The sequence below is a fragment of the Scardinius erythrophthalmus genome (genome assembly GCF_964197995.2).
Source record: "Scardinius erythrophthalmus genome assembly, chromosome: 9".
In the NCBI taxonomy this organism is placed as follows: domain Eukaryota; kingdom Metazoa; phylum Chordata; class Actinopteri; order Cypriniformes; family Leuciscidae; genus Scardinius; species Scardinius erythrophthalmus.
In genome coordinates, this window is record NC_138229.1 from 31,315,374 (window position 1) to 31,435,540 (window position 120,167).

Genomic DNA, 120,167 nt, shown 5'->3' on the forward strand with positions numbered 1-120,167 from the left:
TTAGTGGTGCTTGCTACATCTTTGTTGTAATTTATAAGTAAAGAGACATCAAATGCACTGATTTATGACTTTGAGCCAGAACATGCAGACCACGGAGAAGTCTTCTGTCCAATTGCAAGTATTTTAAAGTGTTTATAATTTAGGTCAGACTCAACTTACTTGCCTAACCTGAGAATAATAAAAAAATAAGGTAAAGAATCCGAAATACACACCGTAAAATAATAGATTATCACTTAAAAGCACCATAAATGTATATAATTAATAATGCAAAAGAGAATGTCTTTGACTTTTAATAAAAAAACTTAGAATCAACTTAAAATACTTATTTTAAAATAAAAATAAGTTATAATACTTTGTCTACTTTTTATGTACTTAAAAGAGATAAACATTAAGTTTACTTAATAAAATTACCTTAAGTAAAATATTTTTTTGTAAGGGTTAGCCAGTATCACAGACCTGCTCATCAGATGATAAATTCCTAATTATCAGAAATTATTTTATTTGTAATTATACAAATTATAACAACTTATAGTTGCCAATTCTTAATGCGCATGTGACCGCCATCAGCGTTTCTCACAGGTTCGCGTTTAAAGTCTGTGTAGAGAGAATTGTGTCGTCTTAGCGGCCCCAAATTTAATAACAAATGATCGTTGCGACGGAAGCGAATCAATCAAAACTAACTTTAGTTGGAAAATAACTTTATTAAAGCACCGCTATAAAGCCCAAACAATCTCTGTTACCTTAAATTATGTTTATCTCTGTAAAACTGCTTTGAAACTATCTACATTGTTAAAAGCGCTATGAAGATGACTTGACTTGACTTGACAGACATTAACTGACATTTGAAATTTTACAGCTGATAACAATTTATAATTTTGCTCATCAGCTACAAAACAAACTTTATCTATCTATGACTCCAAGAAAAAGTGACGCATTTCTTGTAGCTTGAAATGTCCCCATGATGAAACGTGATGTTATCCGAGTGTTTCTTTGAACCGTTGCCCATTCTCCAGCAAGTCTCAGTCTGCCAGCGTGTTCCTCATTAAAATTTGATTGGAGGCGCTTTGGTCTTTGACTTCAGTAAGAGAGGAGCTGATTGATATTGTGGAAAGAAGGTATTAGTGTGATTAGAACTCCACCACTTAATAGCCTCCATCATTTAAATTGGCACTCATGCAGAAATATGTTTAACTTCTGTCACATTAAGGTTAATGACAATTAATTTAAGCTAAGAAATCTGATTAAAATATCAGTTACATCATAAAAAAATACCATGTCATTATTCTTAGGTGTGTGAAATCTGTGTTTATGCTACCCAATTTTCTTTCAAAACTTAAAATGACCACCTACCACTAGAAATCGAACAATCTCAGAAATACTTTCTGAGAATCTCGGAAATAAGCAATACATCTAGGCTATGCAGAAAGTCTGAGTGACACATCACAAATTAGAATTGTTTCTCTTCGACAATGAGATTAAATGGGCAGCAAATTAATAGATTTTACTTCTTTCTTAGATGTTTCTCATGAGACAAAGATTTAATTAATCTCATCTCAATTTCGTAAGAGAAAGGGAGAAACTCCATTAAGCCTCCTGAGCTATGACTCAGAGCAATTACATTTTGCTCTGGGAAGACTCCCCATAGCAGAAGCATAATATGGCATATTTACAATACATATTTCTCATAAACCCTGCATGTGGTCATCATTGCCGGCAGCATATATGGATTCACTCTCCTACCAGCTGCAGGTAAAAACTCAGGCCGTTTATCAACTATGAACAGACCACCGGCAGCACTGAACCCAGAGGCTTTGGCTCCGAGAGTCTATATTTCAGCCTGCTTATCGTTTCTCCATTTGGCTCATGTTGTTCTACCTTTAAATGGGAAAACAAAAATGCTTTTTATCTCAGGCTGAAGTCAATGAAAAGATATAAAAACTTTAATGGGGAGGAACTCGTTTATTGTAAACATTCTGCAGGCGAATGCGATTGTACAGCGTCTGCTACACGGTATCTTTGAAGCAATCTGTTGCAGGAGGCAGAGAGTAGTAGTTAATTGGGTTGTGGCAGAGAAAAAGACAGCTGATGTTATTCAAGTCCCCTGTAAGGGAAACCTTGAATCAAAGCATTATTTTTTCAGAAACTCGCCTTCTAAAAGTCAATGTTTTCTTCGCCTGCTCAACAACACTGATGCTACTTATGTGCAGCTATTTGTTAGTATTAAGATTAATTGTTAATTATCTATTACGGTCAAATTCAAATAAGAGTGTCCACAATAAAGAAAACACTTGGTTGGTTTCATATAGTTTTGAGAATAGTTTTAGGTTTGTAGTTTTTTTTTTTTTTTTTTTTTGAAAACTTTTGGGATTGAAAACATCAAATACAATGTAATAGCATGTTTGTAATGGCATATATATGCCACTCTCTCTATATATATTGCTGGCAGATGCTGTATTATCTCCTGCAGAATATCATGAATTATTAATAAATATCATCTTTGTGGAGTTGCACCACAATGACATTTTACAGCTTGAACTAACCTTGCCTTGTCTGTCACGATCCACACACAAAGGAACTGGAAAAGGAAAGATCCAAGTGCAGTAAGGGTTTATTAGGATAATCCAAAATCGTAGTCTTCCAGGCAGAGGTCAAAATCCAATTAATCCATCCAAGAAACAAGAACACAAACAGGAAAAACAGGAAAAACAGGAAACGGAAGTGGCGTGATATAAGACAAGGAATCCGTGACAAACACTAGACAGGCAGGGTATATATAACAAGAACTAACAATGAATAACAGGGAACAGCTGGGTACAATGATGACAGGGAACAGCTGAGTGCAATGAACAGTGATTGGTATTGACAAGGATTGTGGGAAATGCAGTTCATGAATGGGATGACACCGTGGAGACGAGGACCTCTAGTGAACACCAGTGATACACAAACAGACACTGTGACATAACCCTCCCTCAACGGAGCGGCTACCAGACGCTCCAAGACGTGACAACAGACAAAACAAGAGTCCAGGCGGGAGGTGGAATGGTGGAGGATCAGGGGGAGGGATGGAGGGCCAGGTCCATGAAGGGGAACAAGGACAAGGGTTGACAGCTTAGCCGACGGCCAGGGCAAAACAGACGACTCATCGGGCGGCCAGGGCGGAACAGACAGTCCATCGGGCCGCCAGGGCGGAGACGACCCCTCGGGCGGCCACGGCGGAGAATTCCACTCAGGCCAGGGCAGAGCAGACAGTCCATCTGGCGGCCAGGGCGGAGACTTTCCCTCGGGCGGCCAGGGCGGAGACTTTCCCGCGGGCGGCCAGGGTGGAGACTTTCCCTCGGGCGGCCAGGGCGGAGACTTTCCCTCGGGCGGCCAAGGTGGAGCAGAAGACAGTCCATCGGGCGGCCACGGTGGAGACGACCCCTCGGGCGGCCATGGCTCAGGAACTGGAACAGACACCACCGGCTCAGGAGCTGGAACTGGCCCCACCGGCTCAGGCGTTGGAACTGGCACCACCGGCTCAGGCGCTGGAACTGGAACTGGCACCACCGGCTCAGGCGCTGGAACTGGAACTGGCACCACCGGCTCAGGAACAGGAACTGGCACCATCGACTCAGGCACTGGAACTGGCACCACCGACTCAGGCACTGGAACTGGCACCACCGGAAGTGGCACTGGAACTGGCACCACCGGAAGTGGCACTGGAACTGGCACCACCGGAAGTGGCACTGGAACTGGCACCACCGGAAGTGGCACTGGAACTGGCACCACCGGAAGTGGCACTGGAACTGGCACCACTGGAACTGGCACCACCGGAAGTGGCACTGGAACTGGCACCACCGGAAGTGGCACTGGAACTGGCACCACCGACTCAGGCACTGGAATTGGCACCACCGGAAGTGGCACTGGAACTGGCACCACTGGCTCAGGCACTGGAACTGGCACCAAAAGCTCCGGCTCAGGAACAGACACCAACGGCTCCGGCTCAGGCACAGACACCAACGGCTCCGGCTCAGGAACAGACACCAACGGCTCCGGCTCAGGAACAGACACCAACGGCTCCGGCTCAGGAACAGACACCAACGGCTCCGGCTCAGGAACAGACACCAACGGCTCCGGCTCAGGAACAGACACCAACGGCTCCGGCTCAGGAACAGACACCAACCGCTCCGGCTCAGGAACAGACACCAACGGCTCCGGCTCAGGAACAGACACCAACGGCTCCGGCTCAGGAACAGACACCAACGGCTCCGGCTCAGGAACAGACACCAACGGCTCCGGCTCAGGAACAGACACCAACGGCTCCGGCTCAGGAACAGACACTGGCTCCGGCTCAGGAACAGACACTGGCTCCGGCTCAGGAACAGACACTGGCTCCGGCTCAGGAACAGACACCACCGGCTCGGCGGCGGCCATCTTGTCTGAAGACACAGGCTCGGCGGCGGCCATCTTGTCTGAAGACACAGGCTCGGCAGACGTGACTTGAACAGGCTCGGAGGCGGCCATCTTGTCCAAAGACACAGGCTCGGCTGCGACCATCTTGTCCGAAGACACAGGCTCGGCAAACGTGACGTGAACAGGCTCGGCGGCGGCCATCTTGTCCGAAGACACAGGCTCGACAGACGTGACGTGAACAGGCTCGGCGTCGGCCATCTTGTCTGAAGACACAGGCTCAGCAGGTGTGACGTGAACAGTCTCTGTGGCGGCCATCTTGTCCGAAGACACAGGCCCAGCAGATGTGACGTGAACAGTCTCTGACTGAGCAGGCGTGACGGATCGCTGGTGTGGTGTAGGCAGTGCGAGCAGCTCGGGCGGGGCCAGAAGAGCATGACACCTGGGCGATGCGGGCAGAGCAAGACGCCTGGGCGGTGCGGGCAGAGGAACTGGGACCACCGGAACAGGGACCACCGGAACAGGATCCACCGGAACAGTCACGGAGGGAGTCTTTCTTCTCCTCCTCCGTTTCGGGACCACCGGAACTGGGACTGCCAGACTCGGGACCACCGGAACTGGGACCCCCGGACCTGGGACCACTGGACTCGGGACCACCGGAACTGGGACCACCGGCACCACCGGAATCGGGACCACCGGTGGCGGGACTGGGGTATCCCACTGGCTACGATGATCTAGGTATCTTGTGAACCCCCAAAAGTCCAGGATCTCCAGCCCCTTCATCTCCCAACGAGGCAGAGGTTCGTCAAGACAGTTATTAAAAATATCTTTTAGTAGAGTGTCATTGTACCCCAAACCTCTCGAGAGAGTCCAAAAAAATTGGGATAGACCACCCACCGACTGGCCCTGCTGACGTAGATTGGTCAGATTTCTTAATCTTCCCATCCTCTCCTCAGCACTTCTAGGAGGAGCGATACGAATGCCCGTACTGCTGGATCTGTACATTGTGACGGATTCCTTCTGTCACGATCCACACACAAAGGAACTGGAAAAGGAAAGATCCAAGTGCAGTAAGGGTTTATTAGGATAATCCAAAATCGTAGTCTTCCAGGCAGAGGTCAAAATCCAATTAATCCATCCAAGAAACAAGAACACAAACAGGAAAAACAGGAAAAACAGGAAACGGAAGTGGCGTGATATAAGACAAGGAATCCGTGACAAACACTAGACAGGCAGGGTATATATAACAAGAACTAACAATGAATAACAGGGAACAGCTGGGTACAATGATGACAGGGAACAGCTGAGTGCAATGAACAGTGATTGGTATTGACAAGGATTGTGGGAAATGCAGTTCATGAATGGGATGACACCGTGGAGACGAGGACCTCTAGTGAACACCAGTGATACACAAACAGACACTGTGACATTGTCATGAAATTTTTTTTTTTTGGTAATCTTTTTTGCCTGCATGTTGGTTGCACCACATGACTTTTATGTGGTGGACAAACATTTTCAAATGTCAATAAGCAATCAAGAAGCTTATTTTTTTTTAATGATACTTTTTTTTCCTTCATTATGATATCAAGGCAGTTCCCTGACAATTTTTACTTTAGGCCACCCAAAATATCTAAAATAATTTGAATTAAAAGTCCTTTTATTGAATAGTTTTTCCATAATTTTCTTTGAATAAGTTAATAGACCCACTGTCAGACGAAAAAAATAATAATAATTCACATCATGTGATTGTGTCAGGAAGGGATGAGGCGATGAATCAAGGAGGCAGAGTAACGAGTTATGGGCTTTTATTGAAATAATAATAAATAAAAAACATTCAGTAAGGGAAAAACATGGCAGATGGGAAGAATAAATAGGGAAGGAAATCAGGAGGTAAACAAGGGAGAGAAGGTGGGGCAAATGAACCAATAGGTAATCAGAAGAGCGGGGTTAACCGGAGAGTGCGTGGCACATAGAAGCAAACAAAACAAAGCCATGACATGAGCATGCAGTTAAAGGCACAATATGTAACTTTTTTGCTTTAAAAATAGCAAAAATCACTATATCTATGTTATATATATATTTTTTTGTTGTGTACTTACATTATCCCGACTGTTTCCAACAACTTTCAAACCAGGAGCAATTTGTAATTTAATTCGAGAAACATCCCGTTTCTTTATTTCCGTTTTGTCGCCGCCAATGGCGTCATATCCGCGTTCTCCCTGGTTTCCGCTCGTGCTGCCATGGCAACCAGAGCTATGAACCAGAGCCGTCTGATAGTAACCAAAGCGACTGACGCGGACAACTTTGTAGTTCGCAATGTCTATCTGCACGCTGTTGTTGTTTCGTTCAAACATTATGGACCATGGCAAGCAGACTTTGGATAAAAAAGGAGAACTAAAACGAGAATCAATATCAGCGCGGTGTTTTCGAGATGCCGAGAGCTCCCATAGACAGTATATAAACAAGAGCTCCACGTCCAAGACTTCGACCGCTCCTACATGTACTTTATTAAACAGGTGAGCACATTTACATAAAACTAATCAATGTTATATAGTTCAACAATGATAAAATGTCAGAATATGATCTGTATGTTATTCTAATGTTGATCTAGTTTACTGCTAGTCTCATACAGACAGACTAACACATACATTTCAACATATTCAAATGCAGTTTAGTGTGCTAGTGTAATGTTAGACCAAGTGAAACAGCGCCGCGTTACCTCACAAGTTTAATTTGTCTAATAAACTGACCTGTGAGTAGTAATTCTGCGTGTAGTTCGGTAGAATGAAATGTCCGTATTCCTTTTATATCCGCGGGACTCGCGTCACGTGTGGAGCTGATAGCTGTCTCTTAGCAATCCCGAACAGCTTCATATCACAGTCATGATAAAAACATCGATGTATTCAGTTATCCATAAACATTATTAGATCGGTCGGCTTGACGTTGATGACAAGATCCATAATTCTTAGCAAATATTGCGTCATCAATCTGCGCCTTTGTTATTGTAAATAGGTTAGCGACCCCTAGTGGCGAAAAATGCCATACTGTATGTTTAACAAGAGCTCTCACAGACTGCATGTCCACACAAAACTTGACATGAAAGCATGCGGCTGATAAAAAACACAAACCACGTAATACACTGAACATGACAACAGAAGAACAAATAAACACGTAAACCAGGCGCTCAAAAAAAACAAAAAAAAAAACAAGTGCACGGCATGTGAATGAACACTCAAATTGTGCTCTCACAACAAGAGTCAAACCAGGAGTATGAATGTCCAAACCCCGACACTGAACCGTAACCGAACTAGACAGAAGTGTCGGGATCCGAACACCATGATCCGCGTGTACAACACACACAGACGTAAGAGCCTACAGCTCGAGCGAACTCAGAACTGCATGCCCACACAAAGACAATAGGAGTATCAGGACTCGTCACCAAACTAAAGGTACAATTACACGACAACGATGTACTAAAAACAGAAACGTTTTTCTTTTGCATTTTTGCCATACAGGCAAAACGTTTTGTCAAAACGATCCCGTTCACAAGGATCCGCGAAAACGTTTAAAAACGCTGTATTCTGCTGCCAGGCCAGTAGTTGGCGATGTCGCTTTGTAAAGAAACACTACGGACTACACAATTTTTTTTCACAAATAGGGCTTGGGCGTCGCGTTGTATTCTGGGATGTGGCGACCATGTTGATGGCCTCGCGAATGTAAACATACAGAAAGTCGAACGAGGAGAAGCAGAGTTGGGAGAAAGAAAAGAAAGAAAAAAGATGTTAAAATCCCAAAAAGCTGTGGAATTTACCGGGATACGTTAAATAGGGAAGCCAGGGACCGGTATGTGGACAAATTTTCCTGTAAAATATCCCGTATTTTAATAACTTACTCTCATAACATTAACGTTAGCCCTTCCATCGGACCTGTCAGTCTCTGTACTGTTGTCCTGTTGCTACTCCCTTGCCCTTCCAGCGAAACAGATGTTTTCAAAGCATCGTTTTGCTTACTTGAAGGCAACCTTAGCGTGATATTGGCCTTTTTAAGATAACAGCGTGGTTTTTGTGAGAGCACGATTTCAAGCCAATCTGTAATCAAAGTCAGATTAGACCTAGCTTCACAACTCGCTTAGTTAATGCTGCAGTTTTGTATTTTTTCGAATTTTTGCTGTCAGCAGAGGGATAGCAACAGAAAGATGAATGTTGAAATTTTCATTTTCGGGATATTTTACAGGAAAATACTAAAACTAACACTTTCTTTTGCCGATTTTGTGCACATACCGTCTGTCTTCCATGTGCACATACCCTGTCTTCCATAGTTAACGTATCCCGGTAAATTCCACATTATATTTGGGATTTTAACATCTTTTTTTCTTTCTCCCAACTCTGCTTCTCGTTCGACTTGCTGTATGTTTACATTCGCGAGGCCATCAACATGGCGGCCACGCCAAGTAATGACGTCACGACGCCCAAGCCCTATTCACAGTTTTGACAATAACGGTATCATTCAAAAACGCGCACTTTGAAACACGTTTTCAACGGCCAAAACGCAAAAAAAAGTTTTCAGTTTAAAACAGTGTCACGTTAACGGCCCCTCAGAATAAACCAGACCAAAGTGACAGAACCCTGACTCGACCCATTAATTAAAGAGTTTCAGAATGCAGTGTTAATATGCAAATTTCATAGGACTCCCAAACACAAAAGTCACATTTTTAATTTTGTCATTTATTATAAACAGCCAGACAGCAAGTACAAAAATGAGTGAGACAATCACATTGCTTAAAAAGCCAACATTTTGTCAATGCGTAACATTTTTTTTTTCTTTAAAAAAACAAACAAACATTGCAGCGTAACAGATGATGATGAGGAGAGGAAAAGAAAAAAGCAGCATACTTAGTATAAGACGTTAAAGAAGACAAAGTGATAATATTAAACAACACGGAAAAATCAGCTTCCACAATAGCAAACAATTTTAACTCCATAACAAGAGTGTGATGGACCACTGATTTCCCCACTGTAATTGGTAGGGAAAATAATATATTATTTTCCAAAAATATAATTACAGCTTCATAATAATATGTGCTGCTGAAAAGGGTTTAAATTAACCTAAGATGGTCTGATCTAACAAATGCCAATACAAAACCAGAAAACTATAGCTTAGCAGTTTTTTTTTTTTTTTCAGCAGGGTTAACAACAATATGGATTTAAAACGTAGAAAACAATTATTTTATAATGCAACAAAGGGAAGCAGAACAGCTGATACTCCACGGGTGTTTCTTTACACCTAGTTTTTCGTACAGTCATTGTAATTCCACAGAACAGCAGTGATATTGTGGCTTTGAGCACGAGCAGAGCCTAGATGGGAGCACAGTACATATGGCAATGCCATCTGTTCAATGAAGGGCATCAGCACATTCCAGGAGAAATTATTTTGCAGGAAAATATGCATTTGATTAAAAAAAACTGAAGTGATGAGTTATCTGACCTGCTTCAACAAAGTTTCAGATGAACTACAGAATGTCGAGTGAATATCATTGGCATAGCGGTGCTCACTGGCATTTATCCTTTAGAGTTCTTACAGGATTTGTAGAGTTACAGCACATATAAAGAGTGTGAAAATGACAGATATGTTGAAATGAGGAGATATGCAAGCTGGGGTTGATGGGGTATTAAAGCTCAATTCCCCTCACTGTCCCATGGTTCATTTAGATTTTAATGAGGAATGTAACCATTGTTCATAATCGCTTCCACTTCTCAAATGGAACCTCGTCTGGAAACAACAGAGCAGGAAAACCATCAATTCTACAAAGGCTTCATTAATACATGTCACTAATAACTAATAATCTGTAGTCTGTCATTTTCCAACCTGGACTGTCTTGTGCTCACCAAGGCTGCATTTATTTAATCAAGAATACAGTAAAAACAGTAATATTGTGAAATACTATTACAGTTTAAAATGACTATTTTAATATATTTATTTAATATATTTATTCCTGTGATCAAAGCTGAATTTTCAGCATCATTACTCCAGTCTTCAGTGTCACGTGATCATTCAGAAATCATTCTAATATGATGATTTGCTGCTCAAGAAACATTTATTTTTATAATCAATGTTGAAAACAGATTTTGCTGCTTAATATTTTTTTGTGGAAAGTGTTATACACTACTAGTCAAAAGTTTGGGAAGTAATGTATATATATATATATATATATATATATATATATATATATATATATATATATATATATATATATATATATATATATATATAATATATATATATATATATATATATATATATGCATTTTAATAATAGCAGCAAATCAGAAAGATTCCTGAAAAATCTGCTTTTCCATCACATGAATAAATTAAATGTTTAATATTATATTACCATTTTTATTGTATTTTTATTACAATTGAGCATTGGTGAGCATAACAGAGTTTTTGAATGTTTTTTTTTAAACAAATACATATACACACACTCACCTAAAGGATTATTAGGAACACCATACTAATACTGTGTTTGACCCCCTTTCGCCTTCAGAACTGCCTTGATTATACGTGCCATTGATTCAACAAGGTGCTGAAAGCATTCTTTAGAAATGTTGGCCCATATTGATAGGATAGCATCTTGCAGTTGATGGAGATTTGTGGGATTGCACATCCAGGGCACGAAGCTCCCGTTCCACCACATCCCAAAGATGCTCTATTGGGTTGAGATCTGGTGACTGTGGGGGTCATTTTAGTACAGTGAACTCATTGTCATGTTCAAGAAACCAATTTGAAATGATTCGAGCTTTGTGACATGGTGCATTATCCTGCTGGAAGTAGCCATCAGAGGATGGGTACATGGTGGTCATAAAGGGATGGACATGGTCAGAAACAATGCTCAGGTAGGCCGTGGCATTTAAACAATGCCCAATTGGCACTAAGGGGCCTAAAGTGTGCCAAGAAAACATCCCCCACACCATTACACCACCACCACCAGCCTGCACAGTGGTAACAAGGCATGATGGATCCATGTTCTCATTCAGTTTATGCCAAATTCTGACTCTACCATCTGAATGTCTCAACAGAAATCGAGACTCATCAGACCAGACAACATTTTTCCAGTCTTCAACTGTCCAATTTTGGTGAGCTCGTGCAAATTGTAGCCTCTTTTTCCTATTTGTAGTGGAGATGAGTGGTACCCGGTGGGGTCTTCTGCTGTTGTAGCCCATCCGCCTCAAGGTTGTGCGTGTTGTGGCTTCACAAATGCTTTGCTGCATACCTCGGTTGTAACGAGTGGTTATTTCAGTCACAGTTGCTCTTCTATCAGCTTGAATCAGTCGGCCCATTCTCCTCTGACCTCTAGCATCATCAAAGGCATTTTCGCCCACAGGACTGCCACATACTGGATGTTTTTCCCTTTTCATACCATTCTTTGTAAACCCTAGAAATGGTTGTGCGTGAAAATCTCAGTAACTGAGCAGATTGTGAAATACTCAGACCGGCCCGTCTGGCACCAACAACCATGCCACGCTCAAAATTGCTTAAATCACCTTTCTTTCCCATTCTGACATTCAGTTTGGAGTTCAGGAGACTGTCTTGACCAGGACCACACCCCTAAATCCATTGAAGCAACTGCCATGTGATTGGTTGATTAGATAATTGCATTAATGAGAAATTGAACAGGTGTTCCTAATAATCCTTTAGGTGAGTGTATATATCAATCTTTAAATGTTTTAATAAAGTCTATAAAACAATCCCCTCTAATGCTATGATGATATTCACACATTCTCAGACAGCAGGAATGAACAGGAAATGTCAAGACAAACGAATTACACCTAACTTCAACTGTTACACTCATATATGAGCATGAAGAATCAGTAAGTCAAACTAGATGCTCCCTATTTGATTGTGCACTGCTGAAAATAACTCACCAAAATACAGTAGACTGACCTGTAAATAAACTAAATAAATATAACATAATTATATTACAGCAGAGGACTACGCACAAACAGTTTGAATCCATTTGGTCTCTTTTGCAATGAGAAACAGACACACCACAACATAGTTAACACAGATAACAAGATTCATTTTTACAGACCAATACTGTGAAACACTTTCAAGGCAAGGTTCATAAAACACTCAAGATCACAACAAAAGATGATACAGTGCTTTGCAAAGGTTTTCAGACGCTTACAGTAATTATTTCTCTCGTTATTCTGAGTTCCAAATTAAACTGAGTTACATTTTTAATAAAAAGAAAAACTGTGTATTCACGTGAGGATATCATAGAGCTTGAAGCAATGACAGCTTTATAGAAGTCTTTAGTGGCATGTACCGCCTTTCACAGTTGTATTAAGGTGTAATTTTGTCCCATTTTCCCCAGACAGATTGATATTTCAGGTTAGTCTGTGATTTTCAAATAGCACCAGAGATGCACAATCGAACTGAGATCAGGGTTTTGGCGGGCCATTGTAGGAAATTCACCTCTGAAGTGAATTCACAACATGAACAATGAATGAACAATTCGCCATTGTTAAAACGGCCCTGTGCCTGATCATTCAAGCTAAAAGATATTTAGATTTATTTCTTTTTTTTAAACAAGATGCCGAGTCCTTGCTTTGGAAAAGCAGCCCCACAACAGTATGCTATCACGGCTTGACTTCACTGTAAGCGTGATGGGTTTAATTTGAGTTATAAGTGTTATAACTATTTTTATAACTATAATTTGCTTTTAAATTAACCTATCTTTTCCCAAATTGCTGCTAGGTCACAGTTATGCTATTTCTTTCATGCATTCGTTTGCACTACCTTCTTATACAAGACAATATGAAGATATCTTTGCCCAATAATATGCCATTTTTAGAGTTGATTTAGATGTGGCTTTCTTTATCATTAATTAAATTCAAAGTGTAGTAGAGAGTAGAGTTGATTTTACTTAAAAATTCAAGGCAGCAATTCAAATGTAAAGGTTTCCATTTTAATGGGTTGACGTTTTTACAGTGTAAGTAATAAGAACGTATTAAGTGATCTTATGATTTTTACCCATCAGATGATAAAACATTTGCAAAAAATCCCTAAATTGTATTTAAAAAACAAAATAGGGATCTGAATATCATAAAAAAAAATGGTCTGTGGGATCTTTTGGCTTAGATCAGCATGCAACCACATGCTAAAAATCTGTCAGAACACCTTAAAAATCGAACTTAGAAAGATGGCGCCGGGTTTACTAACACCACTGTAAAAATAAAATGCTTAAGTAATAGCTTGTTATATTGGGATATTCTCCTCATCTATGAAATTTGCTTTACATTCTCATAACTTAAACGTAATGCACATTGTTAATTTTGTCTGTCGGAAATCTAAATGATGATTCTAAATTGTTTTTTTACCGTAAATGTGGAAATTATTGTAATGATTCACAGTTGGAGGCCAATTGAAAGGCAACTGTTTCCTTTTTAGTGGGATTGTTACTTTTGGAAAGCACTGTATATTTGACTCTTAGTAGATTGCACTAACAATGGAGAGAAAACACTCAGGAAACATTTCTGATTGCAGTGAATGGCCAAAACCTTAATTATGTGAGGACATGAAAAAAACAAAAATGCAGCAAAAACACAACTAAATGAAAGATAAAAAGGACACTTTATGCTGCAGAGAAAAGTGATCAAGTGTCCAACCTCAAGTACACACTTTCAAAAGGTTCAAGAAAAGCACTTGCGACATTTGATAAAGAAACGACCTGACAAGATAAGCTCAATGCTAAAGTCAGTATTGCGGGGAGGTTTTTCACACAAACAAAAAGAACGCAAAAAGTGCTGAATTTTGACTCAGTTGGGCATCTGGGTGACAAGTCAACATTCACAAGCTTGTGCTACACCGCTAAAGCTGCTGCAGATTTGTGGAAAGGCATCGACTGCATCAGGCAGATCATGAGACTAAGATAACCGAGCTCAAAGAGTCATGACCTCTACTTATCCGAGCTCTGATATACACAACATGGCCACGAGCATATGGACATGCAAAAGTTAATACAATCAAGAATACAACCATGTAATCTTCTAAAACCAACATTTTTTAGAAGAATGGGGCCCTTTACAAAGTCACTATAAGCAAAGAAAGGTCAATGAAAAAACTTGACTGGCCTTCACAAAGTGTGGCATGAATCCCACTGAACACCTTTGGAATTCATTTGGAAAGCTGAGTGAGCCAGAACCCGTCGTCCAGCATCAGCTATTGACCTCACAGATGCTCCGCTTCTGAAATAGAATACATCCCTGCATCCTGATTCCAACATCTGGCGGAAAGCCTTTCCAGAGTGGAAGCTGGTAAAGCACAGAGTGGACCACCTCTCTATTAATGCCATTGGCTTTGAAACAAGCACATTTTGGGTATGCTCAACATCTGCACTGCAAAAATAATTCTCCCAATTAGTATTTTTGTCTTGTTTTCCATTGAAAATACTTGAACATCATATCGTTTGGGGTCTGTAAGATTTTTTAAATGTTACTGAAACAAGACTCTTATGTAAGAGTAATAGTGTGTAATATTGTGAAATACGATTACAATTTAAAATACCTGTTTTCTATTGTAATATATCTTGAAATGTAATTTATTCCAGTGATTAAATCTGAATTTTCAGCATCATTACTTTAGTCTTCAGTGTCACATGATCCTTCTGAATCATTCTAATGAGGATTTGCTGCTCAAGAAATATTTATCATCAATGTTGAAAACATTTTTGATGCATCATATTTTTGTGAAAACCATGATTTTTTTTTTTTTTTTTTTTTTAGGATTCTTTGGTTTATTTAAAATAAGATTTTTGTTACAATGTAAAAGTCTTAACTGTCATCTTTGATCGATTAAATGTCCTTGCTGAACAAAAGTATTAATTTCTTTCCAAAAAATAAAAATAAAAAAATCAAATCTTATTGACCCCAAAATTTTGAACAGTAGTGAAAAGAAATAAAACTGCATACTACATTTAGATTTTTCAGAAAATATAACAATACAAATAATAAAATAATGATAATAATTATTATTGTCCAAATGTAATAGAAAAATAATGTTTACATAAAATTTTAACGGCAAAAGTTTGTAACGACAAAATATTAACAATAAAATATTGGTATTATTTCACAATTAGCACATTTTTCCCCCTTGCTTCAATTATAAATTTGCACGACACCGTTTTCAACTAAAAACGGAAAACTTTTTATGCGACAACACCATTTTGGGGGCATAAAAACGTTAACTTTTAAAAGTTCAAAGTGCACGTTTTTGAAAAATTATACCGTTATGTCTCTGTGTAAACTACAAAAAATTGAATTTTTTGAAAACAGTGACGTCATGTGCATGTGTATTTTGCGTTTATACGTGTCTATAGGCAACATCGCCACCTACTGGCCTGACGTGAATAATGCAACGATTTTAGTAGTTTTTTTTTTGTCTGATCCGTTTGAACGGGAATTGTTTTGACAACGTTGTCGTCTATACACGAAAAACGCAAAGACATTTTTAAAGATGTTTATGAACAAACAATGGGGTAAAAACAATATTAAAATAAGCAAAATATCTTACATTATTTAGCTCCAGCAAATGTAATTTGTTTATGTTTTAGATATTTTTTAAGGGGAAACAAGACAGAAATACTGATAAACAATGATTTTTGCAGTGCATCCACATACTTTCGGTCATGTAGTGTATATCATGAGAACATCAAGTAATAACTGAGGCATGAACACCAGAAGCTAAAGTCAAAAATACATCGAAGAGTGAAAGTGCCGTTTGTTGACCAGCTCTTTTTTTATATACCACATGGTGAACAAAATCAATACAGACTGATGATCCCAGGTCAGCACTCTGAGAAATTGAGCTGGCATCAATTGTTTTAATGAACAGGTTGGCCAGAGGCGTGAGTAGTTTCTCATCAATGTGTTCCAGCAGTGGCACCTCCTTTCCGTTCTGTGTGTCAGTCTCATATTCTCATGCCATATATAATACTCTCTTCACAGAGCTAGTGCATCCAGGGAAAAACTGTGGCGGTGCTTAGGCGTTGTTGCAGTGCTGGTCAAACATGCACAGATTGGTGCATAAGAACAAAGGCTGTCCGGGCTGAGCTGCCAGAAGATGTCAGAATCACAAGCTGATACGAAAACTTGTTACGTACAGTACTGGCGACGATGAATGTTCTTGATACATGCAAAAAAAAGAGTGCATGCTGTGCTTGATGGGAAAAACACACAACGACAAGCTTGAGGGAGTCTCAAAGCAGTAGGTGATCCCCAAGGGCGCTGCATTGTCTGCTGGTTTATATGACGCTACGACACTTAGCTACAGTAGCTGATCAAATTAACCTGCTGATCTGACAACAGGGACAGTGTACCTTCATCTCTCGGGAATGTAGGATTCTGACAGGTGGTGGACAGGAGTGTCATTTTTAAATAAGCAAATAAGGCATAAAAATGAAGGATAGGTTGCTGAGTTGCACAGAAATGCTACACTTCATACAGGCACGGTCTTGACATCCACATTCACTCACTCTGAATCGTTCCTCGTGTCTTTTGTCGACAGTAGACCTACATATCGTAAGCAACGGCTGCTTTCTTGTCATGGCACATAACAACAGAATATCACTTTATATTCTACTGTCTCAGATCAACAACCACCTGGATTCTACTCAGGTATTCATTTGTACAAGTAAAAACAGGAGATAATAAGTTCTGAATGACCTATACAGCGGTTTAAAGGAGGTTATGCGAGTCACTTTGGGAATTTTTAGGATTTGAGGATAATGGTTTTTATGGGTTTTGAACTGAAGTAAAATGTTTGACGGGCAAAAAAAATGCCCTAATATTGGTTTCAGTTCAGTACTTGTCTATGAGATGAAAATAGGGCTGGGAGATAAATCAAATTATCACAATACATTCATAATTTAATGTGCTTTTAATTTAGCCATTAAGTTTCCTAAAGACTGTGTCATATTCGAGTATGAAAGTGTTTATGCAGAAATGTTTTAATAGCATATTTGATTTAGACTTTAGTGGCAAAAACTTCATTAGAGTTCATACGTTTCTGTAAATCGGTTGATTCAAAATTCTGATTCTGCAGTTTGGTATTTGTTTTAGTTTTATATATATGGTTAAATATGGTTCTTCTTTGGGTTTATTTGGTGAAAAACTTTGTACACATTTTTACTGTATTTTACTTGCATTAATCATTTAAATCTAGTTGCAGCAATGGCTGTCTATAAAAAATATATGTAGATAAATTGGTTCATATGAATTAGTAAAATTGTTAAATACCATTTTTCCTTGGGTTTTAGTAAAAAAACAAACAACAGATTTTTACTGTTATTTTGAGTCTAATTGGCTACAATCGCTGTTGAAATTGTTTGATATAACTGAAAAATAATAATAAAATAAATCTCTCTTGAAAAGGGCTGTTCATACACGTTTCCAGGGCGTGTTTGGCGTGTTCGTATTTTGCAGTGTCTCGCACGTGACACGATATTCTGAAAACAATTCAACTATTTCAATTTAAAAGTCCCGTTTTTTTATTCCACCGCCCTGCGCTTCATGTTTTTAAATGCAAAAACATGATTTGAGTGGATGACCCCTAAGCCATTTCAGAGCAGATATATGAATAGAAATGAATAGAGAATATCATCAAAAGGCTGAAAAATAATTGTATAATTTTTATATATAATTTGGTATATCGGCCAGCCCTAATATAAGGTGATTAAAACAAGGACGTGATTTTCTACTGAGCCCATCCTTTCTGCAATAAGTGTATGTACTCTGAAAGAAATATATACTACTTGATTGTGAACAACATGAGGACATGCTAAATCCACTATCTGATCACACCAGGATTAACACCAGGTTCATTAGAGACCTCTCCTCATGGTCACGATGGGACACTTACTTCACTTGGACAGCTACCATTTGAAATCGCATTCGAATGATTCGTTTAGCCACTGCATGACAAGTTTCATGTGTGTTACTTTAAGATGGAGGGGGAAAGAGCCAACAAGGCCGTAGTGTTAAGGAATATTCTGAAATAATAGGAGTCTTGGTCATGACAGCTGCCATTCCGGACTAAAAAACTTAATGGGGTGCGACTTTGCCCACTTGGCAAAAACAGCCTTCTCTGTGATGAAACGGTGCCCGCCGTAAGGAGCGCTCTCGTGCAAGAGGTATTCGGCACATTCGTCACGACTTCCTGCTTCATAGTAGTGGTACGGGACCTTCCGGTAGCCTTCTGATCTAAAGTAAAAAAGAAAAGAATGGAAGAAAGTCTTATTTTGTTATTTCATGACAATTAAAGTGCCATTTTTTAAGTTACTCTTTATTTCGATGGTCCACTTTCGACGTTCTACTGACTATAAGTAACTTGCCACTGTAAGGGTCTTTCACACTAAGCGTGGTATAGCGCCACGAATGTACGTTGCGATGGCGCTCTTGAATCAAAACAATAGATGGCTATGGAGCTTTTCACAACGATCAATCACAGCGCGACAAAGCATGACTTTTTTACGACCAGGGTGTCGATTTTTTTCCCCTGTGGCCGTCAATGAAACAAGCCGTCCAATTAGATTTGAGCTTACCCGCGCCGCTACTGTTGCAAAAAAGTGTTGTTTTTAAATTCTGTGTAAACACAGAAGAAAAGTATTCCAGAAGAGAGAAGAGAATGGATGTTCAGTTGTTTTAATAATTGGTGTCTAAGAACAGATATGTGCTCACATGTTCTTTATACAGATTATCATTTTCTATTCATTTTCCACCAATAAATATGATCTGAAGAGCTTGAAATGGTGTTTTCTTCTGTCCGTGTCTGTTATGAGTCAAAGGGCTCATCATTCGCTCTAGAGCTGTCAATCATATTATGTGCTCATAACTCCTGCCTTTCCGAATGACGAAGTTGTGTTAATTTCCTCGTTCTGAGTTCAGCATATAAACAACTATAAGAGAAACATTTCAACAGCTGAAATGTAAAGCCAAATAAATATATGAGTATGACGATATATGCTCTGAATGTGTTTTTCATGCAGCTCGGGGTATTTTTATAACAATAAAGAATGAGAAATGCTTACATGAGAAATGCTAAGCAGGTGTAACGTTCAGTTTATTATAAAACACTACAAATAATGCAAGTATGCCAATTATTTAACCAAAATCCATTTTAGATTGCAGTCGGAAGTTTTTACACGCACTCGATGATGGTTTCTGTGTAGTACCAAACTTTATTTATCTTAATTTACTGTTGTATGTTGTGCAGGTTAAAGCCAAACAGGAAAACCTACAAGATGCTTACATGAGGAAAATGTATTCTCGGTCAGCGCCACCTATTGTTCAGGCGTGAATCAGCTGAAGACAATCAATTGTTTCGCATTCAGTGTGAATGTTCCGTTTGTCTGTGATTCGCTTAGCTTTATTGATTCGTGCTCAGTGTAAACGGATTTTTACGTGTTTGATCAGTTTTGTTTTTGTTTTCTATGTTCCCATTTTGTGTGTTGTGTTCTGTGTTTTCGTTAGTTTCCCTGGTTGTTAATTAGTTCTATCACAACTGTTCTGTTTCATGCTTATTACTGCCCATGTATATAAGCCTGTGTTTCCTAGGTTCCTTTGTCCAGTATTGTTTGTGTTTTAGTTTGTGTGGAAAGTTAATGTATCTCCTGAGTTTTGTGGATTAATAAACTGTTCTTCCGGATTCCCTTCGCCGTGCGCCCTTCTCTACAGCTAACTCACGTTACAGAAACTACGGGCCCTATTTTAACGATCTGAAACGCAAGTATCAAACGCGAAACGCAAGTAACTTTGTAGGCGGATTCTCGGCGCAAATTTAAAATGGTTGGTCTAAAGTAGCTACATTACTCATAGGTGTGGTTTGGGCGTAACATGAAATAAACCAATCAGAGCATCATCGTTTTTCCTGGTCTGTGGCGGAATTGTTTTCTGAAACTGCAAAATAGCACCAGGGAACGTTTGCGCTGGAACACGCCTCCTCTTTTCGCTGAACCTCCCCCGGGAGCGCAAGCTCATTCCCTAATTTACCGACGTGCGTCTGTCGAGGGAAAAGTCCACTGTGCGTCGGGTGCAAAATAGGAAGGATACATGTGTCGGTGTACAGTCAATTGCACTGGGTGCAAGATAGGGCCCTACAAGTCAGTGTATTCTACTAACCCGAACCCTGACCTAACAGCCTACTAATACTCTAATGAAAGTTAGTTGAAATGTAGTTGACAAGTTATTTAGTAGAATGTCTAAAGTAGACCATCGGGGGGGAAAAAGTGTAACCGTATTTTATTTCAGCAGTGAAACTGAAAAAAAAAACATTAGGAAAAAAATATGAAAAAAGAAATACACCATTTTTCCCTGGAATACACTGATGAATCATGCACAATAAAGTCTATGAAGCACTTACAGTAGCAGTTTTGATTTTGCGGAAGCTTTAACCATTTGCTACTTTTTTTATTCAAAGACTGAGTCCATAAGGAGAATTCCCACTGAGAAACGGTAGCTCTGAAGACTTTTTTTTTGCTCTCAATTAGATTAAATTTTTCTCTCCCAGTAGCACCTGTTGAATTTTAATTACAAGAGATCCAGCGAAGTCAATTGCAACAACAGCTCAGCACATTATGCTAAAATAGATACTTCCCAGCTGAACTGCCTTTCATCAAAATGACTTTGTTGTAGCCACTGTTTTCTCATTTGCCAGTCTTTACAGGTGACTGGGAGTTGCTGTGGAATGAAAATTGCTCATTGTTTTGAAAGGGAGAGCAGAATGAATAAATGGTTGGGAAAACAGACTATAATAGCTACTTTACAAACACTCTAATCACATTATTGCGTGCTTTGCTTATGTCTATCTGCAGTAGGGGGGTTGTGAGGTTGTTAAGGACACTATCATCAAAATGGAATCATAGTGAGAGATTCATGATAAAAAGGGCTTATATGCTGCTAAAGAACTACTGAATAACAATATCAGGACTCAGGAGAAATGCAAGGCAATGTGTCAGAAAACAGAACAACAGAAGGAATATTTTAACACCAAAAATGATTGCAGTAAATAAATAAATAGTACTAAATAATGTGTTCAGACTTTGTTTTGGTGTTCAAGGTAAGCTAAAACATATTGCAACGTTACAATGGTCTTAAAGGGGGTCATGACATGAGAAATCTTTGACATTTAATAGGTCTTTGTACCATTACAATATCCTGCATTTTCATAGTTTAAAATGTCTTCCACAGTACAAAAAGCCTTTATTTAACCAAGGTCCAAAAATGGCTTGTTTGTTTGTGACATTTGGGGAAGAGTTGGAAAGTTGCAAAGAAACTTTGGTCCCACTTTAAATTAAGTGTCTTTAACTACTATGCAGTAACATTTAAATGAATCATTTGATACAATGCACTTATTGTGTCCATACATTTTTACATTGTATAGTTAAAAAAATACCTGCATGTCATTATAGCTGTAATTCATACATCCATAATTACATTGTTGACCTTCCCTTACCCCTTAACGGCTTAACCCATCCTTGAAGCTACCCATTCCACTAAACCTTCATACAATTGAGGCTAAACCACTGGAGTCACATGAATTACTTTAATAATGTCTTTACGATCTTTCTGGAGTTTGAAAAGGGTAGCCCAAAGGGTATGCTGTCAATGGAGGGACAGAAAGCTCTAGATTTCATTAAAAAGATATTCATTTGTGTTAATGATTTTTTATTTTTGGGTGAAGTAACTCTTTAAAGGAGTCACCCACTTGAAACAGATCATTTCAGAAAGGGTCAGAATGAGAGTTAAAAATAATATTTTTTTTGCGAATATGTGATTGTTTTTTGTGCAAAAACCTTCTAAGTGAATCTATTGAACATAAGATAATTAAAAAAAATCCACCTCATGACCCCTTTAAAATTTTGAAGCAAAGATATTGGTGTGTATGTTTGGATTATGACAGGGGGTTTGTTCGAAACTCACAGAACCGCTCTTGTATCAGCTCTGCTGTCCTATTACACTCTGAAAACAAGCAAAACTGCTTTAAAGACCACTGTCAAATGATAGATTGCATGTCAGTCTTACTTGCAGTATGTGTCATTGATCATGCCGTAGACTCGGATCTCCTTGCACATGTCCATGGCCAGAATGAGCGTGAACCAGCCGGTGCTCAGGTACGACCCCGACTGAATCCTGCAACATAAAATCATGATGTCAGTACTCAAATGACCCTATTTTACCCATGGGTAAATGTCTTTATTCCAAAAGAAGTGGTTGACAAAACATCCATTGGAGAGATCTTCATTCAAATAATCCACATTATAGGTCCCCAAAAGCTAATATCTCTTTCAAAAAGGGAAATGAAGCACCTGTGTGTAGAACATAATCTGGGTGTAGATAGATAGTGCCAAAATGACAAACAACATAGAAGCTGGTCTATAAAGAACAGAAAAGAGCTTAACATGTAAGAAACTATTAGTTTGTGTGAAATGAAATCCCCAAATCAGAGATGAGTTTGACGTAAATAAAGTCCCATCACACTTTAAAAGCACACATGCTCCCTTGCCTTATATAAAAGCACCTCCACAGCCTCAGTACCTCCATCACACAGTCCTGACGCTTCTATTCCCTGCAGCTTGAGCCTGTGAAACTCTCCCCTGCAGGGCTCAGGAAAGTGGTCAATCATCAAGACATATTAGAGCACGTGGCCATTTAGAGAAGCTATTGGCACCTGTGGAAAAATCCATTTCCCAGGCGCTTTGTAAAGAACACCGGTTTCATCAGAAAGAGCAGACCTGCTTTCAAAGTGCAGGCATTAATTCCCAGCCATCTACCTTCCTCTGCTCTGTGCACCATTAAATTGCCATTCATAGAGTTTCTGAGACATTGTTCAGCTGAATATTCTGTAACAACCCTTAATGACGGCTTCTCTGCTTAGAAACCTAGAGGAATACAGTAGTTCACCAAAAAATGAAAACCCATTATGCTTTTCTTTTATAAGTCACAAAAGAAGAAAATGTGAAGAATGTTCATGCAGCTCTTTTCATCTTGAACATGACTTGAACAAAAAGTAAGACCTGCTGCTGCTGTACAATATAGCGTACATTAATTACCCATAGCAGATCTATACAGGTAGAGCTGGAGAAGGTGGAGGGTTTCTGAAGCGCGCTGCACTGTTAAGGCAAATGCTAACCGAGCATTTGAAGGTTGAACAGCAAATTCATTGGCTATTGAAACAGCAGGAACCAATCATCTGTGACCTACAGAGAATGATGTGGCTGCAAGTAGATTGAGTTAAGGACCTATCAGCCAGCACCGTCAAGAGTTTCATCACAGAACATTGTTTATTTTGTTATACTGCAAAAAGCATATTTTAAAAACAAATCTGACAGTGCTGACTTGCATTAGAAACATTCAATGAGAACTAGATTTCAACTTACTTTTCTGAAAGTAAATGTGCCATTTTTTATTCCTTTTTTTTACTATCCCTTTAAGAAGAGAATATTTGCAATGTTGGAAAAACAAATCATTTTTATTTTTGGAGGACACAAATGTTATAGTTAAATATAAATATAAGCTCATCTGTGCTATAGAAAATTATTTCGAATCGTCTTTCATGCATTAGTAAATGCAACCGAAAATCATGTTTACGGTAATGTACTTACAATGGCAGTTTATGAGGCAAGACACTGGAATAAACCTTCAAATAACACTATTTGGAATATATAGCCACAAGACTTGCACAACATTATCCGATGCCACAAGTGAGATAGAATAGCTTAACAACTTGCAGAAATGGAGATGCACTGCTATTCTTTACCTAATTGATTTATCTAAACAGCTCATTTTTTATGGTGCGGTTCTGCTGACTAACACAGCTGAACAGTGCTTCCCTAAGATGTTTTAAACTATTTCTTCTCCTGGGATGAATTTTTCATTTAGCCAAAATGGTAGAGTTGCCTAGCGCTCTTAGTCTGTGCCAATTTATCTCTGTGAAGAAACTCTGTGAAGAAACTAAGTACAGCCATTATTACACATTAAAGAAGACAGACAGTTCCTCCAAGCTAAGGTTGTGTTTACTTTCATTTCGGCAAGATCTATTAATAACCCTGAGGCTGTCAGCAGTTGCTAGTAAATGATAGGCCTTTAGTAAGTGCACCAGCTCCTGTTCTTAAGTGGTTTTACCTGGTCAGCACAACTTCATCAATTTATCCACCAGCAGCTAATGGTGCCGCATCTGGTTTCAGTCATGCCAATATAAAGAGAGTTTGTCACATCTTTATTTGAACTTTTTACCTCAGTCATTGCTGAACTCATTCCTGTGTGTAAGCAATAAAAGGTTTGAAATGACAGAAAAATGACGTATGCCAAGATGGGCAGATTTAAATTTTGCCACTCGTTATTGATGAACTTGTATTTGTACTTGTAAACAATATATATATACACTCACCTAAAGGATTATTAGGAACACCTGTTAAATTTCTCATTAATGCTATTATCTAATCAACCAATCACATGGCAGTTGCTTCAATGCATTTAGGGGTGTGGTCCTGGTCAAGACAATCTCCTGAACTCCAAACTGAATGTCAGAATGGGAAAGAAAGGTGATTTAAGCAATTTTGAGCGTGGCATGGTTGTTGGTGCCAGACGGGCCGGTCTGAGTATTTCACAATCTGCTCAGTTACTGAGATTTTTACACACAACCATTTCTAGGGTTTACAAAGAATGGTGTGAAAAGGGAAAAACATCCAGTATGCGGCAGTCCTATGGGCGAAAATGCCTTGTTGATGCTAGAGGTCAGAGGAGAATGGGCCGACTGATTCAAGCTGATAGAAGAGCAACTTTGACTGAAATAACCACTCGTTACAACCGAGGTATGCAGCAAAGCATTTGTGAAGGCACAACACGCACAACCTTGAGGCGGATGGGCTACAACAGCAGAAGACCCCACCGGGTACCACTCATCTCCCCTACAAAGAGGAAAAAGAGGCTACAATTTGCGCGAGCTCACCAAAATTGGACAGTTGAAGACTGGAAAAATGTTGCCTGGTCTGATGAGTCTCGATTTCTGTTGAGACATTCAGATGGTAGAGTCAGAATTTGGCGTAAACAGAATGAGAACAAGGATCCATCATGCCTTGTTACCACTGTGCAGGCTGGTGGTGGTGGTGTAATGGTGTGGGGGATGTTTTCTTGGCACACTTTAGGCCCCTTAATGCCAATTGGGCATCGTTTAAATGCCACGGCCTACCTGAGCATTGTTTCTGACCATGTCCATCCCTTTATGACCACCATGTACCCATCCTCTGATGGCTACTTCCAGCAGGATAATGCACCATGTCACAAAGCTCGAATCATTTCAAATTGGTTTCTTGAACATGACAATGAGTTCACTGTACTAAAATGGCCCCCACAGTCACCAGATCTCAACCCAATAGAGCATCTTTGGGATGTGGTGGAACGGGAGCTTCGCGCCCTGGATGTGCATCCCACAAATCTCCATCAACTGCAAGATGCTATCCTATCAATATGGGCCAACATTTCTAAAGAATGCTTTCAGCACCTTGTTGAATCAATTCCACGTAGAATTAAGGCAGTTCTGAAGGCGAAAGGGGGTCAAACACAGTATTAGTATGGTGTTCCTAATAATCCTTTAGGTGAGTGTATATATATATATATATATATATATATATATATATATTAATATATATATTGTGATATATATCACAAAACCAGTCACAGATTTATACATCGCCCTAAAGCTGAATACATAAGCTTTCCATTGATGTATGGTTTGTTAGGATAGGACAATATTTGGCCGAGATACAACTATTTGAAAATCTTAAATCTGAGGGTGCAAAAAAATTGAAACATTGAGAAAATCGCCTTTAAAGTTGTCGCATTTATGTTATTTTGCTGCATCCACTCACAATTTTTTTTTATATATATATTCATGGTAGGAAATGTACAAATTATATTCACGGAACATGATCTTTACTTGATATCCTAATGTTTTTTGGCATAAAAAAAATCGATAATTTTGACCCATACAATGTATTGTTGGCTATTGCCACAAATATACCCGTGCGACTTGTGACTGGTTTTGTGGTCCAGGGTCACACACATACATGTATATGTATATATATATATATATATATATACTTACTTATAAAATGTAAGAAAATGTATATATATATATATATATATATATATAAAAAAAAAAAACGTTGTTTTATTAATTTTGGATTTGGCACAGCACAGCACATTCATATGTTGCCCTCTTGTTGATTTAATTGCTTCTGCTTCTAAGTCGCTTTGGACAAAAACGTCTGTTAACCCTCTGGGGTCTAAGGTGTTTTTGGGGTCCTTGAGATGTTCTGACATGCCCTGACATTTTTGCTTTTTTCAGTTGCTTATAAACATATTAATGGCAAAAAAAAATTACACACTATTTAGCACAAACAGGGCTACCATGAAATGTGAGCAACAAGAATGTAAATGTCTGCATTTTTGAGAGAATAATGTTTATGCGTGGTTATTGAAAAAACTAAAAACTAAAGTTTCTGAAATAAGGCCATAAAACACATTCTAAATATGTGCCAATAAGACTTTTGTCTAAAAGATGTCATCGCCTAGTGTTTTTTCTTCAAAATGAAGTGAAAATCACCCTGCCTTATCATTCACATAACACAATACATTGATTTGAATTTTGCAAAGCACTTTCTGTTTGGAAAGGCCATATGCGGAGTGGGCGTCAACGGTCATGTATATGTAGTGGTTCACACCTGAGGAGACAATGGGGCCCGCATACTTAATTAGCCATTCATTCAGGTGAGTCACTGAGCCACAAGAATGCAAGAGCAACAGTTGGAAGCATCTCAATTCTTTTTTATTTTTCCTCATATTGTGCTTGCAATTTGGCCTATAATATCCAAGGAAAACATGTCTAGTAATTGTGCAGTTAATTCTCATACTGTATTTTCAGTTTTGGAATATTTATGTGCTCCCCAAATTTGTCAATAATAAAACACAATAAAAGTTATTTAAAGAAAAGGCTTATATTTACCTTTTAATAGTTTGTTTACATCTACCTTGTAAATATATTTTTTTATTAAAAAGGTTACAATTACAACAACAATTCAAGTGTAATCTTTCTTTGTAAAAACTAAAGTATACATTTTATCATACATATTTCAAAGTTAAGGATTTGATTGATTATTTGATAACTTTATTTTTGACAAAACATATTATATTTAACATAAGCAAATATTGGCAAACAAAAGCTTATTTGAGGTGGCAGATATTTTACATTAAAAATGTATAATCTATCCAAAACTAATCAACGAAATGTTGTCTTTCATATGTCTGTAACATAGGTCTTTCATTTTTATTATAAGAAATATAAATGTTAATTTGCAGTTTAAATCCAGGAAATTTGTTAATGAAAAAATTATTAAAAGTAAGATACAATTGATACAAAACGAAATTCGTTTTAAAGAAAGGATTTGTACTTTCTGTTTTGAGGTCTCTGTGAAAGTTTGAAAGTCTTTTAGTGATTTTTTTAGAGCGCTCGCGTCCATAATGGAGAACTGTCACGTAATATTGTTTTTTCCTCATAAATGCGAACACGAAAAATAAAAGACAAAAGACTTTTAAGTAAAACTTACTTCGCTCTTCAATATGCTGCCGTTCGTCGTCTGAGTTACAATCTTCCTCTGAGGAAAAGGTGCATTCTTCCTCGCCGTCCAGAATCATCTGAAGGGAGTCTTTATTACCGGAGAAGCGTGTCATACTCAAAACGCGATGAACTATCAGTAAGTCTGATGAAGAAACTTTTTATGGCATTGATCAGGGGGCGGGTGCGCTGCATACTAGATCATCTAACGATTTACATGTGAATCGCGCCGGGGGCGGGGCGGCCGCAGCTGATTATAGAGATAATGAGGCAGAAGGAAAAACGGTACCTCTCCTTGCTTTCAAACGGATTACATGAGTTGAAAACATTTGTTTTTTATATAAATTACTTCATTTAAAAGAGGAGATTTCAAGCTTCATAAAGACATATCTCACGTGCCTGTGTGAGAAGTATTCGCTGAGTTATGATTCATTTTCGGACGCGTTTCAGAATGGACGACACGGACAGAGAGAAGGCAGAACTCGCTTCGTGTTTATTTTTCTTTATTTGGCGAAAAGCACAACACTTTGTTTTTATTGTGAGTGTACACAAAAACAATACACACTTAACAGGATAGATTGATGTATAACACAAGCATATAAGATAAAAATTAATATTTTTATTTTATTATTTTTTTGCACTCATACGGAAAAAAACGAGCCTATCGCGCCGGCGCGATAGCCGACCTCAGGGGGTTAAATGTGAATAATACTAAATCAATTATAGCACATGATTCATCACAACACTTTTTTTTTCTTTTGTCAAATCTATATTCACTAATGTTGTTCGGATAACATATTTTGAGTTTCTGTTGATTAAACTAATCTCTTTCCTTGTATTAACTCAAATCTTTAGTTTCAGTGAACTCAGAATATTAAGGCAACCAGGTTACTTACTTTTTAAAACAGCAATCATTTAGAGTGAACTAAAATAAAAATGAATTAAAGTAACACATATGTAATAAGGCTTAGTTCGACAAACCTAATAAAATTAATTTGATCTTACTATGCATTAACCTAATCGCATTGACCTAATCCAACTAAACATTGACCTAATCCAACTAAAGTGTGTTGACCCAATGGAGCTGACTTATTCTGAATGAAATTAATTAAATTGTGTGGAAAAACTTTCTTTAATTAAATTTAAGTAGGGTTAATTATCATTTATTTATTGATTGATTTGAGTGTAGCAGAAAGTGGACTGGAAATGTGTTGAGAGAAAAAGGAAGTTAGATCACGACTTGCTGAAAGCAAGAATCAAACATTTATTTTCCAAAATAACCATTACAGCCATAGCTGCCATTTACAATAGTGGCAGGAGAGACTATTTGCCTTGGCCAACTGAATACATCAACAACAAAAGCATCTCCAATTGCCTGGCAGGAGTTTCAGTTTGTTAGTGTGTGTTTTGAGAAGCAATCTCTGTCCAGTTTTATGTTTTGCTGAGTGATCGTTACAGTCGTCATCCGTGACGGAAAGCGACGGTGTTCTGTGCCGTGCACGGCTCTTAGACACGCTCTCTGCTTCTCTGTTGCTTGTTTGTGTGCTTTAAAGTGAAAAATCAGATAGACATTCTGTGATGTTGAGCTACAATTTTGATTCATTAAAACAAAAACTGGTAACACTTTACAATAATTTGTTTAGTTAGCTACATTAGTTAACATGAACTAACAATGAACAAAACTTTTATAGCATTAATATTAGCTAATGCCAAGCTCAATATGTTTTTAAAATCAAATCTGTTAAAATTTGTTAATGCACTGTGAATTAACATGAATATGGACATTTTATTAACTAACATTAACAAAGGTTTATAAAAGCTGTAAAAAATATACTGATCATTGTTAGCTCATATTAACTAATGCATTGACATGTTAACAAATGGACCTTACTGTAAAGTGTTACCCAAAAACTTGTATCAGGGCAGGTTAAAACCCTGAACTCCACACATTTTTTTGCAAAAAGGTTATTTTTCAAGCAGTCGTGCTCAATAATTCATGCATTTATGCATTCGATTACAAAATGGCTAAATTCGCTTAATCAAATGTCAAGTTGGGCAATTGAATTGGTCAGCAAGAATGATTCCTGCCTCAAATCACTGTAATGAGAACATTATAATTACACAATATTGATGTTGAAATTTTTACTTTAATAACTGTATGTTGTTAATACATTGTTCACATTGCAGTTTTAACTTGGACATAGCAAATACTATACTACGGACCTGATCTCTGATCAACACAATTAAATATTAAGCATAACTTCATTAATATGCATAGGTCAAGCCTTTGTCATCTTGAGAGATTGCAATACCACATATGTAGCCGCTTGAGTAAATCCTGATGGATGTCTTGGCCCACTTTGCAAAAACAGTTAAGTTAGCCATAAGGGATGCTTTCATGCAGGAGATACATTCATCAAAACATCATGCTTCATGCAATGGCATATTCCTGGATGCTTTGAACGCTCAACAAATTCTCAAAGGAAATCTAGGTAGACATAAGTTTTGTTTATGCATTCTGTAAATAGTGCTCCATAAAGTTTCAAGAGCTAGAACTCTTTATGAGTCATAATCGCTCAGTCTCAGCAGTGAATGAATGGCCTCAAAGGAAATAAGTGCACGAATAAGGTGAGCTCAAACAATACTGCAATTGACTAAGTTTCTGTGCATACATGAAAAATGGAGAATTCCAAAATATCTAATGTGACGAGTTGATGCATTAACTAATTTATCACCCTACTCCCTACTTTGTCTACTTTAGACTGCTTACGGAACAGATTTCATCTGCAGAAATATTCATGAATCTATAACAAGCTAAAGCCTTATGCTCTGATCTCTATCAGCTCAGAGAAACAGCATTGCATGATTTTACCATCTCTCATGGTTGGAAATAGATCTAATGTCTTTAACATCAGTTGCAGCTCATCTTGTGCATTTAAAGCAGGGAGAAAAAATTCTGGATTTGATTTACTGTGAAGTTAAGCAGATTCATTTCATAAACGTGTGCAGATTTTTGCATCAAGGCATACTAAAGATGTCAATGATGCTTATTATTCTTTAAAAAAAATCAAGATATCTTCGTTTACAGATAGAGATTAATATTGTAAATTGATAAAAATTGATTAAAGATTGATATTCTAAACTCATACTATGTATTTAATGAATTTATATATAACTCAGTATCTTGTTGTAATTTAAAGAAACATCTGGCAAATGAAATAATTATATCTAACTTAGCAGGTTTTGTATTACTAGTCTGGTTCATCTCTTTGTAATTAATTTATCTGCACTTGAATAAACAAGGAAAAATTACACTTCAGTTCATTAATTTTTGCTTGCGAGTAGCTGATGCATAACAGTTAAAATTGCATACTGTATATAAATGCAAATTGTAGGTCATATAACAAGTCACCGTTTCTTTTAGGTTTTCTAGGTATAAAATAAGTAAACTATTTAAACAGTTTTAGCTAATCTATCACACTGCAAGCTGTTACCTGTTTTTGTTACCAAAAGCATGCAGTTTTTATGTTAAACGCAAGCAAAATGTCTTCTTTCTATCATTTACACATCAAAACAAATAAAAAAGCGTTACAGAGACAGCCAGAATTGACATTTTTTTTATCTAAAATCAATCTTCAAGGGCTAAATTGACTTTTTTGAACTACAAATCTAATCTAGACATAGCTGCATTTGCTGCAGGGAAAGAATATGAGTGAGCAAGAGAATGAAAAATTTCAATATTTGAATTCTGCTCACATCCCATCTCGGTAATGTCTCTTTCAAAGGCTCCAGGATCTGTGATAATAGCCAATGAATGATGAGGCCTATTGCATGCATTAGGACTTTTATTCCCTCGTCCTATTCATAGAGTTTTCCGGCAGCGTTTGGATTCATGGACTATAAAGCCATCTATCCCAGCACTAGGTTGATTCAACAGAACTTTCCAAAGAATACACAAACGGCGGTGCCTCAGGAAACACTCTCTGGATAATGGTAGGTCATTTCTGCTATTTTGCTGACATTCAGCCAAATTCTATAAAGAGCTGAAATTACAGTGGCTGCTAAAAAAGAGGAAATGGATTTCTTAATACCATAAGCATGTAATATGTCAGATAGGTGCTAGGTAAGTCAATATAGAATATATTTATTAAAATTATGCAGAGCGACTTTGTGCAGCCGAGCAAAATAACAAATAAATGAAAAGATAAGCACATCTCAAAAATCCTCTGTGAGCATTCAGAATGAAAACAGTAAGCTGAAGAACTAATCTAAATAAATACCTTTGTGCCTTCAGTATGAAATAAGGGATTAGAGTTGGAATAGAGGTCAATGCTGTTGACATGGTAAATTTCAGACTTCTAAAGGTATTTTAAACCAAGGTGCAGTGTGACATATTCACTCAGAGCCTTTCCTATACATTTCAACGTTTAATAAATCAACTAGAAACATATGCATCAGGATTAAGAGGAGTCAAAATGTGTTAATTACTCTATTACGTTGATTACTTTTTTCATCAGTTGAACTGTCATATTCTAATGAGCCTAAAAAAACGACATATTTTCTAAATAAATTAAAAAACATTTATAAAACAAACACAAATTTTAAAAACAAATATTTTATACTTGCTGAGTACTATCCTAAAGTAGCCCTACACTCTTAAAAATAAAAGGTCAAAAAATGTATTTTCTTAGTGATAGCCATAGAGCCAGAAAAACCAATCTGTGTTCCCTAAATAATCTTTCAATGAACAGTTCTTAAAATAACCATTTATTTTTCTTAAATTTAAGAATATTTTAATTATCTAAATAACCTTTTTCCACTATAAAAACCCTTTATGCAATGGAATGGTTCCATTGATGTTAAAGGGTCTTCATGAAACAATAGATGGCAATAAAGACAGTGCCGCTGCTAGCCATTTTGGTGCCCTAAGCATAATTCCTTTATGATGCCCCCCACCCCGACCCCGAGAAAAAAAACGTTTGTTTTTGCCAGTTTAACTTTTTATTACCAAACATATAACTCAATACCAATAACACAGCAATGGCAGCACCACAGTATAAAACTTACGAACACTAAAAAGAGAAAGTAAAATATTCACAGCTTTGCTGACTTTGTAAACATATGTAGAATAGCCAACACACACTACACATTTTAAAGTGCAAACTTTTCTTCAGTAAACAGAATAGCAAAATAAAAAAAACTATCAAAATAATCCAGACATGTTTTTCCCAAATTCAATGTCACTTTGAATAAATTACATTTATTAGACAAAATATTCAAACAAAGAATCTCATACGAGAAAAAAATTATAAACATTTAAAACTGAAAGCATGGCAGCCAAGGAGTTCTCCCCCTTTATTCCTTATTTATCAACTATTTGATAAATATAATATAAAAGCATAATAGAATGAGGTGCAATAATGCACACAATTAAACAGTATTGTTTGCTTTACATCATTCATATTGACATATTTAACAGGAATTGTTAGCCTACCATGTGCACTGCACTGACTGCTAACGTTAACTGTTACTGAGAAAGTATTAACCACCGTCACGTCAAAATAAACCATAAACTACTGCTCAATATCTAAAGAAGGATAGTAAAGAAAGTAACAGCTAGCTGGCGTCAGTTATTTGTAAAACGGGTAGTGTTTAACAGTAAATCTCAATTTAGCTTGCACCGAAGTTATAAGTTATAATAACATAGTTTGCTAACATTAACGTCAGCAAGTTCGAGGCGCGTTAGCAGCAGCACATGCAGCACATTTCCCTTATTTAAGAATGATTAAACATGGACTTACCTGCAAGTGATGCACGGGCATCATCTCGCAGTTTCTTCTTCTTTCTTTTCTCATCCTAACTTCTGCTGTCTTTTAGGGGCCATTTCCAAAAAAGTTGCCTACTGTACTGTCTGTCTGTCAAACTTCGTTCGCGTTCGTCCTTCGCAAAGGCGCCCGCGCGAACAAACGGCACGGACCATCCAAAGCGGGGGGCGGTAGCCTACTTTCTAGACTAGAGCAATTAAATGATCTTGTTCCCCCTTTTTTGTTACATATACATGGCTAAAATGTGCCTAATAATATTTCTATAGGCTAATGAAATAATATCGGCATTATATATATTTTTTAATTAGGCTATTTTTGGTGCCCCCTCAGCACTTGGTGCCCTACGCACAGCGCGTGATGTGCGTGGTGGGAGCGGTGGCGCTGAATAAAGATCCTTTATTTTTAAGAGTATACAATCACTGTAACCCGGTTTCGGGTTCACCCAAAGAGGTTTATATTGGAGCAGAACAACTACATCAAAAAAAGTATTTTGTCACAACAACATAAAGCTAGTTTCCTTTCAGTCGCTCACGTTCAATGTAGTCGACGTGTCGACTGATCAGGATCACGCTTAGTCAGGATCACGCTGTCATCTTCGAGGATTGTAAAAATGAGCTAAAAATGGATAGAGGGCATAGAAGTGAGTGCCTGGCAGACATGAGGGATGCGGACATGGTTAGATTCCTGGACTCTCCCATATCACAGGTTGGGCTATTCGGCGACGCGGTGGATAACTTCGCCCAACAGTTATCTGCTGCCCAGAAGCAGACAGAGGCCATCCGGGCACATCCTGCCCCGGCGGCCCGCTGCTGCCTCCACCCGTCTCTGCTCCCGCTGAGTCACCGCAGCAGCCTCCACCCAGGCCCCAGCGTGCACCCGGCCGCAGACGGGGCACCCAGCCCTCTCCAGGTGCTGCCAAGCTAGGTGGCAAGCGTCAGCGTAAGCATTCCTGAGTGGGTCACTCAGGGATGGAGCTCTTGGAGATGGTCCACTGGAGGTGGAGGGCTGGGTGGAGTTCTTTGTATGTGTGTGTGTGTGTGTGTCCGTTCCGCCGCTAGCTCCCAAAAAACGGTACCTACATTTTCAAAGAAAGAGCAATTTCCTCTGTTCCTGGGTCCCAAGAGTGCCAGACTGGCGGTGTGCGACCCTGTAAAGCCTTGCACCCCTCAGCCACCTCTTGTATCGCCAGCCGGCAGTTGGGTGCAGTTCGAGGACTCGGTCACGCCTTCTCACGAACTCTCTGCCGTTATGTAGAGATAGGCAAGTGTTGCACCACACACTCAGACCCCACTTCGGGCCGCCTTCGGGCCTTCCGAGCCGGGTTCCTGTACCCCTGGGTTGGTTCGTAGAAGCCTAGAAAGTGCTCCCAACCAATCCAGCTGGCTCCTCCGTACCAGCAGACTTGGCTATACGATTCATTTCGGCCGGCGTCCGCCCATGCTCAGCGCTATTCGTAACACTTTGGTGTTCAGCGAAGGTGCGTCTGTCATGGGCGTGGTCATCGCACTCCTACTGGCAAAGGATGTGATTAAGCCGGTCCCTCCAGCCGATGTGAAGACCGGCTCCCCAGCCCGTACTTCATTGTACTCAAGAAAGGTGGCAAGTTACGGCCAATCTTGGACCTGTGTCTGTTGAGTCGGGCCCTTTCAAGCTTCCGTTCAAGTTGCAAACACAGAAACACATTTTCGAATGCTCCATTCCCGAGATTGGTCTGCAGCATTCGACCTGAAGGACGCGTACCTCAGATCTCTACCCTTCCGCAACGCAGGCCATGCCTATGTTCTTGCGTTCAAGGTGTCGAAGTCTCAGTAAAAGTCCCACCCTTCGAGTGCTACATAGCCAGTTGGGTCTTCAGGTCAACTGGGAAAGAGTAAACTCAGGATCTCTTTTTCCCGGTATGGAGATGGACTCGGTCCAACACGTCCATCAAGAGGAACGTGTCCGGTCGGTGCAATACAGAAGTGAGAAGGGGTCCCACTGAAACTTTTCAGAGGCTCCTGGGCAGGGCTTGACATTAACTTTTTTGCTCACTAGACAATGTGGCTAGTGGTTTTCCAAAGTTACTAGCCACACAGCATTTTTACTAGCCACATTTTTGTTGTTGTGAAATTACCTGATAAAAGTTGACTATGGCGTGCTAAAATTTACTTGAACTAGATTTACAACCCTTTTAAATGTAAAACCACTGTACACACCCAAATCAAGACTACATAAATATATAACAATACAGGTCATTATCATTAGCTCTGATAAGGTTGTGTGTAAAGCTCCTTTTTTAAAATGAAACCATGTATTATGTATTATATGTCGCCACATTGCTCCACCGGCATACGACATAACTCCAGCAGGGCAGCTAGCTGTCTCTTCGATTCTTTGTTGTCGGTCACTAGCAACAATACTCATTAGGGCTGTCAAAATTGCTCAAAAATGACCTTCGAATATTCCCTCTAAAAAAAACCACATAGCTTATATTCGAACTATTCGAACATCTGGTTGCGCATTTTGTCAATGACGCGCATTACGTCAATAACAGGACAAAATAATACAAAGAGACATAACTACTTGCATAGGTAGTTTATTTAAGTTTAAACATATTTGACAACGTATTACCTACACGAAAACAAGTAAATCAACAAATGGCCAAGACCGCGGACATCACTCACTCTCGCTCGCTCACTCGCAGGCACTCTTTCGCGAATAGAGCGTCTGGCGCGAGTGTAAAGACGCGTTTAAGCGCGTCTGGAGGTCTTGCGGCGCGAATGAGGCGACACGCGCTGTGCATAACAGTTTAAATGAACAACAACAATAAGCAAATGTTGAGTGCTGATCAAGAGTTTTGTGCAAGCAATTTAAGGTCGCGACTCTTATATAGCAGGCTTCATTCAGTGATTGAAACAAATATTATTAACATTAATTGAAGTTTTACAGTATATAGAACCGACATTGAACGCTCCGAGCGAGCTGTGCTGTGGTAAACATGGAACTTTTCCTTGACATGAAACGGTAAATAATCAAACCAGTGGAAGCCTGCAGTGCATGAAACTGCTGTATCTAACCTACCTTATTCATGCAATATCTATTCAGTCAGTAGGCTACAGTAGCCTACACTTCAGTAATGTTTCTGTTTAACGTTAAATAAATTGACCCCTCAGGCAGCGCAAAGCAGACAGCCGCGCCTCTGCTACCGCGGGCGTTTTTCCACATTCGAATATTAATTTTCACCTTCTTAATAATATAGAATTCATAGACAATTGGAAAAGTTTTTGGGGCAAACCTGACCTGTTGAAAAGAGATGGTATTCATCCCTCCTGGGATGGTGCTGCTCTTCTCTCTAGTAATATGGCTCATAGTCTTAGAGCTCAAACATGACAATCTGGGGCTCAGGTCAGGAAGCAGACAGACTGGCTTAACCGACTGTCTGCTAGCGGCCTCGCGTCACCAAGGTCAGATAAATCCCATCACATAGAGCCTCTTTCACCTAGATATCATCATATAGAGACTGTGTCTGTTCCCCGAATTTGGAAATCCAAAAAACGTTTAAACCCAACTAAGGTTAAAAATTTAATTGATGTTCAACAAATAAAAAACAGCTATAATACAGATGAGCAAATGCTAAAGCTTGGGTTGCTGAATATTGGGTGGTGTTGCTGTAATCTATAGCAATAGTTTCAAAACCACTAAGAAATCAAGTTTTAAATATAATTCTTTTGAAGCATTGGTGCTTAATGTAAAAATATATAGTGTAAACGATAAATCACGTTTGAGATTTGTGCTGGCTACTGTATACAGGCCACCAGGGCACCATACAGACTTTATCAAAGAATTTGCGGACTTTCTATCAGAATTAATATTGACTGCAGATAAAGTACTAATTGTTGGTGATTTTAATATACACATCGATAATGAAAAAGATGCATTGGGATTGGCATTTAAAGACATTGTAAATTCAATTGGAGTTAGACAACACGTGTCAGGACCTACTCATCGTCGTAATCATACTCTAGATCTAATATTATCACACGGAATAGATGTTGATGCCGTTGAAATTCTGCAGCAGAGCGATGACATCTCAGATCATTATCTAGTCTCGTGTAATTTGCATTTAGCCAAGGCTGCAAAGCCGACTCCGTGTTTCAAATATGTGAGACCTATCACTTCTGCTACTAAAGATTGCTTTATTAATAATCTTCCTAATCAGTTTCATCATCTCAGCATCTCAGATAGCTTAGAAGAACTAGATATTACAACAGAAACGTTTAACTCTCTCTTTTCCAGCACTTTAGACACAGTTGCTCCGTTGCGCTTAAAGAAGATTAAAGAAAATAGTCCAACGCCGTGGTACAACGAGCACACTCGGGCCCTTAAGAGAGCAGCCAGAAAAATGGAGCGCAACTGGAAGAAAACAAAACTAGAGGTATTTCGCATTTCATGGAAAGAGAGCTCAATTACTTACAGAGAGGCTTTAAAAGCTGCTAGATCTGCTTATTTTTCAACCCTATTAGAAGAAAATAAACATAATCCTAGGAATTTATTTGAAACGGTGGCTAAACTAACGAAAAATAAAGCTTCAAGCACCGAAGTTTCCAAGCAACACAGCAGTAATGACTTTATGAACTTCTTCACTTATAAGATTGATAATATCAGGGACAAAATTATAACTATGCAACCGTCTACTACAGTATCGCATCAGGCAGTGCATTGTAGTCTCCCTGAGGAAAAATTTGATTCATTCGTTGCTATAGGAGAGGAAGAATTTACTAAACTCATTAAATCATCTAAATCTACAACATGTATGTTAGACCCTATACCGACTAAGCTACTGAAAGAAATACTTCCAGAGGTCATAGATCCTCTTCTTAATATCATTAATTCGTCTTTGTCTCTAGGATACGTACCAAAAAACTTTAAGCTGGCTTTGATTAAACCGCTTGTTAAAAAAACGCAACTTGATCCTTCAGAATTAGTCAATTACAGGCCGATCTCGAATCTACCTTTTCTGTCAAAGATATTAGAAAAGGCAGTATCCTCACAACTGTGTTTCTTTCTTGAAAGAAATGATATCTGCGAGGATTTCCAGTCCGGATTTAGACCGTACCATAGTACCGAAACAGCTCTCGTTAGAGTCACAAATGATTTGCTCTTATCATCCGATCGTGGTTGTATCTCTCTATTAGTGTTACTCGATCTTAGCGCTGCATTTGACACCATCGACCACAACGTTCTTTTAAATAGATTAGAACATTATGTTGGCATTACAGGAAATGCACTAGCATGGTTTAAATCATACTTATCTGACCGTTATCAGTTTGTAGCAGTAAATGATGAGATGTCTCATCGATCACAGGTTAAGTATGGCGTACCACAAGGCTCAGTATTAGGACCGCTGCTGTTCACTCTGTACATGCTACCCTTAGGAGATATCATTAGGAAACATGGAATTAGCTTTCACTGTTATGCTGACGATACTCAGCTCTATATTTCTTCAAAACCTAACGAAACTTATCAATTCACAAAATTAACGGAATGCATAGCGGATATAAAAAATTGGATGACTTGTAATTTCCTACTTCTAAATTCTGAAAAAACAGAGTTTCTAATTATTGGACAAAAAACTTCCTCACGTAATAATCTAGAATACTGTCTAACACTTGATGGCTGCTCTGTTAAGTCTTCGTCGTCGGTTAGGAACCTGGGTGTGCTCTTTGATACCAATCTTTCATTTGAAAGTCACGTGTCTAGTATCTGTAAAACTGCATTTTTCCATCTTAAAAATATATCTAAATTACGTCATATGCTCTCATTGACAAATGCGGAACAATTAGTTCATGCGTTCATGACCTCAAGGCTAGATTATTGTAATGCTCTACTGGGTGGTTGCCCTGCACGCTTAATAAACAAACTACAGCTGGTCCAAAACGCAGCAGCTCGAGTTCTTACCAGAACCAGGAAGTATGACCATATTAGCCCGGTTCTGTCAAAACTGCACTGGCTCCCTATTAAACATCGCATAAATTTTAAAATATTGCTGATTACTTACAAAGCACTGAATGGTTTAGCTCCGCAGTACTTGAGCGAGCTCTTAACGCATTATAGTCCGTCACGTCTATTACGATCTCAAAATTCCGGCCAGTTGATTATACCTAGAATATCAAAATCGACTGCTGGCGGTAGATCCTTCTCCTATTTAGCACCAAAACTCTGGAACAGTCTTCCTACCATTGTCCGGGAAGCAGACACACTCTGTCAGTTCAAAGCCAGATTAAAGACACATCTCTTTGACCTAGCTTTCACATAATACATTATAGACTTCTATAATTTAATGCTATGCTGCATAGATTAGGTCAGCCGGAACCGGGAACACTTCCCAAAAATCCTGATGTACTCGTTACATCACGAGAAGAATGGCATCTACGCTAATTTTAGTGTCTGTGTTTATCCCAAGGTTTTTCCTGCAGCCTGCCGGATCCAGGCCGTATCCAGATCTGACGAAGGACCTTCACCTGGACCGATGACAACGCAGTGCTGAAGTGCCAACTAGTCTCTCCCTATGGAGGATCCCACTACCACTCTACAGATAAGGCGTTGTCGGGAAAATTCGTCTTGCGGTCCTACCCCAAAGCAACAAATAAAATAAAATTCCTTATCAAATTTATAAGGAAAGACAAGTATTTTGTTTAGGCTTGGCTTGTAGGGAATTCCAAACCTGCGTATATTCTAACGCACATAACTATAGAACCCATTCTAAATGCGCATGTGACCGCCATCAGCGTTTCTCACAGGTTCGCGTTTAAAGTCTGTGTAGAGAGAATGGTGTCGTCTTAGCGGCCCCTAATTTAATAACAAATGATCATTGCAACGGAACCAAATCAATTAAAACTAACTTTAGATGGAAATAACTTAACTCTGCTGTAAAGCCGAAACAATCTCTGTTACCTTAAATTATACGCTTATCTCTGTAAAGCTGCTTTGAGACAATCTACATTGTTAAAAGCGCTATATAAATGAAGATGACTTGACTTGACTTGACTTGACCTTCGAAATTCTGTTTTTTTTTTTTTACTATTCGAATATATATTCACATTTAGAATATTCGTTGACAGCCCTATTGGAGTTGTAGTGTCGTAGTGTCACACTTATTTCAGATGCCTTTTGAAAAGACTACAATTATTCAACCCGCCAAAGTGGCTAGTTGAAGTGACTGTGTTACCCGCCACGAGCAAAATCCACCCGCATTTGGCGGGTTGGCGGGTGTTAATGTCAAGCCCTGCTCCTGGGGCATATGGCAGACGCAGACGCAAATAGATCGGCTTCCTCCATATGATGACCGCTTCAGCACTGGCTTCATGGCCGAGTCCCGAGGTGGCCGTGACCGCACATGATCAGACCTTTTGTTTCTCTGGGCCAGACGCCCCTAGAACAAGTGTCTGCTAACACCAGCTGAGGAGTCACGTATAACAAGCATGCAGTAACAGGGGTCTGGGCGAGCCTCCAACTGCATTGGCATCCATTGCCTCGAGTTGCTAGCAGTACCGCCGCTGCTCAGCAAGCCTGTACTCCTCAGTACAGCGACCGTTAAGCTACACTTCCCTCACATGTCGCAACTCGCCCGCCACATCCTCCTATGGAGTCACTGTAAGCCCGGTTAGAAGTGTCGGTTTACTGCGCCATTCCCCTCCTAAGAACTGGATATGTGCGCTGTTCTTGCTCCAATAGAGTCCATCTTTAGCCGAACCCTGTTGAGTTCCTCCACACCCTTCGGCATCAGACGAGGCAGAGCGTCCAACGCCAGGACTAACACTCGTATGCACTGGTGGAACCTGTGTTAGGCTGGGTCCATATGTTGTGATCCCTACAGCGATCCCATATGTGTATTCTTCCACGGTACGGCTCCCTGCGGCGAGCACGTGTCTTCCCTTGGCAGAGCCTGCTCTGCCGTCACTGACCGGTTGCATCTCCCCCCGTTATAGGCTGGAGCCACCTCAGTGACATTCCATATGTTGTACTGCCCGGTGAATTGCCCTGTCCATATGTGTTATTTTCCACGTTACCTCCCTAAGGGCAGGATGTGGCTTCCGCAGCGTATTCCTTCCAACGAAAGGTTAACGCTTTCCCAGTGGTCTTGTGGAACAGCAGTGACTTCCCTGGCCTAAGCCCTGTCCTATCTCTGCCTCAATAATGTGGGGGGATCAGGAGGCTTTTGTTTAGGCACTGGAAGGTGGCAGCACTAGTGACGTTTTAACAGGGATCCCGATCAGTTGACACGTCGACTACGTCGAATGTGAACAACTGAGAGGGAACGTCTTGGTTACGTATGTAACCCTCGTTCCCTGAAGGAGGGAACGGAGACTTAGTCCCGTCGCCACTATTGCTGGACCACCGCTGACTCCGGGCTCGGCTCCTCAGCGAAAAACAACTGGTGCATGCATCCACTTCCGTATTTATACCCGTGCTGCGGGGCGGAGCGTGTGATGCAATTCACACACGCCAATGTGCATTGGCTCGTTTTTACAATTCTCGAAGATGACAGGCTGCCTAAGCGTGATCCCAATCAGTCGACACTTCTACTATGTCTCCGTTCCCTCCTTCAGGGAACGAGGGTTACATACATAACCAAGACGTTCTGAATGGCCGTCAATGGGTGGTGCATTTGCAACTACCACCAGGGGCTAATAAGGCCATGCTTAGTGCAAAACTGCTAGTATATTATGTTTAATTTAGTTTCCTAGTGTGTACCTGTTTGTTCCCTTGATTGATTATTCCGTTAACCTGTTGTCTCATTAATAATTTTGTTAGCTCCTGTGTATTTATACTCCCTGTTCTGTTCAGTTATTTGTCTTAACGCATAGTGGTTTGTTTCTCCTGTGATTCGCTGAGTTTTTCCTGCCTATACTGTGAGTTGTGAATTAAAGACTGTTCTAGTGATATATTTGTCTTTGTGTGCTTCGTATGTGTAACTTCCCGTGATAGATGAATGGAGCACAATGGAATAGACCAGAACTAATTTTTAAAAGTAGAACTAATTTTAACTTAACATGTTGTCTCAAAAATGCAACAAACATGGTGTAAGATGCTCAAAACAGCATGAGTCACATTGCAATAACCAAAAGAAAAATCGAATTAACCAGAAAGGAATTATCGAGATTAGAATGACGCTATATGGCTTATCATCTCGGCTGTATTAAACAGCATTCAAAGAATGAAGCCTGGTTTAATGCAGCACATTTCTGAATGCTCCTAAGCCAGCTGCATTTTATTCTCATCCTCCATAAGTAAATAAGTCAAGCAAAGCCTGAAATGACTATTTATATAGTATAATTTTTAAAATGCCTCCAAGCTTCCATTTCCAATTAAAACTACTATATGTACACTTTGAGTCATTATGACCTAAAAGAGCACCATTGACTCTTACAACATGGTGTCTACAGTGTTTCAGATATGCTTTTGTTTTTTTAGAGCGGCATCTTGGCAACTTGCTCATCATGGCTACGTTTAAAGTCCATTCAGTGTGTTTGAACATAAAGTGTATTTAGCCTAATTATTTCATACCAAACAGTTAGTAGATCTAATCATCTCTAATGACATTATACTGTCATTAGAGACAGTACGACAGTACGATATATACGTTATATTGTGTGATGTGCAGGTGCACTCATTAATATAGCGGGTAAAAGGGTCTGATTCAATTAGGCATAGAGTGGAAGCCGACCAATGATTTCCCGGGGCAAAATTGTGACTACTTGACAACTGTTGACGAGAACAAGAGTCTTTCTAGGCAATTAAATGTAGCATTTAAACCTGCCTGTTAAATGATGATATAAAATAGACAGTTCAGACTTCAAATTATGATAGGACTAACGTTTAGCATTCTGTGAAGGTAAATTAATTATATACTAATACGGCAAGTTTCTACATTGCTTGGTAACTATAAAAATCCCATATACCAGTACATATCCACTGATGTGGAATGTGCAATTTCTCTTCATTAAGGAGCTTTAATTCAGTCTTTTTGAACAATTGATAGCAATTACTGTTCATAATAAAACAGCCACCCAGATGCATATTTTATAGACACACCCAGAAAGTAAAACTAAGTATTACAGTGTAATAAAGTTGTAATAAAGCAATTAAAAAGATGTAACAGGTAAAATGGTGGCAAGCAAAGTGAACAATCCACAAAATTGAGTCTCTGATTATCAGTAATATCTGCAGTGACTTTGCACCCTGTGTGTGTCAACACAGAGGTTAACAGGACTATCATGGCAACAAGGTAATGTGACAGTGTGATTTAAGAGGACTGTCCTCTGTTATCTGCACATAGTTTACCAGGCCACCCCCACACACAGCATGACAGTGAACCGGTAAACGTGCGACATTTAAGATAAAAGAACTCAGTCTGGAAGATTCTGCTTGGCCCAACGCACTGCAGGTACTGTTTAGATACAGAGATTGCACAAAAGTTTACACATTGTCTGGGAGGAAACAAGTAAAGGTGAAAAGGGTAGAAATAAAGGATAATGAAAGCAGAGAGAAAGATAGATCAGAAGGAACACTTAAAGAAAAAGAAAGCTAGGAAGCATACTAAAAATATTTTTGTATTCAAGTAAACACTGTGTATTCACTTATAAATATAGGTGACTATAAATGGCTAAATACAGCTCTGGAAAAAACCACTGAAACCACTGCAAAATTAGAAGTATCTCTGGATTTATTATTTATATCTGTTTGAGTAAAATGTTTTCAGACCTTGAATAATGCAAAGAAACCATTAAAAAAAATAATAATTTCATTACAACTTAGGAAGAGTTCAGAAATCAATATTTTGTGGAATAACCCTGATTTCCAATCGCATCTTTTATGCGTCTTGGAATGTTCCCTATAAGTCAGTCACAATGCTGTTGGGCAACTTTATGCCACTCCTAGCGAACAAATTCAAGCATAAGTAAACCAGGGGATCCTAGTGGGTGCCACTCTTTTCTCAATTCCCAGTATACAGTATAAAGGCACTGTTTGGACCTCATCGATGGGAACTTTTTAGATGTTTCCATTGCTGTGCAGTGGGGAATTACAGCCATCCCTCTTCCCTCCCCATCTCTGTCCGTTCCCTCAGTGGCCTTCTCATCCCCTCCATCACCCTTGAATCTACTCCCTCTGTAAGTCTGATCATTTCGGGCAATCACGGTGAGGTGACTGAGCTGTACCTGTTAGATTCCCCGAGTCCTGGGGCACCCGCGGCTGGGGCAGCACAATCCTCACATGGTTGGTCAAGGATTTCTGAGTTCTAATTTGTTACAGGATTTGCCTACCATTTGAACCATTTACTTGAGGGGCATGAGTGGAAGCCTTTAACATCCCAATGGGACACTTTGAATACCGGGTCCTACCTTTCGGCCTCAACAGTGCCCAAGCTATATTCCAGGCCCTAGTTCTGTCCATTCTCTACAGGAATGTGGTGGTGGGATCCCCTTCCTAGGATGTCGAGCGGGGGCAGGGGGACACAAGCTCCCTTCCCCCAAGGAGACAGCCCAGGAGATGGTGGACCACATCTTCTGGATCCATGGTCTTCCTGTGGATGTGGCCTCTGACAGAGGACCACAGTTTGTGGTCTAACATAGTAAAATGTTACAAGATTCACATTCATCTGTATTCATCTCTTAGCAATGCTCACAGGACATTTGTGCAAGCAGCAATGATCATTTCGCAAAAATGTCGCCACGTTTTCGCAATGAGCTGGGCAGTTTACTTCCTGTGTTAAGTCTGATTAAACAGTGATTTTACAATAGCACTTTTTGTAATGTCTACTGTTAGAACTGACAGTCAGCCTCAGATTGCTTCCACTTAGAACAGTAAAGTATCAGGAGAGATCGCAATTGCTCAAATCATTCTCCTGGAATCCTTAAGCATTCTTTCATCATGTGCAACATTAGAGCTGCCATCACACATATCTGAAATGTCACTGATGCTCACAATCAGATGGGTGGATGTCTGACACTCAAAATAATGGAGTGTCTGTCACTCGCTTCCCCTGCTGCTGGTTCACACTGTTGGACTGATTGATGGTTCACAATGGACTAATGAGACAGAAATGGATGTTCTGATGTACTCTAGGGATTTCATTCAGTGTTTGACAGGCATTCAAAACTGGAATTAGGTGCTGAACAATGTGAAAACTGATATTAATAATAAAGAGAAATTAATAATAAAGCACACAAATGTCCAAAGCATATAATGCAAGAGCAAACCATCAGTGTTTTACTAGAGTTTTACATTTTCTGAAGTCCAAAACTTGACACAATGATGCTAGGGTCTTATGGGTGGTTGCCAGGGTTTTGTTGCAAAGGGGTTTTGAGAGGCTTTTAGCATTGCTTTGCAGTTGCTAGGGTGTTCTGAGTTTGTGCTTGGTGTCACTTTTCTAGTCTTCCATCACAAATCATGTGAGAGAATCATTAGTCTATCTTTGCCTGAAGGGCAATGCCAGATAAAAGTATCCATGATAAAGAAGATGTATAAAAACGTTTTAAAATCCTTAAAACACGTGTCAAGTTCCTATAATAGCACTCTTTGTATTTATTTTGGTTCTATACAGTTTAAAACATTTACACCATTAAATGTACTGACTCTAAAATTGCCATGTGACCTGAACTAACCTTGACTTGTCATAAAAAAGGTCAAATGATCTAATATTTTAACAGATTCGTTGACCTTGACGCTTGTTGGGGGAAACTCATTACAAGTAACTTGAGTTACGTAATCAGATTACTTTTTCAAAGTAACTAGTAAAGTAATGCATTATTTTTCAATTTACAACAAAATATCTAAGTTACTTTTTCAAAGTAACACGTTACTTTTACATGTATTGACTGACATCTCTCCTGTCCCCATGTTGAGAGAAACAAAGTGAGGAGGTGTTGTGTTGTGTGTGTGTGTGTGTGTGTGTGTGTGTGTGTGTGTGTGTGTGTGTGTGTGTGTGTGTGTGTGTGTGTGTGTGTGTGTGTTGTGTTTTTGTGTGTGTGTGTGTGTGTGTGTGTGTGTGTGTGTGTGTGTGTGTGTGTGTGTGTGTGTGTGTGTGTGTGTGTGTGTGTGTGTGTGTGTGAACATGATGGTTATTTTAGTTCTAGACTAAATGTGAACATGCATTTACTCATCACACTTGCACAAAAACATTCAGTATTCACTTCACTTTTGGTGTGAAAGGACCTTTACATTTGCCAAAAATAGAAATATTTTTGTTGTTATTAGAAAACAAACAAGCAAGCCCAGCCAAGGTGAGAAAAAGTAACACAAAAGTAATGTAACGCATTACTTTCTATACAAACTAAGTTACGCAATTAGTTTCTTTTTTGGGGAGTAACGCAACATTGTAATGCATTCATTTTAATTAACTTTCCCTAACACTGGTCACGACTGCACCGGGTCCTTACTCACCACTGCACTGCCTCACTCATTGACTTACTCAAAACGCATCTTAATACCAGGTGTTAACTCACTTTTCAAGCCTAGTTTCTGCATTTGCATTCTGTCTGGCCACCGTAACAGTTCCTGGTCCTTGTCACTGGGGATACCCCTGTTGTAAAAGACTAATGCAAAGTAAACCTGTTTTCTCTGTTTGGACTATTACCTTTGGTCTTGTTTTCGAGTGACTAGTTTCGCTTTTCTACATGCATGGAATTTAAGCATATGTGTGCATTGTTTAAGTTTTTAATTGTGAAGAAAAAACTCCTGCACAGGCTTAGGGTCCATATTCCAAATTCTCCCTTGCATTATTGTTATCGTTACAGACACACAGCCAGGAGGATAATTTTAAGGGTTTTCCCCCTCTATGTTGACTGGAACTTTTATTCCATGGACAAACGTTTTTCAAATATTAACTAGCATAAACACAGCTTTGTATTTTTTTTCTTCTTCTAAGAATTACACTACTGTTCAGAGGTTTGGGGTCAGTAAGATGTTTTGTAATTAAAAATATATATATAGTTAGGCATTTGGAATGTTACAAAGGATATCTTTTTCGAACAAATGCTGTTCTTTTGAACTTCCTATTCATCGTAGAATCCTGAAAGAAAAAAGTATCATGTTTTCACAAAAAAATAATAAGTAGCTATAAATCCCGATATGTGAGTGGAAAGGTTTATAGATCAGGCTTGTCTGGGCGGCACAAATGTATTTTGTGTTGCATGCATGAATTAAATTATGAAGAAAGATGGATTGAAGAGGCGTTGTAATACTTCTGCATGCTATTTTTTCAATTGCTTTCAAAAAGTAGTAGGGACAATATTGATTTTGGCAAAACTTGCTGGGGACGTACATTAAACATTTGACACTTAAAACTAGAGTAATGGCTGCTGAAAATTCAGCTTTGCCATCAGAGAAAATAAAATAAAATAAAAATAAACAAGTAGCGTAGAAAATAAAATAGAAATTATCTATTTTGAATTGTAATATTATTTCAGAATATTTACTGTATTTTTGGTAACACTCTACTGCACTTCTGCAGCGTTTATTAATGTTAATTTCAACACTTACTAATATATTTTTAGTTGTATTTGTTAACATTAATGCACTGTGAACTAACATAAACAAACAATGAACAACTGTATTTTAATTAACTAATGTTAAATCTAAGATTAACCAATACAGTAACAAATGTGTTGCTCATGGTTAGTTCATGTTAGTTAATTAACTAATGTTAACAAATGAAACCTTATTGTAAAGTGTTACCATATTTTTGTTGAGCCTTGAGCCTTGGTGAGCATAAAAGACCTCTTTTATAAACATAAAAAAAAAAAAAAAAAAAAAAAAATATATATATATATATATATATATATTAGCATCATGTCATTGACCCCTAAAACACAATCCTAAATCTGACATCAGTCTGTATGTACTGAAATGAATCCAGTCAAGACATATACTGACACACCAAAAAGACAATCAATACTGTTTATTTCACACTCCCCCCAAAACCGAACAGCCATTAAATCCATTACTGTCTGAGGAGACCTCAAAAGGAATCAGAAGTGTGAAGTGACAGGTTGCAATCTCTCACGTCCATACCCTACTCTATATTGAAGTTCCCAGGAGAACCTAACCAGAGCGTGAAACTGGTCCCTAACCTTACCCGCATCCCACCTCAATACCAGCAAGTGTTTTACAATACAACATGAACACAATAAGTGCAAAATATAACATTATTTTATGCAAGTACATAGTAGTTATTAAAGACACCTAATATAAAGTGGGATTCATGTTTGACTTTTTTAACTGTTTAACTCTCAGTATCTGATATAACAAGTCCTTCTTTTGAATTCTTCCGCAGTCTTCTGTGAATTTAGACTTTATTAGCGATAATTCGCTGCCTCTCAACCACACCGTCCAATCGCAGGTGTTGTCTGCGAGCGAGGTTGCTCCTAAAATGTGATTCGAAACAAAAGCTTGGCTGCCAACTGTTTCCTGACATGCCGATCTGCTCTATTAAGGCTGATTTATTACTGACATTACACACACACATCTGCTCATGGCCACGCATTCACTCACACTCACGCTATAAGTTGCTCTTCTCTATGCGGTAAATGGCCGCATCTCACCTACCGGAGGTACAAACCTCAGCATGCTGTTAGAGACATCACTATCTGCTTGCTTTTCCGCTTAAGGAATTGATGTAGGATAAAGGATAATCCTCTCCAGCCCTCCTTAGGAATATCTCTTATCTGTGCTATAACACAACAGCATTAGGACTATCATGTGGGGATTACTCTTGAAAGGCAGAACTATCTCAGCATTTCAGTCAGACTGATCAAATGCAATCTAAGCCTCTCCATGAAATAGGGATTTTTGGGCGACTTTTTAGAGAGTAACAGTGAACCTGCTGACTTTGTGAGCGCTCAACTTCAAATGAAACATTCATGAGGGTGTTATGTTATGGTCTGATGACTGTAATGAGTAATATCAACAGCTGATTAATTCCTGCGCTACGAGTGCACAGTGTGCCAGACTCATTAGCACACAGCGAGTGCTCTTCAGAACTCAAATAACCTTGAGAATCCATTGATTTCTTCTGACGGCATCTCACCTTTGGTACCGCGGGGATGTTGACGACAACACAAGGAAGGTTTTTACCTACTCTGCCTCCTGAGAACATTGAGCGACTGAAGTGGCATTTTAGAGAAGGCTACAGATTTTACAGTTATTGCGTATCTAAAGAGGACAAAGAACACATTGGTTTCAGACGTGAAACGATCAAATTAAATCACTGGCATTCCGGGATTCATGTCGGTGCATAAGTTTGTCTCAATCAATTTATCCATGTCTGCCAGTAAGTCCTATAAAAAAAAGATTTTTTCTTTTTTTTTTTTTCTTTTTCAAACAAGGCTCTTAAGCCAATTTATCAACTGACTTTTTAAAGTAAAAACACTTTTGGTTATGGGTCAAGAGAGTGTCCATGATAAAGAAGTTTCACATGGATTAAAAAAATGTATAATTCAATTTAATAAATAAAATGTCATGAGGTGTAACTATCACATTTTTTTGATTAATAAATATCAAGGCTGTCAAGCGTTACTTTTTAAAAAATCTAATTAATTACATGATGTGGCGATTAATTTATCTAATTAATCGCAAATTAATCACACATCAAATCTGGCTGAGAAATTACCCCCAAAAGATAATTTAAAGTCATTATTGTGTTAAATGAGAGAAGCATCAAATAGACATTACAAATTATTTAATAATATGGAAATTGATTAAATGATACTCTAAATAAGAAACTAAAACTGACAGTAGGTGGCGTGAACCCTGAACTAACCTTGCCATAGAAAAAAAATAAAAAAAATAATAGACTTATTGATTAATATTATTTCCTGTTTTATGTTTTTCTGCATGTTTCTGCATGCTAGTTGTACCACGACTTTGAATTGGTGGACAAAAGTTTGTAAAATATTATTAAGCAGTTTAGGAATTAAGCAATAGGAATTTTTTTTTTTTACATAAATTCGTAAACAAATCTAACCTTTTGTAAATTTAAATAACAATTTTCCATCCTATTTGTTAACTCAATTAAAATTATATTAAAATTCACAAAATTGCAATTTCAAAGGTATTCTCAATTTAGTTCTGAATGGTGCACAACCCACAGATATGAGCCACTGCCTGGAACCTCCTGGGTTAATGTACAGTTATGTAATACATTTTACTGTTTTAAGGCTATGTTTAAGCTGTCAGTGTTTGGAATTGACAACCGCATTTACTTACACGTGTGTTTCGAAATGTCCCATTCACACAGCAACTTACAGTAGCCTTTCGAATACTGTCTGTTTTCAAATCTTCATTAACCGACAGCAGCTTTTATAACAGAGCATTTGATGGGAACACAAAACTGATGGGAGACGCTCCAGTGGAGAACAGAGACTGGATCTAAAACCTTCAGCAAGATACTAAAAGCAAAACCACACATGAAAACCAGCAACACAAGGTAGACTGAGCATCTCTCTCGCACTGTATGACGTGACGGATAATAGTTGTCTAGCCCAGTTCTGTTAACACGGTGCAAGTTTTCAGAGAATGCGAGTTCTGAAAATGTATGTGTGTGAGTTAGAATGAGGTTGTCACTCCTGTACATGGTTAACTGGTCTGTGTGTGAATGTAACTGTATTAAGGACTCAAATACAGGACTCTGCTGCTGTGTGAACGTGGCCAAAGATGCTTAATGTTTAGAATCCGCGCCAGATTTATTACCTCCTCCATACGCATACGCACAGTGCATCACAAACATGTCGCCGACTACATGAGGCGGTTACAAAACTCTCACCTGTCTTTGCCTGTCTCCTTTTTGAAAACCGTGTCGCAGTAATTCATACGCTCTTCTGTGGTGACGTAGATGCGAGCCTGTGGGTAGTTTTCCACCGCTTGCCGCAGCATGTTGTACACGATGCCCTTGCCATCCTGCCTCATGTTGCGCAAGGGTCCCCAGACCACATAGACGGTCTCGTTCCCCTGGCCGAAGAAGTGCTGGGGCTTCTGGATTAGCAGAGGAACACTAGTGTGAGACACCACTCTCAGGTCCGTCCTGCGGCCCACGTCCCTCTCAAAGCCCCGGCTGGGTGCGTTGTTCATTCTCCATATGCAGGAGGACTGGTCGATCTCAGTCCCTGCCTCACGCCCCAACATCTGGCCAGAGCTGGACACTATACTGCAAACCTCACAGTGCAGCTTCAACGGCTAAAGGAAAAGAAGAGAAATGGGGTTAATTAGCCTTAGAGGATCATTTAAATCATGCATTGCAAGCTTTCATACTCTATTTTACTAAATAATACAAAATAATTATATATCAATATATATATAATTTTGTGAAAACCTTGATTCTTTTTCTAAGATTTCACACAAGTGATCACGGATCCTCGGCATATTTTTCCTGGTGTTTTTAAGAGTCAGTAGAAAGGTCTCTTTAGTGTCCTAAGTTACAGCTGTGACCTTAACTGTCTACCGCCTGTAAACTGTTAGTGTCTTAAGGACTGTTCCAAAGGTGCATGTGCAATAAATGTTTATGGTTCATTGAACAAGCATGAAAAACTTGTTTAAACCCTTTACAATAAATATCTGTAAGGCTTATTTGAATTTTACAAAATTATCTTTACAGTCTCTTGAAAAAGAGACGTTACTTTTTTTTTGCTGACCTTACATATGCATTAAATTGATCAAAACTTACAGTAAAGTTATTTTTAAACTTACAGAAAAAGAGAAGTTAAGTTTTTTGCTGAGCTTATTAAATTGATCAAAACTTACAGTAAAGTTATTTTTAAACTTACAGTATCTTGAAAAAGAGAAGTTACTTTTTTTTGCTGAGCTTACATATGCATTAAATTGATCAAAACTTACAGTAAAGTTATTTTTAAACTTACAGTATCTTGAAAAAGAGAAGTTAAGTTTTTTTGCTGAGCTCATTAAATTGATCAAAACTTACAGTAAAGTTATTTTTAAACTTACAGTATCTTGAAAAAGAAAAGTTACTTTTTTGCTGAGCTTACATATGCATTAAATTGATCAAAGCTTACAGTAAAGTTATTTTTAAACTTACAGTATCTTGAAAAAGAGAAGTTAAGTTTTTTGCTGAGCTTATTAAAATGATCAAAACTTACAGTAAAGTTATTTTTAAACTTACAGTATCTTGAAAAAGAAAAGTTACTTTTTTTGCTGAGCTTACATATGCATTAAATTGATCAAAACTTACAGTAAAGTTATTTTTAAACTTACAGAAAAAGAGAAGTTAAGTTTTTTTGCTGAGCTTATTAAATTGATCAAAACTTACAGTAAAGTTATTTTTAAACTTACAGTATCTTGAAAAAGAGAAGTTACTTTTTTTGCTGAGCTTATTATGCATTAAATTGATCAAAACTTACAGTAAAGTTATTTTTAAACTTACAGTATCTTGAAAAAGAGAAGTTACTTTTTTTGCTGAGCTTACATTTGCATTAAATTGATCAAAACTTACAGTAAAGTTATTTTTAAACTTACAGTATCTTGAAAAAGAGAAGTTAAGTTTTTTGCTGAGCCTATTAAATTGATCAAAACCTACAGTAAAGTTATTTTTAAACTTACAGTATCTTGAAAAAGAAAAGTTACTTTTTTTGCTGAGCTTACATATGCATTAAATTGATCAAAACTTACAGTAAAGTTATTTTTAAACTTACAGTATCTTGAAAAAGAGAAGTTAAGTTTTTTGCTGAGCTTATTAAATTGATCAAAACCTACAGTAAAGTTATTTTTAAACTTACAGTATCTTGAAAAAGAAAAGTTACTTTTTTTGCTGAGCTTACATATGCATTAAATTGATCAAAACTTACAGTAGTTATTTTTAAACTTACAGTATCTTGAAAAAGAGAAGTTAAGTTTTTTTGCTGAGCTTATTAAAATGATCAAAACTTACAGTAAAGTTATTTTTAAACTTACAGTATCTTGAAAAAGAAAAGTTAAGTTTTTGCTGAGCTTATTAAATTGATCAAAACCTACAGTAAAGTTATTTTTAAACTTACAGTATCTTGAAAAAGAAAATTTACTTTTTTTGCTGAGCTTACATATGCATTAAATTGATCAAAACTTACAGTAGTTATTTTTAAACTTACAGTATCTTGAAAAAGAGAAGTTAAGTTTTTTTGCTGAGCTTATTAAAATGATCAAAACTTACAGTAAAGTTATTTTTAAACTTACAGTATCTTGAAAAAGAAAAGTTACTTTTTTTGCTGAGCTTACATATGCATTAAATTGATCAAGACTTACAGTAAAGTTATTTTTAAACTTACAGTATCTTGAAAAAGAGAAGTTAAGTTTTTTTGCTGAGTTTATTAAATTGATCAAAACTTACAGTAAAGTTATTTTTAAACTTACAGTATCTTGAAAAAGAGAAGTTACTTTTTTTTGCTGAGCTTACATATGCATTAAATTGATCAAAACTTACAGTAAAGTTATTTTTAAACTTACAGTATCTTGAAAAAGAAAAGTTACTTTATTGCTGAGCTTACATATGCATTAAATTGATCAAAACTTACAGTAAAGTTATTTTTAAACTTACAGTATCTTGAAAAAGAGAAGTGAATTTTTTTGCTGAGCTTATTAAATTGATCAAAACTTACAGTAAAGTTATTTTTAAACTTAAAGTATCTTGAAAAAGAGAAGTTACTTTTTTTGCTGAGCTTACATATGCATTAAATTGAACAAAACTTACAGTTGGGGATATTTTGGGGATATTTTATTTTATTTTATCAATCAATAAATTCCACTAGAAACAAACCTTGTTGTATTATTTTAATTTAATACTGTGAAGCTGCTTTGATACAATCTGTATTGTGAAAAGCGCTATACAAATATACTTAAAGTTATTTTTAAACTTACAGTATCTTGAAAAAGAGAAGTTACGTTTTTTTGCTAAGCTTATTAAATTGATCAAAACTTACAGTTGTTATTTTTAAACTTACAGTATCTTGAAAAAGACACGTTACTTTTTTTACTAAGCTTATTTAATTGATCAAAACTTACAGTAAAGTTATTTTTAAACTTACAGTATCTTGAAAGACACATTACTTTTTTTTGCCAAGCTTACACATTAAATTGATCAAAACATACAGTAAAGTTATTTTTTAAACTTACAGTATCTTGAAAAAGAGACGTTACTTTTTTGTTACTAAGCTTACATATCGTAAGCCTCATAACTTAATTGCCTAAGTCATTTTTTAATTAATTATTTCTTAGACAATTATGCTATGAGACTAACGATATGTGATTTTTAAATATCCTTTTATATTCGGCCTCACTTAAAGGTGCAGTGTGTGATTTTGCGGCATCTAGTGGTGAGGTTACGAATTGCAACCAACAGAAGTTACGGTGGCCGACAGGAAAAGACGTCGTCGTCTGAGACAGCAGAGAGTAGCCAGTTAAACAATGAGGTTTCTTTACGAAGATAAATTAATAAATTATGTTTACTTAATTATTCAGTAAAACGATATGTTATTGCGAATATTATTGTTATTTGTTCATCATTGTGTCAATGTTATATTCGCTGACTTTAGCTAGCTTCTTTGTAAAAAGAACAACATAGTGATGAAACACGCTCTGTAGTAGTTTGTTCGTTTGGGCTATACTGTAGAAACATGATAGCGCAAAATGGCTAATTTCAATGTAAGGGGACCCATGGTGTATGCACATACTGTAGAAACGGCTCATTCTAAGGTAATAAAAACATAACAGTTCATTATGTAAGGTCTTTATACGCTTTATAGGGTCTATATATATATATATATATATATATATATATATATTATGCATGTTTTGTTAGAAAATAGTTTGACAAACATATAAAAAAAAATCCATGCCACTATAAGGCTTTAAAAAAAAGAATAAAGTACAAAAGGCTTTTTTCAGCAATAATGAGATATACCTTCCCATTGAATTGTTCACCTAAATCTCGGTCTTACAACCAAATCTATTGAGTGGCTCTGTGGGTACATGACGTTGAGGTGATGCTGTGTGCTTTAAAGTGCAGCCAAGTGTGGCATTATTGTGAATGTTGCTGCTATATTCGGTTCTTGTTAGTGTCATGCATACCACTGGATGACCATCCATTTTATGGTGGAAAGATCCACCACTTTTTTTTTTTGTTGAGAATCCACTTTTATGGCTCTCATATAGTCAGGTGGTCCATGGTACATTTCTGAATTTTGTGAACAAAAATCTTTCTGGAAAAACACGGAACGATTCCACTGAAGGCAAGTTTGATGAGAACCCATATGCAGTTTATTTACAAAAATGTGAACAAATACAAAAATAAACAAAGACGTGACTTTACGATAAACATGAACAAAACATGAACTTAAACACACCAACAGCAGTAACAGGGAACAAAGCTAGACAAAAGAACAATGGGAACATGACATTGACTAATGACTTTAGACACATCTGAAAGTAATCAACCAATGAACCAATAACAAAACAGAACAGAACAGAGAATCTAATGAACCAAACAACTAATGAGGACATGACACATGAAACAAGGAGGCACATGACAGGATCTTTTTTTTTTTTTTGCATATTACAGGATCACATAAGGAGTAAGGGAAACACATGACAAAAACAGGAACATGACAATAGGAAAACTTCAAAACAAAAGACATGAAAACATGGACAATATTAAACAAAACCACAACCAATCGTGATACATGATATGATGGAGCACTGGAGTGACCATCTATGAAGCAGCATACTGGACGAAAGTACAGAAAACAGCATGTGAGGGAAAAAAGTCTCAATCTGCATGAGATTAAATGAAAATTCACAATTAAAACATTTACATATTCGTACAAATTACATTTTAGATCTGATTTGATTAAAGTGGTACTTAGCCTGAATTGAGAACCACAGTAAAAGATAACATCTGCGTAGTCTGCTTAAATATACTAAAAATGAGAGTATACAGAGTGTGAAATGCATAATACAATAGGTGTGTTCGACTTCGACTTTGACTGCGGCTGGATGTAACCGATTAGTGAGAGTTGACGTTTGCAGTCGGTGAAGAGCTGAAAACGGAGACGTGAAGTCGGACACTTTCTGCTTCCCGTAGTGACGCTCGCGCTTTGTTTGCATACTTTACCACAGCTGAAGTGAAATCAATGCAATATTTGTCAAATTCAAAGACTTTTCAGAGACGTTTTCATTCAATACTTTCAGAGGTGTAAAGTCCAGGTTCAGAAAGTAAAAGTCCTCCTCAGTATTTTGTTCCAATCTCCTGGATTTGCTAATAATTAGCACAGTTTTTCAGTCAGGAGACTAATTAGTGAAATGGGTGGAATAAATATAAGGCAGGACTTTTACTTTCTGACCCCTGGACTTTACACCTCTGAATACTTTAAGTACTGCTTAATACAGCATGTTTTTGTACAAGAATAAAGTTTAACATAAGCCTATACTATTTAAATACCAATGAAGTGGGGTCTACGTTGTTTTATCAGTTTCATTATGATGATATAGCATTGCGACATGAAAAGAGATTTTACTGTTATAAAAAAAAACATATTTGTAAGCATTAGTGGAACTGAAGGTGTCAGAATAAACATGAAACACACATGATCGTTGTCATGCGGTGGATTCGGCCAATAGTCGAACAGTTGTGTCGTCATTAGAGCTTGTGAGCCGCTCTTGAGAAGTTGCGCTGGCTGAGTCAGCCGACTGCTCTTGAATCGCTCTTGCGGTACTTTGATGCCATACGTCACAGTGACATGGTGTCAGCGTCGTCTCAAGTCAAACAAAATGTTTAACCGGCTTGCACCGCATCAAGTCAGACGCTGATCGGTCTGCACAGAGCTGCAAGTCAAACAAGCCTTTTGACAGAAGCCTTAAACATTTACCCCTTCTAACCAGCAGTGTAATGACTAATCATCAACACCATGGCATTAAATCTATCACCCTGGTCTTTCTATTTATCCACCTAGAATACCAAAGGGATGCTGAGTGCCATGAGATTGCCCTAACAAATTAGAGCATGTTTGCCCTGCTTGGCTGATCTGCAAATCTGAAAACAATTTACTATTGCTCAAGACAGGATAATGGTGGCAGGGGCCGATCAATAACGTATGGCTGACCAGCAGATCAGTAACAATTAGGAAGTAATTTGAGTTACGCCTCCTTAAATGTAACATTACTCACATTATTCTATTGGGAACAAAGAACTGATAAGACAAACACTGAATCACAGTGACAGTGAAAAAAACAGCAGTAAGCCTTCAGACACACTTAGTGCTTGGCAAATGATAGACATTTGGCTTCCAAAAATGGAAATGAGATTATGTGTATCATCAGACCAAAGAAATGTATGGAAATTAAAGTAAAGAAGATTCACAAGTCGATTTTCTAAAGCCCCTTTCATACAGCGTGTTGATCCCGGAAAATTGGCATAAGATTTCCAGAGTGCCTTCTGTGTGAACACAAACACGTCCCGGAATTGAGTCCGGCATCGATCCCGGGATGGGGTACTAGTAACATTGCGGAGACCAGTCCCAGAACGCGCCGTGTGAACAAAAGGCAGGATCAATGCCGCAAAGGGCTGTGGCGTGGTGATGACGCTGAAGCTGAGATCTTTCACCAGCTTAGTGAAATGGTACGTGATGCACTAATTTATGATCGAATCAGAAAAGAATATGCACAAGCATAAGCCGCTGCAGAGACATTACACATCACATTAATGTCAAATGTCTTTACGGAATCTTTACGGGATGTGTGTACGTACAGATTCCGGAATATCACTGGCAGTGTGAATGAACCAAAATCAAACGATGCCTGGACAAATCCCGGGACACATTATCAGTGTATTTTCCGGAATCTCTGTATGAAAGGGGCTTAATTTACCTCAAATATAAAATAAATACTTGTATTAAGTATTTAAATAAAGCGAGTACAGAATATATTGGCTAAAGCCATACTGCACTGACTAATATAATAATTAAGTAAATTAAAGTAAAATAAAATACTGCCAAACCTGTTTTCCTGCATCACTATATACAGTAGGTATTAGAGCATGACCCCTATTTAGAAAAGCCAGTCATGTTCAAGAACACTTCAGTTCTGTGGGGTAGAAAGATGACCGGAGCTAACTTGAGTCGTGCCTCATGAGAAAGCCAAGGTTTATCGTAGGACTGTCTAAATCACGTCAAATAACCACTGGGGTACCTCAGGGTTCAGTGCACAGCCCCCTTTCTCTTTTCAACACAATTTCACTATGCCCAAACAATTTTGTTTTTCTGATCTCTGTTTTGATTCCCACCTCGTGTCTTTTATTTTGAAAGTTATTGTCTCTCTTGTCTATGGTGGCTCAGTGGAGAGAACTGTTGCCTCACAGCAAGAAGGTCAGCTCACTCAGTTTGTTTGAGTCCAACTGAGAAAGCTGTGTGGAGTTTGCATGTTCTCCCTGTATCCATGTGGGTTTCCTCCAGGTGCTCTGGTTTCCCAAAATTTCAAAGACATGCAGGTTAGGATTGGATTGGTTGCTGCATAAGTTTACACTCAGTGCTGGCTTGCATTAGGAAGCATATCACACAACACTGAAGTCTGATTAAACCCACCAGTCTTCATCATTACAGAAAACTCAAGGACAGCTATGATGCAGCCAAAACTTTATCTTAAACATTAATAAATAAACATTAATATTCTAGTGTTCCTTACAAAAATAAGCAAGAAGTCAAGAAGGTTTTTAACACTCAAGTGTATCATAGCGTTTTGCTAAAAAATATTTGAGCACTTCAAATGAACTCAGATTCAAACTAAACTAATAATATGCCCCCTCTGTTCCAAGACAGGCTCTCTTGAGCACATCTTGAGCAGCTGCTCCTGGGCCCTGAGCGATGGCCGTTATCGCTGAAGGCACGATCAAGTCCTCAAGACCATAGCTGAGGCAATCAGTAAGGGGATCATGAGAGCAGATGCACCAACACTACAGCCAGGGTGATTGCATTCATGAAGGAGGGAGAGTAGCCATGCATGAGGAAAAAACAACCCTGTTGGCTTACTCTACACAGCACGAGAAGGGTGATGACAGTGGACCTGGATAGGCAGCTGAAAATTCCAGCACACATCCCCCAGACCAGGATGATGTCTGGTCTATGAAACAGTTTATCCTACTGGAGCCAACTGTGCCTTTGGAGGAGAGAATGGAAGAGGCGCAGGAGAGAAAGAAGGAGAACTATGAGGGACTTCTGCATGGAGGCCTGCCGCTGTAATGGGTGGAAAACCAGGTGCATGCCGGTGGAGGTGGATTGCCGAGGATTTGCAGGTTATTCCCTCAACAAGTCTTTTGGACTGCTGGGAATAACTGGTGCAAACAGGAGAAGAGCCATCAGCAACAGCATGGAGGCTTAGGAGTGGGCATCAAGATGGCTATGGTTGAAAAGGGGTAACGCGGGGGACCGCAAAATGCCACTTGGAGACAGAGGTTTGATCAACCTCGGTCAGGTCGCCTGAAGTGTCTGTTGAAAGACCCGAAACACTCAATGACGCCACGAAACAACACTGATGATGTGTTTGTGCATCAGAGGTTGTATGATTAACTGAAAAAACTAAGGGCCCTATAATACACTTGGAGCAATGCAGCGCCAGGCGCGACGCAAGTGTTTTTTGCTTGTTTCAGCTAGTTTCATGTTGTTTAAATAGCAAATGCATTTGTGCCCATTTGTGCGCCCATGCGCTGGTCTGAAAACGAGGTGCGTTGCTATTGTATATATATTTTTTTGTTATTTAAAGGGCGCATTAGTAATGTAAGTATGATTAAAATGTAAAAGATTATTATTGTGTACATAAAAATATAGTGGAATCCAGCCTGTCACGTAGATGGTCTGCTTGCGCTTTAACATCGTGCACAAGCAGATCTGTTTCCTCGCTAGAGAAGCGTTTAGTTTTACCGCTTGCAAATTCCACCATTTAAATAGCGAATCCGCCATGGTGCGAGCACAACTGGCTTTTAAAGGGAATGGGAGATTAGACTCTGATTGGTTTATTGCACGTTACACCCAAAACACACCATTACTCATTAAGAGAATAGGGACAACCTTTTTAGACCGTCGTTAAACTAGCAAAAGTGTCACAAAGCAATTTTTTTGTGTAAATTCAATGTGAATTAAAAATGTGCATCTCAATTCAGTTTAAAACCTTGAATTGAAAATGAATTAAAAAACACACACACATTGTAAACCTAATCCAAGTTGCCACATTAAATCCTTTTTGGACTCTCTCCAATAGTTACCAGTCAGCCTGCATCAAATTCAAGGGTCTTTTATTCAGTAGCACGCCTGGAACACAACCAGCACAAAATCATTTTGGGGAGATTGAGGAACATTTCAGTGCAGCCATAGACTCTCACTTGTTCTTCTAAACCCAGTCTGTCTCAACCTGCTGCTGGACTCACAACTTGCACTGATGTGCACATATTAATTGGTTGGTTGGAGCAGGAACACACTGTCACATCATAGTTAGTAGTCATTAAACCGTTCTGGAGCATCTGGACTGTGCCTAGATTTCATTTGCCAATCTGGGCAGAATAACAAATAATATATGCGCACATGGAAAAAACACACAGGAGTGTGATTTGTTGTATAACAGATGAATGAATATGCACTGCTATTCAACATCATATTTTCATCTACAATGGGAAGTCTTGTGCAGCAATATACAGTATATTAAGCAATAGGTTAGCATGTAAAATATAAGCTTACTTAATGTGCACCTCATAAAATATTATGGTAAAAATATCAACAGCAAAGGAGATTATGCACGTTACACAAGCTTGTTTTGACAGTTACAATAAAACATGTTGATAAGTGAATAGCATAGTTTATGTGTAATGTTTATGCTATCACTTCATTGTTTTGTTTTATGACTAGGCTTCATGCATTAGCACTTTTGATCTAAAGCCTCATGCAGAGTTCAGCACCTCTGGATATGTTAAACCAGACTGAAAACAAGGTCATAACAAAAAGAGAGAGAGAGAGAGACCACATGCAAATAGCAATGACTAAGTAAGTGTGTTACTGTTACGAACTGCTCTGAGACACGAAGATTGAGATCCAAATGCAGTATTCATTGAACAGGGTAATCCAAAGATGTAATCCAAAATACAGGCAAGGTCAAACGCAGACAGGCAGTCCATACAAACAAACACAACAAAGCAGGGAACACGGGCAAAAGAGTAATCCATGGAACAGGCAAGAAATCCAAAAACCAAGAGACATGAAACCAGGGAGAATGCTCAGAATTGCAGTGTAACACTAAACAAGACTTTGCAGATAATGAATGAGAAAACCAGGCTTAATGAGACACAGGTGAATGTGATAATGGATGAAGAGTCCGGGCAGTGAGTTATGGGAAATGTAGTTTGTGAGGGAATGACAATAGTCTGATGGTGACCGTTACAGTTAAAAAGCAGACTGTAACGCAGTTAGATGTTGTGGAAAGAATGAGGCGGGAACCGACGAACGTTCAACACACAATTTAATAATAAAATAAACAAATACAAAACGAAAGTAAAAGACAGCAGCCCCTAACGGACGACTGCTGTCACATATAATAAAACATAAAACACAACACAAGTCCAGGCCTGTTCCTCTCTCGATCTTCACTGTCGTCGCTCCTCCTTTATGCTTCCGCTCCTCCGTGAGAGATACGAGAGGAGTCGCTCATTATCAATCATACCACCGGCCTCACGCCGTTCTCTCACGGCCCTCGGCCTCGTCCTACTCGCCACACAGACCAGAGCTTTTATCATAAAAATAGTCCAACTGATTAAAGACATTTGCATATTTGTCCTAGATTTCTCAGTTGGGTAACGGTGTTGGGTAGTTTATTTTAGTTTATTAATATGCAATAAAAGCAGTGTTAATTAATGCACGTAAAATTTACTTTGTTTTTTAGACTGCCACTTTGTTTTGATTGGTTTAGGGAATATGTCCCTCTTTGCATTTTTTTTTAAATCAAAACATTACAGAAATCTTCTTGTGCAGGATTTCATGGGAGATTTAAGTAACAAGATTAAATTACCTAAATCTACCCAATCTTAATCCAATCTACCCAACATTGCTGGAAGACAAACAAATGCAAACAAATGGTTTGCATTGTGGGATCCTCAATTAGGGATGGATACACAAACACATACATTTTACTAAGAGACTGAATAATGGGCTTAAAAATATGCACACGTGTCAAGCCTGGAACCCTATTTGAATCAAATATATTCATTTAATTTTGTTCGGAAGAAATGGCACGTGCTACTGTAATTACTGCAATATTCAATGCACACTGCTTATACAATGCTGATAGACAAATGAGAAAGAGACAGAAGGGGAGAGAGAGAGAAATAATTCATTTTCCATTTGGTATTCAAGAGATGGAATACAATACTTCAGACCACTGCAAGCCTTGATAAACTCTTCAAGTTTTTTTGTATGTGTGTGGCATTTTAAGCACAGAATTAACGTTGTCTCCCCCACTCAGTAGCCTAATTCCAGTAAACATAATAAAACCAAAAACTAGTCCGGATTCACCTGTCAAAACAAACACAGTCTCTGTGACAAGATGCAGAAGAGATGATGCATAAATTACTCTGGCTACAGGACTGCTGGATAACCTTTATTTCCAATAAAGACTAAAAAGCATAAACAATATTTGCCAAAACTAAAAGGCATAAACAAGTGAAAATAAAGATAAACTATGATAAATTGGCAATTACTAGCTAAGAAAATTACTTTTGCTAATATAGTTCAGTTGGTTTATATGGTGAGGCATCAATTTAGTTTTCACTGCTTGGAAAGGCATATTTATTTTCAAAATGTAATTCCACTTTCCACTTTCCTTTAGAAGGCTTAATACATTTAATATCCATGTTTAATTAGTAAACATCTTGTTTAGAGTAAAAATGTGCATATTTTCTCAGCAATATTCTGACGGAATTGTGTAAAAATGTTAAGCAAATGAATCTTTAATGAGAGAACTGCTGAAGACAAATGCTTATGTCAATTTGAGATCAAATGTTTGCTTCAGTTAACAAAAGCATATTGATCTTATGACTGCTTGACTGCTGAATCAGATCGTCATCATTAATTTAAGGGGTATCCTTATTTTATTGGGTTTTACTCTTTTTTTTCATTCTTTAAACTTTATAGGATCTGCCGCTGATTCTAGTAATCTCACATGTTCTTAAATCTTACATGAATAGAGTATTATACATACATCCTTGAAGAAAGGGCTTCAAAATAAGCATTAAAGACAATATGAAATATAGCATAAAGTCATACTAAGTGATAACGTACAACTATAATAATAAATCTTACGGGATTACATCTAACCCTGAAATTCATCAAGATGCTTCAGAACTATTCTATAAATTATTCATAAAGAAAATTACATATCTATTTGTGCCAAACAGGGGCCTCCATGGGATTCTGTTCCACCACTTCATTATAGGCAAAAAAAGTGATCTTGATATGCATATGTGATGGTAATATTTTGCACAAAATGTTGGATAAAATGTCCTCTGCCGGCAGAACCCCGTTTTTAAAATTATAGCACTATGTCCTTGGCATGGCTATCAGCCCTAAACATCGTTCATTGTTAAAGGGCAAGTCGCATATTTCTGTCAAAATAAATGTCAGTGGAGGCACATTTATTGTCTCTGATAAGATTAAGTCATGTATAGGAACGTAATCCTGTGCTGATAATATACACTAATGACATACTCAATCAAACACCCTGGGTTTCCTGCAAACAAGGACAAAAATAGAATAGAAAGGGACAAAAAAGAATAGTTACCAAAAACAGGCTCAACCCAGATAATAGACTAACACTACTTTCCAAATGAAATGCATGATGCCAACGTACGGGACTACAAAGGGAGAATAATCATTGCTGATCCCAAACCACTTCAAAGGGCACTTTGATATGAATGCTTTCATAGGTTTCAACTGATGGACACCTTGAGAAACTCTCTGCCTGCATCACTATGCTGTAAATCCCTTTGTATTTCTAATAAAGAAGATTTCTAATATACACTTTATTTTGGTCACGATTATGTTTAGTTCTGTGGACTCTTATTTTGATATCCTGTTCTGTTTTCCTTAGTTCCTGTTTCCTTGCACTGTTTAGTTTCAGTTTCTTTGGTTTCTGATTGTGTCCCTATGGTTACTTATAAATATCGTTTTTTAGTTCCTTGTTATTTCCTACATATATACTCCCTGTTAAATTTTGTCCTCTATTGGTTATTGTCTTATGTAATGTGCTGTGTTACTTCTGTGTTCATCATTAAAGTCTAGTACGTGTGTTTCTTATCCTCCCCAAAACTTTACAATTTTAAGGACGGTGTTACGGTAACACTTTATTTTCGAGTGTCCTTTTTTTAAAGTGTCCGTATTGCAATGTAATTATAGTTTTAAGTACTGAGTAATATTAATAATTAACTACATGTACTTACTATAGAGTTAGGGTAGGATTAGGATTTGGTTGAGGTACTTATAGGGTTAAGGTTAGGGTGTGGTTTATTTTCACAACTGGTGTTACAGTTGCCCTTGACAGATTAAAGGGGTGATGTACTGAGAAATCAAATTTTCCTTGATCTTTTGACATATAAGAGGTCACTATACTATAAAAAATATCCAGTAACTTTCAGAACTCAAAACTTCCTTGTAAGTCCAACAACAGCTTTTATTGAAAACAATTCATTTCGGATTTTGTCTCAGTGTGACGTCATAGTGCACCAAAAGACCGCCTCTGCAGAAGATCAACGCCCACTTCTGCATCATTGCCTCTTTAGCCATGCCCACTGATTCACGCATGGCGGCGGCCACGGCGGTGCCTGCATAGCAAGAGTTCCAGGGATCCCCAACTGAGCCGGACGAGCCAGAGCCGAGGCGACAAAACAGGTCTGGAGGGCCAAGGCGGATCTGCAGGCTCATGGGACCGAGGCGGAGAAGGGGCTCTGGAAGCCCGTGGCATAACCAGTGCGAGGGAGGAAGACTGAGGAGCAGGAGGGAAGACGGAGCCTGGTGGAGCAGAAGGGATGCAGGGCAGAGGCGCAGCCGGCAGCACGGAGTCCCGAGGTGGAACCAGGGTGACGGCTGACCAATGCGAGGAAGGAAGGAGGAGTGAGCCTGGTGGAGCTATAGGGCTGACAAGACCCGGCGGAGGTGAGGGCACAATGAGCCGAAGAGAAGCTGCAGGGTCCGAGGACCAAGGTGGAGTCAGAGGTTCAGGGGACTGAGGCGAGGACAGGGGATCCACTGACAAGGGCGATGCTGAGGCCTGGAGTCCCGGAGGCGGCTCCACAGCAACACTGGCGGGTAGCTGTGGATGGGCAGCAGGGTCGACAGGGCTCAGTAGAGGCAAAACAGTAGAGCATAAAGACACCAACAGCGGAGGTGGGAGAGGGAGGCTGGGTGGGATCAGCGATAAGGGCCTTGAGCTGGGCAGGACCAGCGGCGAGGAGGGCTTAGAGCTGGGCAGGACCAGCGGCGAAGAGGGCTATGAGCTGGGCGGAACCAGCTGCGAAGAGGGCTTTGAGCTGGACGGAACCAGCGGCGAGGAGGGCTTTGAGCTGGACGGGACCAGCGGCGAAGAGGGCTTTGAGCTGGACGGAACCAGCGGCGAAGAGGGCTTTGAGCTGGATGGAACCAGCGGCGAAGAGGGCTTTGAGCTGGGCGGAACCAGCTGCGAAGAGGGCTTTGAGCTGGGCGGAACCAGCGGCGAAGAGGGCTTTGAGCTGGGCGGAACCAGTGGTGAAGAGGGCTTTGAGCTGGACGGAACCAGTGGTGAAGAGGGCTTTGAACTGGACGGGACCAGCGGCGAAGAGGGCTTTGAGCTGGGCGGAACCAGTGGTGAAGAGGGCTTTGAGCTGGACGGAACCAGCGGCGAAGAGGGCTTTGAGCTGGATGGAACCAGTGGTGAAGAGGGCTTTGAGCTGGACGGAACCAGTGGTGAAGAGGGCTTTGAACTGGACGGGACCAGCGGCGAAGAGGGCTTTGAGCTGGGCGGAACCAGTGGTGAAGAGGGCTTTGAGCTGGACGGAACCAGCGGCGAAGAGGGCTTTGAGCTGGATGGAACCAGCGGCGAAGAGGGCTTTGAGCTGGGCGGAACCAGCGGCGAAGAGGGCTTTGAGCTGGATGGAACCAGCGGCGAAGAGGGCTTTGAGCTGGGCGGAACCAGCTGCGAAGAGGGCTTTGAGCTGGGCGGAACCAGCGGCGAAGAGGGCTTTGAGCTGGATGGAACCAGCGGCGAAGAGGGCTTTGAGCTGGATGGAACCAGTGGTGAGGAGGGCTTTGAGCTGGACGGAACCAGTGGTGAAGAGGTCTTTGAGCTGGACGGGACCAGCGGCGAAGAGGGCTTTGAGCTGGGCGGAACCAGTGGTCAAGAGGGCTTTGAGCTGGACGGAACCAGCGGCGAAGGGAGCTTCAAGCTCGGCGGGATAAAAGAAAACAAAAGCTCTGCGGGCATGGCGCTGTCAGTCTCTAGCTCGGCGGGCATGACGCTCACTGTCACAGGCGCGGTGGGCATGACGCTCACAGTCTCAGGGGCGGCAGGCATGACGCATACTGCCTTGAGCTCGGCAGATATAGCGTGAAGTGCAGGCTCGGCTGGACTAGCGTTAAGTGCAGGCTCGGCTGGACTGGCGTGAAGTGCAGGGTCACTAGTGTTGGCGACTGGCTCTGGATCAGCTGTGCAGGCGGCTGACTCTGGATCAACTGGGCCGATGAGAGGAGGGAGATCGGAGAAGTCACCCTCCTTGAGTTGCGTTTTGGACCCGAACTGAAATGCCGGCTCGGCTGGACACAATCGGATGATGAACGGGGCTGCGTAGAATAATGAAAGCTGACTTGTTCTGGAATCCGAAGGATTCTGCATCTTGGTCTGGTCTTCTGTCACAATTCACACAGGGAACAGACGAGATGGTAAGTTTAATGTGTTTATTTAGCAGAATGGATCGGATCCAGAGAAGAATGGTGAGTAAGCCGAAATTAAATAAACAATGGAAGCTTAGCTGAATGATAATCAAGTCTCTCTTTCTATTTGCAGATGATGAAGATGAAGGCTCAGAAGAGGGATGGTAGACAGGCTGATGAGGATCGTCTCAGGTAGGTTTTCAGGTAAGTCTTGTAGGAAGGGAGTCTGTGTGTCTTGAATTGACGAGACCAGACGAGGAGTGAAGGGAGAGTGCTGAATATATATATCATGTTAACGAGGGAGTGCAGGTGATGATGATGATGGCTGATAGAGTGCAGGTGTGCAGGTGTGCCAAGGAGGATGATGGGAAGTGTAGTGCACACACAGATGAGGAAGACAGACGGTGAATGTGACACTGAGGCTATACTATACTATACTACACTGAGATCCGACAGTAACTTTAAATTCGAAGACAGCAAAAGCAAAAGTACTGAACCGTGTTTTATACAAAATGTCTTATCAGAAAAAGGGTCATCCCTTGCAGTCACTGTCCTCACTGTCCTCTGTTGCAGTCACCCCTGGTCTTCCTTAAGTCCATCATTCAGATGAAATGCACGTAAGAACGTGTGAACGATTATTGCGGAGTTACTGACAGCTTACACAGCAACCTGTCTGAAAGCACACAACCTGACAGAGGGCCACAATCTTAACCTTTCTGACCTCATGGGACACCATGAATGATTCATGGGACACACCACACAAATTTTGCTGACACTTGGCCTTATGTTACCTGCGGGTAGGAAAGAGATGTACTGATGTTGGACATTTTTCCAAGAGCTAAAAGCCTTCACTCGCTCCCTACGGCTTTGTGAGACAGATTGAAAAAAAGCGCTCTGAAGTCTGGGTTGCTTTTAGAACAGTGATTGTGTTGTTTGTGTGGCAGATCGGCCATTGTGGACCGGGTCCCTGTTGAGCCGGATCAGTTACTTGTGGTTCATGTGTGTTTCTAAGGGCTAGAAAAGCAAAGTTGCTTGAAATGCAAATTGATATGGTTAGGCTCTGGGCAGCTGTGAAGACGCTTCGGATATTAGAATACGTTAATGTTCATTGGCGCTGCTATTGTGGAACTCGTGAAAGAAAGTGAATGATACACCACATTAGCCCAACAGCCCAGAGAAAATAAGACAGCATTTTTTCATTAAAGCTGAGATGAGGAAAAACAAGAAGAATATGCTGCATCTGCGACTTCACTTTGTCAAGCAACACCAGGACTGCATGAGCATGCAAACAAACAATATTTGAAAATTTTATTTTTTGAAGGACTGTGTTTTCTTTCTAAAGACAAAAAAGACAATATTTTTGTTACTTTTGTCTGAGTTAAAGTCTGAGCTTCCATATTCTGTCAATTTCATCATGAAATTCAAACAATGGGCCTCATTCATGAAACACATGCAAAACTAATTTTGTGTGTAAATCATTCGTAAAGCCGTTCTGACATTTTTGGATTCATGAAAAAGTTTTTTTTTTTTTAATAAGGTATTGGTCTGAAAGAAATTTACACCTGCTCCCTACCACATGTAAATGGTGCATAAAACATAAGAACATTTTCAGTTTTTCTTTCTGGTGACACTGAATTTTGATGCACTATGTACCATATAATATTTCACGAGTTTGTTTGCCCTGTTTTTGTTTTGTTTTGTTTTTTATTGTTATTTTCTTTGGGGTTTTTTTGTAGCTGAGAGTTGAAAACTGTTCAACTAGTGCTTGTCACTGTCACTTTTCATCCAGCCGTCCAATCACAGTGGAGGAGGGGCTGGGCAAATACCTCACTGACCATACATCATACTCGTATAACAACTGAACAACAATGGAGTTATTATTGCTGGTTACTGCATTTTTATATTCAGTAATATTCTTCAAAATGGGATACTAGTGACACATTACTGAGTGGCATATTCTGTATCGCCACCAGCTGGCCGTTTTGAGAAGAGTGCCTGGCTTTTTTTTTAGCTGGCTAAAAGTGCTTTGGCAGACACACGTTATTTGAAAGTTTATTGTTAGGCATTTGGCCATTTAGTCTCTTTAGCATGATGCAATATACTGGAGCCAAACCTGAGAAGGGAGTCCTGAAGATTCCACGGCGTTCCTGGACACGTAAATAAAGTTTTTGTAATTCATAGATGGGGATTAAGCTAATTGAGAATGAGCGTTCACACCTGCCCTATTTACGAATTCCTATTTGGAATTCATTAACATACAATTAACAAGCGCTTGCAAATTCGTAGGAGAGTTTTCGGGAAGGTCCATTTTACGTGCAAATTACTCCAAATTTACTCCATATTTACGAGAGTTTCATGAATGAGGCCCAATAAACGTTTTGACGTTCTTTAATGTGACGTGACAGGTCGCTGTAGCGCCTCAGTTTAGGCGAAGCAGATAGTCCTCTTTGCAACTAGTTATAACACAAAATAACGTGAATGAACATCGGAAGGAATATTGAATGAAACTGTACAACTTGTGTAAATGTATTGTGTCCTATACTCGTGTTTACACCTATAAAGTGTTTCAACTGCTTGAAAGAGAAATATGTCAATAAAAATGCTTGTAAACAATGTCACGTAATGTTACATTTACTGACCATAATCTGTATAGTTAGCTAGAAAAAAAAAGAGTTCTAAATCTAGTGAAAAAAAGGAGCTAAAAAGGAGCATTTTGCCAAATATATGCACTTTATTACATATGTATTACTTCTTAACTTGTTGTCTTCATTATTTATTGTATGTTTAAATAAATATGTCATAAAGACTTGTTTTTATTGCAGACACCATTTATTTCAACAATGCTTTGAAGTAGAAACATCATTATTTAATTAAAAAATTGATGTGAAACTACATACAATTCAAATTCCATTTTAATTTGACTGTTGATTAGTAAATTCATTTGATTACTATTAACGGTTTTCAGCATCACTAGTAATTTTAACTCTTTCCCTGCCAGCGTTTTAAAGTTGCCAGCCATCACCAGCAATATGTCCCCCTGAATATTTTGTTGTATGAATATGTAAACAGTAAATATATACTGTTGAATTTATGGTGATCATGTTAGCATATTTGTGTGTAAGAAACTTCTATCCGCCCCCTACCGTATAGCAGTGAAAACATGGATTGCTTTCAATGGTCAATGGTCAATGGTGGGAAAAGAGTTAAAGTTAAACCAAACCTAAATGATGATGTCCAAAGAGTAAAATCAAAAATCCTAAAGAGTATTAAAGGGACAGTTTGCCCAAAAATAAAGATTTAGCAACCCCATGAGGGTGAGTAAATTGTGACAATTTTGATATCCCTTTAGAACTATAGGAATTTAAACAATAGCTAAATATCATCTTAAAAATGTGCTCTGCTCCAGTTGATGTCAGAAAGAACATTTTAACTTAAGCCAAGAAATGTTTAATAAGCCAACAGACAGAATAGTCAGTCAGACACAGCCATGATCAAAGTTTAATGTACGGTAGCAAATAATTAAAAGAGAAATATAAAAAGAAACTGTTGGCACATCAAACACGGGGGAAATTGAAATACCTCCTCAAACGGTCTGCTCCAATAAGTATTAAAACAGACACATTTTGCACATTTCATAAAGCTTTGAAATTGTGAAGTGGAAAGGTTTGAAAAATTTAAATGCAGAATTAATGAAATCCTGTTTTTTTGCCAATTTCCAGAATATGTTATCGCCGAAATATTACAGGAAGTAGAAAGTATAACATTAAATAATAAAAGTGGAATTTGAGTTGAGGGTTGCACACTTAATATGAAATTCTATCCTAGTGCTAGACGAATACTACAGCATAAGCCTTGATTTAAATGAATAATGATAGGAGTGCTAGAACAAACTTACCCACCCAATCTATTTCACTGTATGGCAGAAGTTCAGAGCAAAGTATTGACAAGAACATCAGCAGGAAGATGAGAGGCATTCATCTCGCTTTGAGCTGACAGACAGACACTGATCTGACAGGTAAGCTTGCTCCACTGTGAATGTGAGATGCTCGACTACAACGGCCACACTCCATCATTTCAGACACACACACATATACATATATTATCTCACAAAAGTGAGTACACCCCTCACATTTCAGCAACCATTTTAGTATATATTCTCAAGGGACAATACTATAGAAATGAAACTTGGATATATTTTAGAGTAGTCCACGTGCTGCTTGTATAGCAGTTACTGTCCTCTGAAAATAACTCAACATACAGCCATTATTGTCAAAATAGCTGGCAACAGAAGTGAGTACACCTTAAGTGATAATAGCTGTACGTTGTTTAACCATGCAAAGCCACATGTCCTATTCATCATGTTCATGTTTTTGTCTGCTTGACATACAAATGTGTGTATCTTGTATTAGAGCAGTTAAAATTTGTGCTTTGAGTACAATTCTCTCATACTGACCTCTGGATGTTCAACATGGCAACTCATGGCAAATAACTCTCGAAGGATTTGAGAATTAGAATTGTTCCTCTCCACAAAGATGGCCTAGGCTATAAGAAGATTGGTAACACCCTGAAACTGAGTTACAGTACAGGCCAAGGTCATGCAGAGGTTTTCCAAGACGGGTTCAAGGGCCTTGCAAGGGTCAGTCAAAGTTGAGTCCTCGTGCTGTGTCAGGTGCAGAAGCTGGCTTCAAAAAGCAGATGTATGAGTGCTGCCAGCATTGCTTTAGAGGTCGCAGAAGCGGAAGGTCAGCTTGTCAGTGCTCAGACCATACGCCGCACACTGCAACAAGTTGCATGGCCGTCGTCCCCCTTCTGAAGCTGGCTCACAAGAAAGCCCGCACAGTTTGCTGAAAGCAACCTGTCCAAAAGCATGACTAAAGGCCGGTTCACACCAAGCACGATAACTATAAAGATAACGATAAAGATAACTATATATGCGTCCACACCAACGACCGATAACGGTCTTTTTATTCTAAGCACGTGCGCGCCCGGATGATCCAGATCTATTTTAAATGCGCGAGACCTTTAAATTAGAATGGATTCTGATTGGCTGTCAGTGTTTTAGCGTTCGACAGCTGGAAAAAAATCGTTCTGAAAGTGATCCCAACGATATCGTTCCTCATATCTTTATCGTTATAGTTGTGGTGTGAACTCTGTTATTCTTTAATATGGAGAACGATTTTTAGAATTATATCTTTATCGTTATCTTTATAGTTATCGTCCTTGGTGTGAACGGGCCTTTACTGGAACCATGTCCTGTGGCCTGATGAGACTAAGATAAATTTGCTTGGCCAGCAAGTGTGGCGATGCCCTCGTGAGGAGTACCAGGAAAATTGTGTCTTGCCTACAGTCGAGCATGTTGGTGGCAGCATCATGGTCTGGGGCTGCATGAGTGCTGCTGGTACTGGGGAGCTGCCCTTCATTGAGGGAAACATGGATTCCAACATGTACCGTGACATTATGAAGCAGAACATGATGCCCTCCGTTCAGAAACTGGGCCGAACGGCATGATAACAGCCCAAAACACACCGCCAAGATAACAACTGCCTTGCTGAGGAAGCTGAAGGTGAAGGTGATGGAGTGGCCAAGTGTGTCTCCAGACCTGAACCCTATTGAGCACCTGTGGGGCGTCCTTAAGCTGAAGGTGGAGAAGAACCATGTGTCTAACATCCAGCAGCTCCGTGATGTCATTATGGAGGAGTGGAAGAGGATCCCAGGAACAACCTGTGCAGCTCTGGTGAACTCCATGCCTGAGGATTAAGGCAGTGCTAGATAATAATGGTCACACTTTGGACACAGTTTTGACATGTTCACTTAGGGTGTACTCACTTTTGTTGCCAGCTATTTTGACAATAATAGCTGTGTGTTGAGTTATGTTCAGAGGACAGCAAATATATACTGCTATACAAGCAGCACATTGACTACTCTAAAATATCTCCAAGGTTCATTTCTATAGTATTGTCCCTTGAGATACTAAAATGGTTGCTGAAATGTGAGGGGTGTACTAACTTTTGTGAGATACTATATATATATATATATTAGGGTTGTGATGGTTTTCATGTTGCGATAATTGCTGAAGCTTTTATCACGCTATACGGTATTATCATGATCAGTGTTGGGGAAAGTTACTTTGAAAAGTAATGCAGTATAAAATTGCATTGCTCCCTAAAAAAGTAACTAATTGTATTAGTTACTTTTTATGAAAAGTAATGCATTACGTAACTTTTGTGTTACTTTTTCTCACCTGGGCTGGGCTTGCTTGTTTGTTTTTTGGCAAATGTAAAGATCCTTTCGCACCAAAAATGAAATGAATAAGCCTCAGGCTGAAGGAAATCCAAATGAATTTTCAGACCTCTGTGCTGCCATTCTGGATAGAAGAAGAATGGGATGTTTTTAATTAAAATCTAAAGTCATTTTTGCTATTAGTATGGTTGAATTGGATCATTGAAGGTCAGCAGCAACGACATTGGTTAAAGGGATAGTTCATCCACAAATGAAAACTCTGGCATCACTTACTCATCCTCAAGTTGTTACAAACCTAAATTAGTTTTTTTTTTTCACACAAAAGATGATATTTTAAAGAATGTTGGTAACCAAACAGTTGACGGTAGCCACTGACTTCCATAGTAGGAAATAAAATAAATGGGGTCCCATCAACTGTTTGATACATGAAAAAAAGTAATCTGATTACTTAACAATAGGTAACACTTTACAAAAAAGTGTTTCATTAGTTAATGTTAGTTATTACACGGCTCTGTGGAATACTTGATTCTGATTGGTCAATCGCGCCATCCAGCGGTATGTTATTCCCAGATAACAACCGCTAAAAACAGATAACACATTTTGTGCCATTGCCATTATGTGACTATTGTTTTGTACACTGTTGGATTATAAAATACAAACAGGTATGATTTTAAAAGAGTTTAATCAGAAATCAATATCTCTTATCTCCATAATTATTTATGTGGTGAAATGCTGTGTAAGTGCTATGACTGTATACCGTATCTCTTAAATGTCAGTCTAGTTTGAACTTGCCGCAATAGCAACTGCTCTCTTCGCGGAAGCTTTGCTTTTAAAGACCTAATAAAATATTTCAACTCAGATCAGTATTTCGTCTCCAATTATTTACTTAAGTGGCAAGTAAGCCTGCAGGTAAGCCTCCGCTTTGCGTAGGGGTCCTCTTCATCCTGTCGATGGTTTATTCTGAGAGAACAATCGACTGGATGTAGATGTACATTATCACTTACTTAATGCATTAAGTATTTGGTGCTGTGATAAACACCATTGTCAATGTCTGTTTAAAACATTGAAATACTGTTCAGAAACAGAAAGTAGCACAGATGCTTTGTTTACGGGGTTGCCGGGGTAACGGCTGCATTTCTGCTGTTCTATCAGCGCCATCTGCTGTCAGAGAGGGAATGTGCATTTCTCCTTCACTCGTTCCGCTATGCGCTTCTCATCCGTGTTGGGCTTGTTTACATCAGATTGCAGATGCCTCTTTGACGGCATACAAACTGTGTTGTACATTTTAACCGGTTGATGGAAAAGTATTCTTAAAATGCATTCTAAAAAATCTGAATAATTCATAATAAATAATTATTCACTGTATTTTGAAGTGCCCACGATAACAATGCAGTGCATGTTCATTACCGTAATATATGTATTAAACGTGTCGATATACGTTAATACTATATGTACATGCAAACACATTATAAAACACACATTATTACACACACAAAAAGACAGGCAGAGCGAATTGTTCACTACACCAGTAACAATAAAAAAAGTTGTTGTGACCCTTTAAAAACTATCAACATTCAGAAGTTTTCAAGATTATTATTTCAATGAGGAGTTCTTTTCAAGAGAAAAGTTAGTTTTATTTAGAGCAGTCAAGGATAAAAAAAACATTCTATAATAAAGCCCATTTCACTAAGATTTGATTCACTGAAGCGTTTCAAAATTGCCTTGTAGTAATCTGTGGTGAAATCACTGGTGTCTGTGAAATTAGAGCAGTGTAGATTTCAAGCAGCTTTAGTTATTAATATTATTTTCATTCTGGTTTTCTAAGGTCAAAAATAAACAGTTTTTTTTTTTTTGGTGTGGAGAGTTTTGTGACTTGTGAAAGAGCTCAATTAGTTGGAGGTTAGAGAGGCTGCTCAGCAACTAAAAGATCTTTCATCAGGCATGACTATTGTAGCAGCACTTTGTAACCTTGACAGAAGTATTCAAACACAGCATTAGCATTAGGACCTTCTCTGCCCCTGTTTTTTGTGCATAAAGCAGCACAAAAGCACTAAAAACTAAATAATTCCAACCCTCCTGATGCATTTCATCTATACTAAATTGCTTTCAAAAAGCTGGATGCTTTTAAGAGACCAGACTGGAACAATAAATTCAAATTATAAACTTGTCCTCTAATTTCTTTAGTATTTTTCTACTTTTGTAAGTAGGAGAACAAGCCTGCCTCTCAGCGCTAATTGTGCCAATAAATCACCTGAGCAGTTGAAACTACATGAACTTGCCAGTTATGAGTCAAAGCCTCATATGTGCGTGGGGAAAACTCTTCAGTGACATTGAATATGGGACAGAGGACTTGGCAAAACTTCACTTCTGCAGATTCTTTCAACATCCACAGATCCTTGAAAACATCTTGAGGCAAAATAGACTAAAACTATTGTTAACATGCTAATAAATATTCATGCTAGTACTAGAATTCAGTCTTTACAACAAACTCATTAGCACTAAAAAAAACATATTTTTGTAAACCTTTTAAAATACTTAAAAAGTATTTTAATAATCACCTATGAAAACTCTCAGCATGAGTAACTTGAAAATAACCTGCTAGTAATTTGTTAATAATTGTTTAATAATTGGTGAAATAAGTGAAATGTACAGTATTTTAATGTAGCTTTGACTGCAAGACAAGCCAGTTTGTACCATTTGAAATATAACGCAGCTCAAAAGTGTAAAGCAAGGACAAATCACTAAATATTTTAAGTGTGCTCTAGTCTAGTCTCACCTCCTGGTTGGGGACGCCGAGGTAGCCGCGGTGGGGTTTGAAGGCTTTATGCGGTGGCCGTGAGAACATCCAGTTTCTACTGAAGCTTTGGCCGAAAACAGGCTGCAGCAGGAAGTAGGGTTTCTCTGAGTAATTAATCACCACCAAAAACAGAGACACCACCACAATCAGACTGGTCACTATCACCGACTTCTTCTGCGAGGAGGGAAAGAAGAACAGAAAACACGATCATTTAGCTTTTCTGATTCGTGGGCAAAATGAAGCAATGAAACATTCAGGCAAATTAGTCATAGTCACAGTCAGAAAGTCGTGGTTTTTCTTTTTGAAAAGAGGTGCTTGGCCTCTCAAGATTCTTGTTTAAGAATTCAATTAAATAGAATTCAAGAATTCAAAAGAAATAGATTATTAGCTGTTTTCATTTCTACTCACTTCACTGAAGGTAATAAAGCACCTTTTTTCAAAGTAATAAACATCAAATATACATCAGAATTATTAAGTGGTATCGTGCCATTCTGCTTTAAACATGCTGTGGTGCAACCTCTTCTAAAAATGGATCCGACAGAGCTAAATAATTATCGACCGATCTAAAAACTGTCCTTTTTTTTATCAAAAACCCTAAAAAAGGTTGATTATCATCTCTTCTTTTATGGAAATGGGATTTTTGATAAACTGCAATCTGGGTTCAGAGCACATCACAGCTCAGAGTCAGCCCCTCTTGAGGTGTGTCACAACCTGTTGCTGGTTGATGAATTAGGAAAGTGTGCAGTTCTACTTCTTTTTGATCTTACTGATGCATTTGACACCATAGCTCATGCAATTTTGCTGGTAAATTCATGACAATGGGCAGGAATTTAAGGAACGTCTTGATTTGTTTCCCTCCTATTTTAATGTAATAACTTTCTCTGTAGAATTGGGAAATGGTTTCCTATTCCCCTGAATCTATTACTTGAGGTGTTCCACAAGGCTATATGTTGGGCCCAGTTTATTTTCTTTATATGTGCTTCCATTGGCTCACGTTTGCCCAAAACACAATAAATCCTATCATCTTTATGATGATTATATTAATCTTTATCTCCCTCTAAAATGGATGGCAACAAAGCTTTTGAGATGAAATGTTGGTTGGTATATGATGGAATATTTTTTTCTTAAAGACAAATAATGATAGGGTTGAAAGATGCAATGTATAGTCAATGTTTAACTTTTTGGTTAGGGAGGAAGCCATGAGGTAAAAGGGTTGCATGCAAAATGTAGGATACGTATAAATATTATGTTGCTGGTCATACAAATTAAATACTGTATCAATTCATATCAGATTATTCTAATGAAAATATAAAGTTGTATTATATTAACTGTTGAATATATCATCGAAAAGTTCAATACCCTAGAGGTGAGAAATAATGTATTCAAAACAACCTATTTAGTATGCACATTTATTTAAATGTTAGATAATACTTTATACAACCATACAACGAAACAAGTGAAATAATAAGCCAAATCAATAATATCTTAATAGAACAAAGCTCTTATTTCTCAGTGCATGTCCTAATGGTCTAAGCAGTGCAAAATTTCAACCCTTGCAAACAGAGGTCAGAAGTACTGCAGAAATCTGTCTGTATTCCTTTAAGAGGATTAAACTTGACAGAAACTAAAGCTCTTTTCTCTGTTTTGCACTCGACTGATCACAGAAGACAATTCAAGCCAATGAATTGTTCAGTTTTTGCCTATTAAAAGAATATTCTCCTCCTTTACATTTATCTGATATGACACATTCTCCACAGAGTATTCAAAAGTCAGAAAGCTTTTAAAATTTGACTTTTTACACTCTCTGTTCTCTTTCACAGTGAAAGATGGAGAACTTTCAAAGCTGCCTCTGCGTAATGATGTGCCCGTGGACATAATGCATATGGGAAGTGTTTAAAACTCTTGAGAAAAATTACTCAAAACATGCCTATCTCGATTAGACTGAATGCATACAGTTTCTTGACAAGTACTTGGAATATTATGGACATTCCTATGCTAGACATGACATATTATGTAATATAAACAGGGTTGAATCATTTCCCTTTGAAATATCACTGTCGAAACATCTTATACAATAAAAGTTTAGCAATTAAACTTTTAAGAACCCTATGAAGTAAAAGCGAAATGACATTTGAACATTTAATTAGCAACATTTTGAGGGCAAAAAAGGTCCATTGTCTATTGAGTGTAGCGATGTATGAAGCACAGCTCACAAGTCCATTTCAAACCAAAGAAGCCTGTCAACGTTGCAAATTTTCATGACCAACTGAACCCGATCACCAAGCAAAATTTGCATGGTGACATCTTTCATGGACAATTCCAGATACAGTGGATTCCTACTGAAATGACTTGGTTTTCCCAGAGAAAATTCACCAAACAACACTAGATACGACTGCATCTTTAAATAGGATTAAAATGATTGAATTATTGGTTTACGTACTTATCTTTGCATCATGCCTCAAGCAACTCGTGTGTAGAGCAATGAAACGGGTGTATCTCCATGCAATAGGGATATATAAAAGCAAAAAGCCCCTTCTTTCACTGCTAAGGTGTGGATGTCTATGTTCTTTGATGTAGTTTGATGGCCCTGAAATTTGCCATCTAGAATAGAATCGTGTCTGGAATAATAAGGTGGCTGTCAGCAAATCTTTCTGAGCCAGTGGGGCTCAAATCTGACACATCAAACATCTCAGGGAGGGTGTTTGGGTTTGCACTTCACAGGAGGACATCAAACATGAAGAGTTGATTTCTAAAAATGACCATTTAAAGCTCAGACTAAAAAAATGGCATTGCATAGATTGCTTGAATGTTACATCATTATCAATGGTCTCACATTCGCGTCGTGTCATTGAGATGAACAGTAAAGATTCAAAAGAAAGGATGCACCTAGGATAGAATTAAATATTTGTGTATATTTATTTCTCACTAAAGTGTTTTGAAAAAGAACACCATTTTAAAACACTTTCCAATGTCCCTGTTTAACGCACCTTGCATAGAACTAGATTTTTGCATTTATATATATTTGATTTGATTTGGTTTGGTTTTGACAATCTTCCGAGCATCCAAGTTATAGAGCAAAACCGATGTACCCCCTAAAGCACTTCAATACTCAACCAACAGAGAGAGAAAGGAGATGAAAAAAAAACATTTGCTTGACCACTCATCTCATCTGTTCTCATGGCAAGGGGGAATAAAAGGAAAATATCCCTCCACCTTGATTTGAATCTGTGGCCACAAATCTTGGCAAAGTGATGTGTCAGATTCGGAAAAAGGCTTATGGGAGAAGGGAGTAAGTCGAAGAACTTCCATCAGCAACAGCATATGACTCATCTCATCGTTGTACTATCCATCAGGATAATCATTGCACAGGCCTTGTGTTCTGCACAATCTCACCCATTTCGGTGGAGAGGAATTATTCAAAAGCAGGAACAAACAGAAAGAGATGAAAAAGAGAGAGAGAGAGAGAGAGAGAGAGAGAGAGAGAGAGAGAGAGAGAGAGAGAGAGAGAGAGAGAGAGAGAGAGAGAGAGAGATGATACTCAAAATAAAACATCAATATGATCAAATTATGGACAACTGAGTGATCATTAATAGAAAAAAACCCTGAATGATATAATGCTACCATTAGTGAGCTATTACAGACATTAGTTATACAAGAGGACAAGAATGTAGGGAATTTCTGTATTATACATTTTTAAGGCCAGACAAGTAGTTTTTTTGAGGGTTGATTTGTAAAGAAGGACTACACGTCTGCGCACAGTCCGCACATATATATTCAAACGCGCACCTTTGGACTAAACACGTAATGCGCATGTGCGATTACGTGTTCTTCGCAATGATCTTCGCAACGGAAGAGAATCAAAATTAACTTTAGCTGGACAATAACTTTATACTAGAGCTGTTGTAAAGCCTAAACAATCTGTTACGGTAATTTATTATCACTGTAAAGCTGCTTTAAAAACAATCCATATTGTTAAAAGCGCTATATAAAAGAAGGTGACCTGACTTGAAGTGGTAAACTAGCCTAGATGTTCATGTTTTCTAAAGAAAATGTGAGTGGTGACAATGTAAAAATGTGATTGAGAGGCAATGTGGTTGCCAGGGTGGGCGGCTGCTCCTGCTTTATTAAGTGGTTGCTAAGGTGTTTAGAGGTTGTTTTTTTTGTTGTTGTTTTTTTTTTTTACATTTTTCTTTGGGGTAGCTATGGCCGTTCATACATGGTTACTAATTACTAAAAAAAAATTGAGGGCTTGCAATGTGGTTACAAGGTTATTCTAAGTGACTGCTGTGGTGTTTTGAGTGTTTTATCACATTGCTATATGACTACTAAAGTGTTGTGGGTGATTATGCAGTTGTTAAGGTGTTCTGAGTGGTTGCTATGCCGTTATTAAGGTGTTGTGGGTGGTTGCCATGGTGTTGCTATGCAGTTGTTAAGGGGTTCTGGGTGATTTTTAGGATATTGGTATGCAGTCCTTAAGGTGTTATATGCACATTGCAATGTGGTTGTTAGGTGTACTGGGCTGTGGCTGTTTAGATAGTTTCTTAGCACATTGCTTGTGGTTCCTAAGATGTTCTGAGTGGTTGCTATGGCATTGCTATGCAATTGTAAAGTGTTTTGCATAATTCTTTAGCACGATGCTTGTGGTTGCTAAGCTGTTCTGAGTGGTTGCTGTGGTGTTGATATGCAGTTATTAAGGTGTTCTATGTGGTTGCTATGGTGTTGCTATGCAGTTCTTTAGGGTTTTGGGTGGTTTCTAGGACATTGGTGTGCAGTTCTTAAGGTGTTATATGCACTTTTGCAATATGGTTGTTAGGTGTACTGGGCTGTTGTTTTGCGTAGTTTCTTAGCACATTGCTTGTGGTTGTTAGGATATTATGAGTGGTTGCTATGGCTTTGCTATGCAGTTGTTAAGGGGTTCTGGGTGTTTTTTAGGATATTGGTATGCAGTTCTTAAGGCACTTTGAGAGGTTTCTATTAAGTTTTTTTTTTTTTTTTTTTTTTAGTTGTTAAGGTGTTCTAAGTAGTTGCCAGATTGTTTCCATGCAGTTTCTATGCAGTTCTGTTGCTATGTGGTTGCAATGTATATTTGCAATGGTATTGCTATACAGCTGTTAACGTCTGCTAGGTTGTTGCAAGGACATTGCTATGCAGTTGCTAAGATTTACTGTGAGGTTTGTAGTTGTAAAGTTGTTCTAAGTGTTTGCTAGTGCCATTGCTATGCATTTGCTAAGGTATTTTGGTTGGTTGCTAGTGTGTTGCTGTGTGACTGATAAGGTATTCTATGTGAATTTTTAGTTACTAGAGCAACTGAATAACATTCACATATATCAACAAATTTGTTGCAATGAGGTTGCTATGTAATTCTGGGTTACTGATAGGGCACATTAGGGATGGGCATTATTTTGTTTTCAGCCAGTGACCTTTTTATTCTGACAGTGTATGATTTATATTAAAATTAATTACAGAATAGAACATCAGTATGAACTTTTAACATTCAAATTAAAACAATGTAATTGCACAAACTTTGTAGGCCACAATTTGTTTATTGTGAAATAGCTCAAACATATGTTTTTCTGTCTTCTGTTAAGCATTGTTCTGGGAAACACAGCCCTCTTTGAATGCATTGTCGGCAGTGTGTCAACGCTCTCTGTGATTGATTGGTTCTGATTTGCAGCATTTGCGTGTGTTCAGTTCAGATGAGCAGGGAAGTGGTTTTACTACACAATTATTCACTAACATAGGTTATTCATCCAATTCAATGCATATTGTACGCATTTGATTTCTTGTCAAATAAACAAAATCACTGGTAAAAAAAAAAAAAACACTGTAGTAGCCTATCAATATTTTTATTTGAGTCTCAATACTTTCGACAGGCTACTCGACGTCAGTATCGATATATTGATACTTTGTATCGATACGCCCATCCCTATAAGGCATTGCTAGTTGTTTGCTAGGGTGCTCTGGACGGTTTCTAAGTGGTTGGTTGCTTAAGTCAAAAAAGCACATACCCCATCCCCATTCACTCTTATTAATAACCAAATTATTCAAATGAATAATTCAATGACTCACTCATAAATACTTCACTTGTTTCATTACTGGATAAATCAGCATTTTTAAAGAAATCTCTTGAATGAATGATTCAATGACAAATGTATGCTTTTAACAGCCACCTAATTGTGTAACAATGTAGTCAATACCATTGTTATTTGAAGCTCCACGATAAAAGGTGATTTGCTCCATCTTGATCGTTTCCGTAGATATCAGGGATTATATCCTTGTATATATACATGACATCTGCTTTCTCTGGATCAGCAGTAGGGCCAACTCAGATTTGAATGTTCCGGTGTGATTTTGTCAAAGGTTCCATAGACACAGGCGAATCGAGGCCGCCATCTTTTAACGATTAATCGTGCAGCTTTAAGGCCCGTTCACACCAAGCACGATAACTATAAAGATAACGATAAAGATAACTATATATGCGTCCACACCAACGACTGATAACGGTCTTTTTATTCTAAGCACGCGCACACGCGCGCCCGCGCTGCGGTTTCAAAGTAGCGAAAATGGATGACCTGCTAGAATGGATTCTGATTGGCTGTCAGTGTTTTATCGTTTGACAGCTGGAAAAAAAAATCGTTCTGAAAGTGATCCCAACGATATCGTTCCTCATATCTTTATCGTTATAGTTGTGGTGTGACCTCTGTTATTCTTTAATATGGAGAATGATTTTTAGAATTATATCTTTATCGTTATCTTTATAGTTATCGTCCTTGATGTGAACGGGCCTTTAGTGTGAATGTGTAAATTTACATGAAATGTTGACCTATAGAAGTATAAATACACCCAGAAAGAAATAATTCCTTATTTCGAGGGATATCCAATCACCCAAGTATGAAGAGACACCATAAAATTCAAGGTTCCTCTACAGGGCTGGACTCTCGGTTGGATATATTCTGTTTCTTTTTATGAAGAGTCTTTACGACTGGGTCTGACAGGGAGTTTTACAGTGCTGGAGATTGCAGCTGACACTGTGGCTAACAAAGCTTTCTCTGTGGAACATCTCTCTGCTGAGGGCTATTTCTAGAGCCACGACCAGACTCATTTCACCTAGTATTGATCTTCGTTCACAGACTGAGCACTAGGCGGCACAGCAATCCCATACACTGACTAGAATCATCCTGTCAGCCTAGTAAGTATGTGTGAGTAGGAGAGAGAGAGAGAGAGAGAGAGAGAGAGAGAGAGAGAGAGAGAGAGAGAGAGAGAGAAGAGAGAGAGAGAGAGAGAGAGAGAGAGAGAGAGAGAGAGAGAGAGAGAGAGAGAGAGAGAGAGAGAGAGAGAGAGAGAGAGAGAGAGAGAGAGAGAGAGAAAGGAATTGGATTCCTCCCAGATATACGGTGGAAAATTAAACACATCTGGAGGAGCAAAAACATGGACGGCATGCTGAGGTGCATGCTAATAATGCATGAGAGGAATTCTGACGGGTGCATTTATATTTCTTTTATCATGTGTTTGAGAAATAGTGAAATATTTATGTACGACAAGTCCGAATCTTTCTAATAAAGCCGCTATAATGAGAATGAAAGGTGAACTTCAAACACAATTGTTAGAGATGTGAGGAAAATGTGACGAAACAATGTACTGCCACAAGCACATAACTGATCAAATTAAAAGCACTGGCTCTAAAGCAGTGGTTTATTCATAATTAATTAGGTATATTTATTACTTTGTTTAGGTTCTACACTTTTACAGCTTTGCTCTGCTCATAATTAAATAAAAATTCTAAGCCTGTTGGATGCTTTTTGTATTTTTTTATATTATTGTCAGTTGCCATATTTATTCATTACTTTTCTTTTAATGTATTCATGTTACATCTCAAGGGGTTTTCCTCTTCACAATAAATTTGAAACTATCTGACTAACAGTTGATTTTAAATTAAATTAGCTGCTCGAGTAGGTTCATGGTTTAGCTTTCACAAAGAAAGAGCACAAGCTTTACACAGAATCTATTTTCAGAGCTCTTCACAGTGATAGCAAGAAATGCGTTAGCAAGCATGGAAATTACATTTTCAATGCAAATATGTTTACCCGGCAAACTGTTTCCACACCCATAGCAGAGTGAGCCATTGAAGTCCAATTTCAATTAATAATAGATTCTCAAAATATTTAGTGAGTGTTTTTGAACTATCCTCTCCTCCAGTCCCCAGCTAGTTCTCAAGAATCATTACTAGCCCTCAAAGGAAATGAGACGGCACAACTCGCAAACAAAAACTCGTCTTCTAATGAAGTGGATTTAATCACGTGATTGCATTACAGATATTGATCGAATACACACTCTCATTTCATTACAAACCCATTAGATTTACTTTCTTCTGCACCACAAAATGAGATGTTAGGAAGGATGTTCACCCTGCTTTTTATGCAATGAAAGTGAATATTACGACTTTGAATACAGCGCACTAGAACAACTAAAGTAGGTCTTTGGCCCCACCATTACTAACAGTCATCTGCTTTTTACTGTGTCTGTTTTGCCTATATGTTGGACAACAATAGATGTCAGAAATAGTAGCCTACACGTACAGTAGGACATTGCCGATATTTGCAATGGAAAATCGTCATAGTTTAGCCCACATAGACTGCTGTTGTGTTAACTGTGTGAAGAGATTTTAAAAAGTGACCTAAGTATTGAGAAATCTGCCCTGAAATACAGTTCTAAAGCTGCGTACAGTGCAGTAAATGCCCGAGTGCTGTACTGACAGTGATCAGCAGAGGGAACCCTGCTCTGCCTGTATGTCATGCTTTGCTAACCAGGGATCACAAGCAGTGTTCAGTTTTTATTCCATCTGAGACAAAAGAGGAGAATATCTATGCCTACTTTTGCTATTTAAGTTAAGTTTGTCATTTTTAGTAAAAGAGTCATGTGGAGCTGGATAAAGTAGAATGCTGAAACTTATTGCAAGATTGTGTTAAAGGACCTCAACTTTGGCGTTTTTGTGGTAAAACATACTTAACATGTAACATGTTTGTCTGTCTGTCTTCCTTGTCATCTGACCCAGTTTCAAGTTTGTTCCTTTGATTGTTGTTTTCATTAGTCATTCAGTTCACCTGGTGTTAATTAATCATCTCATTAGTTCCCTTTGTTTGGTCAATGCATTTATACCCTGAGTTCTCCCTTATTCTCTGTCCGTCCTCGCTTCCACTTGAGTTTAGTTGTTTTCTCACTGTTCTCTGAGTAAAAGCCTTGCGATTCCTTCTTGCAACTAACACGAGACAGAAAGACGGATCAAACTATAAAATGGACTTAATAGACAGGAGAAGAATTCCCTCGAGACTCCCACTCATGCGTTTCTTGATCGGCCAACCAACCCTGACCAATTGCTGAGTGTCTTCTACCATTCAAGCCTCAACGCGAAGACAAAGGCACGCCTGCATGGTGTGTATTTCCTTGAGTACGTGGAGTGGGTGCTTGTGAAGTGCGGTTTGGCATACACCATCAGCCCCGCTGAAGATTACATCATCACCAGCCCCACTCCAGCCCCGCCAGAGACCAGCCATCCACCACAAGCGTGTGAAACTATAGAGATGTTGCATGAGCCCATCGCAGACCAGGGAGACTGGCCTGCCATGATTGAGGATCCGAGACCACGGAGAGGACGGGTGGAGACATTGCCCCGGAGCCTGAGCCCCTCGAAGAGTTTGACCAGGTGCGCGAGCCGGCAACACCGTGGATCATTGAGGGAGTATTAGTGGAGTTTGAAGGGATGGAAGGAAGCCCCGCTCAATACCCCGCCACGGTGGACGTGATGGATAAGACCTTCGGAAGCTATTTAAAGGATTTTATGGACTAGTTTGAGGAGGTAATCCCTGTGAATCCTCTATTTCCTATGGTCCTGCCTAGTCCTAATTTTCCTGATTCTCCAGCATTTCCAGTGTTTCCTGATGCCCCAGAATGCCCGCCCAGCCTCCCTCTCCTAACTCCTCTAACTGCCAGTTCTTCATCCCGTCTCTGCTGTTTCTCTCTAACCCCTCTGCATCTCCTAAACCATCTTGTGTGGATATGCCGCAGTGCTCCAGGTTACCAGCTACGCCTAGCCCAGAGGATCCCCTGGCTCCACCTCCAGCCTCTGAACCCATCGCTCCACCTCGGCCTGTCAAAACATCGGCTCCACCTTGGCTCCTTCACTCGGCTTCACCGGAAACCATCGCCCTTACAGCTCCACCGGGCTTACTTGTCCCTCCGGCTCCACCTTGGTCAGGCGTCGTCCTGCCTGCGCCTTCGGCTCCATCTGGCTCTGCCTTCTCCTCCCCGGCTTCGCAATCATCATCTGTTCCACCGGCTGTGCCTCAGTCCTCTGGCTCCCTGGTTACTCGTAGGACGCTCATCTCCACCTCGGTCTCCAGTACCATTGGTGTCATGTGAGCTCTGCGGCTCGTCAGCTCCGTCTGGGTCTCCATCAACAGTAGCTATATCTCCGACGGTCGTCCCAAGGGTTTCATCCATCAAGTCTCCACCGTGGCTTCTCCCTCCCTGGATCATGACCTGGCTTCTCCTGCTCCTGGCTCCTCCCATCCTCCACTCCCCCATGGACTGAGTGGTTTGCCCTGGACTCTTTTTGTTTCTCTCCAGTTCCTCCCCCTCCTCAAGAGCCCCCGCCCTCCCAGCTCTGTTGGACTATTTACTGCGCGAGGTTGCGCCTTTTTTGGACTGTAACGTTTGGACAGATGTTTACTTTGTCTGTGTTCCTTGTCATGTGACCCAGTTTCTAGTTTGTTCCTTTGATTATTCAGTTCATCTGGTGGTAATTAATTATCTCATTAGTTCTCTTTGTTTGGTCAATGCATTTATACCCTGAGTTCTCCCTAAGTCTCTGTCCATCTTCGTTTCCACTTGAGTTTAGTTGTTTTCTCATTGTTCTCAGAGTATTTATCATTAAAGCCTTTTCGTTTATTCTCCTTCCTCGTGTGATTCCTTCTTGCCAACACACGTGACAATACTCAAATTATCTTTGTTTTATTTAGAACTTCAAAAAGCTCTGTTATACCCTGCACTGAAAAAAACTTGAAACAATTTTCACTAGCAAATTTAACTATTAATTACACAGAAAGAGCAAGTAACATATTAAAATGTTTAAATTTTGAAGCATAAAGATTCAAATAATATATATATATATATATATATATATATATATATATATATATATATATATATATTTTTTTTTTTTTTTTTTTTTTTTTTTTTTTTTACTTAAGTTAATTTTGTCTCCAGTGTCAGTAGCTGGGTATACATGCACTTATTTTTATGCAAATTTTGGGATAATGCATAAAAATTCTGGTTTGAAACACCATGATGTGTATTACAAGTTGTGCTTGCTTGAGGTGGATGCATTTTTTATTCGATAAGGAGATGTGCATAAACTTGAGATGTGCAAAATTACTCTGAATCCCTATGTGCATCAAAAAATTGGGATGAAAAAAATTCAATTTCCAATGATGAGCTCAATGCATATCATATCAAATATTGCTCTGGTCCATCAGATATGCCAGAGCCAATATATATATATATATATATATATATATATATATATATATGTGATATATCAATGATAAAAAACAAAAAAAAAAAAAAAAACACTGCAATTATCAAAACTTAAATTGTAGTTACAAATATCTGGCATCATGAGTGAGATAAACTGAGGGGGATTCTGAGTATTTGACCAGTGTAGCCCATCAGAGCATTTTGTCTGTGCACTATAAATGTATTAAATTTAATAAAGGAGACAATGATTATAACTTCTATTTAATGCCAACTTCTCTGGAAGTGGTGAGATGTGAAACTGTGAAATTATTACACTATAAATTAAAATATATAAGCTAAATGTAAACCTATAAAAACTTAAGTGTTTTTAATTGCGATTAATCACAGAATTATTTTTGGATTAATCAAGTTAATTTTTTAATCGATTGACAGCACTAATATGCCATTTTAATCGATTGACAGCACTAATATATATATATATATATATGTACAGATTTGTCATAATTACAGCAGAAACACCAGAAATATCTTCCAACCTTTGAGTCCTGGCCATTTTTCTTTGCAAAACTGCTCAACTGCTTAGTCAGGTTGCATGAAGTTGTAAATTTGTCCAAATTGTATTTTTCTGTAGCTTAAAACTCTCGCAGAATTCCACAAGCATCCTCACAGTGTGATGTTTTCACTACATTGCTTCATGGTTGGGATGGGGTGTTTGTTGTGATGAGCAGTGTTTTGCTTCTACCAAATTCGTTATTTAGTCTGATTATGGTCAGCACATTATGATCTCATCAGACCATGAACCCTTCTCCTACATGCATTCTAGCAAATTAGATGTCATAAAGATCCTCTCCTATGACCCTCACCCGAGCAACAATTGTCTTCAGAGATGTCACTGGTTTATTGGTGGCTCCCTCAGTAGTATCTTTATCACACTGTCACTCAGTTTTTGAGGATACTTTTTCCTTTTCTTAATTATATGATTCAGATCACTTTATAAAGTAAACAAAAACAAATTAAGTCCACTGTGATCCAGTGCTTTAAACAACAAAAGATGAAAATGAATACATGAATACTTTTATTTTTAACCACATAGCCTTCAGTGACTGCATCAAAGAGAGTGTCTTGGACCACTAAACCCCTTTTAAAACCCCAGGAGGCCAAACTATAAAAGAAAAGACAGTCTATATTAAAAGTTTAGAAATTTAATTTAATTTTACACTGTATTGTGTGTTTAATGGTAACATTACATATGCAATACTGTTAACAGTGATGTTACCTTTAAATAATATAAATTCAATTAACTATACCAATGTAAGCCTTGTAAAAAGTGACAAACCCCTACATACTGAAGTCATCCAATGCATTTTTCTTCCTTTATTCAGTTTTTCATATCACATTCTTTCATAGACTGAATGGTCACTATGACACCCTGTTTAGCATTTAAAGGGCTTTCATAAACGAGGTCACTGAAGATGTAATCCTGGTGACATGACACATCACTATAGAGCTCTGAGCCAGTCTGTCACAAATTCTCCACCAATCAGCCGAATTAAAACTTCATTAGGGGGAAGTGAAATTGAGAAAGACTAAAGTATGTGGCTTTACGCTTTCAAAATATCAAACACTATAAACTATAGCTCATTGGTTACCGTTTCATACTCATGGATCATCACAGTATTTTGACGTCAAAGTATAATCCCTATAATAGAGATGCCTAAAAATAAACTTGTTCAAAATTCCGATTATAGTGTGGAACAACTTTAATGATTTATCTTGTTAGGTTACAATAATGTGTGATGGCTGTTCCTGGTAAGACAGTATTCCCAGTCAAAAACCTTGAGATGCTCTTTCAAAAGTTTAGTTGTCCTTTAGTATTTTGTATGTCTTCCATGCATGCTCTAAATTTTGTGAATGTGAATGTTGTGTATGAGGTTGTTTATTATGCATTATAATGCATTAAGAATACCCTTATGATGCATCATAAATGCAGGCTTCATCTGGTGTTATAATGCATTGTACTCTTAAAAGTTATAACCACAAATAGGTAAGTATTATAATGTATTGTAACTGTTGTTATGATTATTTATCAGATAAGACAACTTATTATAAGGTGTTTTTTAAGAAATTATGCATGTATTATAATGTACAATTATAATGCATTAGAAATACAAGCATCATAGAAAGTGGTACCTACTTGGCTAAGTACTTACTATAGGGTTAGGGTTAGGAATAGGGTTTGATTTAGGGTTAGTTGCATGTAATTATGCACAATTTATAGTAATTACTACAGGAACTAAATAAAACATGTAACAAGGACACTGTAAACTAAAGTGTTACCGAGATTTCCTTGCATAACTTTTAATCATGAAAGATGCATTTCATTTTTGACATATACACATATGTGTGTGTAAATCAATATTTTTTTATTGTATGTTTTGAAAACAGACACTCTACTCAATATATGATGTTTTTGACAGAGGGAATAGAGGAGGAGGACAAAGTAATTACTTCTAGAGAATGTTAACAGTTTGTGGGCCCATTTACATGACACCGTTCTCAACTAAAAATGGAAAACTTTTTATGCGTTTTGGACGTTCATGGGGGCCTGAAAACGCAAACTTTTGAAAAAGTTTCAAAGAGCAATGTCATGACGCATGCGTATTATGTGTTGAAAATAGGCGAGTAGTGTTACTTTACAAAGTCACATCGCCAACTACTGGCCTGGCATGAATAATACAGTATTTCAGTCGTTTTCATGGATCCGTGTAAACGGGGATCGCTTTGACAACGAAAAACGCAAAAAAATAAAATAAAATCAGTTTTTAGTACATTGTTGTAGTGTAAGCGCACCGTAAGAATGTAAGGGGATAAACTGAAGGTCGCTGTCCAACGGAGGATAAGGCATGCAGAATATAAGGTTTATATTCTGACTGATAAGTATGGAGATGATGTAAATTATCTGAGGCACTCAAACACAAGCCCCCTCCTTCCATCACACTTGGTAGAAGACTCAGATATATTGCCTCTTTTATCTCTTTTTTTTCTCTCTCTCTCGTTTCAAGTTTTATTGCAAATGTTGCGAGAAACAACTTGTGAATATTGCTTCTTTGAAGGTCAGTAGGCCTGGGAACAGTCTAGGGAGTCAGATAAAATGTTTTCTATTAAAAAATATTTATGTACGTACAGTATGTTAGGTGGGCATATTATGGGATGTTGACGAAGACCAATGTGGATGAAGGTGAACCGTAGAGTGTACATATATGATAAAAGTAAGTAGGAGGCCTTATGAGAATCTGTTAATTTGCGTATACAATCAACTTTGTTCAATTTTGCTTAGAGCTCGCAGAGATATGTTTCGGTTGTAAGAGAGACTACCCTGGATCTTGATTTAAGAAAAATAAATGTTATTCATTTTTTTCCCATTGAGTGGCCTGACTTTAATTTTATTGGTGAAATTCCACCACAGTGTAGATTTGGCAAAGATATTTCCACTGGAATATCTACTATAATTCTGTTTGTTTCAAACTTGTTTGGTATCACTTTATTATGGTCCCCTTTAGACATTCTGTTGACTTTAAGTAACTTTGCAACTACATGTCACTTTGCAACTTATTAGTAGTTGTGTTAACTTATTAGAGTATTAGTGGACTGTCTGCTTAATATCCGCTAACTCTTTATTTGATGCTCCCTCAACAGACAATCTACTGACTAAGTATCTTTGCAACGGCATGTCAACTTATTCTACTAACTCTTAACCCCTTATTCTACTAACCCTTAAACCCCTTATTCTACTAACCCTAATCCTACCCCTAAAAGTCTACTCACCTAATACTCTTAAGAAGAGTTAGTTGGCATGTAGGTGCAATGGTATGGGGACCATCAAAATAAAGAGTAACCACTTGTTTTATTAACAGAAACTTAAAGTGTTGTTGATATAAATAAATAACCACAATCAAACCACAAAGGATCTAATTTGGTATCTTCTTCAATAAAAAGAATAGTTATATTGGGGGGGGGGGGGGGTACGATTTAAATTCACCTCTTGTGTTTTTGTGTCACTAGTAAGCAACAATGCGCATGCGTCGCGTCTGAGCGCGTTGTTGTCTTTGGAGCTCCATCGATTGATTTATAATTCTTGATTTCTCTTTAAACTCACTTACAACGAACATTTTCTACTTTTCCTCACCTCATAGTTATAACGCGGATTGTTGAGTAGACGCGTCTCAAGCCTAGTGATCCAACGCTGGATACTCTTATAGGTTACGTCCGTGGATCACGGCTGAACGCGTCTTCTCCGCACTCATTTAAGTTACAAACAAACATTTTTTCGCCTATCGTGCGTCTACTCTACACCCGTACCACTGAAAAGACGGATTATATCCAAGACTTAAGCCATAAATTAGTATTAATATTGATAGCACCACTGGTAGCGTCGTTGCTAACTTAACTTACTGTCCATCTGTTAAAATGGCGAATATATCAAATGTAAGTAGTCTACCTTTTGGTGCAGGTGAGGACACATTTGAGCTGCACGCGGTGCAGTCTGAGCTGGAAGCTGTTGAGAAACAGATCCACGACCTTTTAGTAAGAAAAGCCGAGCTGATAGACCGGCGTTTGGCTCTCGAAACATCACGTGCCGAGGCACACAAATCAGAGATTAATGTTACTAACCCGCTGACTCCGACCTCGTCTACTCCGTGCGTTCCTCAACATCGGTCCCGAACGTCGAGGTCGCGATCAGCCATGGTCTCGTTTACTCCGGCTCCAACATGCCATCACGAAGCCTGGATTTTTCCGCAGCGGAAGTCGCGAGTCAGGTCTAGACCAAGAAAACTCTCTCCGACCCTCCCGGTTTTCGAGATATCCACACAAAACCGCTTCTCCCCTCTTCGCGAAACAGAACGCGATGCTGTGATCATCGGCGATTCCATCGTTCGACACGTACACGCTACGTTAAATAAAAGTAAGGTGCATAGTCACTGCTTTCCTGGTGCTCGTGTTTCTGAAATCGCTGCTCACGTTCCCGAGATTCTGAACGAGCGCGTCGGAACCGTTGTCCTGCACGCGGGAGGGGCCGACATCAGACTGCGCCAAACGGAGGTTTTGAAGAAAGACTTCAGGAATCTGATCGATACGGTACGCAGCACATCGCCTGATATAACGATTATTGTGTCAGGACCGCTTCCCACGTATCGACTAGGTCATGAAAAGTTTAGTAGATTATTTGCGCTTAATGAATGGTTAATGTCATGGTGCAATGAGCAGAAACTTCTCTTTGTAAATAATTGGAATCTGTTTTGGGAGCGTCCTAGGCTTTACCGTGCTGATGGCTTACACCCAAGCAGATTCGGATCGGATCTTCTGTCAGATAACATCTCCAAAATGTTAAATACCTTTTGACTAGTAAACAAAAGTCCAAATCATAGTCTCTGCTGCACCAATTTAACTGATATAAATAGTGTAGAACATTGCATAGAAACTGTGTCTATTCCTCGTTTAGTGAGATCAAATCATAAATCTACTGCAGGATCTAGAAAAAATCTAATTGTTATTAAACCAGAAAATGTTGCTATTGGTAATCAAAAACAATTTTTAAAGCTAGGTCTTCTAAACATTAGATCACTCACACCTAAGGCAGTTATTGTAAATGAAATAGTCACAGATAATAGCTTCGATGTACTTTGCCTTACTGAAACCTGGCTTAAACCAAATGATTATTTCGGTTTAAATGAGTCTACTCCATCAGGATACTCCTATAAGCACGAGCCCCGTCTGAATGGTCGTGGCGGCGGTGTTGCAACAATCTATAGAGATTTTCTCAATGTTACTCAGAAAACGGGTTATAAGTTTATTTCATTTGAAGTACTTGTACTAAATGTTACGCTCTTAGATGTTCGAAAAACATCCCTATTATCTCTAGCCTTGGCTACCGTATATAGACCGCCTGGGCCTTACGCTGATTTCCTAAAAGAGTTTGCAGATTTTCTCTCAGACCTATTAGTTAACTTCGATAAAGCATTAATTGTTGGAGACTTTAATATCCATGTAGATAATCAAAATGATGCGTTAGGGGCTGCGTTTACAGATTTATTAAACTCCTTTGGGGTCAAGCAAAACATTACCGGACCGACTCATCGATTTAATCATACACTCGATTTAATTATATCACATGGAACCGATCCAACCGATATAGATATCATTCCACAAAGTGACGATGTCACTGACCATTACATGGTAACTTGCATATTACGTACTCCTGTAATATATCATACTGCGCCGCGTTATCGATTAGGCAGAACAATCCTTCCATCCACCATAGATAATTTTTCAAACAGCTTATCGGATCTGTCTCAGCTGCTCAGTGAACCCAAACAAACAGATGAACTTGAGGAATTAACTAGCACTATGAGCACCATTCTCTCTGGATCATTGGATATTGTTGCGCCCATTAGATTAAAAAAGGTCAGAGAGAAAAGTAAAGCACCATGGTACAACAATACTACGCGTGTTCTAAAGAGAGAAACCTGTAATTTAGAGCGTAAATGGAAACAAACCAACTTAGAGGTCTTTAGAATCGCATGGAAAGACAGTATGTCACGTTATAAAAAGGCCCTAAAAGCGGCCAGGGCTGAGCATCTACGCAAACTAATAGAAAACAACCATAACAATCCTAAGTTCTTATTTAACACTGTGGCGAGACTAACAAATAAACAGATGTCTCCTGAACAAAGTATTCCATTACAGTTTAGTAGTAATGATTTCATGAAGTTCTTCACTGAGAAAATAGAAAACATCAGAACCACAATTGTAAACGTTCAATCCTCAATCGCGCCTTATAATTCAGCCTCAATTATCACGCCGCAAGAACAATTACAGTGCTTTTCAACTATAGAACAAAAAGAGTTACATAAATTTATCATTTCCTCTAAAACAACAACATGTTTATTAGATCCCATACCAACTAAACTATTGAAAGAAGTGTTACCTGTAGTGGAAGAGCCTCTCCTCAATATTATTAACTCGTCTTTATCTTTAGGTCATGTTCCAAGAACATTTAAACTGGCAGTTATAAAACCTCTCATTAAGAAACCACAATTAGATCCGAATAATCTAGTAAATTATAGACCCATTTCAAATCTACCTTTTATGTCTAAAATACTAGAAAAAGTTGTGTCCGCTCAACTGGGCTCTTTCTTACAAGAAAATGACACCTATGAAAAGTTTCAGTCTGGATTCAGGCCGCATCATAGCACTGAAACTGCACTCGTTAAAATCACAAATGATTTACTTTTAGCTTCTGACCAAGGCTGTATCTCAATATTAGTTTTACTTGATCTTAGTGCTGCGTTCGATACTATAGATCATACAATACTCTTAGATCGACTACAAAATTATACTGGTGTTCAAGGACAAGCATTAAGCTGGTTTAGATCGTATTTATCTGACCGCTACCATTTTGTTTATTTAAATGGAGAAAAATCTATCATAACTCCAGTAAACTATGGAGTGCCGCAGGGATCTGTGTTAGGCCCTCTATTATTCTCAATATATATGCTACCACTTGGAAATATTATAAGGAAACATGGAATTAGTTTCCATTGTTATGCTGATGACACTCAAATCTATATTTCATCACGGCCAGATGAAAACGCTAAATTATCCAAATTGACAGAGTGTGTTAAAGATATAAAAGATTGGATGACGCATAATTTTCTTTTATTAAATCCAGACAAGACAGAGGTACTACTTATCGGTTCAAAAAACCACCCACAAAACCTCTCACAATACAACTTTAACATAGTAGGATGTCCTGTTACTTCATCCTCTACAGTAAAAGACCTGGGTGTTATATTAGACTGCAACCTGTCTTTTGAAAATCATATTTCATATGTTACAAGAACAGCCTTTTTCCACCTTAGAAACATTGCTAAGCTACGTAATATGCTATCAGTTTCTGACGCAGAAAAGTTAGTTCATGCATTCATGACCTCGAGACTAGATTACTGTAATGCGTTATTAGCCGGTTGTCCTGCATCCTTAATAAACAAGCTACAGTTAGTCCAAAATGCCGCCGCTAGAGTTCTAACTAGATCAAGAAAATATGATCATATAACACCGATTTTATCATCCCTACATTGGTTACCTATAAAGTCCCGTATTAATTACAAGGTATTGCTACTGACTTATAAAGCCCTAAACGGCTTAGCTCCAGTCTATTTAACCGATCTTCTATCGCCCTATAATCCATCGCGCTCTTTAAGGTCACTAAATTCGAGGCTTTTGGTCATACCTAGGATATCCAGATCCACCAAAGGAGGGAGAGCATTTTCACATTTAGCACCAAAACTCTGGAATAGTCTTCCGGATACTGTTCGTTGCTCAGACTCGCTCTCCCAGTTTAAAACTAGATTAAAGACGCATCTCTTCAGCCAGGCATTCATATAATACTTTTAATCCTACAGTTAAATCCGACCTCTAGTTCATAAACGCCAGAGGAGAACTGGCCCCCGACTGAGCCCGGGTTCTCCCAAGGTTTTTTTTTTTCTCCATTAGGTCACCTGATGGAGTTTTTCGGTTCCTTGCCACTGTTGCCTTTGGCTTGCTCAGTTGGGGATATTGGGGATATTTAATTGAATTAATCAATCAACGATACTATTGATCAGCATTACCGAACGTAGACGTTCCACTAGAAACAAACATTGATGTATTGTTCTAATTTATTACTGTGAAGCTGCTTTGATACAACCTGTGTTGTGAAAAGCGCTATATAAATAAACTTGACTTGACTTGACTTGACAACACCCTTGAGTGTCTAGAAAGTGATGTAAAATTATATAGGCCGAATGGTCATTTTCATACGCAGCAAAAAGTCATTGACATATTTCACGATTTAATCAGCCTGCAAAGCACCATTTTACCCTAAATATAATATCCACTGCATTTTAACTTAATTTTTTTGCCAATTTCTGCAACAATCATTACACGTGTGGTTGTCCTCACAAATCAGTGTAATTTATTTATTAGCTTATTAATTTATCTATTTCATGCATTTATTTAAAAGCAACTTTTGGTTGTGTAGCCTAATGCAGTCAGGTTGATTTAGTCATATTAAATAACATTTTAGCTAATATTTTAGTAAATTTAGACCATAAGAAACACATGTTAGTTTGCCTGACAAAACATTTTGCAGTCGATGCCATTTTCGGGGTTTAGTCAACATTTGACAAAACAAATTGGAAATACAAAAGTGTTTGCTATAGCCTTTTTATGTCTTGTTCTGTAAGATGTTTAGTCAGTCCGCCACCTACAACAACCTCAGTCACCTTATAACTTACTACAGCCGACACAGTCAGTGGTTTCTGTGCTGTGCTTTTCAAGGCCAAGACAATGTCTGTCAGCTCTGTGTGTGATTAATGTGAGCACTGAGCTGTTCTCTGACACCCTGCACTTAAAACAATTGAGCACCATTATTCCTGGTGACGGTCACACAAAAAAGGTTCACGTTCACTGATGTACTTCCTAGGCTTTGTGTTTTGGTATGACCTGGAACTTTGCCCGGACACATATATCAGCTCAGTTGCTGCCTTGTGAAATTATCGTGGCATTTTTAGATCTAGGACGCCGTGTACTCGAGGCAGGTCCCCGGCAATGACCATCTGGTTCAGGAAATAGCTACACTGTCAGAGAGATACTAAGCCAAAACTGAAAACACTGTATGATCTCTGACAAAGTGCAATGTGATATCAAATGCTTCAAATGCTTTTTAGTGCAGGTTTTGAAATCTATGACTTTTTCCATGACGAGAAAGTTAGTAAATCTATTTATTCTCTGAGGGCGAGATTAAGGCTTGAACCCCACAACATCTGGATTTGATCTGGAAAATTCACATGGTGTCACTGCTTAAATAGACATTTCAAACTATTCCTTTGAAAAATAGTGCCATGTCATTTAGGCGCTTGAGTTACAGCACATTAACAAACACCAGGCATAGGTACTTCAAATTCAAACTGTTAAATTCAAACACAAAACTGGCATTTTTCTCTGTCAAGGTCCGGGTATTAGATGTCAGTCTAGTCAATGAAGATTTCTAACCCTGTGAATATAGAATTACACATAGTTTTCTTCCAAAAAGACTCCTTTCATTGAGGACTCAAGGACAGGTTCCCTCATATTCTAAAACATTTAGTACCTGAAAAGATTTAAACTAGTTAAATGATTTAATGCATTAGGTAATATGTTTAACACCATGATGTGATTTCTAAAAATCGGTTCTGATCGTCTGTTTTTGGATTGGGGGAAACCGGAGCACCCAGAGGAAACTCCACACAGAAAGTCCTTCTGACTCAGCCAGGACTCGAACCAGGGACCTTCTTTGCTCTGAGGCAACAGTGGAACCCGACTGAGCCACCGTGTTACCCAGGGCAATACAGGATAAAAAAGAACCAAACTAGAAACAGGTGAGCATAATCAACGAATAAAAGGTCATGATGGACTGACAAACAAAAGGAAAAATATTAAAGGCCACCTGAAGTTGCTATGGATAAATGAATTTGCTAAATGAATAACTGAATTAAAGAAATCCATATGACTCACTAATATTCCAAGTCTTCTGAAGCCGTACAACACTTTTTTAGGACTGGGCCCTCATTAAGTTATGGAATCATTTTTTTAAACATTTTAAAATAGGCCTATTTGTGGAAAAAAAAAATTATTTGAGTTACATAAAAGCTTTTTATTTGTTTTCTTCCTAATTGTCCTTGAAATAGTGGTAAAAAAACACACACAAAAAACACCCCAACACAAAAATGGTTTGGCCACTGATCAAAATTTGATGTTGTCATTTGATTTGAAGTTCAGCACGCTCAAAATGTCCGGTCAGCACAAGTCCAGTGCTCAGAAAAGGAAAGAAAAGAGAAGAGGAGAAGAAAATAGAAGCCTGGGAGATTTTCTAAACAAATATTTTAAAAAAGATGGTGACGGTGAAGCTGGAACTAGTTAAGTCAACGTAGAGCAAGGTTAGAAACAATGCAGCCAATGTTCACGAGCCTTGTCAGTGGTTTACCTGCATTGACATTTTTTGCTAGCCGCCAAAGCAAATTTTTGACCCGTCAAAGCCTTATTTAATCGGCAAGTGATGTAGAATAGAATGAGTGCTGATCGCCTGACAGGGCGAACAAACAACACGTCGAGCACTGTCTTGCTCTCTCTCCCTCGCGCATATTAGGCTAATCAAAGATTATTTCATCCCGGGCCCGGGCAAGTCTGTCAGCTGGCCTGCAAATAAATGTGAATTGAATTAAATGAATGAAAATAGGGCGATCACTAATCGGAGGAATCGGGTATTTTTAGTGGTAGTAAAAATAGACCAAAGGGAACAATAACCATTAAAATGACTTAAAAAAGGCAAACATACATATAATTACAATGAGGAAATAATAATTGGTTCAGATAAAGTATAAAAAGCAAGTAATCATATGATTTTATTGAACAACACTTATAATTACATAATGTAATAATAAATAATACAAACATAATCAACTTATGTAAATTACATATTATAACAAATGCCTGCAGAGGGTGCCAACTGTGATAGTTGCTGTTACAATTTAGAGCAAGATCAAATCCTTGTTTAATATTGGCCAAACAACATTTAATTCAAACATCCATTTAATCTTTAATATTTGGCCACTTCTTTGTGATAAAAATACAACCGCCACTGTAATTTCTTGGACAAGAACATGTGGACATCAAAACACGCAAACTCAGAGTGAGGGGTTAAACTTTTATTTTGAAATCACGATGAACAACAGTTTGCATTTTTAGAAACATATTATTGATGTATTCCCCTGTGTTGGCGTAGGTTTATGAATTAGTTACCGTACAAATATGATGAAATGGCGCGCATTGCGTTCCCAGATGAACGTCATAAGCAACCCAAACTCACAGCATTGTTAACCGAGCAGCTGAGAGGCGCTTCATGCATGTAACAGTGCCACACTTTACTATGAAACACATAACGCATCAGACTTTATGCGTTTCCAAATGCATGTTATTGGGAACCCAAACAAACAGCACATGCAGAGACTGAATTTGTGTGGAGCAGCACTTACTGTGAACTGAGCCGCTCTGAGACAAAAGAAATTGATTTTACTAAATGGTTTTAATATATCGATTCATGCAGCCTTTGAAAACGGTCTAATAATGTGGTTTATGGATTCTTGTCTGTGGAATACGTCACTTCCAGTATTTTGCCGGTTAATCGAAAGTATTTTTTTTTTTTTTTGATCCATTGATGCTTGTCTTATGAGTCAGAAGACTTGATTACTTAATTACACCACTTACTACAATAAATGTTGAGGCAACATGAACTTCATCCAAATAGCTTTATAAACTTCCAGATTTTGAGAAAACATTGATTTAGCACAAATGAAAAGATTGTTGGTATCCAAAAGCCCAGCATATAAAAAGCCTGTCTTTTATCTGAAAGACTCCTTGTTCAAATCATAGGCATGTAGGGACATTGATTAATACTGTTGACAAATTCATCTAAATCAAAAGTGACACTTGGGTTGACGGTCCAAGATGTCACCATAATTCATCACATACTGTTTATAATTATGTGGATGGAAAAATACAGTACAATAACAACAGCAATAAGAACTGATCTGCGTCATTCACTGCATATTATAGGGTTGATTAATTCTGTGCTGATTAACTGAGTCAAGCCACGGAGGAGAAGAAATATTTAAAATCTCATTTTTATTAAATGAATATTGGATTTGCATCTTATTAAACAATAAAAGTGAGCTGCAATGTCAACACTAAATGATGACACCAGATTTGCATATCACAAAATTATCCATTACATATGAAACTTTATTAAAAAGGTAAACGAAATTCGGTCTGGATTCACATCTGTTGTGTGCACATGGATCAGAAGTGTAAATCCTCAAAAAGCCACACAAGAAGATGCCTACAATATCTCTCCCTGGCCTCCTCACATTCCTGCTAAGCTACTTACCCACATCAACACTGTTACCATTCCAAGCCAGATTACCAGTCAAATGAGATGTCATTCACTTCCTGGCCTAGCTGTTTTTCTCCACCTCATAAACAAAGCCGAGCTACCATTACAGAACTAAACACATCCAGACAACAGAGAGTTCTCGTTGGACATCTGAATGAAAGAAGGACCAAAGTGGACTTAATAAAGGGTAAACCGTCTTCTTGGAAGGTTAATGTGTAAAGTGCTTGCTAATCCGTTTTACCTGCAACCTTTTAAGCTTGGTTTTGATAAACAGCTAAACAAGTGCTTTGAAGTGTTGCACGGGCCAAACATTTTGGTGGAGGCAGTTTGATGTTATCATAGGTATAAAAAAAAAAACATAATAAAAAAATATATATAATTATAATTGTAATATATTTATATATACATTTTTCACATTTTCCATGAATAGCAACCATAAAATTTCAGTTTATCACACAAATCTATCATTTGGTTTCAGATCAATTTTAACAGAGCACACAAGTTCTTTTTTTTTTTTTTTTTTTGGTAATTTATGGAGCTTGACAACCTGCATGGGAAATAACCACTGTACCACTGAAAATATTACAGCATTTAGTGATTACATTTTCATTTTGGGTGAACTATGTAGTTTTACGAAATTAAGCTTTAATTTTATTAAATTTAATTTCGAAACTACTAAGCTTTAAGAAATTAATATATTTCAGCATTAAAATGATCCAAAGTTACAGTAAAGATTCTATTTAACTCTCAAAGAATCCTAAAAAAAGTATCCGTTTTTTTCAAAAATATTAAGCAGCACAGCTATTGATAATTTCTGAAGGATCATGTGACTCTGAAGCAGGGGCACTGCTAGCAATGTTGGGCCCTATGAAAGAATATGAGGTTGGGCCGACTAGCACCCATTTTAGATTTATAAAATCAATCTCTGGGGGCCCAAAAAGTCCGTGGGCCCTTTGAATCGTCCTAACTCCTTATTTTAAATAATTTTTTAAAATAAAACTATTGCACAATATTACAGTTTTTACTGTATTTTTTATCAAATAAAAAGGACATTGGTAGCCATAAAAGACTTTATAAAAAAAGTTTGAATTACCAACACCTACACTCAGTGCCATTAAAATGTATAATGTAGTAATGTCATGTATATATGTTTTGTTTCATGTTTCATAACTTAAAAAAAAACTATATAAAAAAAATGTATAATGTATATAAATGTGTGTGTGTGTGTGTGTGTGTGTGTGTGTGTGTGTGTGTGTGTGTGTATATACAGTGCTATGCATAAGTTTAGACACCCATGCTAAAGTTGACTAAAAAGAGGAATAAAAAATCATCTTTTGGAAATTGAACTTAATGCCTTAATTTAAAAAAGTAGGAAAAATCCAACCTTTAAGGACACCAATTTTCTTTGTGAATGAATAATGTATCATAAATAAATAAATGTTCTTCCTTAAAATACAGGGTGAATAAGTCTGGACACCCCTATGTTAAATTCCCATAGAGGCAGGCAGATTTCTATTTTTAAGTATTTTTTTTTTTTTTTTTAGGATACTATGCATCCTGATAAAGTTCCCTTGGCCTTTGGAATTAAAATAGCCCCACATCATCACATAGCCTTCACCATACCTAGAGATTGGCATGGTTTTATTTCAGTTAGCCTAATCGCTGGTTTGATTTGCATTGAGAAATGATCTTATGGAAAGTACCCCATGCCAATCTCTAGGTATGGTGAAGGCTATGAGATGATGTGGGGCTATTTTAATTCCAAAGGCCAAGGGAACTTTATCAGGATGCAGAGTATCCTAAAAAAATAAAATAAAAAAAATACTTAAAAATAAAAATCTGCCTGCCTGCTGGGCGGTTTGACCAAAAATCCACATCACGGTTTTTTTCTAAATTAAAGAGACACCCCTCGCTGCAGCCTGTAGCACGATGATGTAGTTGGATCATGATCCAATACGTACTGGACGCGCATGCGCGGTGGTGCGTTTTGGTCTGTAGCCTACAAATAATAATAATAAAATAAAAATGAATTTAAGTTAAATATAAATGATCACTTGAGTGACAACTGCGTGATCTGACTGATGTGATCAGTTTGTATATTAAACTTAAATTCAGGTTTTTTTATTTTTATTTTTTATGTAGGCATGGCATGATGTATGTATAAAACTCCGTTGCTATAGAAACAAAGACGCTAAAATGCAATCATGCAATGAGCCCTATTGTGAAATTGATATTTTTATATTTGCTATTAGTATTATTATCCATACTGTAAAATCCTTATGATTTTATTCAACTATGTGTGGGTCTAATGAAAAATACGGGACAAATCCTGTCCATTATTGATTTGATACGGGACACATCATCTTACTTGTACGCGACGATTTCGTATTTTAAGGGACCTTACAGAGCACTGTGGAAAAATATAGCCATTAAAGAAGGAACTCTTACCAGGCAAAATATCATTAAGCACTTTTTTTCTGACAAGATTTAGTTTCTTGATGCTATTATGTTTTGCGTTTGCGAATGTGTAGCCTACTGGTATTTTAAGTTGTTTACAGACCGTAGGCTATTGTAGGCCTACCTCTTAAAATTACAAAGACAATTACTTGACTCATTTTTGCTTTCACTCAACAGAAAATATGACCTGAATAAAATAAAATGGCTTTATTTTAAAATGTTCTGTATACACGCATTAAATTTAAAATGTTGTAAAATTAACTATTTTGCATGTATGTAGAGAGAAACTAGGAAAGCATCACATTTATCTAAATAATTACTTATTCATCAATAATTTGGCTACTTATTACTATTTATCAGTAGGCTACTACTAAACAGGTTAGAACATCATCTCACTTAAGACCAGCGCATGCGAATTATGTTCATGAACGTGACAAATGAACAAAAGACTCTTAGTAATTATTTATGTTCCCTGTAAATTATTTTTGACTGCATTATAATGATTTCTTAATTCAGAATATTATCAAGATTGCGTAGGTGGATGTGTTCGGGGAATTTGCCAGTTAAAAGTAGGCTATAACATTTAAAGCCCCTTAAATGAACGAAATGACTCAAAAAAGATTCATTCATTTTGATGAACGAGATCGAACAAGAGAGTCAGCAAAATGATCCGAACCATCCCCATTCAGTACGTATTGGATCATGATCCAACTACGTCATCGTGCTTCAGGCTGCAGCGAGGACTTCTTGAAATTAAACCGGTTTCACGGTAAATGACGGTGTTTTTTTTTTTTTTTCAAGCATGATGGGTGTTAACCACATTTTCTACTGAGTGAGAGAGGAAATACTGCAGTAGATTAACTTATAATGTCCTATTTTATTGTCATGAGTGAATGAAAAAATCCACACTAATATTAATAATAACGTTACAGGTTTGCAAGGCTGTTTACAAAGAGGTGCCAGCAGGACGCGCTTTAGGAGCGGCAGAAATAATGGTTTCCCCAGTAACGGCTGTACTCAAAGCAGCAACGCTGCTTTATCAGGAAAGATAAAGAAAGATTCAATCGTAATAACAAAGAAACTTTTCTAAAGACCGTCATTTCACTTCAGATACGTTCATACAGTATAAAAACACGCGCGCCGCGAGAAAAAAAAAAAAAACACTCTCACCCCCACACGGCTGCGACACGGCTACCGGAGCTGATCGCGCCCATTCTAGTCAATGCTTGTGTTTCAGATCGAAGCTTCCCAAAAGCAGCTCTCCGCGCCGCTTCGCTAAATATAGGGGCCTAGTCTACTTTGACGCACGCGTGTGGAGGACGGAATAAAACCTTGTCGCAGCCGTAATGCGCCGCAGACGTGTGTTCTCTGTTGTAAATGAGGTGCGAGACAGTGTCGCGCAACGCCGCGTTCCGATTAAAGCGACATACACCGGTATTGCGGTTTATTAAAAATTCATATCATAACAAAAATAAACACCGGTATTCGGTATGAACCGGTAAACCGCCCAGCACTACCTGCCTCTATGGGAATTTAACATAGGGGTGTCCAAACTTATGCACCCTGTATTTTAAGGAAGAACATTTATTTATTTACGATACATTATTCATTCACAAAGAAAATTGGTGTCCTTAAAGGTTGGATTTTTCCTAATTTTTTAAATTAAGGCATTAAGTTCAGTTTCCAGTCAACTTTAGCATGGGTGTTTAAACTTATGCATAGCACTGTATATATATATATATTTATAAAGTATATATAAAATATATATATAAAGTTTGCAATGCTGAATAATTTCAAATTGCATTTCTCTGGTTTTGTGTAGGTCAGTACAATGCTTATTTCTGGTTGTTGCACAACTCTAGAAGTTAAATCTCTTAAAATTAGCCTAATAGAATTGAGTGTAATCCCATCCAAACTGGCTGTTTCTCATCATCTTACTATTTTTTATGTAGGCATGGCATGATGTATGTATAAAACTCCGTTGCTATAGAAACAAAGACGCTAAAATGCAATCATGCAATGAGCCCTATTGTGAAATTGATATTTTTATATTTGCTATTAGTATTATTATCCATACTGTAAAATCCTTATGATTTTATTCAACTATGTGTGGGTCTAATGAAAAATACGGGACAAATCCTGTCCATTATTGATTTGATACGGGACACATCATCTTACTTGTACGCGACGATTTCGTATTTTAAGGGACCTTACAGAGCACTGTGGAAAAATATAGCCATTAAAGAAGGAACTCTTACCAGGCAAAATATCATTAAGCACTTTTTTTCTGACAAGATTTAGTTCTGGTTGTTGCACAACTCTAGAAGTTAAATCTCTTAAAATTAGCCTAATAGAATTGAGTGTAATCCCATCCAAACTGGCTGTTTCTCATCATCTTACTGTTAATCTCTGGATTATTTGGGTCTTGAATACTTTCTGAAATGTTTAACATGTCTGCAACCCCAAGTTTGATTTTGTTTAAGTCTAAAACAACTCATGTTTAGCAGCATACATTAATTTAGAGTAGATAAACATTGTGTTTAGAGATAGATCCATATAAGACATCCTTCCTATTTGAAACACATTACAATTTTTGTGTCTACATAATCTATTGATTAAGATCAGTGGGTCAATACAAGCAAATTAGTCAGAATAAACACTAAGAAAATAATCTAATATGGATTTGCTACACCAGTGTCTCCCATTAATCACCTACATCATTTGTACCATAACAGTTTCATAATAAACAGAAAATATACAGATCTCAACAAAAACTAAAATTGAAATCACGATATGGCTTAGTGTAATAATCAAATCACAAAAGGCTGTAGTTTATTATACTTAATTCAGTTGAATAAATATAGTCTGTTTTGCTGCATGTTTCAGAGTGAAGCGTGCCACTGTGTTCATTTACACCTGTGCAGTTCATGATCTAGAGTTTTCAACCAAAATAAAAGCTGAAAGAAAATAGAAACAAACTAGGCTATACAGGGCTAAGTATTGTGTAAGTGTGCTACAATACACTCTTGAAAACAAATGTTCCAAAAGGGGTTTGGTTACACTTTATTTCGAAAGTCCACTAGATACTGACTAAGTAACTTTGTCAACTAACTAGTATTAGACAGTTAGGTGTTAGGATTTGTGTTAGTAGTTGACAAGTTTAAGTAGTTGCAAAGTTATAGTCAGTAGAATGTCTGTTTGGGAGCATCAAAATAAAGTTTTAGACAATCTACTAATAATCTAATGAATGGTAGTTGACATGTAGTTGCAAAGTTACTTATACTTAGTAGAATGTCTAAAGCAGACTGTCGAAAAAAAAAAATGTTTTGTTTTTTGTTTTTCAGTGATTCCATAGAATAACCATTTGTGGTTCCCCAAAAAATCATTCTGTGAACAGTTCTTAAAAGCACAATTGGTTGTCTTAGGGTACATTTATACGACACCATGCTTAAAACGATCCCCATTCACACGGATCCGTGAAAACGACTAAAAACGCTGTATTCTGCTGCCAGGCCAGTACATGGTGACGAAACACTATAGACTGAACACGTAATACGTATGTTTCGTGTTTTTGTTGTTTACACAGAGACTGTTTTCAAACTTGCGCTATGAAACCCGTTTTCAAAAGTTTGCGTTTTCAGGCACCCGAAACGCTGTTGTCGTGAAAATGAGCGGCCAAAACGCATAAAAAGTTTTACGTTTTTAGTTGAAACGGTGTCGTGTAAACAGCCCCTCAGTGTGAATTACATTTTATTGATCTACAGGTTTTCCATTATAACTAACCTTTTATGCAATAAAAAGGTTAAATGGAAGTTCTTCATGGAACCATAGATGCCAATAAAGAACCTTTATTTTTAAGAGTCTGAAATAAAATAATTAATATACATATTAGGAGATATTTTTATTTCAATAGTAAACTACCACAACTGATGCAAGGAGGAGATCCAGTCAGATGGTAAAATCTATTTTATTTTCTCAACAGCAGACGATGAGAGAATACTAATATTTCATCCATAATGAGGATTAATAAAGAAACATAACATGTTAAAATCCCTTCTAATATTTCTAAATAAAATGTAAGTCACACTCTGAGTATAATATTCTTGCCCAAGGAAAAGTAAAGTTGTTGAGATCTCTTTTTGAAAAGACAGACTGCAAAAGAGCCAGGTCTGAGTCCAAAGGACAGACTGACCTGTACAGAAATTAATCTCTCTCTTAGGCAGTTACTTAGTGGAACAGAGCCAAGTTCTTCATTTCATAGTATATTGCAGTGAAGCAGCCCCACAAGAGATAGATATGAAACATATCTAGCTTTTACAATTTTGCACCCTAGGGTGAGACCATATGTCGTTCTGGACCAAATGTGTCAGTAAAATCGTTAATCTCAATACAAATACAAAAAGGAAAGAAACTGCTCTTGCCCCCATTTCCCCCATATGCAAGATTTCTTTTCTGCAAGCATGATAGCTAAGATAACACCTTTTATCACTTTAACTAAAACATTCGCTCAATCCTGATTTGAACATACATTTCAAATGTTAATAATGATATACACTACATGATTACATAAAATATGATTGATTAAATGATAAAGCAATCTCTTTCTGATTCATCAACAACTAAAAAGAGGTTTGAGACCACTTTAAAGTCCAGATCTAAGTAAATGTGAAGACTCTAAATTTGTTCAGTTTTCACTGCAGAGGGTTTGGAGCTCTTGATTTAGCTAAATACCCAAATTATTATTGAATCAACCTAAATATATTAAGTTAAAGTTACACCAACAAAACTAAATGAATTGGTTAGATAAAGTAGAAATTGCTCCTTAAGGTCACGATTGCAGGTCTTTTGTGCAGACGTGCAGAACTGACCACTGCAGCCATGTGAGTTGGACAACTGGAACTGATTCTCAGCGATTACAAAGAGGCTCTCAGTGGCACACTGCACTCTGACCAGCTCTTAAAGGTTACATTAACATCACAAAACCGTCCAGAAGTACAGCAGTGTGCTCCTACAGAACTCCAACACTTCACATCCACATAAACAGGAACATACATTTTATATGAGCAGCTTTAAATAGTTAATCTGTCTCTCTTCTCTGTTTACTGAATGCTGTCTGATGCAGAAGTATAGATTAAGGGTGCCGATAAAGCGCTGACAGAAGCACCTCTTTATCAGACACAGGCACACCAATCTCCTGATTATATGTCTTCAGCTTCCACCAATGGATTAAAACATTGTAATTTAAACCGAAATTGTTACTTATTGAACATGCTTGCTCTCTGCAAACAACCCTTTGCATGTAAGACATCACTGCTTCTTTCGAACTGTTAATCAGGGCATTGCATTCACTGTGAATAATCACAAAAAAATTACTATGCATAGTCTGCACAATTTTACACAGCTGGTTCCCTAAAAATGATTTCTGCGCCCCTAGTGTCACCAAAAAGAAACGCAAGACAATTATTGCTTTTCAAACAAGTTTCCTGAACATAACTCTCATCTGCAATTGGTCAGACACACAGATAGCTCCGCCCCTAACATGGGTCAATGATGCTGTTGTCAGGCCGGTTGGGATGCTCAAACAAAGCAATGTTTTGTTATCACAAATTAAACTTACGAAAAGAAGGACATTGAAAAGAAAAATACACTTCTGCTTTAATACTGGTTGGATCACAATGGTGAACAACACTAGCTGAGCAAAACTAGTGTTTAATTATTTATTTTTTTAAGTAGGCCTACTACTAGATGGTTATAAATAGAGAATTAGATGTGACAATGTTGGGATTTAAGGCTGGAATACACAACTTTTATAAACAAAGCAGATTTTAAAACACTAGGCATATTGCCGACTTTGTAAATGGTTAGAGAAAAACTGGGCATCGTAAACTAAACGACAGAGGATCACACACTGCCAGACTTAAGTCGTTCCCAACACAACAAACCCACAAACTGTCTTGAATTGGTACAAAATTTTAATTTGAATTACTTAACGACAGTTACAAAGTACATTAAATATAGCCTAGTATGAATATGGGTAGTAATGAATTTCTGACGTACTTTATCCGCCATGTTGTTACTGTCACGTGACCTAGCATCAGTTGCGTCGCTTCACCGCCATTCATAAATCCTCCCCCGTTGTCTCATGGGATAGCAGAGTCTATCAAATGCACACTTCAGAATCTTTTTGCTTACTGTTTTTTTTACTATATAGTAGGAAAGTATTTGATTTCAGGAAAATGTGCTCTAAAATCGGCTCAAAATAATAATGTTTTCAGACTGTGGAATTATAGTCTGAAGATTAAAAAAAAAAAATCACATGCTTTTCTGCTAAATCTGTCAACTTCGACTGCAGAAAATTTCCGATTTTTTGGGTTGTTTTAATCGATGTGTCCAGACTCCAGGCAAAAGTTGTGTAGTTTATTTCAGCCTTTAGTTGAATTAATGTTCTTTTCTCTTTTTTAAATGAATATCATCATTTGTTTGATATTAAATAACTAACTTTCTTCAAACTATTTATTGCACATGTCGAACTCCACAGTTTGCAAAGAAAATTTTTTACAAAGCAAAGTTTTTTTGTGATTTTTTTTTTTTTTATCTTTTTCTTCAGACTGACAAAGCAAGAACAGAGATTCGGTCTAGAAGCTTTACTGTCCTTTTTCAAATCACAGTGGACAAAATGATTCACCCTAACAAAACGTGGTCTCATGAAGGTCTTCATTTGTTTTAGAATAGAAGTTGTAAAACCTCCAGGAGACGATATAAAAAGCGTGACTTTACATCACTGGTTGTAATAAAGTGCATGTAACGGGGAAACTTTGTTGCATTTGATACCTCTTACAACGATGGTCTTTGCAGAATCAGACAGTCATTGGTGTTTTCGGATACATTAAGTCTCATCATTGCATAAACCAGCATACATCAAGTAAATGTAGTTGTAAAGTGTAAGCAGTGAACAGGAAGATCACACGTGTCGTCGCACTTGAACAATGTTTCAGTTACATTCAATAAATAAGCACCGAGATATTTGCATTAACCCTCCGTTTCTCGCTGCACACTTCAGATTTTAAAATACCAACAATGCGAATAATGTAATCTGAGCAGCACAATAATGCGCTTTCATACATTACTGAATATAAAGCGAGGCAAACAATCAACTGCTCGACTTACCTTCCAGATCCAGGCCATCTTAAGACTGAATAAATAGCTCGTAGCGTTGAAGTACTCGAATCAATCTAGACGCAAAAATGCCAGTATTGGCTGTTTAATGGTTTAATTACATGCGCCATAGATGCCCGACGTTGGTGAGGCGATGAAACATTTCAGTAAATATTGTGGAGTACCGTTATTCATGCTCTATTCCCTGATCTACAGAGCTCGGGTTGACGTGCGCTCCTATTGGCTCGTGGCTACGAGAGCCCCGCCCCCTTTATCATGTGACTGTGATTTCTCATCCCTGTGCTATTCAGTGCTAGGGTGATCAGTGATGTACTTCACCATTGAAAACATAGTCATATATAACACAATCGTTGTCTTTTTATGAGACCATTTTTTGTTGCTGTTAGAAAAACCAATGTGCTCACAGTATCATTGCTTGTAAATACAAACAATTATTGTTATAGGTCAAAAGCATCATGTCACAAGGATATTCAAAAATGTTTTGTCAGATGTGGATACAAAATGTGAATACATTATGTTTTTTTTATAATGTAAAAATTCTGAAAGTTTTCTGTGGTTGATAGAGAAAATACAGTATGAATACATTATGTCTATGGAAAGTCCCCATAAAACATGACACTGAGGCACATGCATATCAGTATTATAAAAGAAATGTATAGATAATCATTCTCTAGAAAATAGTGCCTAGAATCTAAAACTTACCAGCACCATTAAAACCAGTTACATATGAAGACAACGTAGCTATAACATGCTGAACATAACTCAAAATGGTGAAAGTTTTGATGAAATGTGCAAATGTTTATTGAGTCTAAACTAGGTCACAGTAACATGAAACAGTGAGAATTGTGCTTGATTCTACATGATTACACAGCACTGAAGGTCATGAAGTGCACAGCACAATGCAACTCTGGCTCTGCGTTAATTCGGGCATTGTGAGGCTGTGTGAGATGGATTCTGAATGATGGTCTCTCTTGGGCTCTGTAATTCTCTGCCTGCACTGACAGACTCAACAATGCAGCTAGACCAGAGAAACTTCCCTTCTTAAGGTTTCAGGCCCTTCTTAAACAAACAGTGCACGGGAATGCTCATTTTTTCTAAATACTCTCTCAGTAGCAGCTTGCACAAAGTCGAGTTTGTGTGTGATTGTGTGAGTGTGAGTGTGTGTGTGTGTGTGTGTGTGTGTGTGTGTGTGTGTGTGTGATGTGATATTATTAGATCGGGTTGGCACAGCTCACATGGCTGGCTAATTCTGATTTAGGCTGTTTCAAATTTGGTTTTATTACGCACTCGACATGATCAAAGAAAGTGTATATCAATGAGAAAATCTTCAGCAACAACAGCATTTTGAATCATGTCTTAGTCAAGATTTAACAGACTAGAAGGAAACTGTACTGAAATTGTTGTAGACATTTTCAATTACCCACTTTATCTCACTTAAAGTGAGCATGAACTATTTTATTTATCTCAGTGACAATGAATGTTTAAGTTCGGCATGAAGCAGAAGTTGCAAATCTTTTCTTCCCTATATTGTTACGTATTTCTGAGTGAAACGGCCTCTGGAATACACAACAAAATAAAAAATGGGTGGGACTGGATTTTGTCCATGGGGAATTAATTGGGTAACTGAATGGTCTTGGTTTGCTATTGGTCGATCTCATGTGAGTGACAGGTTGTCCCGCCTTGGTTTACTTAATCAAAATGCCATAACTGGATCTTCCAGCGAAACGACAGAGACTTTTCTCTGGTGACGTGTGCCAGACTCGTTTCATCAACACTGCACCCTTCTTATAATGTTTTACCACACACTTGTCCTATTTTCCTCTTTGCCTGCACAGTACATTTCAACATTTTGGGTTGCAATCATATAGAGCTGGTAAGTCCCGCCCCTTCCGTAAAACCCCGCTGGACCTCTAGGTTGAAAAATCGTCAATGCAAGTGAATGGGAGAAAATAATTATTTTCTGGTCCCGTTTTAATTGTGCCATAAATGTGAACATATGTTGTCTGTGAATTTTTTATATAATCTTTCATGTTACGAGTTTGACCGTATATTGTATGACTCTTCGGCTAGAAGTTGTGGAAAAGACAAAACGAGAAAGACTGCATGTCGCCTATGTGACGTCACCCCATAAAGTTGACTTACCCGTGGTTTTCGCCAACCTCAACGATTTTGTCCTTTCCCTGAAAGAAGGCGGTGAAGTGCACCAAAGACACAGCCATGTTTAGCGGGATCCGTGAGCTATTGTCCGTGTGCTAGTGGTGTTGACGTTTCAAACGCGTCGAAAGCAGCGAAGAGTTGCTAGTCCACAAAGTGCTCTCACACAAAGTCTAACCGTATCAAACTTCTACCCGCTAAATTGTAGCATTCTTCACACGAAAGATTATATAAAAAATTCACAGACAACTTATGTTCACATTCATGGCACAATTCAAACGGGACCAGAAAATAATTATTTTCTCCCATTCACTGGCATTGACGATTTTTCAACGTAGAGGTCCAGTGGGGTTAGCGGAAGGGGCGGGACTTACTAGCTCTATAACTTAAGAATATTGCAATTGCTCAAACTAATAAAAGAAGGTGTCTTTATTTATATACTCTTACATCAAAAAAATTGATACAATGTATTTCTTCCGTTGATGTTGTAAAACACTTTTGCTGCTGTTGAGGTGGGATCAGGGTATGGTTAGGGACCGGTTTGGTGGTATGGGTAGGTTTAAGGCTGGTTAAGGTGAAGGGAAGGTCAACAGTGTTAGGGTTAGGGTTAGGGTTAGGGTTAGGGTTAGTGTCATTATAGATGTAAATACAGAATCAATAACAGCTATTATTACATCCAGGCATTTTTAATACAGACATTTAATCTAAATTGTGATCAAAAGAAATATTAGGCTTTCCAGTAACATTTTATGTTACAGTGTCCTTCCTTGTTACACGTTAATTATAACTATGAATTATGCATAATTACATGCAACTGACCTTAAACCAAACCCTGATTCCAACTCTAACTCTATAGAAAGTGCATGTAGTTAATCAATATTGCTACTAGTTAAATGTATAATTACACTGTAACAAAGACACCTTAAAAAAAGGGTTATACTTTATTTTAAGGTATCCGTGTTACAGTGTATGTATACATTTAAGTACACTACTGAGCAATAAGAATAAATAACATGCATATACTATAGGGTTAGGGTTAGTTGCATGCAATTATGTGTAACATGTAACTTGTAACAAGGACACTAAAATAAAGTGTTATCAAAAATCCTATTGTTTTTACTGAAATAAAAACATGGTTGCAAGAATAATTATGTAAAAAATGCAGTATACATATTTATAGAACAAATGCAAATTTAAATTTAAAACTGTAATTTACATTAGAGAAATTAATAACGGTAAATCCAACAGCCCTTTTCTGCTGAATTAGCAGGGCCACGCTGCTACTAAAATCTGTTTTGTAAGGCATAATGTACATCCAGCCGGTTGTTATCTCAGAATAAACCCTGACAGGGTGATCAGGACTGTCTTGCATCAGCCTGAAGGGGTTTATTCTGAGATAACAATCGTCTGGAAGTAAATAATTAGACATGAAATATTCATGATGTATAAAAGTCAAAATATTTAATTAGCTCTTTAAACACAAACACAAAGCTTTCACGGAGAGAGTGTAAGTGTTCAAACTAGAAGAACATTTAAGGGATACGGTTCAGTCATCCCACTTATTACACAACATTTCACCACATAAATAATTATGGGGATAAGAGACATTGATATGAGATTAAACTGTTTTAAAATCGTACCTGTACGTTATGTTATAATCCATTACAACGTACAAAACTATCGTCGCAAAATGGCAGCAGCTGCGTTTGTAAGAAACAAGAGAGCGAGTCTGTGATACCGGGTGACATAATTAAATAACTACACAAAACATTGATTTGAGTTTCAATATTTTATTATCTCAACAAACGCAAAACTTCCACAAGGAAAAAACATTCCTAGCAAGTGTAAAGCACCGACTTCAGTGACAGTATCCCGGGTGGCGATATTTTTTTTCCCAGGATGGTAGGGGAAGACTCATGAATATTCATTAGGGAAGTCATCCCTGATTGGTCTGATGACCTGCCCCTAAACCTACCCGCCACTGGGGGTCTGATGACCTACCCCTAACCCCGCCCTAAACCTACCCGTCACTGGGGTTAAGACCAATCAGGGATGACTTCCCTAATGAATATTCATGAGTCTTCCCCTACCATCCTGGGGAAAAAAATATCGCTCCCGGGTGAGCCTATGTTTTTACTGGTTTGGCATACCGCTAGCCTGGATGTCAGCCGAACTTAGCCCCGCCCACAAAATGTTTAGGTCGGGAAGTTCGGTCTGGACTCGATCTGTTGAGGAGCTATTATGCCCGAACAAAAATTGTTCGGACCAATCAAATTGTCAGGGCGGGCTTTATACGATGATGGACAGATGAGCAACGTAACGTAATCATCCACGTCACCAACGAGCGCTTGGGTTGAATTCGTTTACAACAAAGATGACTGCCGCTGGAGAATTGAGATTTCACGAATTCACACTTACAAATAAGTCAGATAGAATAAATGCATATTTGGCGTGCTGTCGGGCTCGGTATTTGCTCAGTACTCCACCCGTATTCCAGGCTGTGGAAGAACAAGCCGAGAGTGAGTGGAGGGATGCTGAAAACTGTCAAGGAATGTTAGGTGAGTTGACATAGTGAATATGCTTCCTCTTATGCTGATAGTGTAGACCGTAGATGGTAATTGTTTGATGACAAGTTGATTGGATTGATTATTTGAACGTGCTCCTCTCGAACTTTGTTTATATAACATTATGTGTAGATTCCGCCATCGCATCTGTTATAGAAGATATCGACAGCGCATTAATTTTAAAAGAGGAACAGAGAACCGCGATCAAGGCATTTGTCGATCGGAAACATGAATGAAAAACATACGTCACTTACTCCGTTGCTCTGATTGGTTGTAGGTCTATCCAATTGAGTGCAGAGGCATTTTCCTTCCTGGTTTGGTTGAAACACGCCCCATAATCACAGCTCAATGGAGCAGCATCAGACTCACATTCTGACTATAATCTGAGTATGACGACGTCAGGCTAGCATACCGCTGGATGGCACGATTGACCAATCAGAATCAAGTATTCCACAGAGCCGTGTAATAAGTGTTTTTACCATACTGACAACCTCCATAATAACACAGAGGGAAGAGAAAACCACATGATGAATCAAAGTTCATCACAAGCTTTTCCACAAGTTGAAGTAAATACTATATAGAAGTGTCAGAGTATCATACTGTACACACAAATAAAACACACAACACTAAAATAATGCGGCAAACATTAATTTAACATCACAAGATGTAACAACCTAATGCAATAACTAAGAAGAAATATAATTATTACAATTAAAAAAGCATCAAATGTCAAGTGTCACTGGTGGAAAAGCCAATTTAGTGTAAATTATAAGATGATTAGTTCTTTTTTACTTCCAAAACTGTTCATTTAATGGTATTTTACTGTAAAAAAAAACATGAAAGAAAGGTTATATCTAAATTACTGTTTTTCCCTGTATACAGTAAACTTACTACAGCCTTTCCAAGTAAAATTACAGTAATTTTTTTAGTGTTTTCATATGGGTTTGGATTCTTGGATAAAGGAACATTCATTATAAACAACTGATAAAAATAAAACAGCATATTTGTCAGGTAGGCTAATATAGCAGAAAGAGATAAAACGGATATTCTGAGTGAAGGCATTATCAGACACTTTATGGCCTGAAGTATAGTGTTGTTTATTTGATGTTTGGAAACGGGATTATCCGATAAAGAGGGTAAGCAACTATCTCTTTGAACTTTGCTTTGAAGTTATTCATCCACTAATTAGGACTGCATCCCTAATCCGTCAACAACAATTAAAGGGATAGTTCACCCAAACAACATTCTGCCACCATCTATTCACCCTCACGTCATTCCAAACCTGTATGACTTTCTTCCTTCTGTGGAACACAAATAGAGAACTTTTGAATAATGTGCTGGTCACTCTTTTCCGCGCATTTACACTTAATAGGGACTAAACTTTTGGAGTTTCAAAAAGAATGCAATAATATTAAAGTTACTGCACTTCAGTGGCTTCAGTCAAACTTCACTTTGCAGATCTTTCACGGTTTCATGGAGAGAAGGGGTGTCTGAGTCACATCAGCTAATCACCGGGGTGCCTCAAGGTTCAGTGCTCACTCCTCTTCTTTTTTCCATCTACACAACCTCGCTGGGCATAATTATAAAGGAACGTGGCTTCACTGCTATGCAGATGAAACACAGCTCTATCTTTTTAAAAAGAACCTGATTACCACACTGTCTCAACACGTTTCTCTGCCTGACTTTCAGACATCTCTATTTGGATGAAGGAGCGTCACCTGTAGCTCGACCTTGCGAAGACAGAGCTCCTTGTAATCCCTGACAACATCACTATGCAACTGGGGTCTACAACGCTAACATCATCCAGGACAGCAAGGAACCTGGTGGTAGTGTTTGACGACCAACTGAGCTTTTCCACTCACATCTCAGCAATATATAATATATTCAGAAATAGAATCTCACATAAAGGCTCAAAGGATGTCTTCCAGGTTAATTCAAAACAGTTTGCTATAAAAGCAGTTAAAAAAAATAGGTATCTTTTTCTGAAACACACAAAATCACATTTAGAATCTGAATTTTTGAAGAAGTGCTTTAACCCTATCATACAGTATTTGATACATTAATCTCAAAGGCCTCTAAATATATCAACATAATCAAAACTTTGCTGAAAAAAAAAAAAAAACACTTTTGTACACGATCTGCTATATGCCTTCTGATGTCTGATTAATAGTTTATACTTTTTTAGATGGTAAAATGCTTTTTAGTATAAAAATGTCCCCTCATGGTATACATCTTTCGCTGTGAAATCTTTAATGATCATGACTTTAGTGTCATGAAAGCGAGATCTAACTGCCCTCATGTGGCGGTGAGAGAAAACACAACCACTTTCACCAACCACTTTAAGTAAACGAAATAAAGATTCAGTAAAAAGATTAAGTACAAGAAAAATAAAGGTTGTCAAAAACATTACATTTGAATTATTTGTAAAAACACAAATGAGTCTACCATGTATGTCCCATACATCATGTGAGTTTTTTTCATAACCTGCTATGTTAATCTCATGAACAAAAGGACTGACAAAGATGTTTGTAGACAAAAGTTTGTTTTACCAGAGATAAAGTGAACAAAAAAGGTGGATCATGATGATAAATATAACTATGGGGTGGAAAACTTTTTATGCATTTTGCCGTTCATTTACACGTCAACGCCCTTTTAGGATGCCTGAAAACGCAAGCTTATAAAAACGTGGTTCTAAGTGCAAGTTTTTACTTACTTTTACTCGTTTCGACAAAGTTGTCATCTGTACGCAAAACTCTTCAAAAACGCGAAGAAAAAACTTTTAAAAATATTTATGTGTAAACATACCCTAATGATATGCCATTTCAGTCAGAGTACAGTGGGAAGAAGACCTAATAAAAATGACAAACTCTTTCATCCAGGGACAACAGCACACTGCCCTCTTGAATATTTGGAGAAGGGCAAGTACCATGGAAAGCCCAGAACTGTGGTGGCTGTCAGCAGGCTTTTCCAGACAGCAGGGCTCTGCATCCTAATGCGCATATCCATCCTAAATGTGAGATTAGAATAAGTGTGTCCTATAGCATAGCCTAGTATTGTTTCGCAAGACATTGGTTCATCAACTGGGGTCGTATGGATTACTGTAGGTGTTCTTTTGTTTGGTTTTTGAGGCATCAACTCTGTTTGTCTTTCCACAGACGAAAGTAAGTCATAAATCTGGGACGGAATGAGGGTGAGTAAATGATGAGAGGATATAGTAGGCCTATACCTTTTTTCTTCTAAAAAGTCAGACCAGAGGACACTGCCACACCTGCAACACACTCCACAAATTTCATTTTTTTCACACACCCCTCGCCTAACTTGAAGGGGTGGGGGTTTCTGGTCTGCTCAACTCCAATGAATGGAAATTTGATCATTTACCATCTCTGTGTGACAATAGCTAATTTGAATCGCATGCAATTATTATCACCAGCCCTATAAAATCCATTTTGTAATAATTTATCGTCCCCCAGGTCACCATGACAATTTCTTGGAGGAGTTGGATGAGTTACTTTCATCCTTCCCTGAGGATAGTGCTCCTCTTGTAATTCTTGGAGACTTCAACATCCACATAGAAAAACCTCTGGCTGCTGATTTCCATTCTCTTCTTGCCTAGTTTGACCTCAGGCGAGTATCTACTGTGGCTACTCACAAATCAGGTAAACAACTGGACCTTATTTACACATGCAACTGCTCCACTGACCATACGCCTCGGATCACTCCCTCCTCTCTCTAAACCTCAACCGGTCTCAGGGGACAATACACACTCCTTCACAAGTCACCTTTCGGCGTAACTTACATTCACTCTCACCTTCCAGCCTATCCTCTTTGGTCTTATCCACAATTCCTCCCCCTAATGCAACTGACAATTTTTTCTCCACTTATTTAGACAGCTTCTGCCCCCTTTCATCCAGGTCAGCCCGCGCCACCCCCTCTGCCCCCTGGCTATCTGATGTTCTCTGCGAGCATCGTTCTAAACTCAGGGGTGCTGAGAGGAAGTGGCGCAAATCGAAAGAAGCTTGCTTCTCTGCTAATGTCTCTTTTGCTAAAACGTCTTACTACCACAACAAAATTAACAAATCTTCTGAATCTTGCATGGTTTTCAAAACCTTCTCTTCTCAATCCTCCTCCTCCTTTGATCAATCCTAACAGCTGACGACTTTGCCACATTCTTCATAAATAAAATATCCATCAGCTGCCGATTTTCTACACTACAAATTGACACGCACATCTTAACAGCTAACACATACATTCTCCCCTCCTTCTCTCCGCTCTCGGAGACAGAAGTCTCCATACTTGTCAATTTGATCCTATTTCCACTCATCTCCTTCAAGCCATTTCTTTTTCAGTTGTACCCACACTACCTCACATCAACACCTCATTTTTGACTGGTACATTTCCC

At 38.3% G+C, this 120,167-nt stretch overlaps 1 protein-coding gene across 2 annotated transcripts; it reads right to left on the minus strand.

The window, feature by feature from the left end:
- Nucleotides 1-10,695: 10,695 nt before the first annotated feature.
- st6galnac3 (ST6 (alpha-N-acetyl-neuraminyl-2,3-beta-galactosyl-1,3)-N-acetylgalactosaminide alpha-2,6-sialyltransferase 3) lies at nucleotides 10,696-111,331 on the minus strand. Of its 2 annotated transcripts, XM_081373406.1 has the most exons (5): nucleotides 111,042-111,255; nucleotides 76,838-77,032; nucleotides 51,681-52,090; nucleotides 22,466-22,573; nucleotides 10,696-18,646 (listed from the first exon to the last, which is right to left on the minus strand). In XM_081373406.1, the coding sequence occupies exons 1-5, from the start codon at nucleotides 111,057-111,059 to the stop codon at nucleotides 18,457-18,459; spliced, it is 921 nt and encodes a 306-aa protein (XP_081229532.1). In that variant the 5' UTR covers nucleotides 111,060-111,255; the 3' UTR covers nucleotides 10,696-18,456. The 2 variants fall into 2 exon arrangements, with proteins under 2 accessions (XP_081229532.1, XP_081229533.1); XM_081373407.1 differs by lacking the exons at nucleotides 10,696-18,646; nucleotides 22,466-22,573 and adding an exon at nucleotides 29,145-29,600 and having other exon boundaries at nucleotides 111,042-111,331.
- Nucleotides 111,332-120,167: the final 8,836 nt, after the last annotated feature.

Coding starts and splice junctions, on each gene's coding strand:
- st6galnac3 (XM_081373406.1), bottom strand. Junction 52,091..76,837: donor TCGGCGTCCCCAACCAGGAG/GTGAGACTAGAC, acceptor CTTTTCCTTTAG/CCGTTGAAGCTGCACTGTGA. Junction 22,574..51,680: donor AAGGAGACAGGCAAAGACAG/GTGAGAGTTTTG, acceptor TTTATGTTGCAG/GATTCAGTCGGGGTCGTACC.